At 40.3% G+C, this 120,333-nt stretch overlaps 2 protein-coding genes across 8 annotated transcripts; one reads left to right on the forward strand and one right to left on the reverse strand.

Annotated features, from left to right (window-relative positions):
* The first annotated feature begins 1,343 nt into the window (after positions 1 to 1,343).
* IDNK (IDNK gluconokinase) lies at positions 1,344 to 17,409 on the forward strand. Of its 6 annotated transcripts, XM_005210360.5 has the most exons (6): positions 1,344 to 1,419; positions 2,158 to 2,221; positions 4,053 to 4,324; positions 4,462 to 4,544; positions 13,786 to 13,829; positions 16,713 to 17,409. In XM_005210360.5, the coding sequence occupies exons 3-6, from the start codon at positions 4,240 to 4,242 to the stop codon at positions 17,056 to 17,058; spliced, it is 558 nt and encodes a 185-aa protein (XP_005210417.1). In that variant the 5' UTR covers positions 1,344 to 1,419; positions 2,158 to 2,221; positions 4,053 to 4,239; the 3' UTR covers positions 17,059 to 17,409. The 6 variants fall into 6 exon arrangements, with proteins under 6 accessions (XP_005210417.1, XP_002689852.1, XP_005210420.1 ...); XM_002689806.6 differs by lacking the exon at positions 2,158 to 2,221 and having other exon boundaries at positions 4,053 to 4,083; positions 4,458 to 4,544; XM_005210363.5 differs by lacking the exon at positions 2,158 to 2,221 and having other exon boundaries at positions 4,053 to 4,083.
* A 17,764-nt stretch (positions 17,410 to 35,173) lies between these two features.
* UBQLN1 (ubiquilin 1) lies at positions 35,174 to 92,789 on the reverse strand. Of its 2 annotated transcripts, NM_174628.2 has the most exons (11): positions 92,307 to 92,789; positions 58,897 to 59,048; positions 57,362 to 57,477; positions 51,239 to 51,501; positions 50,475 to 50,633; positions 50,071 to 50,305; positions 43,409 to 43,551; positions 40,341 to 40,424; positions 39,016 to 39,131; positions 38,598 to 38,766; positions 35,177 to 37,177 (listed from the first exon to the last, which is right to left on the reverse strand). In NM_174628.2, exons 1-11 carry the CDS (start codon positions 92,484 to 92,486, stop codon positions 37,025 to 37,027), a joined length of 1,770 nt encoding a protein of 589 aa, NP_777053.2. In that variant the 5' UTR covers positions 92,487 to 92,789; the 3' UTR covers positions 35,177 to 37,024. The 2 variants fall into 2 exon arrangements, with proteins under 2 accessions (XP_005210362.1, NP_777053.2); XM_005210305.5 differs by lacking the exon at positions 40,341 to 40,424 and having other exon boundaries at positions 35,174 to 37,177; positions 92,307 to 92,765.
* Between the last annotated feature and the right edge of the window lie 27,544 nt (positions 92,790 to 120,333).

Consider the following 120,333-nt stretch of genomic DNA (forward strand, 5'->3'; position numbering starts at 1 on the left):
TTATTTTTCTGGGCTCCAAAATCACTGCAGATGGTGACTGCAGCCATGAAATTAAAAGACGCTTACTCCTTGGAAGGAAAGTTATGACCAACCTAGACAGCATATTCAAAAGCAAAGACGTTACTTTGCCAACAAAAGTTCGTCTAGTCAAGGCTATGGTTTTCCAGTGGTCATGTATGGATGTAAGAGTTGGACTGTGAAGAAGGCTGAACGCCAAAGAATTGATGCTTTTGAACTGTGGTGTTGGAGAAGACTCTTGAGAGTTCCTTGGACTGCAAGGAAATCCAACCAGTCCATTCTGAAGGAGATCAGCCCTAGGATTTCTTGGAAGGAATGATGCTAAAGCTGAAACTCCAGTACTTTGGCCACTTCATGCAAAGAGTTGACTCATTGGAAAAGACTGATGCTGGGAGGGATTGGGGGCAGGAGGAGAAGGGGGGGGCAGGAGGAGAAGGGGACGACAGAGGATGAGATGGCTGGATGGCCTCACTGACTCGATGGACATGAGTCTGAGTGAACTCTGGGAGTTGGTGATGGACAGGGAGGCCTGGCGTGCTTCGATACATGGTGTCGCAAAGAGTCGGACAAGACTGAGCGACTGATCTGATCTGATCTGATAATAACATGTGCTGCTATGGCCCACTCTATATTTGACATCAAAAGAAATCTGCCTTGTATTGTTGTGACAAAATGCCAGGTTACAAAACACTGTGTACAGCACGATCCTAATTTCCAACAATATTCCTACCCGTTTATCTATACAGGACGGGGGAACTGATGCTTGCTGCCGCGTGGTGTGGTAAAGTGTTATTTATTTTCTGTTTATTACTTTTACATTAAAAACTAAACTAAAGCTCTTTCTAAAGCTCATTGGTTGAGGAGAAGCAAAAGGGTCAGGCCTGTAAGGGCGATGGAGAGAGGCTAGGCGAAGAGGACAGCAGATGGAGGGACGCGGGGCCCGCTTCCCTGCCTGCGGCGGGCTCCACTTACGGCACAGAGGAGAGGGGCGCAGGGGGAGGAGCAGGGAAGGGATGGAGGTGGGAGAAGGGAAAGCGGTGGGGCGCCGTGTGCGCGGGTCTCCGCGGCGAAGCGGCGGGCGGAGCGCCTGGGGGCGGGGTCTGGTCCAGGGCGTGACTCGCCAGGGAAGGGGCGCGGGGTGGGGCAGGTATCGACGCCGGTGGGGCGGCGCGGAAGTGGGGCGGCGCGGAAGTGGGGCCACGCGCATTGGGGCGGGGTCCCGACGGGGGCCCCTCGGTGTCCGGTGTGCGGGCGGGGCGGGGCGGGGTCGCGGGCGGCTCCGCCCTCTGCGGCTGGGAAGGCGGGGCGGACGGGCTCCGGAAGGCGGAGGAAAGGAACCGGATTTGGGGCGATGGAGGCGCCCAACGCGGTGCTGGTGATGGGCGTGAGCGGCTCGGGGAAGTAGGTGCTGGGGGCCAGGCTCGGGAGGCGCATTGGGGAGGCGGCGGAGGCCAGACCTGCCGCCGTTTGGGGCCCGTGGCGACTGGAGTTCCCTGGGGAGCCCCCTTCCTTTCCCTTTGCCGATGAGGAAACTGAGGCCCAGAGCACCTTGCTCCCTCCCTCTCCGCACTTGCCAACCTGCTCGCTCCGGGAGCTCCTGGCCCGGGGCCACTTCCCAGACTCGGGCTCTGCATCTCTGAATTTAGGCAGCGGCGCCTGCTGGGGTAACGGGTTCTGCTTGGCCCCTGGAGCGGCCCGGGCAGGTTGTTGGGGGCCTCAAGTGAGAACAGCGTGCAGGAGAGCAAGGGACCACAGAGCACAGGCAAACCTCCTCCCAAGCGCCTAGAGACATTTGTCAGGCTGGACAGCACTAGCTTCCTCCTTCCTGGCCTTGGACTTTTCTGATCAGAGTTTAGAAAGTGAATTTAACTTTCTAACCTACTGTGTTCCCCGCTTCAACTAGAAATATGGAGTATTAAATATGAAGAATGCTCCAGGTTTGTGAGGAGGGAAGAGCATTCCATACCACAGAGCCCCTGGCCAGCCCAGTCTGGCCAACTTGAGGGGCCGAGGAAGCCTTTCCTGCTTAGTCCAAAGTCTAGCAGTGCCCTTTATCAGAAAAGACAGGCGGCATTCCACCAGAGGCAGCAAAAGACAACTGAAGTTTCACAGCCTCCAAAGGCTTTTCACCCTTTCTAGAATGTTCTGAAGCTGGAACTGCCCACGCGGTCCAGTGTATTTCCAAGACTCCTTCTTGCTCCAGGTAGGTAGGTTTAGCTTTACAAAAATTACTGTGGCATTTGGGTGCCAAACTGGTTTGTAATGCTCCGCTCTGACCAGTCTCCTGTGAGGGGAGCACTGTGCTTTATTTCTACTGAGGGTCCTTGGTCCATCTTCAAACATGGACCAGGGACCTTCACCATGTCCCCTGGTTAAGAAGTTTGGTTAGAGTGGTAGAGAATGGTTCTTCAGTTTCCTTCTATCTCCTTTCTGCCCATCTACACCCTAGTATAGTTAGCTCTTGTTTTAAATTATGACTGGTGGCTGACATGTTCATTCCTGGCTAATCTAACTTGGTCTTAAGTGTGATTTCTGGTGTACATAGCACTGGTTTCTCCAGCCCTGGAGTTTGGCTGGGACAGTTTAATCACCAGCAGGCTGCAACCTGTCAGCCTATGCAGCCTCCATTGGCGTGAACATAATGGGAGACGTTCTGGTTCTCTCAGTCCTTAGGTCACTTTAGGGAGGACATCTCAGTGTGTCTTTTTAACAGCTTCCTGATACTTTCTTAACAAAAGAGAGAACCCTTGGTAATTGACAGTATAGAATTTCTTCGTAATGTTTTGTTTTCATTGTGTGCAGCTTTTCAGTTACCTCCTACTTAAGGCAAGTGAGGATGGCTTCCTATATAAGGGACGGAATGAATTTCCTTCTTTAACACATTTGTTTAATTTTAAAGAGTGAAGCAATTGAATAAAAATAACAGAGAATTGTAAAAGTGGCATGTACAACTTAGGTGAGAAGGCATGATGAACTAGGAGGAGGGTACAATAAAAAAATCCTGAAGGTTGTATGTCAGTGATTGGCATTTGGGTAATACTTCAGGAGTTGAGAGCAAGAGGGGGCTTCCTTTCTAACTCATCACTTGCCAGCCTCCATCCCTACCCCCATTGCACTAGCCGTAAACCTCAAGATGGCTGAAACCAGTCTCAGTGGGCTGAGCATTATGTCCTGGGAGCTAGTAGATGCTCATTAAATATTGGCTGAGTGAAATGAGAAAGTGAATGGATAAATGTAGCTCAGTTCCCTTGTTTTGCAGGTGAGAAAACTGAGGTTAGAGGACAAGGAGGGCATAGTCATTTAGTGGCAGAATGGAGACTGTGGCCAGATCTCAAGCTCTGGGACCCAGGCCCTCTTCACTGACCTGTAGTTGTTAGGGTCTGAACAGAGAGCATTCAACTCCCATACTTAGTAATGAATGCTGGTAATTCTCCGAGTCCTTTATTTGAAGCGTGTGTCCCTTTTAAGTCCCAATATATTAATGCTTTTATGAGCTCCGTGAACCTTGTATGGGTGCTTAGAGGTTAAATTTCCTGTCTGACCCCTCCTCCAGTATCCTCAGTAGAATTTATCACTTTATTCAGTTGTTGTCCATGTAGTGACTGGACATGACAGTCACTAAGTCATGTCCAACTCCTTGCGACCTTCACTACTTCCTAATTTGCTCAGATTCATGTCCATTCAGTCCTTGATGCTATCCAACCATCTCATCCTGTTCTTTTTCAAAAAATAATTATCTACAAAACAGGGACCAAAAACTTAAGGGACAAAAAAAAAAACTTCAGGAGTTTAATGAGATCTTAGGTATTGCTTTTGGGGGAAAATTTAGTGAAAACTGGATAGTTATTTAAATTCCTGGAGAAAACTAAAGCCATGCTGTAGACTCCAGGGTGAGGAGCACGTATTTCAGTTTCAATATTGTAAGTTGTTGGTGTTTAATACTGGTGGGGCAGCCATGTGCTTCCCACAGCTCCTTGGATGGAAGAGGCAGATGGGGGAAGGGTAGTCACATGGCATCTGTGTCCTCTCCACAGATCCACCGTGGGCGCCCTGCTGGCATCTGAGGTAACCTGTGCTAACACCTCCCAGCTGCAAGTCTCATCTTGTCTCATTGCTTCTGGCCTGCGTGGTTTGTAAAGTCACCTCAGATACCTCCACAAAGCTTGTGAAACCACCTGGAGCAATTTTGTCTCTTTCCTTGGTCATGGAAAATAATGATGAATGAAAAAAACAGCTGCAGCAACCCAGTGGGCAGGATTAGTGAAGCATCCTTACAGACCTCCCTGCTCCTGCACCAGGAGGGATGGTCTGTGTGGCTGCTGGTGGGAAAGAGGGTGGCCAGGTTGTTTCTACACCTGCTGTTAGTATTAGGAACCCACAGTGCCCATCACATGGGCCGCATGACCTGCTGTGTACCCTCTTTCACTTTGTTCTTAAAGCTAGGATGGAAATTCTACGATGCAGATGACTACCACCCAGAGGAAAATCGCATGAAGATGCAAAAAGGGATACCGCTGAATGACGAGGTAAGGTGCACTGTCTGTTTTTATTTCCAACACATGTCCCAGCCGAGGGATGCAGGTGAAGATGCCTGCACACTTGGGGCAGTAGAGTTCCTGAGTCACGCACTCAAGACAGTGCTCCAAAAGCCAGGTGCACAGCAGGCCTGCCATGTATGTGAGCTGTGGCCCTGAACTCCTGTCTAAACTCTACACTGGCATCAGGATTGATGCCACAATCAGCCCCAGCTCGGCAGGATCTGCCAGAACACTTTGTTGAGGGATTTGAATCTGCAGAGTGTAATTCCTCTGTGGCTTATACATGTGCAAGTTCACCTTTTCTTCTCAGGACCTACCAGCCTACCCTCTCCAGGCCCTGGTGCCCACCCCAAAGCTAAAGTGATCTTTGCAAACTCAAATGGCCTTCTGGAGGTTTCCCATTATCTCAGCGTCAAGACCAGACACATAAACTCCTACACGTACATGGTCAGGCCAAATTGGCAGTGCCCCACCCCCGTGTCTTTGGGTGCACCCCACCCTCCCACATACCACCCCCACTCTTCTACCCCCGTCTCTACTGGAGCTGTCCTGGCCCTTTTCAGTGGCTCTGCTGCCATGCTCCTCCCCCAGGGCCTCTGTGTCTGCTGTTCCCACTGTGAGGAACGCGCCTCCCCACTCCTCTCAGTTACCTGCTCATGCATCTCGTCTCAGCAGCTGTGCCCCTTCTTCAGGGAACCTCGCCCTGACTTCTAGATAAAACCTCCTCTAATGGACTCTCATGGCAGCATATCCCTTATCATCCATGTCCCAGTTGTAACATGGCATGTGATGGTGTGAGAATTTGATTAATATTTGTCCCTGTAACTAGATTTTACCTCCAAAAGGACAGGCACTGTGGCCATTTCTGTTAACCATTATATATCCCCAGAGCCTGACACACAGTGTGTATCAGAAACTACTTGTGGCAAATTTGTGAATGAAAGAGTAAGTGAAAGAATGGACGGCCTGACATCTCATTCCTTTATGCACCGTTGTGAGGGCCTTTTCTAGAGGGTCTTTCTCAAACCAGAGTCACAAACCGTGGATTCATAGAACTAGCTGTCACCCAGGAGAGACTGAGCGCAGGGCCTAGGGTGGGTCCACAGAGCAGCTGGCAGCAGGGGCCCCAGGCAGGTCCACATGCCAAGGGTGTCCAAAGGACCGGTATTGAGATGAAACTGGCCAAAGAGCAACACTGGTGTTTGTACTATGAACTCGGCTCCCCCAGGTTGTGCTCCACTTTCTTCTCTCTGTCCTGCCTTGAAGGACTGAAGTCACTAACCCCTATTAGGTCTAATTCTAGAGCACTCTGAGGGTTTCTGTTTGTTTCAGGAAGTGCTCCCCAAGTTTAAACATTGAACCATCAAAATTTAAGTTCACAGCATTTGACTTTAGAAGGTGGGAGGAGAGCAGCCAGAAGGAGATACAGAGTAACAACTTAAACATAACAGTGATACTGTACTAGAGATAATAAACATAACGTAGATAACCTGGCCCCACCACTGAGCTTGTGTGACTTTTGGCAAATGGCTTGGTCTCTCTTTGCCTCATTTTCCTCCTGTGAAGTAGGAATGGTGACAAGATCTATTTTATTGGGTCCTTGAGAGGATTAGATAAAATGAAAAGTGTGCACAGAGACATACCTGACGCATTCAGTGAATATCACTTCTTACTGTTGTTGTTAATACCGTATCTATATATGCATACATGTAATACATCATTTCTGTGGAGTGTGTAAAGTGTGACCGTGCTAGGGTTATTTTCTTTTTCCCCTTGCTGAGTACAAAATTAAAGAACAAAGTAAAGCAACCCCAAATGGACAGATTTTTATAATGGCATTTAAGCATCGTTCCTCTTACTCACAAGTGAGCCTTGTTAAGTGAGCAGTATTGATGGGACTAGGGGCTGAGGAGAACTGAGAAGAGGAATTTATTGTACAGAAGAAAAGGTTATCAATTACTGGAAGAAACATAACGAGTTACTAAATATATTCAGAGGAAGCTATACAAGTTTTCCTGACATTGGATGAAGCAGAGAGGAATGCAGTAAAACAGCAAATGGCTACCATTTTTGATGAGAGCCCAGTGAGTGGGTGTGGGTGAGCGAAGGTGTGGGTCACAGCTGAGCTGGCACCACCACCTCCTCATTGCCCTGGCAACCAGCCCGCAGGCCCCCGTCCCCCAGAGGATACTGTGCTGAGCATCAGGTAGACTGTTAGAGGCAGAGGTAATGGTATGCCTTGGGGGAGATTCTCAGGATGGTTTGGGGAGGTCCATGAGGTCACCGAGAGTCAGACACAACTGAGTAACACATACACACACATTGTACTCAGAAGGCTAAGATTTGAAGACAAAGAACCTGAGCTGAATACACCAAGGGCACCTTAAGGCTATTTCAGTTAAGTGTAAACTCCAGTTCTGGGATTGCACTGCCATACTTCAAGTGTTCAAAAGCCACATGTGGCTGGTGGCTGCTAATCCAGACGGCGCAGGTAGAGAACATTTCTATCAGGGCAGGAAGCTCTGCTGGACAGCGCTGGTGGAGAAAGACATGCCACCCAGGCAGGGATGCACGGTTGACATGATGAGATGATGATTTCCAAGCTGTCCGTCAGTGAGTCTCCCCGATGTGCCAGGTCCATGCTGTTCTGGCAGCCCATGGGGTGACACTTGAGCAGACTTCAACCTCAGAGTCTATTTAAAAGAGAGGTTTTGGACAGTTTTGTTGCTGATTACAAATATAATACTTACCCTGTATAAAACATTTGACCGATGACTACAAATTCTTTCACAGAATATATCACCCTTGGTTGCATCTTCCAAAAATACCTACTAATTGAATTTTATGTATATACCCATCTTTTGGGGGTATATATTTTGTTTATATGCATTTTTGCCCTCTGTGGGCTTAGGTTCACTTTTGCACCAGATTAAACCGGTCCCTCACCTCCACTGCTCCCCTCCCACTTACCTTGCCCTCTGTCCACCTCCCCCAGCAATGCTGGGCACACTCCTCTTCCATCTGTTCCTCTGAGCGCCTGCCCTTTAATTGTCATCCCCTTCCAGAAGACACTTTCTCTTTCTAGATAGGCCAAGGAAGCGTTCTCTGTCTTCATGATGCTCTGATTTAGCCCTCAGTGCTTAAGCCCTGGGCTGGGGGCTCAGGGTCCACTGCACCCCTATCCCTGCATGTAGGGACTGTCGGGAGTGAAGAGACCTAGAATAGCAATCCAGTAAGCTTGGATGCTCATCTGGATTATGTTGTTTCCTCCTCTCTTTCCTCTAAGACTTTCTGTGTTTGACTTCACTAATTATGATATTGTCTGTAGTATTTACACACAGAATGCAGTGAATTTGCTCTAGTATCTCTGTTTGGCCTCGGTTTCTGCCTCTGTGAAGAGGAAATCTCAGTCATCCCCTTTCTTCACAAACATTATGAATACAAAATTTGGATCTCATGTGTCCAAGTTCTCCCTAAGACCTGACAGTAAAGGCCAAACTCCTTAGCAGCTCACTCAGAGTCTTGACTATCTAGTCCTGACAGTTTCTCCTTACCCTCGTCACAAAGCAACTCCCACACCTGGTCGGCAGTGCTAAGCTCCTGCCTCATCCATTTACTGTAGAGTCTTGGCAAAGCATCTTTAATATTTAATACTCCCAGTCTTACCCTGCCCTCTGCTTGGCAGGCCCTGCTTCCATTAAAATCCTCTTTATCCTTGAAGATTTAGTCTTCCTAGGGCCTGATCAAAATTGATCTCTCCCTCTACTCTCCACTTAGAGCCCTTCTTAGTATATCCCTTGGAGCCCTCATCTCTGCCTTACGTGTAGTTTAACTGATAGATACCCATCATCAGGCTGTGACCCCCTTGAGGACAGGAACTACACCATTCATATTATATTCCCAGTGCTCTGTATGGCGCTTTGCACATATTAAATATTCATTATTTGTGGAATTAGAATCTACTGCACACCAAATTCATTTATTAAAGGTCTTTTCCAGATTCAAAGTTGGAAACTGATGCCATTTATTGCAGCTATAAAATCAGCCCAAAAAAATAATGTTTAAAATGACTCCTTTTCCTCTTTAAATCCCAAAGCAGATCAGTGAATTACATGATTCCCCCATTTTGCAGATGAACAAAGGGAGGCACAGAGAAGTAACTTGAGCAAAAGCACAGAGTCAAGGGGATCTAACCTCTAAGACCCTACTTTTTCTACTGTGTTAAAGGCCCTGATACTCCACACACACCTAGTCTATGAGAAATGAATCAGGGTTGTTTAAATGGAGATGGAAAGGGTGAAAGCGAGGGTGATATAGAGCAGGAGCGAGGCGTGGCCCTCAGACAGCACATCCCTTGGAGGAATCTAGGCCTGGATGGGTACATGAGGCAGGTGACGCCTGGCTTCACACAGACCAGGGGTGAGAATGCTGCTGTTCCACCCGGGAATTCACGTAGCACCTGGAGCGACTCTGGAAGAACTCTCTCCTTGTGGCCCCCTGTGGGCCTCTAGGGAAGGAACCCAACTGTGTAATAACTGTGACTCAATACTTGGAAACTAATGTAAAATAAAGTTGAAAGTACTTCATTGCTATCTCCAGCCTTCTCATTGATTTTGTGGCTGGTGGACCCAGACCTTACTGGTGCTGTGAATAAACTGGTCCAACATGCATTCTGATTGGGCAGGTGTCTGAAGGCATCTATTTCTGTTTTATATTTCCGTTTATTAGTTTTCACGGTTGAGCTTCTGAGGAATTTATTGTGACTAAGTGAAGCTACATGCACAATTCTCAGCTAAGGCACGTATTTAGACAAAGCAGGGATTCAAAGTTCTGTTTACCTGTACAAAGGGTAGGAAGTTTATTACCCAAATATGTTTTTTTTTTTTTTTAATTCACTTGTTTCATCCTTATTGTGAAATATTTCAGGCATGCAGAAAGTATAATGACTAATAAAGTCGATATCCAGCTTAATGCAATAACATATGTTTCCTAAGCCATAAAATAATACAGAGATTGATCTCTGTACAGAGATTTGGTGCTGATGAGCTGGAGGAAGTGTGCAATCTAGTTAAAATAACAAAACACAAGGTTGCTCCTCTGCTAGTGGGAAGAAAGGTAAGATAGCTAAAGTACTAGGAATTAAACAAATTATCCCCCTTCCTTGGTGCATCCAAAGCCACTATGAACATTTTACTCGTGCAGAAGTACAGCTCATTTTTTGTTGTGTTTTCATCTGTGAATCAGTCCTAGTGCATCATTATAATTGCTTCTTGAACTCTTTAAGTAGGTATGGGAATACTGAATATGTGAATTAGCATTTGACCATCTGAACCTTCCAACTTGGAGAAGGGCATGGCAAACCCCTCCAGTATTCCTGCCTGGAGAACTCCATGGACAGAGGAGCCTGGCAAGCTATACAGTCCATGGGCTCGCAAACAGTCGGACACGACTGAGCGACCTTCCTACTACCTCTTCCAAACCAAGCATTCCTGCTGAATGGAGATCAGCACTAGTCTAAGGATTTTGTTTCACCTAGAGACATGCACAGTGACAGGGATGCATTGTGGAAACGGCTGCCCGACTACCCAGATGGGACCAGGGTAGTCAGGCTCTGTCTTGCTGGCTCAACCCCTGATACTGTCAACACATTGAACACAGGTTCATGTCTCGTATGAGAACCCCACTAGTCAGGGTCACAAGATTTCTACATAAATGCCAGTTGATTAACTTAACAAGAAGAAATTTAACTGCCACGTGGCCCATAACACATCAATCTGATTTCAGAAGCCAAAATGCAGTCAGGTATCTCAGTGAACATGCAATCAAAAGAGTAAGAGAGTTAAAGCTTAGGTTTCTAATGGTGTGAGACCACCCACCCCATCAGAGAGACGTTTGCTAATGAGAACATGATATTTGAAGTCGTAAGGCCAGAACGCCATGGCCTCTGGACAGTACTCTGCTGTCTAATCCTATAGTGTTCCTGCTGGACATTCACGCCCAAGCCTCACGTGCTTCCTCTATGTGTGTGAAAATACATAGTTGGATCATAGTGATGCACTGCTAGCCTGAGGGTCATTGTTTACTTCTTCAGATGAGTTTAAACATCTCTGTCCCTTTCTATTAAGTGTTGATCTTTAAAGCCTTAAAGAAAAAGCTTCTTTCCTTCTTTTCCAAGTGCTTAGAAAGATACCTCACTGTGGCCCCCATATGCTGTAAGAAGACTCCTTAACTTTATAGAAGTTGACATCATTTCTTAAACTTGAAGCCGGACACCTCTATTTACATGTGAAACCCACTGAAGTTAGTCCCATTAATGATTAGTATACCACTTTACCAAGTAAGTTGCCTGTGCAGCCCTTCCTGCGGGTTTGAAAGGCACCATATCTTTGTAGGTCTGGGTCCTAGGTAGGAAACTGCTCATGCTGACATGTGAGTCTTTAAGGCCCAGTCACCCTGCTCTGCTGCAGCCTTCTGTTGGTGAAGCTGTTTTGGAAGATATAGCCAGGAGGTTTAAAAAAAATTTTTTTAAGGTCTTTGGATAAATGATAGTGTTTTCTTTTTTATCCCTGTTAGTTCATGAATGTAGTAGAAAAGCTTAGCTGTTCACAGTGAGGATACAGAAGAGAAAGGAATTTAGAAAGTTGGGTGCAAATGGAATCTTCGAAGTTAAACTCAGGGTGATCGTGTGTAGAGTATTGAAAGAAAGGACCCAGGATCGTGTCTGGGTCTCCCTAAGCACACAACAGATCCTTGCAAATGGACGAAGGAAAGGGAAATCCAAATCTGGGCTTGAGTTGGCAGCTTTCCCATGGGCAATTTTCCGTCATAAAATACTGCACGGCTCAGTAAGTCCAGCTAGTTTTCCCCACTACCTACGGGGGAGCCTGGTGGGCTGCCGTCTGTGGGGTCGCACAGAGTCAGACACGACTGAAGTGACTTAGCAGCAGCAGCAGCATAAGCCTTGACAGTCTTCTTCCCTGACCCCCATCATAAGTCTAGAAAATACTGTGTTACGGTGGCAATTTCAAGTTCCATAAGTACAGCTGCTACAACTTTTTTTCTCCTCACAGACTTCTCTAGAACATTTAGTTTTTTAGTATGATGTCAGAAAATCTTGCCAAGAATAAGTCTTAAACATATACACTTTTCCAGGAGCATGTAAGTCTCCCCATAGAGCACAAAATTCTTTATGGTCTGCAAGTTTATTAGAACTGGTAAGCCTCATCATCTTGTTACTTTGTTTAGAAATAACCACACTGGGTCCACTGAGTATTCAGACAAGTGCTAACATAAACAAGGCTTTCCTGAAATACATTTGAGCTATCGTGTGTACATTGTAGTAGCTGTTATAATTTGAGTAATAGTATCTGTGAATTATGTAGTTATTGTTATTTAAGATACCATTCATGTAAGTTTGGTAATAGTTGTCATTTGATCTCTGTCTTCGGCAGATATTATAGCTGTAACATTTGAACTTCTAAGTAGTCTTTGATTGAGTAATGTGTACACAGAAGTAAAGTCTTTAAAGAATTATGTGACTAATAAAACTTCCAGGACTCTTAACCCAATATTAGCACACAGTGCTTTTAAAAAATATTATTTAATATGAAAAGATACATATAATGAAAAAATGTTAACTGTGTATGTGTGTGTAGCATGTGTGCATGGAGTATGTGTGTGCACAAAATCCTTCTCTGCTTCCTGACAAGGGTGGATCCTAGTAACTAGAAGGTCTTTAGTTTGCTGAGCACAGAGCGATGGCCTTGGTGGAATGAAACTTTTTCTCTGTATCTCCACTGGGTGGTTGAAGGAGAGGGCAGCAGCAGGAGAGAAAGAGTATATACTAGCTCACTGGTCTCTTCTTATAAGGGCACTAATCCCATCATGAGGACCTCATTCTCATGACCTCATCTAAACCTGATTACCTCCAAATATTCTTACATGGGGGATATGAATTTTAGGGAAATAAAAACATTCAGTCCATAAAAATAATATATTGTATACAAGCTGTTTCAAAGAAGAGAAAAAAGAAGGAAAGCTGCCCTACTTATTTTTAGGAGGCAGGGATAACCTTGATACCAAAATTTAATATGGACTACACAAGAAAACAAATGCAAGTCAATCTCAATTATACAAATACAAAAATCTAGATAAAATGGTAGTCAAATGTTAAGAGCAAGGACTTTTAAAGATGCATCATGGGGACTTGCCTGGTGGCCCAGTGGATAAGACTCGATGCTCCCAATGCAGGGCTGGGTTCAGTTCTTGTTTGGAGAACCAAGAGCCCACATACCACAACCAAGCCTGCACACCACAAGTTGAGAGCCTGCATGCCACAATGAAGACCCAAAGCAGCCGAAAAAAAAGTCTTAAATAATAAAGACATCATCTTTCTTGAATATGCATCAAAATGATAAAGGATGGGCGTTGGGACATATAGAAGACCAGATTGTGAGCTGAAAAATCATTAAAGCTGGGTTATGAGTACAGAGAAGTTTGTTTTGTACCATTTTGTCTCTTTTTGTATATGTTTTAAATTCACATAATAAAAAGTTGGGGGTTTTTTTTGTAATGCATTGTGGCCAATCAGTATTTACCCCAGGGGAACTTCTTTGTGTAACACTCTAGGGTGTCCTATGTAAACTTCTTCTGCCTTCTCTGGAAAAATACAAAATTATCACGATACTTTTATCCGAAAGCAGCTTTGTTTTTAGAGGATTTGAAGAATAGGACCAGGGGGCAGCTGACTTAAGAGTTTCTATGAATAACTCTCTGCATTTGAGATCAGAAGCACCTGAAGAATTATGCAAATACAATTAAAGATTTGTTAAGTGTATCAGAAAATGGCAACCCACTTTGGTATCCTTGCCTGGAGAATCCCCATGGACAGAGGAGCCTGGCAGTCGCAGAGTCAAACACGACTTAGCACACACACACCCAAACATATCAGAACCAAAGAGTGTATTTATAAAGTGTATTTATAATGGGGAGATTGAAATGGGGGGGGTTACATACTGGCATTTTAGGGTAATTTTTATCATTGTGGAAAGAACCTGACACCTGGACCAGGAACATGATTCTGTGCTGAACTGCCCAGTGACAATTCCTCAGCCTCCTCCTCAAAACCACTGAGATTTCTTTGGACCTTAACATTGATGAACATGATGAACATGTTTCTGTACAAATAAACAATATCTGGAAAAGCCACTTTGGTTTTTTTTAATTTCAGGACAGAATTCCATGGCTCTGCAAATTGCATGACGTTTTACGAAGGTAAGAGAACTTCAGACCCCAGATAAGCCAGTGAGTAAAGGAAACCACTCTTGAAATCATAACTGACTAATGATAAAGGATACCAGAAATGAAATGCACCTCCGTCTGGTGACTGACAATGACTTTTAATCAGCCACAGAGTGTTGGGTTCTAGAGTCAGCCTTCTAGACAACTTCATAATTACTAGCTGGGAATTTTACTCAGCAACTTGGCTTCCATAAACCTGTTTATTCTTCTGAAAAATAGGGACATAGTTCCTACTCACAACAGTCCTTACAGATTGTCGTGAGGAATTAGTGAATAAGTGTGGGTAGCACTTAGAATGGTACCTAATATATATGAAGTGAAGTGAAGTCACTCAGTCATGTCCGACTCTTTGCGACCCCATGGACTGTAGCCTACCACGCTCCTCGGTCCATGGGATTTTCCAGGCAAGAGTACTAGAGTGGGTTGCCATTTCCTTCTCCAGAGGATCTTCCCAACCCAGGGATAGAACCTGGGTCTCCCGCGTTGTAAGCAGATGCTTTACCATCTGAGCCACCAGGGAAGTCTACCTAATATATATAGTAAGTCCTAAATAAAATAATAATGTTGTTATAGCCATATCTTAGCCACCACTTGTATTGCCTCCTACTTCAAGTTCTGACAACCAGGAAGATCTGGGGTCATTTGCAAATCAACAGATAACTCGCTACCAGAACTGAAATCTCAAACTGTCCAGCTCTGTAGCATGCCTCTGAGCAAACGACCCTCTTCTCTCATCTGTGGGTCTGGCCTGTGGGAATCCTGGTTGGGACATGGAAGATAAAGGAGTGGCAGTGAATGAGTTCCAAATCTTGCTTTCTAAGATGAAGTCATGTTTTATAAATCTAAAACCATTTGAGCCATATGACATTATACTTATTAAAAATTCAGTTTACATTTTTTTTTTAAACACCACACAGACGTGGCTGGCAGTCCTGTCTTTGTATGGGTTTAGGGTTTTAAGGTTTTTGGGTTTTAGGATTTGAGAACTCCTACCCAACTGGGTCTGTAACATAAATAGACTCGTCAGATCAAAGATTCTGACCTGTGATGGAAGCCAAAGTGAAGAGTCTCAGGAGAGCGGAGATCAGACCTCCAGGCTCAGAACTAACAAGCTCTCACTCATGCCCTTGAGAAGAGCTGGGAGGCTCAAGTACATTGGTTTGTTGCTGATGACACACTCCATCCACTGGGTCTCCAGTCTACGATGGCCATAGATCAAGGCAGGCCCCTTCAGAATTCTTAGTTCTCAGTTCTGAACTGAAATCTCTACTAAGTACCCAAGCCAGCATTGACCCTTGACAACTTTATTTAGTTCCTTCCTGGCTCCAAGAAGACAACGGTATACATCAGCTTAGTGGTAGGGGGGCTCATCCTCATGTATGGTCTTGGACCACACTGGTTTTCCCTTCAGTACAGTTCAGTCACTCAGTTGTGTCTGACTCCTTGTGACCCCATGAACTGCAGGACGCCAGGCTTCCCTGTCCATCACCAATTCCCAGAGCCTACTCAAACTCCTGTCCATCACATTGGTGATGCCATCCAGCCATCTCATCCTCTGTCGTCCCCTTCTCCCACTGTCAATCTTCCCCAGCATCAGGGTCTTTTCCAGTGAGTCAGTTCTTCACATCAGGTGGCCAAAGTATTGGGAGTTTCAGCTTCAGCATCAGTCCTTTCGATGAATATTCAGGACTGATTTCCTTTAGGATGGACTGGTTGGATCTTGCAGTCCAGGTGACTCTCAAGAGTCTTCTCCAACACCACGGTTCAAAAGCATCGGATCTTCCACGCTCAGCTTTCTTAATAGTCCAACTCTCACATCCATACATGACTACTGGAAAAACCATAGCTTTGACTAGACAGACCTTTGTTGGTAAAGTAATGTCTCTGCATTATAATATGCTGTTTAGGTTTTCCCTTATTGGTGCCTTGTCAATCTACCTCTATTTCTGGCTCAGGTTTTTCTCTTAGTTTTCAGCATCTCTGAAAACTACTCACTTTCTGCTTACCTTGAAAACAGAGGGACTGGTGCTCTCTTTTTTCCTGCTTTCTCTGCTCTGCATGGGTAACTTCCCCAGATTGTTCCAGCATACTGAAGAGTAGGAATGGAGAAAATCTGAGGAGAGCCTGAGCCATGCTGTGTGGGGGACACAGATGCCTGCCAGCAGCCACCCATGTCCACAGGTGCTGGCTCAGTCACATCCTATAGCCAAGGGGCAGAGCTGATACTTACTCAGCACTTCCTGTGTGCTGGGCACCATGATAAACTTCCATACCACAGTTCTGTGGGCAGGTACTCTTGAGTAGCCACATTTAAGAGATGATGAACTGATGGTCCTAAAGTAAATCAGTCCTGAATATTCATTGGAAGGACTGATGCTGAAGTTGAAACTCCAGTACTTTGGCCACCTGATGCGAAGAGCTAACTCACTGGAAAAGACCCTGATGCTGGGAAAGACTGAAGGCAGGAGGAGAAGGGGACGACAGAGGATGAGATGGCTGGATGGCATCACTGACTCAATGGACATGAGTTTGAGTAAACTCCAGGAGTTGGTGATAGACAGGAAGGCCTGGCGTGCTGCAGTCCATAGGGTCACAAAGAGTTGGACACAACTGAGTGAGTGAACTGAACTGAACTGATGCTCAGAGAGGTAAACACATCACCCAAGAGGGCTCACTAGTGGAAGATCTTTACCTCAAAACCAAGACTGCCTGATACTTGGCCACCATTTGTAACACCTTCCACTGTCAGAGAAGTGGGACTAAAGTCCTCAGCCTAGGCTTGACACCAATTATTTTAAATGTCTTCACTCTTTGGGATCTCCCCAGGTTTTTTTTTTGTTTTTTTTTTTTTAACAGAGATGTAGCCTCTGGACAGCATGTAGTTCTAGCCTGTTCAGCTCTGAAGAAGGTATACAGAGACATCTTAATACAAGGAAAAGATGATGCACCTCTGAAGTGTGATGACTTGGGGAAGGAAGAAAAGCCAGTTGAGGTGAAGCTCCTTGTGGTCCATCTGACTGGGTCATTTGACATCATCTCTGGACGCTTACTCAGAAGAAAAGATCATTTTATGCCCCCTGAGTTACTGCAGTCCCAATCCGATACTCTGGAGACCCCATCAGCTCCAGAAAGCTTTATCCAAATCAATGTGGACAAAAATCTTTCAGAGATAATTGCTACAATTATGGAAACTCTAAAATGAAATGAGAATCATTTGTATCAATGGTCCAGACCCATCAGGTGTAACTCTTGTCTCCCATCCCAAACCATGTTCTCTCCAGATTCTTCTTAAGGTGAATAAACCACAGTGTGTTGAGATATTGTTCAGGTGGATTTTGGGTAATCTGGGAGACTTATCATCATGCTGTAGCACATTCAGAGAAATGGAGTGGAAACTTTGAAAGTGAAGCTTCACTGAAGTTTAAATTCATGTAACCCAATCAAATGATCAGAGGAAATTCTATAATCAAAGCTGTAAACCCTGACCTTATTTAGAACATTCTTGATCATGCTTTTACTTGGACAAATAAATGAAACTTGGCTATCCTTGGCACCCTCTGGAGACTGGTCTCAGGAGTAGAGAAGCATACAGAATTGACCACTCACCACACACCTGTGGTTCCGTTACACCACACACCTCTTCATCCTCTCTTTGGGCCATTTCAAAGTAAATAAAAAGCACATACAGTTCATGGATTAAAAAAAAAATTGCAAAGGTGGAATTTGAGTGAATGAAGTGCAGGACTGTCTGCCCCCAGTCCCTACTCCACTTTACAGACTCTTGTGAGACCAGGCTAGTATTAACCTGCCCCCTTCCTGCTATAAAAGCTGTGGCTGGTGGACACTAGGTAGGTGAGGGAGGAACACCAGAGCTGCTGTGGCCAAAACCTGACAGGAAAACGTTCCAGCAGGCGGCGTTATGCCAGTGGCAGCCAGGTCAGGCGAGGCGATGGGGGGCTTAGAGGTGCTCATGTGTTGCTGGCATGCAGCTTACCAGGCGCCAGTGGGGAAAGTTGGAATGTGGCCAGCCTGCGCTGGGTTTGAGCACTTCCCTGACAGGGCTCCAGGAAGAAGCATCCTTATCCCTCTATCTAATCAGGGCCACAAGAACCAACTGCTTTTCAGGCCTTGGTTGATTCTGGCCAGAAAGTAAGTTTTGGAACCAATTCCGTTTTCTTTCACAAGAATATGCAATTTTTTGTCTCAGGAACCACAAACAAAATATATGCGTATGGTGCCAGTGGAATGAAAGGGCCCTTCTTGGATGAATCTTGCCTAAGAAAATGTAGAGCCATGGATTTTCCTGACAGACTATTTGGGGCACCTCTTGCCTGGCTTCAGTTTACATCAGCATTCATACTCAGGGTCTGGGCCCTTAAACTGTTCAGTCAATATGCTCTGGCTGGACGAGAGTCACCCCCAGCTGGAGAGAAAGGACTCGGTCAGTTCAGTGTACTCAGTGAGTACTGTGAGGAGCACTCTGGAGGGCTTGAGCACCTGCAACACAAAGCCCTGGCTCTCAGGGAGCCCAGGTTGGGGTGCACAGATAGGGCATCTCATATCCTCTAGTACCAGCTAGAGTTCTCAGTGAAAGCAGTTCTTCACAAGAAAGAACTGATTTTCAAATATCCTCCTGGATCTTCTTGCGCACATGCTAAGTCACTTCAGTCGTGTCCAACTCTGTAACCCGCCAGGCTCCTCTGTCCATGGGATTCTCCAGGCAAGAATACTGGAGTGCATTGCTATGCCCTCCTCCAGGAAATCGTCTCAACCCAGGGATTGAACCCATGTCTCTTTCGTCTCCTCCATTGGCAGGCAGATTCTTTACCGCTAGCACCACCTGGGGAGGCCAAACCTTCACAGAGATCAAATGAAAAAGGCTAAGGCTGTTTAAAGAAGCACTGAACCTAACTCTGCTTTATACATAAGTAAGAGCAGTTTTGTTCTTTGCAGTTTTAATACACACTGAAATTTCCAAGAATGCAATAAAGGGACATTTGTATCCTATTTTATTTTTAACCTTACTAAGAATGATTTATCTTTTCAGAAAATGAGTGAATTTCTGTCAGACACAACCTACATCCAGCTGCCTTTTTAATTCTTCATTCTCAGTGATCTGATGGGCAAAGCATCAAACTAACTCTATTGTGTTCATCTAGTGTAGCCATGTCCAAGCATCATATTACTGAATCCCATCAGTTTACTACATATTACTTTCCTTTTTTTCCCTTCTTTTCAGAGGAGTTAATTTCACTTCAAGATGGTAAAGGGGGCATTAGAAAATAGTTTTGTTTTTCTAAAAAAGGAGTCTGGTAGGGCTGAGAATCAGGGCTCCAATCTTGCCAAGAATGGTCACAAGGAGGCTGTGGTGTGAACCAGTACTGCCCTCTGGTGGCCCTCAGGAACATAGCAAGCTCAAACAACTCGCCCACCCCTGAGCTGCTCCCCACCTGGCCCTGACCACACCCCTGCCCAGCCACTAAGACCTGGGAAGAAGGGACAGGCAAAAAACGTTTGCAGTGGTGCAAAAACAGATGTCAAATATTTCCTCAATCTTGCAATGCCACTTACCATCTCCTCTGGTAGGACTCTCTCCACTCTCCACCACTGGAATCAGTTCAGGTTAAACATTTTTCTCTTCTAACAGGGTGGCTGCCTGCCTCATAAGCTTGTGGAACTGATATATAGCACATGCAGAGTGCTGAGATAAAAACCCAACACGCTAACGGCTCAACAAACGTTAGCTCTTATAATACTTGTCATCCACGGGTATCTGAGGCCAGGGGTTGAAAACTCCCATTCCTCTGCTTTCGTGAATGCGTGGCAACTTATGAACCCCTTCTGAGTCTTAAGTCTTTGCGCTGTGATAGTCTTCCTTCTTAATTCCTGCCAGAGTCTCCTTCTACCTTCCCAAGCCTTGGTCAGGTCAAATCAGGCAACATCTGGGATGATATCCTTAAGTCCAGGATAACGGGGTGACCTGCAGTACAGCAAGCGGGCTCAGGAACTGGGATGCTGAAAAGGCTGGGTTCTGGTTTCTGCCACAGACTCACTGGGTCACCTACAGGGTGTCACCAGGTGCCTTCAGAGGTTCAGTACTCACATTCTGCGCCTCACTGGAGATTACCTGATGAGCAAACTTTTCAGTGGATGGGAGTGCAAGAAGGAAGAAATTAAAACAGCCTGACTTCAAAGATACCATCGCCCAGGGATTTTAATTATCTGAAACTAATAGGTAAGTTTATTCTCCCTTTGTGCATGAGTACATACTAAGTCACTTAGTCGTGTATGACTCATTGTGACCCTAGAGACTGCAGCCCACCAGGCTCCTCCGTCCATGGGATTCTCCAGGCAAGAATACTGGAGTGGGGTGCCATGCCCTTTCCCCGACCCAGGGATAGAACCCAGGTCTCTTCTGTCTCCTGCACTGGCAGGTGGGTTCTTCACCACTAGTGACACTTGGGAAGCCCTCATTCTTTCATTGAAGAGCAAATCTGTATATTTAAAATTATTGAGATTGGAATGTTGACTGTTATGGGCATTATAAATGCCTAACAATTACCAAGGAAGTATAATTTGATTAGACATCCAGCCCACAGGTTCCGTTGGGCTCAACGTAGGGGATTGTTTCAACTCCTACACAATCTCGTGTGAAATGTAGCCTGTTGCTGATTTCCTTCCAGATAATCAAATTCCTCCAGTGTTTTCCCCTCATGCGACGTATTTTACATGCTGTAGAAATTACATTTCACTTTGTGAAGGTTGAGAAGTCAGGGGCCATCACTCAGGACCCCAGACCTAATACTGAGTAACACATACCTTAACCAAGGATCCAGTCAGCTGGTGCTAGGGGAAAGGTACCAAAATCATGACAGTCCCCACCAGGACTTGCATATTTGAATGCCTAGAGAACCTAACAAAAACAGTAACAGTGGGATGAGGGAGACAACGGGGAGTGGAGAACTGTGACAAAATGGAAAATGCGTGCTTTATCTAAAATGGGCAGCCACAATCCATTGCCAGGTGATGAGGAACACACCTGCATTAAACAAGCTGGGTTTTTTGCTCACTGCATAAAGAACACACACCTTCAGAACCACGAGGGCATATCTCTGTAAGCTGTTACAAGGACTTATGATTTGGGCAAGTTAGGTGACTGGGCAGAAGGTTCAAGGAAACAGGGCTCTCTCTAAATGAATACTGTGAGCAAGTGTGGGTTGAGCGGCTATCTCAGTAAGTTGACTGGCTATCTCGAAAAGGTGAGAGGCATGACATGAGGCTAAAACTATTATTATGTGGCATGTGGAATGTCAGTTCCAAGCAGGGATAGAAAAGCACCCCTTGCACTGAAAGTGCAGTCTTAAGCACTGGACCACCAGGGAAGTCCCGAAAGCTGTTCTTAAAGGAGTATATTAGCCAGGACAGGGAGATAGGTATTTTTCCCTGACTTAACTCGAACCCTTGGCAGTAAAAGCACAGAGTTCTAACCACTGAATTGCCAGGGAATTCAATATTTGGTCATCTTCATGTTTTCCTCTGGGTTCAGAAACGATTACAGAATTGTCTCGTTCAGGAACAATCACAGAATTTCTTGACCATGGTCGTAGAGCCGTATTGTAGGTGTTCTGTGAAACCGTCTACTTTCAGCAGGACAGAGAGGCCTCCCTTTTAGTGCTGACTAGGCCAGATCTTGGATGACAGGCACGGCTTTTCCTTCATCAGAGATTCTTGCCATTAAGGTTTTTTAGGCCTAGATTTGAAATAGTTGAGAGAACATACCATTCACCTTTACAGCAATAAGCGAAAAAATCAGAGGGTATAATTTGAACTTCCCTTCTCAAAAAAATGAGAATTTGGTAGGTTTTCAACTTCCCTTCTCAAAAAAATGAGAATTTGGTAGGTTTTCAACCTTAAGTAAGGGCCACAGTGTGATAGTTGATTATACCCTGAGGACAGAGGGTTGAATGACAGGAAGCTAGAGGATTAATCTCTCAGGACATGTATCTTCCCCTATTGTAACTAGGACTCTAGAAGTGAGGGTAAGGGGAAAGATCTTGAGAAGTTCTAACATCCCACCTAGCAAGCATGTTGTCCAAGGCCTCTGTAAAAATGTTTGTCCCTTATTCAGCATGTATCAGTATTTCATTCCTTTTTATTGATAAATATTGGCAGTACTCACTGTACAGATCTACCACATTTATCCATTCGTTCACAGATAATTTAGGTTAAAAGTTAACTCCATGGTTTAACCTTTTAAGAAACTGCTGAACTCTTTTCCAAGTAGTAGCTGCACCATTTTACATTCCCACCAGCAATCCTAGTCAACAACGGTTATTCTGTCTTTGTGATTACAGCCATCCTAATGGAATATGAAGTGGCATCTCATTAAGGTTTTGATTTGCATTTTCCTCTTTTCATTGGGCTTCCCTGGTGGCTCAATGGTAAAGAATCCACCTGCCAATTGAAGATGCAGATTTGATCCCTAAGTTGGGAAGATCCCTGGAAAAGGAAATGGCAACCCACTCCAGTTGCTTGGAAAATCCCATCAACAGAGGAACCTGGCAGGTTAGTCCTTGGGAGCGCAGAGTCAGACATAACTTAGCAACTGAACAACAATCTTTTCCTGTGTTTATTGCCCATTTGCTTATCTTCTTTGGAGAAACGTCTATTTTAATCCTTTGTCCATTTTTAATTGTCTTTTTATTGTTGAGTTATAAGAGTTCTTTCTATAACTTGAAGACTTACCAGATATACAATTTGCAAATATTTCCACCCATTCTGTGGGTTGTCTTTTTCACGTGATCAGCTTTTAAGCACAAAAATTTTTAAGTCTGATTAAGTCCAACTTATTTTCCATTGGTTGCTTGTACAAGGTCACAAAGATTCACACTATGTTTTCTTCTAGGTTCTAAGAGTTTTAGTTTTAGCTTACTTTTAGGTCTAAGATCCATTCAGAGTTCTTCAATCAGAATATGCAGTGTAATAATATCCCAGGTGATTTGTATGCACAATGAAGTTGAAAAGCACTGCTTTAAATTCTAATAAATTCCTACTTCCTTTAAATCAGTGGTTCTAACCCTGGCCCTACAGTCACTTTAGCTTAAGTCTGAGTGGGTTCAAGATGGCAGAGAAGGATGTGCACTCATCTCCTCCTGCTAGAACACCAAAATTGCAACTAGGTGTTCAACAACCATCGACAGGAGAACACTGGAACCCACCCCCCAAAAAATACCCTAAAGACAAAGACAAAGCCATGAAGAGATGGTAGGAGAGAAGCAATCGTAATAAAACCAAATCCCATACGTGCCGGGTGGGCAACCCACCAACTAGAGAACAATGATACCAAAGAAGCTTTCCCACTGTTACGAAGGTTCTGAGCCCCATGTCAGGCTTCTCAGCCTGGGGATCCAACAAAGGGACTGAGACTCCCCAGGAAATCTGACTTTAAAGGCCAATGGGATCTGATTACAGGATTTCCACAGGACTGGGGGAAACAGTCTCCATTCTTGGAGGTGTACACAAACAAAATATTGTCTGCACCAAGACCCAGGGGACAGGAGCAGTGACCCACAGGAGACTGAACCAGACGTACTTGTGACTGTTGAAGGGTCTCTTGTGGAGGCATGGGTCAGCAGTGGCTCGTGGTGGGGACGGGCACACTGGGAGCATCAGTCCTGGACCACTAACCCCTACCATAGAGCCCACAGATCCCAGGGCTTGGTCACCTCAGGCTAAACAACTAACATGGAAAGAGCACAACCCTACCCACCATAGATAATTAGATTAAAGCTTTACTGAGCATGGCTCTACCCACCGGAGCAAGACCCAGTTTTTCCCACCACCAGTCCCCACCACCAAGAAGCTTACACAAGCCTCTTAGCCTCCTCCATCAGAGGGCAGACAGAAGAAGCAAGAAGAACCACAATCCCACAGCAGCTAGAACAAAAACCACATTACAGAAAGTTAATTAGGATGAAAAAGCAGAAAAGTTATGTCTCAAATGAAGGAACAAGATAAAACCCCAGAAAAACTATATGAAGTAGAGATAGGCAACCTTCCAGGAAAAGAATTCAGAATAATGATAGTGAAGATGATCCAGGATATTGGGAAAACAATGACGAAGATTCAAGAAATGTTTAACAAAGACATACAAGAACTAAAGGACAGAGATGAGTAATACACTAGAAGGAATCAACAGCAGAATAACTGATATAGAAGCATGGGTAAATGACCTGGAGGACAGAATGGTGGAAATCATGGCTGCAAAACAAAGAAATGAAGACAGCCTAAGAGACCTCTGGGTCAACATTAAACACAACAACATTTGAATTCAGTTCAGTTCAGTCGCTCAGTCGTGTCCGACTCTTTGCGACCCCATGAATCGCAGCATGCCAGGCCTCCCTATCCATCACCAACTCCCGGAGTTCACTCAGACTCATGTCCATCGAGTCAGTGATGCCATCCAGCCATCTCATCCTCTGTCGTCCCCTTCTCCTCCTGCCCACAATCCCTCCCAGCATCAGAGTCTTTTCCAATGAGTCAACTCTTTGCATGAGGTGGCCAAAGTACTGGAGTTTCAGCTTTAGCATCATTCCTTCCAAAGAAATCCCAGGGCTGATCTCCTTCAGAATGGACTGGTTGGATCTCCTTGCAGTCCAAGGGACTCTCAAGAGTCTTCTCCAACACCACAGTTCAAAAGCATCAATTCTTCGGCGCTCAGCTTTCTTCACAGTCCAACTCTCACATCCATACATGACCACTGGAAAAACCATAGCCTTGACTAGACAGACCTTTGTTGGCCAAGTAATGTCTCTGCTTTTGAATATGCTATCTAGGTTGGTCATAACTTTCCTTCCAAGGAGTAAGCGTCTTTTAATTTCATGGCTGCAGTCACCATCTGCAGTGATTTTGGAGCCCCAAAAAATAAAGTCTGACACTGTTTCCACTGTTTCCCCATCTATTTCCCATGAAGTGATGGGACCAGATGCCATGATCTTTGTTTTCTGAATGTTGAGCTTTAAGCCAACTTTTCACTCTCCACTTTCTCTTTCATCAAGAGGCTTTTTTAGTTCCTCTTCACTTTCTGCCGTAAGGGTGGTGTCATCTGCGTATCTGAGGTTATTGATATTTCTCCCGGCAATCTTGATTCCAGCTTGTGTTTCTTCCAGTCCAGCGTTTCTCATGATGTACTCTACATATAAGTTAAATAAGCAGGGTGACAATATACAGCCTTGACATACTCCTTTTCCTATTTGGAACCAGTCTATTGTTCCATGTCCAGTTCTAACATTTGTATTACAGGGGTCCAATAAGGAGAAGAGAGAAAGGACCTAAGAAAATATTTGAAGAGAATAGCTGAAAACTTCCCTAACATGGGAAAGGAAATAGTCAACCAAGTCCAGGAAACACAGAGAGTCCCAGGCAGGATAAACCCAAAGAGGAACACACCAAGACATATACTAATCAAACTGACAAAAACTAAAGACAAAGATAAAATATTAAAAACAACAGGGGAAAAACGACAAAATACAAGGCAACTCCCGTAAGGTTATCAGCTGATTTCTCAATAGAAACTCTACAAGCCAGAAGGGAATGGCATTATATATTTAAAGTGATGAAAGGGAAGAACCTACAACCGAGAATACTCTACCCATTAACACTCTCGTTCAGATTTGACAGAGAACTCAAAAGCTTTACAGACAAGCAAAAGTTAACAGAATTCAGTACCACCAAACCAGCTTTACAACAAATGCTAAAGGAACTTCTTTAAGCAGGAAACACAAGAGAAAGAAAAAAACCTACACAAAATAAACCCAAAATGATTAAGAAAATGGTAATAGGATCATACATATTGATAAGGTAATTACCTTAAGTGTAAATGGATTAAATGCAAGAACCAAGGTAGACTGGCTGGGTGGATGAAAACATGTACATGTATGCACTTCCACTTACCACATCACTCTACTTAGCCCCTCAAAATATATAATTATTTTATAGTTAGGTTAATCATGTTTCCATTATGGCTTGCAAAAGTAATGATCTTTTATTTTTTGTCTAGCTATTGATTGTAAACACTGATAAACATCTTCTACTATTGTCATTTTTGCTTAATACAAAAATTGTATCATGATTGAAGTGAAGTCACTCAGTCATGTCTGACTCTGCGACCCCATGGACTGTAGCCTACAAGGCTCCTGTCTGTGAAATTTTCCAGGCAAGAGTACTGGAGTGGGTTGCCATTTCCCCCTCCAGGGGATCTTCCCAACCCAGGGATCGAACCTGGGTCACCCACATTGCAGGCAGACGCTTTACCGTCTGAGCCACCAGGGAAGCCCATATCATGATTAGTCAACAGAACATAATAGAACTGTCACTAAGGTCAGTTCAGTTCAGTTGCTCAGTCGTGTCCGACTCTTCGTGACCCCATGGACCAGAGCACACCAGGCCTCCCTGTCCATCACCAATTCCCGGAGCTTACTCAAACTCATCCCCATTGAGTCAGTGATGCCATCCAACCATCTCATCCTCTGTCGACCCCTTTTCCTCCTGCCTTCAATCTTTCCCAGCATCAGGGTCCTTTCAAATGAGTCAGCTCTTTGCTTCAGGTGGCCAAAGTATTGGAGTTTCAGCTTCAACATCAGTCCTTCCAATGAACACCCAGGACTGATCTCCTTTAGGATGGACTGGTTGGATCTCCTTGCAGTCCAAGGGACTCTCAATGATCACTAAAACTACCATTTAATAGAAAAACTATAATCATTTCTTAAAATCCAGATACATATCAGAATTATCTTGGAATTTTTTGAAAAATACAAATGACCAGGTACTGCCGTTGTTCTCCAAAGCTCCAGATGTATTTTTAATGAACAGCCATGTTTAAAAACTGGACTGTGTGATGATCTTTTATCTAGTTTGTTTCATATTCAGTGTTCCCATTTCATTTAGTTTGTTTTCCAATTTCTCCATCTTTTGATGTTTTTTCTCAAGCCTTTACCAAGCACAGTAGAAAAGCTTTTGTATACATGTGTGTATATATAGTATGTATTATATATTCTATAAAATTTATCAATTTTTGCCTATTTAGTCAAATTTAAAAAATTTGACATTTTGATTCCACTTGTTTGACTTAGTATGAATAGAATGCTAGATCCCTAATTCATATTTACTCAGAAATCTGATATATACTTTCATGTATTTTGGCATCTAGTATTACTGCCAAAGTCTAGAAAGTATTATCTCAGTATTTTAATTTAAAAAAATTTAAATGAGGCTTAAAACTTCTAATCCAGTTGTGAGAATATAAAGAAATTATTGTTGTTTAAAAAAAAGGAAATTAATGTGACACTATTAAGTACAGATTTTCTTCAAATCTCACAAAGTTTTATGCTACTGTCATTTGTTTTCATACATTATTCAAGACTCCAATTTGTATTTAATTGAGCAGTTTCAGCTGCATGCAACAAAGTATGGTAAATTCTCTTCATTTTTATTCTATTACAAATATTTTCTAATTTTCCTTGTAATGGCTTCTTAGATATACTCATTTAAAAGTGGACATTTAATTTCCAAGTACATGAGCTTTTTTAAGGTATCCTTGATATTAATTTCTCATTTAAATGCTTTCTTCTCTGCAACCACCCTCTGTTTTTTGTCTTCTAAATTTACTGAAACTTTTGATGGCTAAGCCTAAGATCTCTCTTGTTAAATGTGACACTGCACTGAAAATCTGGGGTTATTTTCAAGTATCTTTTTTGGGGGGGGGGGGCCGCAGGACAGTAATTTTAATCTTTTTTTTTTTTAAATTCTATTGAAGGATAACAGCTTTATAGAATTTTGTTGTTTTCTGTCAAACCTCAACATGAATCAGCCATAGGTATACATATATCCCCTGTCAACTATCTTTTGATATTGATCTCTAACATAATTTCACAGTAATATGAGAACAGACTCTCTATGATTTCAACAGTCTTCTTAGCTGACTGATGTGAAGCCAAGGTTGAGAATTACCACCTCCTCTTCGAAGATTAACATGTTCTACAGCCCCTTAATTATCTCCTAAATTTGTTGAGGATTTCCACAAAGCTATCCCCTCCACATGCCTCACAGTCTAATCAATGTTTCAAGTCTTTGTCACTTGAAAAAGAATCCTTAACAAAAACACATGTGCTCTGTCATTCAGTTGTATCCAACTCTTTGGACTGTAGCCCACCAGGGGGCAGTGAGGGTGGGAAAAGGGGATATTCCCCATCCAGGGATCGAACCAGTGTCTCCTGCATTGCAGGCAGATTCTTCACGTGCTAGCAGGGAACCCTATCACAAACATACTTTCTACTACAGATTTCACCCACATGCCATCTCCAGGCTGCTTTGCACCCACTGCCTGCTTAATATTTTATGCTAGGCTTACAATAGTGCCACATTATGGCTGGGATCAGTGCTCAGAGTTTGTACACAAGACTGTAAGTTTAGTGCCTGAATATGAAACATATCACACTTTGATCCAGAAACTAGAAGATGGGAGGTCATATTGGGTAGTACTGGAAACAGAAATGAGAAGAGGAAAATGAAGAACTTGAAGACTCTTTTGGGAAAAACAAGACTGGCCAAGAGCATGGTCTACAACCAGCTACATTTTAATACCTATCATGTTCTCTTTGAGGCATACTTCTCTTTTTCTTAAAAGAGAGGGACAGAAATGGGGGAAAAAAGAAAAAACTCAACTCCTGTCTACTCTTTGCAAATCCAGAACAATGGGACCAATTCAAATGGATCAATGAATGACCTGTACATAATAGCTAAATCCATAAAACGGAAGAAAATATAGAGGAAAACCTCCATGACCTTGGATTGGGAATGAATTCTTATATATGGCACCAAAATCAGGAGCAACAAAGGAAAAACTTGACTTTAAAAATTTAAAACTTTTGTACAAAGGGCATTATCAAGAAGTGAAAAGACAATCTGTAACTGAAAGGGTTTAATATCCAGAATATATTTTAAAAACTCCCACAACTCAACAACAAATATTTTCAAAAGGCAAAGGACTTGAAAAGACCTTTCTCTGAAGAAGATGTACAAACAGCCAATAAAGCACAAGAAAAGATGCTCATCATCATTAACTCATTAGGGAGATACAAACCAAACCACAATGAGATAACCATCCAACACTCAGCAGAATGGCTGAAGTCTGAAACAAAACCAAGAAAAACAGAAAATGGTTAAGTGTTGCCAAGGAGGTAGAGAAAATTGGAAAACACACCTTGCTGATGGGAATGTAAAATAGTACAGCTGCTGTGGAAAATAGGAAGTTCCTCAAAAAAGTTAAAAACTATCATATGACCCAACAATTCCACTCTAGGTAGATATCCAAATGAATTAAAAACAGACTCAAACAAATACTTACTAGTGTTATAACAGCATTATTCATAATATCTAAGTGATGTGTCCATCAACAGATGAATGAATAAATGTGGTATGGCCATAAAATAGAGTATTATTCAGCCATGAAAGGGAATGAAGCGCTGACACATGCTACAACATGAACGAACCTTGAAAACGTGATAAGAAACCTGACATAAAAGACCACATAAAGGCACACCTCGTTTTACTGTAACTTTATTGTCCTTTGAAAATACTTTTTTTTTTTTTTTAACAAAATGAAAATTTGTGGCAACTCTGTCCAGCAAGCCTTCCAGTGCCATTTTTCCAACAGCATTTGTTCATGTCTCTGTGTCACATTTTGGTAGTTCTTGAAATGTTTCAATTGTTCTCAGTTATTACTGTATTTGTTATGGTGATCTGTGATCAGTGGTCTTTGTAACTGCAGATGTGGTGGAAATGGCAAGAGAACTAGAAGTGAAGCCTGAAGATGTGGCCAAATGTCTGCTATCTCCCAATAAAACTTTAATGAATAAGTAGTTGCTTTCGATGGAGGAACAAAGAAAATGATTTTTTGAAATGTGATCTATGTAGTAGTCCTGGTGAAGAAACCGAGAAGACTGTTGAAATGACAACAAAGTGTTCAGTATAGCATATATTAGTTGGTAAAGCTGTGGCAGGATTTGAGAGGACTGATTCCAATTTTGAAAGAAGTTCAACTGTGAAAGGAAGTTCATCACTTGTGAAAAGGAAGAGTCAATGCGGCAAACCTCATTGCTGTCTTGTTTTAAGAAACTTCCACAGCCACCCCAAAACCTTCAGCAGCCACCACCCTAACCAATCAGCAGCCCCAACATCGAGACAAGACCCTCCACCAGAAAAACGATTATGACTCACTGAAGGCACAGATAGCATTTTTAGCAATATTTTAATTAAGGTATATACATCGTTTTTTAGACATTAACACTAGTGTGCATTTAATAGACTACACTATAGTGTGAGCATGACTTTTATATGCACTGGAAAGACAAACACTGTGTGTGACTCACTTTATTGTGTTATTGGCTCTATGAAGGCGGTCTGGAACTGAACCCATGCTATCTCTGAGGTATTGCCTGTATTACATAATTACATTTCTATGAAACATCCAAAATAGGTAAATGCATAGAAGACAGAAAACAGACAAGTGGTTGCCAGGGGCTGGGCTAAGGGGGGAATAATGAGTGATTTCTTAATGGCTTTGGGGTTTCCTCTTGGGGTGATGAAGTTTTGGATGATTGTGATGGTTGCACAACACTGTGAATGTACTTAAATACCACTGAACTATAGATTTTTAAATGGTTACAACAGTAAAATTTGTTTTATATATATATATATATATATATATATTTTTTTTTTAAAAGCAAAAATGAAAACCGCAGGCATTCCCCACAAGAGCTTTCCCACTAACCTTATTACCATTTGCTAAGACAGCCAATTACAATGCATGCTTCCTTTGGGAAGACTGTTTCCCAAAGAACAGGGGCTCAGTCAAGTGTATCCTGTTCCTTCTACAATATTCAGTAAGCAGTCAAGTCACCACTTCTCCTTTGGAAAAGAGTGAATACTGAGGAACAAAAATGTGCTCCTCCAACATTTTCCCCCTTCTGGCATGATGGTGTACTGCGGATTAAGATGATCACAAATTCTGTGACATTCTACTCATCAAACAGTTTGGGGCCTATGAGCCTTAAATCTGGGCAAGTTAAGCTCGACCAGTAGAATACAAGAGAAATGACACTGGGCCAGTTTGGGGGATGGGGGTGCACACCTTTAAAAACTGACAGCTTTCATTTTTCCTTGAAATACATGCCCTTGAAACCTATCCACCATTTGTGAGGAAGCACAAGTAGCTCTTGTAGAAAGGCCCAGGTGGAGACGAACTGAGACCCCCCCAACTGCACTCCCAGATGAAAGTACATAGTAATTAAGATAGCTAAGGGAATAAGCTCTCTTGAAAGTAAATTCTCCAGACCCAATTTGCTCCAGCAGTATTCACCAATCCTTGCCAAAGTGCTCAATCATGAATAAAATTAATGACTGATTTTTGTTCTAAGCCCCTGTGCTGTGGGATAGTTTGTTATGAAGCATTAAATAACCACAACACACTGGAAATTTCCTTCCCGCTCTAGAAATTAGGTGCGGAGAATGGGTCTGAATAGCTTTAAAAAAAAAAAAAAAATTAGTTTGAATATACAGCTACTATATATCTCATGAAAGAATTAGCCCCCACATTCAGCTTTGGCCTTCTGAGGGAAAATATACCAGGAACTCCCATAAATGCCTAGTTCATAGAGTGGTAAGCAAGACAGATTGGATTGTGGCTCTGGGACAGGTTAAGGAGTTGAGGCACAAATGTTAACACCTTATAAACTGGAATTACAAACTGAGATGAGAATGTGTTCATTACTACCTCAGCTCTGGAAAAAATCTCCACCTTATTATATTCAGTCTCACCAGCATAAAGGTGTTGGAAAGAGATGTTTTTCCTCCATTTCCAAAAGGGTTGACCATAAATAGTAGTTCAGATGGGCTGGGAAGGGACCACTCCTACTGACAAGGAAAGGCTGCTAGCTACCTAGCTGAGGAAAATGATGGTTTGAAAGACAGAGAAATCCTCTCCCTCGCACTGTAGCCCATACAACAAATGTGTCTGTGTGCTTATCTAGATCTATAGTCAAATTTATTCCAGGGATCAAAGGTGATGGTTAACTTTTTCTTTATAGTTTTTGGTAGAAAACAATTACTCCATATTCTCCCCCAAAATAGAGTCCCCTTACACATACACACACAACTTCCCATCTTAACAGAACACAAAAGGCAAACCTCCTCTACACTGCCACCACCTCCCTCACCACAGCTGCTGCTGCTAAGTCGCTTCCGTCGTGTCCAACCCTGTGCAATCCTATAGACGGCAGCCCACCAGGCTCCCCCGTCCCTGGGATTCTCTAGGCAAGAATACTGGAGTGGGTTGCCATTTCCTTCTCCAGTGCATGAGAGTAAAAAGTCAAAGTGAAGTCGCTCAGTCGTGTCCGACTCTTAGCGACCCCAGCTGCTGTTCCCCATTTCTCTGGATTCTCTTTACTTCAAAATTCTGTGTATCCTGATATTTTCCAGGTTCATTCTAATCAGAATTTTACCCTAATCACATTTTAAAACTCCTATTATAGACATAGAGGTCCTTCCCTTTACTAAATCCATAGGTTAATAGTCAATCCAAGATGAGTACTTAAAAGGCAACAGCATTCAACACACTTCTTTACCATCTTTCTACTTGTGAAAAAATTTTCCACAAGCTTTCAGCCTACCTGCCTGTCCATGTCCTTTGCTGGTTTACTCTCATCTCTCTAAGCTGAAGTTAACAGCAAACCAGGACTCAAATCTTCCCAAAGTGTGTTTATCAACATGCTCTAAAATTCATCTAGTGAGGATTTCTCAACCTTGGCACTATTCACATTTTGAAACCAGATATCTTTGCTGTGGGAGGCTGCTCTGTGCATCAGACAACATTCAGTGGCATCCTTAACCTCTACTCATTACATGCCAACAGTAGCCTTAACTATGATGTCAAAAAGGTCTCTCTAGACATTGTCAAAAGCCCCCCTTTGTAGTTTCTGGTTGAGAACCAGAGACCTCATCCTTGGCTTTAAATACTATCTATATACACTGGCGGCTGTATAACTTGTCTGTAGCCTGAACCTCTCCTCATGCTGCCTTCTCATTATCTCTAATTATATATCTAATCAAGTACATCTCACTTAACACATCAAAACTAGACTTCTGACATACACCCCAACCCATATGCACCCTGTTCACTTTGCTTGGCATCTCTCTTGTTCTCAACTCTCACACTTTTATTCATCAGTAAAACCTACTGGCTCTGCCTTCAAAACATACCCCAATTTCTTACTAGAATTTGACTACAATTTCTTACTACCGTCACTGCTACCACTCCAACCCAAGCTGGTATTAACTCTGAAATCCTAACAGTCTCTCTGCTTCCACCCTGGTTCAATGGTTCTTACTTACCGGGGAACTTGTTAGAAATGAAAATTCTCCTCCAAGCCCAGGACTAGCAAATCAGAAACTCTAAGGGTGGGACACAAAAATTTTAGGGCATTAAGCTCTGCACATCAAACACCTGCACCACTTACCTGTCCCCATCTCTCCCATCAATCCCTATACCACTTTCTCCCTAGCTCACCTTGACCATCACACTGAACTGCCTGGGTTCTAGATACACACTCAGAACATTCACATTACATCACATTTTCATTAGCTGCCTCTCTTCCTGAAAAGCTGTTCACCCTCCCAGATATTCTTCAAGTCTCTAGTTACATGTCACCTTTTCATTGAGGCCTTTTCTGACTACCCTATATAAAATAAAATACGTTCTTCCTTAACTAGTCTCCTTAATCTTAGTTTTTCACCAAAGCACTTATCACTACCTAACAGGCCATATATGTGTTTTGTTTACTGTTTCCCTACATTCCACTATGTAAACCCCATATGGACAGAACTTTATTTACTCCTATGCTTTGAGCAACTAGAAAAGAACCTGTTACTCAACAGATGTTCAATAAATGTTCACCTTCTGAAGCAAAATGGCTGCATATGGTTGACTAGAGGAAAGATACAAAAAAGTTGAGGAGAACCACTTCATGTTACTTAAGTAACTGCCAAGAAGATTTCAAGAGCAGAAAAACAAACAAAAAAAAATCCTCCAAAGTGTAAGTGAATGAGAGAAGCAGAATGCAGCAGTTAACATTGCAGAGTATATCAACTGGTTAGCCAAGTTTAGGAAACCTACAAAACTGACCCCAGAGGCACAGTACCCTTTATATAAGCCAAAGAAGACAGATGAAATTCCAAAGGAGAGAATATCATGTGCAATACTACAGAAGCAGACATTTGCCAAGTATAATTTTCCCCAAGTGTGTTTTCACTGGATCTACTGAGAACAGTTAGGTGAAAAGGACAGTAGAGAATAGGACAAAGCTGTATTATAAAGGTTTCCTTAATGCAGGACTTATTGACTTAATCAACATGTTTAATGTTAAGAGAGGAAGCAGATATGCACGTATTTCTCTGCCTTAACAACATAAACTTGTTTTGCACAAGGACACAGACATGTGCTCCAGGTTCTTTTATCACTAATGTTAGTAGCATTTTTATCGGTCCTATTTTGTTGTAATTTGTCTACTAAATTAACATGGTAATAATGTTTCTCAAACAAAAAACTCCTTTCATGACTACATTGAGGCCAAGTCTGAAACACTAATTCTGAATACACAGAGGCCAGTTGTCATTTATCTCATTTGCTAAAATTTGTGTAGGATCATAAGTATTCCACTTGGGAAATAAAATCCTGAAATGTTATTTTCACCACTCAACCCAATATGAGAACAATTTAAGTCTACAGTATTTTAGGAGGGTTTTTTTGTTTAAGGCTTTGGAGAATTTTAAGTATCTTAAACTCCTTAAAAGATATTCAAATCTAAGATGAACATATCAGAAACAAACAGCAACAAAAAATCACACCAGGGCGACAACTAAAAGGTTCTTTAGAATCACCTAGGTGGGTGATTCTAAAGAATCAGGCCTCACACAGGCCTCACCACCACTTTCAGTCATGATGCCCTGACTCCAAATAATAGTCAAGAACCAAAAAGAGCAAGCAAAAGCCCAAGTTACCTGATGTCCCAGTTGGTTCTCTTTCTAACACACAATATAGTATATACACACAGAATTTAACTGAGGAAACAAAAAAATTAATGAAAAATAATCTCAAGTGTAGGAAAATCTGGGGGTCAATCAATTCCAGTAGTCTTTAAAAGACATGATTACTCAAAGTAAATTGAAGACATCTTTTTCTTTCTACAAAAAAGGCAAGACAAACAAGGTGTAAAAGCTAGAGATTTATTGTTATTTTGTGATTAATAAATTGTCAAACTGGTTATGACACTACCCCACACTGTATACCACCAATTGCTAGTACAAAAGTTTTAAAACCATACTGAGGCATAAGGCAGAGAGAGCAGAGACACACAAATATCATCCTTAACAAGTTCCTCTTAGTCATGCCTCCATCTTAATTAACCTTTGTACCTGTTTTATTCCAGGGGACAGTGTCAAAACAGTGCACGAAATGGTGGGCAACCTGCCTCTTCACCTTTTTAATAGCAAGCAACTTACAGAAGTAATGGAATTCAACTTATATTTCCCTTGATTTTACTGGTCTGAATTAATTTTAGTTACTTTAACATTTTAATTTCCCTTAACTGTACATGAGAGAATATAATGACCTAAGAGAATACTGAACCCGAGTCAGCCAAATATATTACTGACCCCAAAGTTAGGTTTTAATTGGTCCTAAAGGAATGTACCACCCCAATAGTTTGAGAGTTAGGCAAACAGAATTTCCTTGGGGAAGGAAGAAAAAAGCTGTAGAACAGCCAAATGTACTCAACATTGTTAAAACGGCTCTTTGTTTTCACCCCTGAATGATACTTCTTTACTACACTATATGCACAGAAATCCTAACAGAATCTTGGTTGCCAGTATTATTTAGGCTGGCCCAATCCAGGACAGAACCCCACCCCACCCCCAAAATTCCCCTTCTCTCAGGCTCTGAAAAGCACAATATTTAACTATTTCTTAATAGAACTACCAAAACACTTCAGAAACAAGTGGCTCACAAATCATTTTAAATTCGTGTATTGCCTGCGCATGAGAAAACTGATAAATCCCGAAGATAGTTCTATTTTTATATGGCGATTAAAAATAACTGAAACATCAAGACACTTTCAGTGAAAGCAACATTTCAATTACAAATTGTAATGCCTGTTAAACTACCTATGGGAGAAGCTGAAAGTCCTAGGCAAATGCACTTTGGGGTTATACTACAGTGCTCCTTCAGTCTGCACAAAGATTAAGGTAATTTACAGTCAATCTGTGAATGCTGAGACAGTGTTACATCATCTTGTCTGTACAATTAATACGTCCTTAAAGAGACATCCAGAATCAGTTTTTCTACTGTATTTTCAACAAGCCTCACTAACCAGTACTTTTGCTGAGATGTTCATCAAAGATGCTGTAAGATTCTACACAATTAAGAAATACTCTGCTTTGAAGTATTTCCTTATCTTTATTTTTTCCATTACAGATATTTTGCTCAGATGATCTACTGTAGTATGTTTCTAGAGATGCTGTCCCAAATGTGCATACATACATTGTATACAAATAAAGCAAAAACTGTCAGTAGTATAAATCTTACAGCATTTTTGTTTGCAAAAATACATGCCAAAGTCACGATAAGCAATGTTGTATCACAAATTATAAAGCGCAAATGATTTGCTTCTTTTTAATGCTTTTATTCTACATAAATTACTACCAGAGACTAATGTTTAAAAAGCAAATAAACTGGACAGATGCAGGACAAAAATCTGTTCACCCAACTATAAAAGGTGATATGTTTTTTAAAAATTACAATAAATGCAGAAGTGTTTGACGCATGCAGTAGCCTTAAATGAAAAAGCATTGATTCCCACTGTTCCAGGAAAACAAAAAACAAACAAACACAGTGAAACCCACACATCTTACTGCACTCCACCTTAAAATGTATCATATATTGGGTTTGTTTATAACAGCACAGAATTCCAAGAGTCAAAATGAAATAAAGCGGGTATTTTAAAGATTTAAGAGCCGTTATCAAAAATAAATTACATTTTTTTCAAGATACAGAAATGCTGCTATGATGGCTGAGAGCCCAGTAACCTTTCAATAGCCGCATTGATATCCCCTCCTGTGGCTATTAGCGCTTGCAAGTTTGCTTCACGGTTCAAAAATCCCATTGCACTGAGCTGTTCCAGTTGCTGCTGAAATCTAACTTCTGGATTCTGTAGCTGTTAAACAAAAACAAACAAACCAAAGCTCTAAGGAAAATCAGTCCATGTCACACCTAATCTTTTAAAATTTTAATTGCTTTTTAATATTTGCTAATCTATTAAGCGATATAAAAGCACTGGCCTCTCTTGAAACATATTCAACATATTTAAAAGTCCAATTAGTACTTTATTTACAGAGGGAGCCCAGCCTGGTGCTCTGTTACAACTTAGGTGAGAGGCAGGCTCAAGAGGGAGGGGATATACATATAATTATCACTGATTCGTATTGTTGTACAACAGAAACCAACACAACATTGTAAAGCAATTATCATCCAATTAAAAAATTCAAGAAACTAAAAATATATAAATAATGGAAAAATAAAATACTTTTATTATTAAAAAAATAATTTTTAAAAAAGTTTTGGAGCTATTGACCAATTGGGTAATTGTAAAGGCCAGTGTCCTCATATACAAAATTCTAAAGTTCTAATCTAATGAGGCTTAGAATGTCTTTAATTTCAGTATCAGCCAGTAAAGTCTTCAGAAAAAAGTTCCAGTTTCAGATGTACATATTATACTCCTCATTTTTTCAGCTGCATCTCCCTTTCAGAAATAATGTACTACAGAAATACATAAATGATCACTCAATTCTGGGCAACATGATAATGGTGAAGTCTACAGATTGTTCAACTTAGATAACAATTCTGCCCAATACCTGAAATTGCTTTTTCCTATTAATTCAAAGAACATTTACTGAGCCAGCAAGTCATGCTAGTTATCAGGAATACAAATCCTCGTGTAAGATAAAACTCTGACCTGTTTATTGTATTGAATAAGGCTTAAAATAAAAAACTATGCTGTATTTTCACCATGTAGTGGTTTAAGCACAATCTACTCTAACAGGTTTGAATTTGCAATCATCTGTAAAAATGGCATATTCTTAGTAAATAAATGATTCTAGATGCAAGAACATTAGGAGTTCACATTTTTTAGCCGTATTTGTGAGGTGTATATATGTAACACAAGTTACCATAGGAAGCAGTAGCAGGTGGGGTGAAATACTTACAACTTTTAAGCCAAAATACAATGAGCAGATAGAATACAGTTGTTTGGGAGGTATTTGGAATAATCAGTTTCTATTCCTCCCTGACAAACTTTTATAAAATATAATCTATTTCAGTTTTCTAACACGGACTCCAAAAAAGAATGCATTTTAAAAAGCAATTTCCAAAATTACAGCAGAGCAGTTCTTCCCTAAAACTATAACATTTCCTTTAATGTCTAATATAGTAGCAAAGTTAACAATTATAATGCCTATTTTTTAGAATCAATATAATTAAGAACAAACTTTTCATTACAAGCTAAGCCCCCAAAGATGACCACTTTCTTTACTTTTTTGAAATTTCTACCATTAAGAAGAGCAGAAAAGAATCATTACCTGAGGATTCACTCCAGCAAGAGCCTGCAGCATTTGCTGGATAAACTGCTGGTGTCCAGGTTCGGTGGTTCCTACTGTGGGACTTGGGTTTTCGCTAGATGTAGAAGTAGAGCCATTGGTTCCTGAAGAGCCTCCAGTACTTCCTAATGCCCCCAGGCCAGGAGTAAACCTAGAGAAAGCACCAACTGTTAGTAAATCTAAACTCCTAAAAATAAGAGGCCAGACCAGGCTGGCTAATGGCAAATCAGTTATATTTCAATATAATGTTAGCTAAGTTATTTTCTTAAAAGAAGCATTTTTACTTTGAAAACTCTCTTACAAACAATCTCAACCCAAGAAAAGAATGGCCATTAAATCTGAAATTCTCAGAGAAAAGTAACCACTGTGCACTTGCACAATCTTTCCCAAATAAGCCTACCCTGGGATGAGGCCGGGGGCTTCAGTTGCTAAGGTCTGTAAACCCTGCTGAATCTGTAATAAGGCCTGCATTGCTCTAGGGTTTGACATAGCCGATAACGTATCAGGATTCTGCATCTAAGGAAGAAAGAATACCAGTGGTTACGAGGCAATTAAAATTAGTGAAGGTAAAATGAAAATGTTTTGCTATGCTTCTTGAGAAAATCTAAAACCTTACTCCTAGACACTGGTAATCCGTAATTTCTTCCCCAATATAAACACAAGCACCTCCCCTTTGACAGCAATCTCATGTGCGAATCACCACTTGACCTCCTCCCAAGTCCACTGTGAAAACCATTTTTCATAATGAAACACAATCAGGAGCTCCTCTGGAAGCCATAGTTGTTCCTTGTTTTCCAACAGATAAAAAGCGTTGTTTCTAAGAGACGATCTCCAAATGCACAATTTATATCACATGGCAATATGGTGAAAGCCACATATTCTCCTTGACTAAGTGTTAATCTGTTGCTGATGGAACAATTTTACCAATCAGATATACTCTAAGACAATAGTTCCAAAGTTGAAGTTAACACATGTTGGTTCAGCTGCCCTACTTGCAAATATGCACCACCTGACTAACCAAAAAAGACAGGTCTACATCATTACAAGAAACCAAAGACACTGACTAACCTTAGATAATGGTTTATAGGTCAGAGAATCATTTGGATAATATTTAAAAGCCCTCCCTAGAACTACCAGTTTCAAAACACCAAGACTGACTCCTCTTTTCTTTTTAAATAGTAACATACCATAGCAATCTCAAGTACTTTTTAATTAAAATAACTTCCTTATATGACAAGACTGACAATTTTAATCTTGCTAATTCCAAGTTTGAGGAATGAGATCTACCCCCTGGAAAACAGGCATTCTATTAATTTGAAGGAATTAAAACATTACGAAGAAACCAAACACGTTAAGGGTAGCTCTCTTCCTGTTACTCGAGATTAGTTAAACCATAAAGTAAAACATGACACAATGAAGCACTTCAAAGTTAGTAAAGTGAAAGGAAATGGTTTATGATATTAACAAAGCATTCAAAATCCTAAAAATCCTCAAAAGTAAAAACCAAATGGTCCTTTCCTCAGAATTTATATTCTTAAAAATAGAAGCAAAAGGTCAGCAGTGAAATGGGGCTCAGTTAAAAATCAAGCTGAATTCTCTGCAAATTGACAGCAGACTCTATTCTACATTTTGCTATCAGCCAGAGAAAAAGCAAGGAAAATGTTTACCATCAAACTTTTTCAAGCAAATCATTACCGAAGACAGCTAGCATCTTTTCTTACTCACTTGTTGAAGGAAAGTTGGGAGCTGTTGTCTCATTTGTTCTTGAAGCTGAGGATTTCCAGCAAATAGGGGATTATTCAGCATCATCTATGGGGCAAGTGTTCAAACAATTTTAACTGGAAATATCTGAAACAAGTAATGTACCTTGTTTAATAGTCTATCTTCCCCCTCAGTGCCTAACCTGGCACTTAACAGGGAGGAAGGTAGAACATGAATAAAAAAGGGAAGATATTGTCCACAAAAGGGATCTCCAGAAAAAACAAAAATGAGGCATCTTCTCTCTCAATGAGAATGGTGATTATGATAATATCATGCGATATCCTAAAAAATAAAAGCAATCTTTTCTTAGGCTTTTCCTTGAGTACAGGTGAATATTTGCCCTACGAACAAAAAATGGGAGTAACTGGAATTCATGAGATACATTTTCTGCTACACTCACAGAATAAACCTAAGCATCAATACATGGAACTATACATGGCTTGCACAGACACCTCAACACCCAAGTGGCAAGCACAGAGAAAATCCAGATCTAAAACAACTGTATCTACCTGCCTACTGCAAAAGAGCTAATATTAGGTCCAGAAAAATAACACCGCAGAACAGCAACCAACTTGCCAGAGAAATGGAGCTGCCAGGTGAAAATCAGCCTAGGACTAGAACCGATAGATCTCTGGGGATAAAGTATTAAAATGCTTTAATAAGACCTAAACAATGTAAATCATTTGAGAACACCAAAATTAGCCTCTAGATTTCACCTCACTACTACCAGAGATGAAAAAAATGGCATGCCTAACCTTCAAATGGGTGAGTTAAAAAGTCAGAGTCAGGGCCAATACTAATGTGTTGTATACCTAAAAGTAAGATTACAATACACAATAGCATAACCAGAAACTAATAAATTCTCATAGCTTCAAAAAAGACAAATTTTATATCAGTTTCCCCAAACAGAGTGAAAAGTCAACTAACAATGATTTACTGATAGCCTATTTACCAGTCCACATCCAAAGTCTGGTGGGGGAGCGGTGTGGAGGATGATCCCTGCCCTCAAGTATTAATAATTAACTACATGTGAGAGTAATTATATATTAATTGCTAAAAGTAGAGAGAATTCTTCCCTCGTTCCCTCAGTTTATCAACTGTTGCAAAGTAGATTCAGTTAATTTAAACAAAATAAGATAGGAAGAAGTCAGACAAGTTTTATGAATATAAGGCATTTATTTTGAAGTGACCAGTAAGTTCACAGTAAATAAAGTAAAATCTACTTGAGACCAACAAACCTGCTTCTTTAATGGCTCCAGTCAATAAAGTTACCACATTTATCTTTTAGGATTCATGTTATTTGAAAAAGCGTGTCAACTTAAGCTGATTCATACTTTTTCAGAAAATTGTTATCACATTTGATTAAGATTCTTCTCCTAACTTACCTGACTGTATAAACAGTTTTTACAATCAGACTTTTTTGAATACCTAAAAACGAAAATCAGAATAGAGAAACTACAAACTTTAATACACTGGTAACCAACATTGTAAATGTTTCTAACAATTCTCTATCAATATTGTAAAAGCCAATTCACATCTAGCTTACTTTTGTTTCAACCTTTTGCTTTTAAAGTAAAAAAAGCAACATACAAAAGTGCTCAAGTCACTTTACAAATGTAAAATTGTTAGTTTAAATGGCTGGGAATGTGCTTGTTAGAGTCAAAATTTTTAAGCAAGATGCACATTTAATGATTATTAAATAGGCAAATATGTATTTAAAACCATACAAACAGGATCACTGATACTTATTTCCACATTTATTTTAAAGTGCTATCATCACAGTAAGCTTAAGCATTTAATACTAATAACTCAATTTTATAATGAATAAAACAATATTTCATAAAGTATACCTACATATATAAAAGTATATAAAAATTTACCTAAAAAATCTTTATTTCCAATTTTACAAATTTTGAGAGAAAAGAAGTTATTACTGAGGGTTGTTAACTCAAACATATCTGCTATATACTTGAATCAACATGGTTCCAGATTTTAGAAATGTAAAAACTAGCTCATATGATATAATGAAGAAAGTGATTTAACTTTAAGAGCTTTTAAAATTTTGGAAATGGAGAGAGATTACAGGAAACTATTTTAAATTCCCAACATTCCACAGAAACCATGTTTAATAAACAGCAAATATAAATTATAGACAATCAAGGTTTAGTTCATATTCTCTAAGGTTTTTCAAGCCCAATGGTTCTTAACTTATGGGTACATCAGAATCACTTAGGGAACTTGGGGGGAAAAAAATCCAATAGTTATATCAAACTGTCTGAGAATGAGGCTAAAAAACAGTTTTTTTAATCTTAAAATTTCCGAAGTTATCCTAAACATTCAGCTAGGGTTGAGATTCACTTATTTTTTTAGTTATGATCTCTTCTGAAACAAGTTAGAAAATAATTACTTGATGAAGGACCAGTGTACTAACTTTGGATGGAGATCTATAGTGGAAAGAATGAGAATACTGTTCCCACAAATCTCTCTGCCCATACTGAACAATTTCAGGCTATTTTATAACTGCCATTTTGAACATGACTAATACTCAGAATCTGTGTGATCTAATAAATAAGTCTTTCAAATGTATTAACACTTCTTAATCACTTTCAAGATTTACATTACACTAAAGAGTACTATTTCTGAAGCGCTATTGAAGCGCTATTGAAGAATAGGCTTCAAAAGGGAGAGCAATCAGAAACTTTTCTATTCATCTCCTACATAACATATGTAGATATAAAGTAAACCTGAACTTCTTTCTAGCCAGTGGACAGAGGAAATGAAGCTGTTTTAATTATATCAGGAAGTATTAATTGACTGTAAAGAAACAAACTGTCCAAAAAATTGGGAGATGAGTACAGGGCCAGTGGCGCAATGGATAACGCGTCTGACTACGGATCAGAAGATTCAAAAAATTGGGAGATGCAATTTGCTTCTCTAGTGTATTAAGGCAGCACACACAAAACAAATGTGCCAAAATCACAATGATTTGGTTAGGCCATTTTGATACACAGTGCTCACAATTATAAACTCACCTGTGCAGCAAGGTCAGGGTTCTGGCTTAGTGACTGCATCATGCTTCTCATGTAGGGGGCAGACAACATGTTTTGCATAAGTTGTGGGTTTTCAGTTATTTGCTGCAACAAGCTCTGCATTCCTGGTGTATTGAACATACTGGCTGGAAGTTTTTTTAAAAAGAAGACATTTTATCAAGGGAAAGATAAATAAACAAAAGCAAGTTTTAAAACACAATAATTTTGCAATTTTAGACAAACATACCTATTAGTTATCAGCTGAACTAAAGAATTTTTGAAACTAAGATCGCTGAAACTACATACTCAAAGTATACCAGTTAAGGAGGGTTTACTGACTTTAAAGATTCTAGTTGCATTTACATGAAAATCACATCTTATGGAAAGGCTAGGTTCTAAAAAATCAATTTAAGGCAAAATTTACTACTGAAAAATCTCATTAAGTGAAAATGTCTGAGCCAACTTTTCCTCCAGAATCGCTTAACTAGAATCATATTCAGCACTCAGTATATTCCCAACCTAAAATAGAAGGAAGCCTTCTCACCCAGGCCTCTATGACATTGTCACTGAATCCTGGCACTCAATGAATTCAACCCCAAATTAAGGGGCCTTCTTCATACTTCAGTTTCCCCATCTGCAAAATGCAGATACTTGCTACTGTTATTTTTTTTTGTAGAGAGCTATAGCTAAATGTACGTGAATTCAATATTCTCTGGAAATTAATCTGTTCAACATATATCCACATTTTCACACTTGCCAACTAAATATACTCAAACTCAAATACATTCTCCAACTTTTTCACTCCCCTTGTTCTTATTCCATTCAGTGCAGTTTAACAGGCTCAAAGCATCTGACTCTTCCCACTTAACCTTCTAGTTTATTTTAATTCTGCAGTTTTTCTGTAGTAATTTTTGTTTTTCCTATTCTCTCACATTATTTCAATTTACATTACTCCCCCACCCCCGCCACATTCCAGAGACTAAGGATATTCTAAGACAGCGGACAAACCTAGTCTGCAGGGCAAATACGGCACGTGACCTGTTTTTGTACAGCCCATGAGCTAAAAATGGTTTTTACACTTTTAAATGGTTAAAAAATTTTTTTGTGTGTGAAATGTGAAAACTATATGAGGTTCAAACTTCAAGTTCCATAAATAACATTTTATTGGGACACAGTCACGCTCCCTTATTTATTATCTATAGCAGACAAAAAGTCTGGACAGAGGCACCATATGGCACTGTCATACTCTACACAGCTGTTGGATGAACCACAAATCAGTGACTCCGTTATACCTTATGCCCCAGGAATTACTGTAGCAAAAAAAAAAAATTCATACACAAAAATTTTTTTTGTGAAACGTGAAAACTGTATGAAATTCAAACTTCAAGTTTCATCATACTCTACACAGCTGTTGGGTGAACCACAAATCAGTAACTCGGTCATACCTTACGCCTCCATGAATCACTGTAGCATACTGCTATTTCTCTTCTCATTACCAGTGCATACTATTTATGTCAGAACAAGAAGAAAAGGGGGAGAACTGGGACTATGCGTGCCTGCTTTTAAGGCACAGTAGAAGATGAACTATTTTATCAAATGAGGTGGCAAAACGATATTACTATGCAATAATACTAAAATAATAAAATACACTTCAACATTGTTAGACAAAGCACTACCACAGCAAAGCAAGTCAGAAAAATACAATTACTGGGGTTTCCCTGGTGATCCAATGGTTAAGAGTCCCCTTACAATGCAGGGGACACTCGTTTGATCCTTGATCTTGGAAGACCCCACATGCTGCAGAGCAACTAAGCCCCTGCACCACAACTGCTGAGCCCACATGCCGCAACTACTGAAGATCACATACCCTAAAGCCCACACTCTGCAACGAGAAGCCACCGCACCACAACTAGAGAATAGCCCCCACTTGTCGCAACTAGAGGAAGCCTGAGTGCAGCAACAAAGACCCAGCACAGCCAAAAGTAACTAAGTTAAAAAATAAAATACAATTATCTCATCATAGCCAAATTTCTTCACAAAAATAAAAAATGAAAATAAAGCTGCAACCAAAGTTAGGTTCCTAAATGGTTTACTTGTTAGCCAAGCAAAGAAAGGAGCATATTAGTTATGATTAATTAGTATGGTTATTTAAATCTTGACTGTAGCACCCAGGGAAATGTGTGCTGGGAAAATAAACTTGTTTGAGGCTACTCGCCTTTCAAGGAGAACAATTTCTCAAAAGTGAGGGACACTGAGCTGTTAACTGATAATTTAAAAACACGAATTATTTTGAGTAGTATTCCTTGGTTCCTAACGAATAGATAAATGTTACTGATACTGCTCAGTTCTTTTGTGAGGCAACAATGTCAAGATGGAAGTAACTAAAATTAGCTTCTATAAATAGTCTGCATTAAATAACAACAAGCAAAACTATTTTCAAAGTTAAGAGAACATTCATTTGGTACAACCTGAAGTAGAATCTGCTAAGATGTGCTACATCTCATGATAATAAAAACACATGTAAAGAATTAAAAGGATTAGTTGGACAAAGACATACTGCTTATAAAAATATAAGGTATTTAGACGATAGCTGATCCACTGATTCATCAGCAGGTACTCTGGAAAATATTTTGAACTGTAACATTACTCAACTGATAAAAGTTATCAATAATAAATTTCATTTCACTCTTGTGAACTTAGCTATAGTCAATTTCATGAACTTTTGTCAGAAATATCCTGACTTGCCCAAGCACAGGACAGTTTGATGGCTTAAGAGTACTAGTTTTCTTTGTTTTTAAAAAGATACCATTTTTATTGCAATTTTTTTTTAAGCTCAGAGCTAAGACTGAAATTCTTCTGAACCACATAATCACCATTATCAAACACTAAATGACTTTGGAAATTATCTTTTGCTAGAACCTGGTAATGTTTCTCAATGAATTCCCTAAATTAGAAGACAAAACAACATTTACATGTCAAACCCATACTGTGAAGTGCATTCTGAAAAGTGAAACTGTTTGAATCACAAACAATGTCAAGCTGCTTTATACATTCTTGTGCTGTCAAGTTACAACAACCAACAAGATCTCTTTTCATAGATTTGCAGTAAACATAGTTTTGAGCTTATACTGTTGTTCCAGCAGCATTTTTTTGGACCTTAGTGCAAATACAAAGAAATATCCATACTTTAAAATTCATTTCACTGTTTAACTGAGGCACTATGACCTAATCTTCAACTGGAATTGATTAATCTGCAATGACATGTTAAAAAACCAAGAAGACTCTAACAGAATCCTACAAATGCTTTCCAACTAATGAATATGCTATAGTCATATTTTTGGAATCAATACATAATTGAAATGAAAAAAAGTAAAATCTCATTACTTATCAGTATTAATAGATGAACATTTACAAATGATTTGCAACTGATGAGAGGAAACACTGTGAATTAAGCAAAATGTTATCCCTAAAAAGAATTTCCTTCCTATCATTAGGGAATGTGTAAAACAATATAATCCATCACCGATTCAATGGACCTGAGTTTGAGCAAACCCCAGAAGTTGGTGAAGGACAGGGAAGCTTGGTGTGCTGCAGTCCATGGGGTTTCAAAGAGTCAGACGTGACTAGGTGACTAAACAACAAAAATAGTATTATACCCAATTATTATATTTTTGATTCCATCAATAAAAGAACTTGTGGAGACTGGTCTTCTAATATAATATTCTTTTTTTTTTTTTTTGGCCATGCCACATGGCTTGTTTTCTGACCAGGGATTAAACTCATGCCCTATGCAGTGAAAGCAAGGAGCTGTCATCACTGGGATCACCAGGGAATTCCCTTCCCTTCTATAAAATAGTCTTGATTTTGTTCTTTTGGCTCTTGGCCTGCAAAGCCTAAAGTATTATTATCCCTTTGCAAGAAAAATTTGCTGACCCTTGCAAACAATTTCCTCAGTTTCCAGAGTGAATGCTTACAGGGCAAAAGAAGAGTAAAGAATTTCACCTTTCGGGTATATGTGTGCTTAACTTCAAACAGTTGAGTAAAGGTCCTAATAGTATAAAAATATGCTAACAATGTTAGGCCATCACAGTACAATCATTATTCTGTTTCTTGTTTTGCTTTGATGGAAATATTAACATGAAATCTTAAATAGCGTATCAAGCCATTAAATAAAAAAGCTGAGTAAAAAGTTACAAGACCATTTTGTTTGTAAGACAAATTTGTTACTGTAGACACCATGCTACAATTAAAAATAACTTGTCTATCAGCTGGGAAACCTTATTAAACCTTTGTCTCTGCTCTTAGACCTCTAAAATGTGAATGAAGCATCTCTCTAAAAAGTTTATCAGTAAAAATCAAATAAGCATTTGATAAAATCAGAATAGGATAGTATTTTCCTTGTTTTAAACATGGTTTATTTGGATTTTTAGACTTAACTTTGGATATTTAGACATGACCTGTATGCAGGTCAAGAAGCAACAGTTAGAACTGGACAAAGGAGTACATTAAGGCTGTATACTGTCACCCTGCTTATTCAACTTATATGCAGAGTATATTATGCAAAATGCCAGGCTGGATGAAGCACAAGCTGGAATCAAGATTGCTGGGAGGAATATCAATAATCTCAGACACACAGATGACACCACCCTATGGCAGAAAACAAAGAAGAACTAAAAAGCCTCTTGATGAAAGTGAAAGAGGAGAGTGAAAAAGTTGGCTTAAAACTCAACATTCAGAAAACTAAGATCATGGCATCTGGTCCCAACACTTCATGGCAAATAGATGGGGAAACAATGGAAATAGTGACAGACTCTATTTTGGGGGGCTCCAAAATCACTGCAGAAGGTGACTGAAGCCATGAAATTAAAAGACACTTGATACTTGGAAGAAAAGCTATGACCAACCTAGACAGCATGTTAAAAAGCAGAGACATTACTTTGCCAACAAAGGTCCATCTAGTCAAAGCTATGGTTTTTCCAGCAGTCATGTACGGATATGAGAGCTGGCCTATAAAAAAAAGCTGAGTGTCAAAGAACTGATGCTTTTGAACTGTGGTGTTGGAGAAGACTCTTGAGTGCCTTGGACTGCAAGGAGATCCATCCAGTCAATCCTAAAGGAAATCAGCCCTGAATATTCATTGGAAAAACTGATGCCGAAGCTAAAACTCCAATATTTTGGGCACCTGATGCGTAGAACTGACTCACTGGAAAAGACCCTGATGCTGGGAAAGATTGAAGGCAGGAGAAGGGGACAACAGAGGATGAGATGGCTGGATGGCATCACCGACTTGATGGACATGACTTTGAGCAGGCTTCAGGAACTGGTGATGGACAGGGAAGCCTGGTGTGCTGCAGTCCATGGGGTCACAAAGAGTCAGACACAACTGAGTGACTGAACTGAGACTTATCACAGCAATTATTCTGCAATACAAATACTGTATCATTTCACTTTACACCTGATACCTGAAGCTAATATAATGTTTTATGTCAATAATACCTCAATTTTAAAAAATGGCATTAATTAAATTTTTACAAAACTACTTTGTATTCTAGGGCTACCTAGTGGGTCAGTTGGTAAAGAATCTGTCTACAATGCAGGGGACCCAGGTTTGATCCCTGGATCAGGAAGATGCCCTGGAGGAAGAAATGGCAACCCACTCCAGTATTCCCGCCTGGAGAATTCCATGAACAGAAGAGTCAAGCAAGTTACAGTTGATGGGATCACAAACAGTCACACACGACTGTGTGACTTTCACTTTCACTTTACATTTTATCAAAAAACCTCATTATACTCACTGTATTCTATAGAAGAATATATACTTCTGTGACCATTCTGATTACTGCCTCTCAGTAAAGAATTTTTTAAAATTCCTTATACAGAATCTCATCTTTCCAGTTTCACTGCCAAAACACAGTTATCTTTTAAAATATACCCAATCACTCTCACCTGAGGGAAGTGGCCTCATGCTTTCATTTCTTCTCATTTAAATGCTAAGCATTAAGACTAAAATAATCATTCTAGCTACTGATTTTGGACCTAATGCTCAGCATGTAAATATCTGAATAACTGAAAAGGATAGCCACTTATTGAATCTAGTCTACAAAAAAATGACTCAAAGTAAATTCCTAACCTGCTCACACATCAGAATCTCTAGCATTTTTACACACACATTATCTTAAACTCCACTGTGGCAGATTCTGATCCACAGGTCTGAGGTTAAGACTTAGAAAGCTGACTTTTAAAACAAAGCCAGCAGGTGCTCTGATGCAGCTAAGTTGAGCCCTGGTGTCAGGAGTGGATACCCACTGAGTCCTATAAAAGAACACAAAACTGGACTAAAGCCAAGGAAAATGTGCCCACTGATTGAGTTACAGCTAACTGTGCTGCCCCTACAGTTCACTTTCCCTAAGCTGTTGAAAGGAGAAGACAATCCACTTCTCCCAAGCCATCTTATGAGAAGACAAAACCACAAAACTGCCTCTGGAAATCTTTGGTAACCTCTTGAACTACAATGCACACAATACTAATCATTACATATTTAAAGCATCCTTAAGGGAAAAAAAAAAAGCATCTTACAACATGAAAAGGTAGTTCATAAAAGCTGTTCCTCGAATACACACAAAAGCACACAGGATAACAAGAGGCATCAGTTGTTACGAGCATACCTCCTACTCCAGGTCCCAAATTTGGCGCAGCAGAACTCTGCCCAGCAGTACCACCAGCAGCACTACCACTAGTGCCCCCCACTGAGCTGGTGGTGCCACTGGAAGCTGATGAACTCTGAGAAGCCTGTGGAGCCCACGGATTGGGTAATGGATCTCTATTTTCTGTACGGGAAGGCTGACTACCTTCACCTGACGATGTATTGCTCACTAACGAAGCAAACGGATTACCACCAAACTGTAATAAAAGACAAAAAATCATAAAGAATAAGTTTTGTCTTAAATAACAGATACAGAAATCTTTGTTAATGAAAACTGCATTTTTGTATACAAAAACAACACTCAATCATAAATGTATTTGTGTTAAAACAGGAGCCTTGCCCTGAAGCACAGAGCAGTGGTATTACCTGTTCTTGTGCAGCACTCAACATGGGTTCCTGAATATCTGTGTACATGCGCCGTAAAGCATTGTATCCCCCTGGGATGCTTTCCAGGTTGCTCAAGGCTCGGTCCTGGTTTCTCATCATTTCCTGCATCATTGCTGGATTCCTAGCAAGTTCCAATGTCTAAGAAAAAGATTTCCAGAGGGAGGAAAAAGATGCTGAGATTAACTGTCAGAGCTAATTTTCTAAGTTTTCTAATTAGAAATTAGCAATCTTCAATACTTAAATCAGAGAAGTACTGTGAATTGGGGAGAATGGATATATGTATATGTATGGCTGAGTCCTTTTGCTGTTCACCTAAAACCATCACAACACTGTAAATTGACTATACTCCAAAACAAAATGTTTTTGGTGTTAAAAAAAATAATAATATTAAAAAAAAAGAAATAATATTGTGAATAGTTCCTGCTGAAAATCACCTCAAAAAGCAAGCTAACATTCAAATAACATCAAGAGAGAAACACTGTGCTCTGCAGGAATGTCCATCTCTTGAACTGGACTCGTTGTTCCTTAGATCTGCAAAACAACTATTTATAAAAAAAAAAAAAACCTTTAAAATACAGCACAAAATTCAAAGTTCAGATAGTTCGAATTAGTGCTGTTATATTTTCCTGAATAAGGATTAGGGTTTATTTTTTTTAGCTTATGTATTTGGCAAGCTCTTTAAATACAGAAAATAGGAAAAAATAAGTATATAATTTCTTAACTAAATGAAACTATTCACATACTTGTCTCATAATATCTGGGTTATTTAGCATATGACTAATTTCTGGATTTCTCTGTATCAACTGTTGCATTTGTGGATTGGCCATAATTAACTGCCTCATCAGGTCAGGATTTGAAAGCATGCTCTGGACAAAGGGATTCTCCATGATCTGGACCATCATTTCAGGATTGGACATAAGTTGCCGCTGCATCTGGCTCTGTAGTTCAGAGAAGTTGGTAGTATTCAAACCCAAGCTACTCAGACCTGCAAGTCCTCCAAGGCCACCTAAGAAGATAAAGGGAAAAAACACAAATGAAATTTTATCATTAATATGACTGTGCTAAAATATGAAGATGAAGCAAAAATATTAACTGAATCAATAGCCTATTAACAGAAAACCATTCAGCTTAAAGCAAAAATAGATTTCCTATTACTTTTGTAAGTACATGTTTAATTTCTATAATTGAGACTAGTAATAACTGTGTTCACTATGATATTTAAATAATAAAACCAAATAAACATGTATTTCCTATGCACAGTATAATACAAAAACATTATTTGGTTGTTTGTTGCACCTGGTTCCAGACACAAAGCTCTTAAAACCCTTAGAATTTCCTGACAGAAGGGAATGTCTTTTGTTATCTGTAACAAGTCCCTTTAGATCATACCTCATTTATGTTAATGATATTATTTAGGATGGGGCCCCCAGATAGCCTCAGAATGTGGTGGTCGCTAGAAAGATCATGGGATTTTTTTGAGAGTTGGAACGTTCAGCCCATTCACCAACTTCCAGGGCTAGAAGAGGATCTAGAGATGGAATTCTGTGAAACTCTTGTGCAATGAGATTCACAAACTTCTGGGTTGGTGAACAAATTTACATTGTATGAGGTGACATGTTACAGAAGCTCTGTACTCTCCCCCAACACCCATACCTTGCCCTACGCTTCTCTCCCTCTTCCACTTACCTATTTCTGAGGTCTATCCTTTATAAAAAACTGGTAAATTTAAGTGCAGTGTTTTCCTGAATTCAGTGAGTCATCTGAGTAAATCATCAAACCAGATAAGGGGCTGTGGGAACCCCCAATTTACTGCCTGTCAGTCAGAAGTACAGGTAGCCTGAGACTGGACTGGTATCTGAAGTAGGGGCAGTCACAGGGGACCAAGTCCTTTAACCTGCAGGATCTAACACTAACTCCAGGGATTAGTGTCAGAATCGAACTACTGGATACCCACCCAGGCAGTGCTGGAGACCTGGCTGGTATCAGAAAGAAAAAAAATCCCAGAATATGCCCACTAAAATAAAAAATGAAAAATATACAGTAGAAGATACTTCTAATAATCTCTTTCCAGAAGACTAGTGACTAGTTTAACAAGTAGAATTCACTGATGACTGGCTGGAACAGAGCTGCTGCCCATCATGGAAACAGATGTTTCTCTAAAGGAATTAAATCATGGAGAAACCTAACAGACACAGGAGGGTGACTGTTTATTGTAAAACTTTGTATATAACCAAACAAATGCATTCATTTCTCACTTACTGAGTACTGTGCTATATGTTGGGAATAAGGTGACAAGAAAGACAAGCATACCCTCAGAACTCAATCTGGTAGGAAAGACAAAATAAATGCACAATAAATATTGCAACAGAGACTATCACAGAATATCATGATAATATATTAACAGTACCTTAATATATTCATAGATAATATATTAAAAGCAAAATGGCTACTTTTCCACAAAACGCCATTTAATGAATTTGGAAAATGAATAAGTTTGCAAGACGTAGGGAAAGCTAGGAGGATGATTTAATACTAGGCACAACAGACATTACCTACAAAAGCACAGATATAAATTTGAGAACTGATGCATTCTCAAACCACAAAAAATTCAGTATGACCAAAAGAGCAGACAACAGTGCTCACCAAACATCTCATGTGCAGTCTTCTTTTCTTTCGGCAGTTGGACAAACTGCCATGTGACTAGTTAAGGCCAAAAGACTGTAAGAAATGGTATGTGTCACTTCTGGCCCAAGTTTACAATATAAGGTTCAGCTTAAAACACTTTAGCTCTATCTTCTGCCTTATTCCAAATGGTGCAGCTACAAGATAGTATAATTCCATTAGTTTGAGTCCCTGAGGACTATGTAGATGGAGGCCTCACTGACCAGTGAAACACACAAAGCATGAGCAAACTACTACATTTAGAATGGATAAACAAGGTCCTAATGTACAGCAGAGGAAACTATATTAAATATCTTGTGGAAAATCATAATGCCAAAGGATTTTCTGAAAATGTATGTATGTGTATAACTGAGTCACTTTGCGGTACAGCAGATTGACACTGTAAAATCAACTATACTTCAGTAAAAAAAGAAGTCATGAAAAAAAGGCAACCCACTCCAGTATATTTTTGCCTGGAGAATCCCCATGGACAAAGGATTCTGGAGGGCTACAGTCCATGGGGTCACAAAGAGTCGGATATGACTGAGCAACTAAGCAGACACATTACCACAGGATAGCCTATCCTAACCAGTGTACTTGTGCAGAATGTTAAACGAAAATGGAGAGGCTACATCACAAAATCTTGATATATTTCAAATGCAAGACAGTCACTTAAGATATTTTTAATAACAGTGTGGAAATCACATAGAGTAATAAACATTTTAAAAGTTGAGGAGCTACATCAAGGAGTAGCAACAGAATACAATCATTACACGGGGTGGGAGAGAAAAGATTTTATGGACCAAGAGACTTGGCTGGAGAGAGGTAGTCTGAGACAAGATGATGAATTTATTTATTTGTTAAAAAGCCTCTTGATGAAAGTGAAAGTAGAGAATGAAAAAGTTGGCTTAAAGCTCAGCATTCAGAAAACGAAGATCATGGCATCTGGTCCCATCACTTCATGGGAAATAGATGGGGAAACAGTGTCAGACTTTGTTTTTCTGGGCTCCAAAATCACTACAGATGGTGACTGCAGTCATGAAATTAAAAGACGCTTACTCCTTGGAAGGAAAGTTATGACCAACCTAGATAGCATATTCAAAAGCAGAGACATTACTCTGCCAACAAAGGTTCGTCTAGTCAAGGCTATGGTTTTTCCAGTGGTCATGTATGGATGTGAGAGTTGGACTGTGAAGAAGGCTGAGTGCCGAAGAATTGATGCTTTTGAACTGTGGTGTTGGAGAAGACTCTTGAGAGTCCCTTGGACTGCAAGGAGATCCAACCAGTCCATTCTGAAGGAGATCAGCCCTGGGATTTCTTTGGAAGGAATGATGCTAAAGCTGAAACTCCAGTACTTTGGCCACCTCATGCAAAGAGTTGACTCCTCGGAAAAGACTCTGATGCTGGGAGGGATTGGGGGCAAGAGGAGAAGGGGACGACAGAAGGTGAGATGGCTGGATGGCATCACTGACTTGATGGACGTGAGTCTGAGTGAACTCCGGGAGTTGGTAATGGACAGGGAGGCCTGGTGTGCTGCGATTCATGGGGTCGCAAAGAGTCAGACACGACTGAGCGACTGATCTGATCTTGCTTTCTAAGAAGGAACATACAGGCTAAAGTACTTAAGAGTAACATCAGGTAGTATCAAAGAAAGCCGAATACAAGGCATGGAGTTCAGAATTGATGTGGGTTTAGGTAAAGATTCGAGAGTCAACAATTTACAGTTAGGATAACATCACTGGGGAAAACAGAATAAAAGAACAGAAGAAAGAGAAGGCAGAACTTGGCAGAACAATACTTATAAAAAGAACAGGAAGAAGAGACCCACAAATGAGAGAGAAAAAAATTGGTCAGAAAATTAACCAGGGAAAAAGCATATCAGGAATTAAAGAAAAAAAATTTCAAGGAAAGACTGGTAAGCATTAGAAGACAGCAATTTAGAGTTTAAAACACTTTCTTTCAATCTAAGTGTCTAAAAATCTAAAAAAGTGTCCATTAAATTTGGCAAGCTAAGAAGTCAATGGTGACTTTATCAAGGGAACTGATGGGGGCAAGAAATAGAGCACAACAAACAAGTGAAAGAGAAATACAGACAGAAAACAGAATATATCTTTTCGAAAAATAGCTGAGAAAGAAAAAGAAAGGTGGTAGTGGGATTCTGTTGCTTTTAAACATGCTGCAGATGCTGCTGCTAATTCGCTTCAGTTATGTCCAACTCTGTGTGACCCCAGAGACGGCAGCCCACCAGGCTCCCCCATCCCTGAGATTCTCCAGGCAAGAACACTGGAATGGGTTGCCATTTCCTTCTCCAGTGCATGAAAGTGAAAAGTGAAAAGTGAAGTCGCTCAGTCGTGTCTGACTCTTTGCGACCCCATGGACTGCAGCCTACCAGGCTTCTCCGTCCATGGGATTTTCCAGGCAAGAATACTGGAGTGGGGTGCCATTGCCTTCTTCGTTTAAACATGGGACAGATCTTAATGAAAACACACAGCAAAAAAAAAAAAGCCAAATATACAGGGTAAACAGAAGAACTAATGGAGAAAAGTAACTATGATAGGAGGGGATGGGAATGAAATAAGCAGCAAAGGGACAAATTAATTAAAAGTTTCTGTGGGCTTTAATTTCTTTGCCTATAAAATGAGAGAAGAGGGACTTCCCTAGTGGTCCAGTGGTTAAAACTCCATGCTTCCAATGCAGGGGCCCCAGGTTCACTCCCTGGTCAGGCAACTAGATCCCACATGACCCAACTAACAGTTAACATGCCACATCTAAGACCCAGCACAGCCAAATAAATAATATTAAAAAAAAAAAAAATTGAGGGAAGAGATTTACCTCAATAACACACTAAATAATTTCATCCTAATCTTTCTAGATTGTTCATGTTAATCAATTTTCCATCTAAAACTCATCTGCCTCAACCAAAAGAGAAACATTTAGCCCAAGATGTGTTTAAATCAAACATTAAAGAGAGAGAGAGAGAATGTGAATCAATGCCATGCCCTAAATGTTGTTTCCAACGTAACTGGCACAGTAGAGCTATCAATAAATTACTAAAAAACTTCTCCTGGAAGTGAAAGAAAATATGAGCCTCGATACACGAAAACTGTATAAGGATTCATTACACAACTTATCATGTCATTATTCACATTTTGCTGTCAGGTTTTTGTTCCAACCTTGTGTATATTATAAACTCACATGTATTACTGTAAAATTTTTAACAATGCATCGTGAAATTCTGAGTGAAGAATTAATAGGTGAATTTTATGCAGATACTTTCTCTGAATGTCTAAGTGATATATATGCTACCGTCTCAGAAGATGACAGTTCTTTAGAATACAGTTCTGATTCAGATGATATGAGTATTAGACCAACAAAAAGAAAACTGTAGTGACTGATTCTGATACAGAAAGTGAAAATAAAACTCACGGTGCTGGAAGACTTCACAGGTGTGTCAGGTGTTAACTACTCAATGCAATAAACTGCAAAGTATTAGTAAAATAACAGAACTAATTTTTGGCTACCCAAAATAAAAATTGCTGGTCACAGGTGTTAGTTTCTGCCAAAAGTTCCCCAGTCAATAATGAATTAAAATGTCATTTCATTGTATTATACTTGTCATACAACTTAGGAATGGAAAGAAGCACTAAGCCATTTATCTATCTAGTTCAACTTCTGTTAGCTTCAGATCACTCTATTCCCCAACTAAACCTTCCTAAGAACCTCATTGTAAAAACTAATATAAGAAAAGTAGTTTTGGCTGATGCAGAAGATCCTTAACTACCGGGCTTGCATCAGGCCTTTCTGTGTGAGTTTAGAACAGTTAGAAAATCACTAATGCAATCTGATCCTTTCATTTTACAAAGGAGAAAATCGTGTTCAAGGGGTTAGCTTATGATCAACAACTAGCTAATCTTTTCCAGAGTCAATTATGTGGTGGTCAAATCAGGTACACATACAGTACATCTCTTTCATTAAAAAGAAATGTGCCACTTACTGATCACTTATTATATATAAATGTAACCTAAGCAAGCACATCTGTATCCCCAAATATCCCCTTAATAATTACAATTACAGAAATAAGCTAAAGAAGTTTTTGTCATTGCTAATATGACTTAATGTTTAACTGTCATCTTATTTAAAACTATCCTGGGAAAAAGGAAATTTGTTTATTTTTATCCTTATGAAAAATGACTAAAGATACTTACCTAAACCAAAAGGGCTGCTAGTGGCAGAACCAGATGTGGAGTTACTACTAGGAGCTGATGATGTGGTAGCACTGGTTCCACTGGCATTTGTTTGTTGAGCTGAATGATCCTGAGGCCTAGGAAAAATAATTTACACCATAATATAAACATTGGAGCAAATTATTTTCAAAAGGAGCTGTAAAATTCCAACAGGTACAAATAAAGATTTTAAACCAACTCAAATTATCGTAAAGTATATATGCTGAGAAAATTAAGCACAAGGAACATGCATATAAACAAATATAGTAAAATCCCATGAAATCCAAACAATACTTCAATTACCCCTCAAGTACTGCTGCTGCTGCTGCTGCTGCTGCTAAGTCACTTCAGTCGTGTCCGACTCTGTGTGACCCCATAGACGGCAGCCCACCAGGCTCCGCCGTCCCTGGGATTCTCCAGGCAAGAACACTGGAGTGGGTTGCCATTTCCTTCTCCAATGCATGAAAGTAAAAAATGAAAGTGAAGTCGCTCAGTTGTGTCCAACTCCTAGCGACCCCATGGACTGCAGCCTACCAGGCTCCTCCGCCCATGGGATTCTCCAGGCAAGAGTACTGGAGTGGGTTGCCATTGCCTTCTTCACCTCAAGTACACTTGTCGTAAATATTTCATAAAAAGCATTCATAAACGTAAAAAATGTCATAAACATTTCAATCATATTGATTGTGTAAGAGAGGGAGACAGATCACCTCACAAAAAAGAATTAATGACTGATGACAATCACAAAGCCTGACTGTATAAGCAATTTTTAATCTATCTCCTAAGTTCTTAAGGACTGGGGAGCAGTTTTACTCAGAACTAAAAATGCTGCAAGTAAAAAAAGAGACTTGACCAAAGAAGACTGCAAAATCAATACAAATAATAACTCATTATTACTTAATATCAAGCAAAAATAAGGAGAGGTTATTAGAAAACCTTTCCGTCTGACACCAGTTAAGAGCTCTGAATCTCACTTAATCTGAATGATGATAAAATGCCATATCCAAGTAAGAATATGTCTAAGGAAGCTCTAAGGAGCTCTTTCACTAAGTAGAAAATAATTCTAAATGAAAAGAAAATATACCAATTTAATGGGTGATATTTTTTTCTTATTGGTACACAAAAGTATCTCTTAAGAACTGAATAGTGCCTTAGATTTAATGAAATATGGTTACTAATTTGTGGTTTGCAAAGAAGATGAATCACACCTCTAATCTCTGTCCAAAATTCTGAGACCAAAAAACACAGCTCAGAACATTAATTTGGTTGTTCTGTAATTCAAGTAATATAATAATAATGATGATGAACATGCTAAAATATCAAATGTGTAAGTATCAGCATTACCGAATCATACTGGCTTTTTAAAAAACATCTGGTTATCAACAGCAGCAAATAAATGAATTTTAATCTATTTACACATTAATGACAGCAAATCATTTAAAGCCAAGACTGATTATTTTTAAAAGGGAATTATAAACATTTATTCATGGTTTACAGCTAAAATGTTTCTAAAAACTTACCTGTTTTGTGTTTTGATGACAAGGTGAACAGTAAGTCCATCGTGAATTCCATGCTGACTCAAAGTATCTTGATCTTTTAAAATTTTTCCCGCAAATATCAACACAAGTTGGTCAGTATGTGATTTGAAACGTTTAGAGATTTCTTCCTTGAACTAAGTAAGAATAAAATAAATATGTATTACAGATGTTTACATAGCATTATCTAGTCTAGTTTCTAGAAGAAGTACTTCAAAAAGCCCCCAATTACTGATACTACAATAACTCAAACAGTATGAAGACATATCCTTTCTGTGTCCGTATCTTGATCTTAGTGGGAAATGAGTATTACCATTTCACTCATGTCTAATGCAAACGTTTTATTACAGATGCATATATCCTATATTCAAAGCATAATAATCCACTTCTTTGTCATAGCCTTATTCAATTTTACATCAATGGTACTAAATGTTGTTCAAGCTACACATAGCTCTTATCAAGTTTACAATATTCCTTTCCTCAGATTTCGATGTCAAATTCTGCTCCTTTCTACTTCAATATAGAGAAAGCCAACCTCTTATTATTGACTTAGACAAAGTTTTCGTAAAAAGAAGCCAAGAAAGGCTTCCCGGGGAGGAGAATAAAATGCAGAAACATACAACAGAAGAGTGTGTCATACTACTGGACTACCCAAAAAGTTCATTTGAGTTTTTCCATAATATCTTGCAGAAAAGCCAGAACAAACTTTCTGGCCAAACCAAGATAAGAAAAGTTTACTTATTCTATGCTAGATAAGTTTCTCACACTTTCACCAAAATCACCTATATACTTAGGTTTTACTCCACTGTTGAAGTCAGAAAATCTCAGGGTGGGTAAAGAAATTCAAAGAATCCCATCATACCACAATGCCCTACACAAATGGATCTCAATAGACAATAACATTATCATCAAGGCAATGTTTTGGAAATATAAGGGGTATTTCTGGTTGTCACAATAAGTGGAAAGACACATTAAATAATATCTAACATTTTCTTCCAGGGGTAGGAGGGGAGATGTAGAGGAATATAAACATAAAGCAAGATATATCATACGTCAATCATTGTCAGAGGTGAACCAAAATTCATCACATTCTATCTTTGTGTATAAATGAAAATTTCCATAACCAAGTTACAACACTCAATCTAACTTTTATTTAAAAATCATAAATATAAAGTGAAATTATACTGCAGTAAATATTTCAGACCTGTACCATCTGAACTTTCCTTCCTTTGAAAATATATGATATATAACCCTTTTATATTGAATGGTTTGCCATGGAAACGAACAGAGATCATTCTGTCGTTTTTGAGACTACATCCAAGTACTGCATTTCGGACTCTTCGTTTCCAAGGCAAACCATTCAATATAACAGTAATCCAAGTCTATGCCCCAACCAGTAATGCTGAAGAAGCTGAAGTTGAACGGTTCTATGAATACCTACAAGACCTTTTAGAACTAACATTCAAAAAAGATGTCTTTTTCATTATAGGGGACTGGAATGCAAAAGTAGGAAGTCAAGAAACACCTGGAGTTACAGGCAAATTTGGCCTTGGAATACGGAATGAAGCAGGGCAAAGACTAACAGAGTTTTGCCAAGAAAACGCACTGGTCATAACAAACGCCCTCTTCCAACAACACAAGAGAAGACTCTATACATGGACATCACCAGATGGTCAACACTGAAATAGGATGGATTGTATTCTTTGCAGCCAAAGATGGAGAAGCTCTATACAGTCAGCAAAAACAAGACCAGGAGCTGACTGTGGCCCAGATCATGAACTCCTTATTGCCAAATTCAGACTTAAATTGAGGAAAGTAGGGAAAACCACTAGATCATTCAGGTATGACCTAAATCAAATCCCTTATGATTATACAGTGGAAGTGAGAAATAGATTTAAGGGACTACATCTGATAGACAGAGTGCCTGATGAAGTATGGAATGAGGTTCGTGACATTATACAGCAAACAGGGATCAAGACCATCCCCATGGAAAAGAAATGCAAAAAAGCAAAATGGCTGTCTGGGGAGGCCTTACAAATAGCTGTGAAAAGAAGAGAAGGGAAAAGCAAAGGAGAAAAGAAAAGATATAAACATCTGAATGCAGAGTTCCAAAGAATAGCAAGAAAAGACAAGAAAGCCTTCTTCAGCGATCAATGCAAAGAAACAGAGGAAAACAACAGAATGGGAAAGACTAGAGATCTCTTCAAGAAAATCAGAGATACCACAGGAACACTTCATGCAAAGATGGGCTCGATAAAGGACAGAAATGGTATGGACCTAACAGAAGCAGAAGATATTAAGAAGAGGTGGCAAAAATACAAAGAAGAACTGTACAAAAAAGATCTTCATGACCCAGATAATCACGATGGTATGATCACTGACCTAGAGCCAGACATCCAGGAATGTGAAGTCAAGTGGGCCTTAGAAAGCATCACTACAAACAAAGCTAGTGGAGGTGATAGAATTCCAGTTGAGCTATTCCAAATCCTGAAAGATGATGCTGTGAAAGTGCTGCACTCAACATGACAGCAAATTTGGAAAACTCAGCAGCGGAAACAGGACTGGAAAAGGTCAGTTTTCATTCAAATCCCCAAGAAAGGCAATGTCAAAGAATGCTCAAACAACCACACAATTGCACTCATCTCACACGCTAATAAAGTAATGCTCAAAATTCTCCAAGCCAGGCTTCAGCAATATGTGAACCATGAACTTCTTGATGTTCAAGCTGGTTTTAGAAAAGGCAGAGGAACCAGAGATCAAATTGCCAGTATCCGCTGGATCATGGAAAAAGCAAGAGAGTTCCAGAAAAACATCTATTTCTACTTTATTGACTATGCCAAAGGCTTTGACTGTATGGATCACAATAAACTGTGGAAAATTCTGAAAGAGATGGGAATACCATACCACCTGACCTGCCTCTTGAGAAATTTGTATGCAGGTCAGGAAGCAACAGTTAGAAATGGACATGGAACAACAGACTGGTTCCAAATAGGAAAAGGAGTACGTCAAGGCTGTATACTGTCACCCTGTTTATTTAACTTACATGCAGAGTACATCATGAGAAACGCTGGACTGGAAGAAACACAAGCTGGAATCAAGCTTGCCGGGAAAAATATCAATAACCTCAGATATGCAGATGACACCACCTTTATCGCAGAAAGTGAAGAGGAACTAAAAAGCCTCTTGATGAAAGTGAAAGTGGAGAGTGAAAAAGTTGGCTTAAAGCTCAAAATTTAGAAAACGAAGATCATGGCATCCGGTCTCATCACTTCATGGGAAATAGATGGGGAAACAGTGTCAGACTTTATTTTTCTGGGCTCCAAAATCACTGCAGATGGTGACTGCAGTCATGAAATTAAAAGATGCTTACTCCTTGGAAGGAAAGTTATGACCAACCTAGACAGCATATTCAAGAGCAGACACATTAACTTTGCCAACAAAGGTTCGTCTAGTCAAGGCTATGGTTTTTCCAGTGGTCATGTTATAGATGTGAAAGTTGGACTGTGAAGAAGGCTGAGTGCCAAAGAATTGATGCTTTTGAACTGTGGTGTTGGAGAAGACTCTTGAGAGTCCCTTGGACTGCAAGGAGATCCAACCTGTCCATTCTGAAGGAGATCAGCCCTGGGATTTCTTTGGAAGGAATGATGCTAAAGCTGAAACTCCAGTACTTTGGCCACCTCATGCAGAGTTGACTCACTGGAAAAGACTCTGATGCTGGGAGGGATTGGGGGCAAGAGAAGAAGGGGACGACAGAGGATGAGATGGCTGGATGGCATCACTGACTTGATGGACGTGAGTCTGAGTGAACTCCGGGAGTTGGTGATGGACAGGGAGGCCTGGCGTGCTGCGATTCATGGGGTGGCAAAGAGTCGGACACAACTGAGCGACTGATCTGATCTGATCTGAACCCTTTTATATAAGATAAGCAATTTTAAAATAGGAAAATCTTTGCTAAAGCACCAGTAGCACAATATTTTATATAAAAAGATTAAGTCCAATCATGAATTAACCATTCTCATATTATTAAGCATTTCATTTCTCTCTTTGGCAGCTGTTAGAAATAATAAGGTAATATGCATAGCACATAGTTTTACAAGAATCGAATGAGAATGTATGTAAAATTCAAGCATCAGGTACATAAGGTAGTTTAATAAACAGTAGCTACTACAAGGCCAGCTCTTTAAACCTCAGTAACTGAAGATGACTTTTAATCCTATTTCAGATACAGAAACAGACGGGGGTTCAATATGCTCCTCTCACAGTGACAGCTAATCAACTGTCAGGTTAAGCTTGAAATTGGAGCCCCTGGTGGCAGAAATGGTAAAGAGTCTGCCTGCAGTGCAGAGACTCGGGTTCGATCCCTGTGTTGGGAAGATCCCCTGGAGAAGGAAATGGCAACCCACTGCAGTATTCTTGCCTGGAGAATCCCATGGATGGAGAAGCCTAGCAGGCTACAGTCCATGGGGTCGGAAAGAGTCAGACACGACCGAGCAACTTCACTTTCACTTTTCTTTTTCAAGCTTGAAAACTAGGTCTGACTTTAAGAACCAATCATCGCCAGTCCAGGTTCGATGCACGATACTGGATGCTTTGGGCTGGTGCACTGGGACGACCCAGAGGGATGGTATGGGGAGGGAGGAGGGAGGAGGGTTCAGGATGGGGAACACATGTATATCTGTGGCGGATTCATTTCGATATATGGCAAAACCAATACAATATTGTAAACTTAAAAAATAAAATAAATTAAAAAAAAAAAAGCAAAGGAGAAAAGGAAAGATATACCCATTTGAATGCAGAGTTCCAAAGAATAACAAGGAGAGATAAGAAAGCCTTCCTCAGCAATCAATGCAAAGTAATAGAGGAAAACAACAGAATGGGAAAGACTAGAGATCTCTTCAAGAAAATTAGAGATACCAAGGGAACATTTCATGCAAAGATGGGCTCAATAAAGGACAGAAATGGTAGGGACCTAACAGATGCAGAAGAAATTAAAAAGAGGTGGCAAGAATACATAGAACTGTACAAAAAAGATCTTCATGACCCAGATGATCACAATGGTGTGATCACTCACCTAGAGCCAGACACCCTGGAATGTGAAGTCAAGTAGGCCTTAGGAATCATCACTATGAACAAAGCTAGTGGAGGTGATGGAATTCCAGTTATTTCAAACCCTGAAAGATGATGCTATGAAAGTGCTGCACTCAATATGCCAGCAAATTTGGAAAACTCAGCAGTGGAAACAGGACTGGAAAAGGTCAGTTTTCATTCAAATCCCAAAGAAAGGCAATGTCAAAGAATGCTCAAACTACTGCACAATTGCATTCATTTCACACACTAGTAAAGTGATGCTTAAAATTCTCCAAGCCAGGCTTCAGCAATACGAGAACTGTGAACTTCCAGATCTTCAAGCTGGTTTTAGAAAAAGTAGAGGAACCAGAGATCAAATTGCCAACATCCACTGGATCATGGAAAAAGCAAGAGAGTTCCAGAAAAACATCTATTTCTGCTTTACTGACTATGCCAAAGCCTTTGACTGTGTGGATCACAATAAACTGGAAAATTCTGAAAGAGATGGGAATACCAGACCACCTGACCTGCCTCTTGAGAAATCTGTATGCAGGTCAGGAAGCAACAGTTAGAACTGGACATGAAACAACAGACTGGTTCCAAATAGGAAAAGGAGTACGTCAAGGCTGTATATTGTCACCCTGCTTATTTAACTTATATGCAGAGTACATCATGAGAAACGCTGGGCTGGAGGAAGCACAAGCTGGAATCAATATTGCTGGGAGAAATATCAATAACCTCAGATATGCAGATGACACCACCCTTATGGCAGGAAGTAAAGAAAAACTAAAGAGCCTCTTGATGAAAGTGAAAGAGGAGAGTGTAAAAGTTGGTGTAAAGCTCAACATTCAGAAAACTAATTTCATGGCATCCAGTCACATCACTTCATGGCAAATAGATGGGGAAACAGTGGCTGACTTTATTTTTCTGGGCTCCAAAATCACTGCAGATGGTGACTGCAGCCATGAAATTAAAAGGCATTTACTCCTTGGAAGTAAAGTTATGAGCAACCTAGACAGCATATTAAAAAGCAGAGATATTACTTTGCCAACAAAGGTCCATCTAGTCAAGCCTATGGTTTTTCCAGCAGTCATATATGGATGTGAGAGTTGGACTATAAAGAAAGCTGAGCGCAGAGGAATTGATGCTTTTGAACTGTGGTGTTGGAGAAGACTCTTGAGAGTCCCTTGAACTACAAGGAGATCCAACCAGTCCATCCTAAAGGAAGGACTGATGTTGAAGCTGAAACTCCAATACTTTGGCCACCTCATGTGAAGAGCTGACTCATTTGAAAAGACCCTGATGCTGGGAAAGACTGAAGGCAGGAGGAAAAGGGGACGACAGAGGATGAGATGGTTGGATGGCATCACCGACTCAATGGACATGGGTTTGGGTGGACTCCAGGAGTTGGTGATAGACAGGGAGGCCTAGTATACTGTGGTTCATGGGGTTGCAAAAAGTCAGACACAACTGGGCGACTGAACTCAGATTAACTATACTCTGTGCTAAGTCACTTCAGTCACCCATTTCTGGTGTACAATGGCTTTTTAGTATATTCACAGATTTCATCCAACCATCACCATGGTCAATTGTGAAATTTTCATGTTCTCAAAAAGAAACCAGTACCTTTTAGTTATGACCTTCCTATCCCCCCATCACTCCAAACCATAACAAACCACTAATTGGGGAGTTCCCTGGCGGTCCAGTGGTTAGCACTTGGCAATTTCACTTAACACGTTTGAAAGGTGCATGCATGTTGTGGTATGTATCACTACTTTATCCCTTTTTATGGCCAAACATTCTAATGTATGAATATACAACATTTTGTTTATCCATCAATTGATGGGCACTTGGGCTGTTTCCACCTTTGGGCTATTATGAATAATGTTGCTATAAACTGAATGGGGAACATCCCCTGGAGAAAGAAAACAGCAATCCACTCCAACATTCTTGCCTGGGAAATCTCATGGACAGAGGAGGCTGGCAGGCTATAGCCCACGGGGTCCTGCAAGAGTCAGACATGACGCAGCGACTAAACAACAACAAGCGTTTTATGTACAAGGTTTTCTGTGGACATGTGATTGCATTTCTCTTGGGTATATACTCAGATGCAGAATTAAATTACTGTTAATTCTTAATCACTTGAGGAAGCACCAGAGCGTTATCCTAAATATTTAATGGCTATTACTATTGTACAATCCTACCAGCGGTGTATAAGGTTCTAATCTCTCCACACTGTCACCAATATTTATTACCTGTTTTTAATAGCCACCCTAGTAGATGTCCTGTAGTTTTTATTTGCATTCCCCTGACAACTAATGACATTGAGCATCTTTTCATGTGCTTATATTTGTATTTTTGGACAACTTTATTCACATCCTTTGCCCATTTTTTAATTGGGTTATTTGCCTTCCTATTACTGAGCTATAAAAATTATTCATATATTCTAGATATGTCTCTTAATCAGAATATGATCTGGAAGAAGAAACTTTTTAAGGCACACACTCATAAAATACAAGAAATTGAGACTTTTTGGTTTTAACTAGAACAAAGTTTTGATCCTAAACATCCAATGGACCCAGGAGAACTGAATCCTCAACTGGCAATACAGAAAACCAAGCTAATACAATCCCCATAATCTATCTCCACAATCTACAGAATTCCTAGAAGACTCAATATGGTACCACTAGGGGCTGAGAACAGGGTATAAGGTGACAGATGCTGAAGGACTAAAGTAGGGGATTTGAAAGTCAAAGCAGACACATCTTCACTGCATGCTAAGCAAGCAATCGTCCCTCCCCAAACCCAACAAAAAGAAGGATTTTTTTTTCTCTGGAAAGAGAACAGGGTCTCTAGACTAAAGAACATACTACACACCGAGAACAGGAGTACAACACTAAAACAAGAAGATTAAGTCAACAGAGACATACTAGATGCTTAGCCTCTCCCCATTCCCCTCACAGCTATCAAACGGAATACTGGCGTCTGGACTTTCAACATCCAAGCATAAAAATAATAATATACAATGTCTCCAAGGAAAATTCTACTAGGCTAAAACAAAAGAACTTAGAGATAAGGACTTAAGGGTTTTCACTAGATAGCTATCCAAGGCAGTGGTTCCTGAAGTGAGTGGAGGCCTCTATCTGCCCTGGGGAGCATCTGGCAATATTTGAGGACATTTTTGGTTGTCACAACATGGGTTAAGGGCCACTAGTGGGTAGAGATGGAAGATGCTAAATAACCTACAACACACAGCTCAGCCTCAACAACAAAGGATTTTAAAACCCCAAATGTCAACAATAACGAGGTTGAGAAACTGTTCTAGAGCTGTACTTCTCCAAGTGCTGTCCCCCAGATGAGCAACTTTCACCATTACCAGGTTAATTTGATAGAAATGCAAATTCTCAGGACCCAGTCAAATCTGAAACTCTGGGGATGAGGTCCCAGCAAGCTATGTTTTTTTTTTTTTAATCTATGGTTTAACAAGCTTCCCAGGTAATCAGATGGTTCTGATGGACAGTGCTCTAGGTCTAATAAATTTCCCCCAAATTTGTAGGTGATTAATGAATGAGGTTCGTGACATTGTACAGGAGACAGGGATCAAGACCATCCCCATGGAAAAGAAATGCAAAAAAGCAAAATGGCTGTCTGGGGAGGCCTTACAAATAGCTGTGAAAAGAAGACAAGGGAAAAGCAAAGGAGAAAAGAAAAGATATAAACATCTGAATGCAGAGTTCCAAAGAATAGCAAGAAAAGACAAGAAAGCCTTCTTCAGCGATCAATGCAAAGAAACAGAGGAAAACAACAGAATGGGAAAGACTAGAGATCTCTTCAAGAAAATCAGAGATACCACAGGAACACTTCATGCAAAGATGGGCTCGATAAAGGACAGAAATGGTATGGACCTAACAGAAGCAGAAGATATTAAGAAGAGGTGGCAAAAATACACAGAAGAACTGTACAAAAAAGATCTTCATGACCCAGATAATCACGATGGTGTGATCACTGACCTAGAGCCAGACATCCAGGAATGTGAAGTCAAGTGGGCCTTAGAAAGCATCACTACGAACAAAGCTAGTGGAGGTGATGGAATTCCAGTGGAGCTCTTTTGAATCCTGAAAGATGACGCTGTGAAAGTGCTGCACTCAACATGACAGCAAATTTGGAAAACTCAGCAGTGGAAACAGGACTGGAAAAGGTCAGTTTTCATTCCAATCCCAAAGAAAGGCAATGCCAAAGAATGCTCAAACTACCACACAATTGCACTCATCTCACACGCTAGTAAAGTAATGTTCAAAATTCTCCAAGGGAGGCTTCTGCAATACGTGAACCGTGAACTTCCTGATGTTCAAGCTGGTTTTAGAAAAGGCAGAGGAACCAGAGATCAAATTGCCAGTATCCGCTGGATCATGGAAAAAGCAAGAGAGTTCCAGAAAAACATCTATTTCTGCTTTACTGACTATGCCAAGCCTTTGATTGTGTGGATCACAATAAACTGTGGGAAATTCTGAAAGAGATGGGAATACCAGACCACCTGACCTGCCTCTTGAGAAATTTGTATGCAGGTCAGGAAGCAACAGTTAGAAATGGACATGGAACAACAGACTGGTTCCAAATAGGAAAAGGAGTACATCAAGGCTATATATTGTCACTCTGTTTATTTAACTTATATGCAGAGTACATCATGAGAAACGCTGGACTGGAAGAAACACAAGCTGTAATCAAGATTGCTGGGAGAAATATCAATAACCTCAGATATGCAGATGACACCACCCTTATGGCAGAAAGTGAAGAGGAACTAAAAAGCCTCTTGATGAAAGTGAAAGTGGAGAGTGAAAAAGTTGGCTTAAAGCTCAACATTCAGAAAACGAAGATCATGGCATCCAGTCCCACCACTTCATGGGAAATAGATGGGGAAACAGTGGAAACAGTGTCAGACTTTATTTTTTGGGGCTCCAAAATCACTGCAGATGGTGACTGCAGCCATGAAATTAAAAGACGCTTACTCCTTGGAAGGAAAGTTATGACCAACCTAGATAGCATATTCAAAAGCAGAGACATTACTTTGCCAACAAAGGTCTGTCTAGTCAAGGCTATGGTTTTTCCAGTGGTCATGTATGGATGTGAGAGTTGGACTGTGAAGAAAGCTGAGTGCTGAAGAATTGATGCTTTTGAACTGTGGTGTTGGAGAAGACTCTTGAGAGTCCCTTGGACTGCAAGGAGATCCAACCAGTCCATCCTAAAGGAGATCAGTCCTCGGTGTTCATTGGAAGGACTGATACTGAAGCTGAAACTCCAATACTTTGGCCACTTCATGCAAAGAGTTGACTTTTTGGAAAAGACTCTGATGCTGGGAGGGATTGGGGGCAGGAGGAGAAGGGGACGACAGAGGATGAGATGGTTGGATGGCATCACTGACTCGATGGACCTGAGTCTGAGTGAACTCTGGGAGTTGGTGATGGACAGGGAGGCCTGGCGTGCTGCGATTCATGGGGTCGCAAAGAGTCGGACATGACTGAGCAACTGAACTGAATTGAATGAACATAGTAAGTGACATTAAAAGGAAACAGTCACTAAAATCAGCAACACAAAAGGTGTCCTTAACAAATAACTTACTAACAGGAAAAAAGCAGAGGAACCTATAGATGAAAACGAAACTTTTAAGTAAACATGGGACACTCGACCAAGATAAAATCATAAACTGGGTCTTAAAACAAACCTTGGAAATGTTAATAACTTTAAGTTTGAAACCATGTAAGTATATTCTCTGACACTAATGGAGTAACAGTAGAAATACCTGTTAGAAATACCTCTCTCGGTAACAGAGAGATACCTGAAACATTTCCACATTAAACAAAACACTTCCAAATAAGTCATGGGTCAAAAAGAAAGTCTTGAAGAACAATTAAAAAAATATTTTCAACTGAACAAAAATGAAGCTACAATGTCAAAATTTGTAAAATGCAGCTACAGCAATACCTAGAAAAATTTATAGCGTTAAAGACATAAATTTAAGAAAGGTCACACATCAGCAGCCTCAAGTTTCAACCTTTAGAAAACAGAAAAACAACAAATGCTATGCTATGCTATGCTAAGTCACTTCAGTCGTGTCCAACTCTGTGTTACCCCATAGACGGCAGCCCACCAGGCTTCCCCGTCCCTGGGATTCTCCAGGCAAGAACACTGGAGTGGGTTGCCATTTCCTTCTCCAATGCATGAAAGTGAAAAGTGAAAGTGAAGTCGCTCAGTTGTGTCCAACTCTTAGCAACCCCATGGACTGCAGCCTATCAGGCTCCTCCGTCCATGGGATTTTCCAGGCAAGAGTACTGGAGTGGGGTGCCATTGCCTTCTCCGAACAAGAAATGAACCCCCCCCCAAAAAAGAGCAGAAATCAAAAACAGAAAAATAAGAAAAACATCTCTCAAAATATCAATAAAATTGATTAGAATCTAGATACAACGGCCAAAAAAAAAGCCAGAAGATATAAATTAGCAATATCAGGAACAAGAAAAGGAAATGACTACAGACCTCACAATTAAAAGGATAATAAGGAAAATTCCTTATTCCTTATTGTTGTTGTTTAGCTACTAAATCGTGTCCAACTCTTTTGCGATCCCATGAACCATTTCCTTCTCCAACGGATCTTCCCGATCCAGGGATGAAACCCAAGTCTCCTGCACAGGCAGGCAGATTCTTTATGTCTGAGCCACCAGAAAAGCTCAAAAAAAACTCTGCACGCAAGGTGTTTGATAACTTGGATGAAATGGACCAATATCTTGAAAGATTCAAGCTACCAGAACTCACATCCTCTCTTGTGAAAATAGAAAAGGAAACGCTTTCAATTAATTTCATGAGGGCAATATTACCCTGATACCAAAACTAGAAAAGAAAAACCACAGACCAATATCCCTCATGAACACAGACAGAAATGCTCCATAAAATACCACCAAGTTAAATCCAGCAATACAGAACAAGAATAATTCTTAATGACCAAGTGAGGTTTACCCTAGAAATTTCAACATTTGAAAAACCAATAATTTACCATATTGACAAAAGGAAAAGAAAATCCACACCATCTCATCAATCAATAACAAAAAAGCATTAGAAAGCATTCATTTCTAAGAAAATTTCCAGGAAATCAGGAATAAAAGGAAACTACTTAAGACCTGATAAAGTACATCTACAAAGTATCTACTGTTTGGAGTAATAATGGTGACCAACTGAATATTTTCCAAGACCAGTAGTAACAAAGCAAGGATGTCTGCTCTCCAAATAATAATTGACTCCACTTATACAAGATACCTAGAACAGACAAATTACCTAGAACAGACAAGATACCTAGTCAGAAAATTAACTGCTAGATGCCAGGGGCTGGGAAGCATGGAGGGGCAATGGGGAGTTAGAGCTTAATGGAGACAGAGTTTCAGTTTAGGAAGGTGAAAAATTGGGGAGATGGATGATGGTGACAGTTGTCCAACAATGTGAATGTACTTACTGCCACTGTACTGTACCATTAAACATGGTTAAAACGCTATGTTTTACATCATGAGACTTTTACCACAATAAAAACAAACTTTAAAGGAAAAAAGGGGGGGATATCTGCTCTCTATTCATTCTATTCAACATCATATTGAAAACTCCTGCCAATGCAACAAGGCAGGAAAAACAAATGCATAATTAGTACAAAAGAGGAAAAAATAGGAAACTTATCAGTTCCTTGCAACATAAGAGCTTTATTTGCATCTCACTTGAAACACAAATCTTTTGCTCTAGAATGGGAAAAGCCAGACTGGGAGAAAACACTTAGAAATGATCATCTTATAAAGTACTGTTATTTAAAGTAATTCTCTGGTGATCCAGTGGTTGAGAGTCTGCCTGTCAATGCGGGGTTCACAGGTTTGATCCCTGATCTGGGAGGATCCCACATGTCAAGGGGCAGCTGGGCTCGTGTGCCACAACTACTGAGACCACGCTCTAGAGCCTGTGGGCCGCAACTACCGAGGCCGGGCACCACAACGACTGAAGCCCGTGCACCTACAGCCTGTTCTCCACAACAAGAGAAGCCACGGCCAGAAGCCTGCGCACCACAACCAACAAGTGGCCCAAGCTCAACTCAACCAGAGAAAGCCATGTGCAGCAACAGGGGCCCAGTGCAGACAAAAATACATCAGTAAAGGTGAAAAAAAAAAACAACACAATTTAAAAAACAGGCAAAAATTTTAACAGATATCTCACCAAAGAAGATACACAGATGGCAAAGAAGCATATTTGTATCATAGGCCATTAGGAAATTGCCAATTAAAACAAGAAAGACAGTGCTATATAACTATTAGGATGGCCAAACTAAAACAGAAACATCATCAAATACTGGCAAGGAAATGAAACAGGAACTCTCATTCATTGCTGATGGGAATACAAAATGGTATAGCCACTTTGGAAGAGTTTAGCAATTTCTTACAAAACTAAACTTAAGTCTTACCATTTGGTCCAGCAAAGACCCTCTCCCTGGTATTTACCCAAAGGAGTTGAGAACTTTTGGACAAACAAAACCTGCTCACAGGTGTATATGACAGCTTTATTCATTAATGTCAAAGCTTGGAAGCAACCAAGAAATTGTTCCACAGGTGAATAAATAAACCACAGTACACCCAGACAAAGGGATATTATTTAGCAATAGAAAGAAATAAGCTATAAAACCATCCAAAGAACCATGGATGAACCTTAAATGCAGCTACATACCGTATAATTCCAACTAGACTATATTCTGGGAAGGACAAAACTATGGAGACAGTAAATGGATCAGTGGTTGCCAGGAGTTAGGGTATAGGCAGAGCATATACACTATATACACTTGTCAAAACACCAAGGGTGAGTCTTAAACTATGAATTTTGAATGATAAGGATGTGTCAATGTAGGTCCATCAATTGTAACAAATGTACCATCCCAGGGTGGGATGTTGATGGGGAGATTTAAGTGGGGGCGAGGGCGGGGGGCGGGGAGGAGTATGGGAACTTTCTATTTCCTGCTCAAGTTGCTATAAACCTAAAACTGCTCTAAAGTCTTTTTTTTAAAAGGCAAAAATATATAGTAAATTCATGCTATCAATACACTTAAATACTTAAATATCCGGGGGGCCGGATAGCTGGAATAATACAAAACAAAAGAGAAAAAAGCAACATAGGAGAGACAGGAAAAACAGAAATCAATGGTAAAATGGGAAATGTGAAGCAAATGTATCAATAATTACATAACAGACTACCTGTTACAAAGACAAAATTGCCAGACTGTATCTAAAAACCCAATTTCATGTTGCTTAAAAAAAGATACACATAAATTACTAAGGGAAGGAAAAAAAAAAAGAATGGGTGAAGATATACTACACAAAAACTAACCAAACAAAGTTAAGTGAGGCTACTCGACAATTTTAAAAAAATTTATAAAGTTTTAAATTTAAATTTGACAATTGAAGTGTATCTGATTTACAATGTTGTGTTAATTACTGCTGTTCAGCAAAGAGACTCAATTATACATATTGTGTGTAAATATATAAATATATACACACATTCTTTTTCAAATGCTTTTCTATTACAATCTATCACAGGATACTGAATAGTTCCCAGAACAAAGCAAACTTTAATACAATACAAAAGCGACTAGGACATTCCAACATTACAAAGTGTTCAATTCACAAGAAAACTTTACATGTACATGTATATCATAATACAGCTTCAAAATACATAAATCAAAAATAAAATAGAACTACAGAGAAAAACAGACTAATCCAAAAGTACAGTAACATATTTTATAGCACATTTACCTCAGTAACTGATAGAATAAAACAGGCAAAAAGAAAAAAAAAAAAAAGATTTGAACTTAATTAACTGATGACTCAACTGGCATGTATAAAACACTGTATCCAACAACCACAGAATAAGTGTTCTTTTCTAGTACATATACAAACTTACATACTGGGCTACTGGCCTCCCTGGTGGCTCAGAGGTAAAGAATCCTCTGCCAATACAGGAGACATAGCTTCAATCCCTGGGTCAGAAAGATTCCCTGGAGAAGGAAATGGCCACTCACTCCAGTATTCTTGCCTGGGAAATCCTATGGACAGAGGAACCTGGCAGGCTACAATTCTTGGGGTCACAAAAAAAGAGTAGGACACAAAATGGCAACCCACTCCAGGACTCTTGCCTGGAAAATTCCATAGCCTGAGGAGACTGGTAGGTTACCGTCCATGGGGTCGCAAAGAGCCGGACATGACTGAGCAATTTCACTTTCACTTTTCAGCAACTAAACAACAATAATACTGGGCCATAAAGCATGTCAACATATTTCAAGAAGTTTAAATCTTTTAAAGCATGCACTCCACACACAAAGTAAACAGAACCATTTAATTGTTGTTATTTAGTCACTAAGTCACTTCCAACTCTTTTGCGACCCCAAGGACTGCCACCCACCAGGGTCCTCTGCCCATGGGATCTTCCAAGCAAGAATACTGGAGTGGGTTGCCATACCCTTCTCCAGGGGAAGAAACAGGCTGAATCCATACCTCCTGTTCGGCAGGCAGATTCTATACCACTGAGCCACATAGTAAGCCCTACCATGCAATTAAACAGCATCAAAAAGGTAAATCAGTAAAATACTAGTTCAACTGGAAAAGATTTCCCAGACAGGACACAAAAAAATTTAGCCATAAAAAAGCCACAATAAATTAAACTATCATTAACAGAGTAAAATGTTAAGCAACAGAGTGAAAATATCTACAATACCCAAAACGAACAGAGACCTTGAAACCCAGCTTTTATACAGAAAGCCTGCCGACCAGTAAAATACAACCCAACTGAAAACTAGCCAATAGACTGAAATAAGAACTTCACAAAAATGAAATCTAAATGGCCAATAAACAAAGGAAGGGGACTAATCCTAAAATAATAATCGGGTAACTTTAAAACCTCTGACATGGGACTTCCCTGGTGGTCCAGCGGTTAAGAATCTGTTTTCCGATGCAGGGGATGCGGGTTCAATCCCTGGTTGGGGAACTAAAATCCCACATGCCACAGGGCAACCAAGCCTGCACAATGCAAATACAGAAGCCTGTGCGCTGCAATCAGTGAACACGCACACTCTGTAAAGTCCATGATTCACAACAAGAGAAGTCCCACACACCACAATGAAGACCCAGTGCAGCACAATGTAAAAACTAAAAAAGTAAAAATACTGTAATAGAGTCAGGCACACAGCAGAGGGATTCAGCCACACACACACATGTATCCTTTCTCCCCCAAACTTCCATCCCCATTAATCAACTATACCCCAATACAAAATGGCTGTAAAAAATAAGTAAAAAACAAAGTAAAACTAGTGACATACCCACTGAATAGTCCAATATAAAAACTGTTACAGGGCTTCCCTGTTGACTTAGTGGTAAAGAATCCACCTACCAATGCAGAAGACATGGGTTCAATCCCTGGTCCAAAAAGATCTCACATGCTGTGGAGCAACTCAGCCTGTGTGCCACAAATACTGAGCCTGTGCTCTAGAGCCCAGGAACTGCCAACTACTGAAGCCTGCACACCCTAAGGCCCACGAGTCACAACTACTAAGCCTATATGGCTCCACTATTGAAGCCAACACAATGAGAAGCCCACACATCATAACTAGAGACAAGCCCCCACTGGCTGCAACTAGAGAAAAAAGCCTGCACAGCAACAAAGACTCAGCACAACCAAAAATAAACAATTACTTAAATAAAAATCTACTGATCAGCACAGGGAACTCCACTCAATACTCTGTAATGACCTATATGGACTGAAAAAACTAAAAAAAGAGTAGAGATATATATATGTGTGTATATATATGTATGTATATATGTATGTATAGCTCATTCACTTTGCTGTACACCTGAAACTAACACAACATTGTAAATCAACTATACTTCAATAAAAACCTTAAAAATAAAGTTTGTCTAAAAATTCTAGTTTTAGGCAGCTATGAGACACAGAAATCACAACACCGATGATCACCCAAGAATAAGAGAAGGTCATCCATGAGCATAATTAAGCAGACAGTTAAGACCTGGTATCCAAAACAGCCACAACCTCAAAAGCTTCTATCATAGTGTGGTAGTGAATGCTTTAGTTGAGCTCTTAGTAATATTTAAGGGCTAGAATCCTACTAACCATGAATTGTCAATGTTGGGAAGGATAGTTTGGCTCTCTGAACATACTAGGGGCTTCTCTGATATCCTAGATGCAAAGGGGTAAGATCTTAGTGGCACACAGTTCAAAATGCACTTATACTCATCATTATTTTACTAAGCAGCTACATCATGCCTCGAACCACATCCCCACATCATCTCATTCAATATTCACAAAAATCTCAAGTCCTTACAGACTCAAAGAAATCACTTTCTCCTAAAGAATTACAGCATTGTTGAAAATTAACATCACTGATACTAGAATCCTCTAGCTTCATGAAACTCTTGGTTCTGAGGGGCACCTAAGGCAATTCAAAATAAGAATTATAGCACTTCATGTTGAAGATCGGAAAGCATTATGACAGAGATAGGGTACAAAGAGAAACTGTGTAATGTGACTACCTGTTATAATCCAATTCTTATAAAGATAAATTTTAAATTTCAAATAACTGATGTCAAACAATTTAGGTAATTAGAACTACTCCCAAACAGACTAACACTGGTTTACTCTGAGTAAATTATTCAAAGCTTGGAACAAACTTTACAAAAACAAAGGATAACAGTAACTCTCAGCTGCCTGCCACTCCACTGAAAACACAAATGAGTAAATCTTAATTTTAATTATACCAAATCAGATATGCTCTAGTTTCCCAAATAAGCTGTATTTTAGAAAAATTTAATCCAAATATGATGTTATATTTTTACAGAAGAGCCAAAAATCCTGCGTCTACTTCATACATCTTTAAACTTCTATTCTGTACTCTATAAAAGGTAGAGGAAATAGTTTACAGTGGCTTCAAATTTTCCAATTCGATCTCTAACATTTGAACTTATCTGTTTTATCTATTATACTTTTATTGAACACAAGAAAAAAATCAGAAACCAAGTGGTAGTGACTTAGAGGAAAAAAATTAGCCTTTTTTTTGTTTTAGAATAATGCAATCCTGTATTTATTGACATGGAATGCTCAAAATTTTGCATTAAGTGAAAAATTCAACTTTAAATCAAGAGCATCAAGTTGGATTTTTTAATTTATTTTTTAATTGGAAGAAAATTGCCTTACTATGTTGTGTTTTCTGCAGTACAACGGCGAAAATCAGTCATAATTACACACTGGCTTCCCAGATGGCTCTAGTGGTAAAGAACCCACCTGCCAATGTAGGAGACATAAGAGATGCAGATTCGAATCCTAAGTCAGGAAAATCCCCTGGAGGAGAGCACAGCAACCCACTCCAGTAGTCTTTTCCTTGGAGAATCCCATGGACAGAGGAGCCTGGCAGGCTATGGTCCACAGGGTTGCACAGAGTCAAATACAACAGAAGCAACTTAGCACATGCGTGCATGCGTATCCCCTCCTTCATAAGCCTCCCCCCCACCCCATCCTACCGTTCTACATCATCACAGAGTGCCAGGCTGGGCTCCTTGTGTTAAACAGCAACTTCCCATTAGCTACCAGACCTCCCTGTAGCTCAGACGGTAAAGAATCTGTCTGCAATGCAGGAGAGCTAGCTTCAATCCCTGGGTCAGGAAGATCCCCTGAAGAAGGAAATGGCAACCCACTCCAGTATTCCTGCCTGGAGAATCCCACGGACAGAGCAGCCTGGCCGGCTATAGTCCACGGAGTCGCAAAAAGTCGGACAAGACTAACACACACACACACTTCCATTAGCTATCTATTTGACACATGATAGTGTATATATATCAATGCTACTTTCTCCATTCTTCCCACCTTCTCCTTCCTCTGCTATGCTCACAAGCCCCCCATTCTCTACATCTATGTCTCCCTCCTTTCCCTGCAAATAGGTTCCTCAGTACTATTTTCCTAAATTCCATATATATGCATTAATATACGATATTTTTCTTTGACAATTTCACTCTGTAAGGTGTTCATCCACCTCATTACCACTGACTCAAATTTGTTTCTTTTTATGACTGAGTAATATTCCATTGTAGGTATGTACCACAATTTTTATCCATTCATCTGTCTATGGACATCTAAGTTGTATCCATGTCCTGGCTATTGTAAATATTGTTGCAATGAACATTGGGGTACATGTGTCTTATACAACTGTGGTTTTCTCAGGGTGTATGCCCAGTAGCAGGATTGCTGGGTCATATGGTAGATCTATTCCAGGTTTTTAAAGGAATCTCCACATTGTTCTCCGTAATGGCTGTATCAGTTTACATTCCCATCAACAGTACATCCTCTCCAGCATTTACTGTTTGTAGATTTTATGATGATGGCCATTCTGATTGGTGCAAGGTGATGCCTCATAGTAGTTTTGATTTGCACTTCTCTAGTAATTATCAATGTGGAGCATCTTTTCATGTGTTTATTGGCCATCTGTATGTCTTCTTTAAAGAAATGTCCATTTAGGTGTCCTGCCCATTTTTTGACTGGGCTGTTTTTCTGATATTGAGCTGTATGAGCTGCTTAAATATCTTTGGACACGAATCCTTTGATTAGCATTCTTAAAAATTCTCAAAGCAGCTTTAGACAGGAGGCAGCCCAGACAATCTTCTTCTGTAGAAACATAAAATTTATTACAACAAATTATATAAAATGCTTCCATATACCTAGGGAAGAATCCTAACCAAAAAGGATTTTCATAATTTCCTTTAGTTATTTCTGTACTACCTTGATAGATATGCTTATTTTTGTCCTTCAGCTCATGTGGCCACCACCAGTTCAAAACGAAAATACATACTGGAATAAGTTTCTAAGGATACATATTTCTTATAAATGTAAGTTTCCTACTCTGGTCTTGCTCTTGACAACCTACAGAAATTTCCAACAGGCTAGAAAGGTTGAAAAGTGAAAACTACTATACACACTCTCAAGAATCTCAAGAATCAAAATTTCAACATACTTCAAAGTAAGTTATTTAATGATGTGAAATCAACTCAGCCATCTACAAAACATTCAGTAGCCTTCTCATTTTCTCAACATCATCCGAAGTCAGGTGTTTCACATCAGTGGATTATCCAGCTGATGTTCACGCCTGTGTGAAAATCAAAACTGCTTTCCATTCTACCAAATACAATTTAACTTTCTGACAATACTGAGTTAGTTACTGGTACAGTATCAGCTGCTGTCCTACAATATAGAAATACCGTTCCAGACTCTCAAACTGTCTTATATTTGCTTTTTATCTTCCAGTACATTCTTATCTTTACAGATATTTTAAGTCACAGTTCCTTTGAGAGTCTCTACTTTTTAATCAGTTTTTTATTCAGTACTGCTTATATGTCTCAAAAAAAAAAAAAAAAATACAAAAAATGTAAAAAATACATTAAAGGTTACTCAAACCTCAGGCATTATTCTCCAAATGCCTGAGGTCTGACTAACCTTAAAGTACCCTCATTAAAAAACAGTGCATAAATCTTACATTAAGATGTTGGTCAGGCATAAGATAAACTACAGAAACATAAGCAGCTATATGAGAAAGGGGCACCTTCTTATAAATCTGAACAGTTGAAAATGTTACAGTGCATTATCAATGGAAACTCTTAAAAACTGTATGTTTAAATACATACAGTTTACAAATAACTACAAATTAAATGTTTCACTTTCACATACTAGCAAACTAAGCTTTCTTCTACTACAAAAAATTAAGACTCAATTTCCTGGCAAACAAAAAGATCAAGAGGAAAGAAGCCAATTCAAGTGAAGTATATAAACTCTGAGTTAGGTACTTTTACATATTGTCTCATGAAATCCTTCAAATAATCTAGTAAAGGAAGGAAAGTCAGTCGTGTCCGACTCTTTGTGACCCGATGGACTGTAGCCTACCAGGCTCTTCCCTCCATGGGATTCTCCAGGCAAGAATTACTGGAGTGGGTTGCCATTTCCTTCTCCATAATCTAGTAAAGCAGGTATTTAATCACATGTTAAGAATGTGGCCAGTGAGGCTCAGAGGCGTAAAGCCGTATTCCAAGGTTAACGCTTTCTCCAAAATGCAGACCACAATATTCGTAATGACAACACCCTTTCCCCTTCTTCAAAAATATTAATATTATGCATTAGGCTGGTGCAAAAATAATTGTGGCTTTGCATCAAACTTTGCCATTTGATTCTGGAATACATTCTTAAATGTGGTTATGTTATACATCACTTAAATGTGCATTTCTTGCTTTGTTTTTTGCTAGTGACATTACCTGCTGTGTACTTTATTTTAGACTATGGAAATGCCGTTTTAGACAAAAAGCAAATCCGAGCAATTTTATGAGTTCAAAATGAATTGCAAAGCAGCAGAGACAACTCGAAAGAACAATGCATTTGGACCAGGAACTGCTAACGAATGTACAGTGCAGTGGTGGTTCAAGAAGATGAGAGCCTTGAAGATGAGGAATGGAGTGGCCAGCCATCAGCTGGTCTCAGTTGACTACAACCAATTGAAAGCAATCATCAAAGCTGGTCCTCTTAACAACTACATGAGAAACTGTCAAAGAACTCAACTTCAACCATTCTGTGGTCTTGGGCATTTGAAGCAAATTGGAAAGGTGAAAAATCTCAGTAAGTGGGTGCTTCATGAGCTGACTGTAAATCAAAAAAATCGTCGTTATGAAGAGTCATCATCTTTTATTGTATGCAGCAATGAAGAGGAATTTCTCAATCAGATTGTGACATGTGACAAAAAGTGGATTTTATACAATAACCAGCAATGACCAGCTCAGAGCTTGGACTGAGAAGAAGCTCCAAAGCACTTTCAAAGCCAAACTTGCATCAAAACAAGGTCATGCTCACTGTTTGATGGTCTGCTGCTGGTCTGATCCACTAGTTTTCTGAATCCCAGCGAAACCATTACATCTGAGAAGTATGTATGCTCAGCAAATTAATGAGATGCACTGAAAACTGCAATGCCTGCAACCAGCACTGATCAACAGAAAGGACCCAATTCTTCTCCACGACAACGCCTGACAGCCCACTGCACAATCAATGCTTCAAAAGTTGAACAAATTGGGCTATGAAGTTTTGCTTCACTAGCCATGTTTCTCTGACCTCTTGCTAACTGACTACCACTTCAAGTATCAACAATTTTTTGCGGGCAAAATGCTTCCACAACCAACAGGAGGCAGAAAATGCTTTTAAAAAGTTCATCAAATCCTAAAGCACAGATTTTTTACACTACAGGTAAAAACAAACTTACTTCTCGTTGGCAAAAATGTGTTGACTGTAATGTTTCCAATTTTGATTAATAAAGATGTGTTTGAACCTAGTTATAATGATTTAAAATTAATGGTCCAAAACCACAATTACATTTGCCCCAATCTAATAAATACAAATAATCAATAAATAACAGTGGAATGAGTTGGCTCTTCATATGCCAACATAGAAAGACTGTGAGGATACAAATAAAGAGTAAGGTAAGAGTGTGGGGAATGATCCATCTGCTTAACAGGAGTAAGTAGCAAATTACATATGGGTAAATATATGAATATTTTTCTGAACAGAATTAGATAGATACACACTTAAGAGTGGATTTCCCTTTTTAAAAAAAGTTTTTGAGTTTTGCATTAGGGTATAGCCAATTAACAATTTTGTGACTGTTTCAGATGAACATCGAAGGGACTCAGCCATACACATAACATGTTTTATTTCATACTTTTCTCATTTGAAATTTCCTCAACAGAATGCATGATGTATTTCATTTTCCTTGTAGTCTGTATTTTTAAAACTAATAAAGCCATACTCTTTATAAAAACTAGAGAGTGTCTTAAAGGCTATAAAAAAAAAAATCTAACAAAAGACCTCATACCAGTCTAGAAATCTACACATTAGCTGCTTAATCAATAAATCAAGCAGTCTATGTAGTTATATCTACTGGAGATCAAACTCACTCAGAACAGCATAAATTTACCTAGAACAAACCAGAGTTCATATCTTCTGGTGATGAAAAGTATTTGCAAAATAGATGCACATATATATATTGTTTATACCTATAATAAATGGAATCTGATTATGCTAACTCTACTGAGTTTTGCATCAAGTAGATTTGGAGATAGCAACATTAGTCTTTTAAAAAACCTCCCAATTCTAATTTTAATGGGATTTTCTTTTTTTGACAGTGGAAGTTGCTCAGATAGAGAAACAACTAAAATAATGCCATTGGGACTTCCTTGGTGATACAATGGCAAAGAATCCACTTGCCAATGCAGGGAATGTGTTCGAGTCCTGATCCGGGAAGATTCCACATGCTGTGAAGCATCTAAGCCCGTGCGTCACAACTAGAGCCCAAATGCTGCAACTACTGAAGCCCGTAAGCCTCAAACCCGTGCTCCACAAGAAAAGCCGCCACAATGAGAAGCCCTGCACACCACAGCTGGAGAGAAGCCCCCGCTCTCTGCAACTAGAGAAAGCCCAAGTGCACCACTGAAGACCAAGCAGAGCCGAAAAATAAGATAAATATTTTTTAAAATAAATGCTATTGGACACTTGATTAAAGTAAGACTAAACGTCACCTTTTTCTAAGCAAATCACACTGTTAAAATATTCCCAACTAAGCACAAAACACTGCAAAAAAAACACTTTAACACACTATTTGCTCATTCACTCTATAAATATTTGCATTACTCAATGTGTGCCAAGTACAATACTAGGCAGGTACCATGGGATTAAGAGGTAAGCAAAACAGCCCCTATCTTTGTAAATTCTTACAGTATGGGGAGGGAAGGATAAAGTCCATTTAATCACAAAATGGTATCAGAGATTATAGTCACTGATCTAATTTAGAGTGGCAAGTCCAAGCAAACTTCAATGAACTAATATTTAAATAAACCTAAAGGCTGAAAAGCCAACCAGAGAAAAGTCAAGGCGCCTTGAAGGTGTGGACTCCAGAGTCAGTCACTGGATTTCAATCTAGGCTCACTAAATACCAAGTGTATACATTTAACCACTTCTCTAACCTGAGTCTTCGTTTCTTCATTTTTAAATAACAGGTAACAATAGTACTTTCATCATAAAGTTGTGAAACTTTAAAAAGTATTAATGCAATATGCCTTAGTATAATAAGCCTGTAGTAAGTATTATGTTACTGTCATTAGCAGCATTGGCAAAAGCTCAAAAGGACAAAGAGCTAGTGATAGTTGGAGGAAAAGACTTAAAAACAGCTGAAACGCAGTGAATGCCCGGGGACAGGTGAGCAGGAAACAAAGCATGAAGACCTTATTAGCTATGCTATCTAATTCTGAAGTCTCTAACTAAAAGTGGCTACTGAACACTTGACAGGTGGCTAGTTTTAAGATATGCTGTGCGTGTAAAATACACACCAGATCTTGAACACCTAGTATGAAAAAGAAAAGTATCTTAATTTTTAAAATATCAGTTACATGTTGAAATGATACTTAAGATACACTAGGTTAAAAAATATATATTACAATTACAAACCCAAAGACAGAAACAACCCAAGTGACACTGACAGCTGAATGGATAGACAAAATGGGATATATACATATCATAGTACACACATACAATGGAGTATCTTTCAGCCTTAAAGAAGGAAATTCTGTCACATGCTGAAACATGGATGAAACATAAGGACACTATGCTAAGTGAAATAAGGTAGTCACAAAAGGACCAATATTATGATTCCACTCTTATGAGAAACCTAAGTAGTCAAATTCATAGAGACAAAAGGCAGAATGGTACTTGCCAGAGGCTGGCAGGATGGGATAATGGGGAACTATTGTTTATAGGTACAGGGTTTTGGTTTAAAATGAAAAGAATTCTAGAGATGGATGGTGGTGATGGTTGCACAGCAATATGAATGTATTTAAGGTCACTGAACTAATTGTACACTCAAAAATGGTTAGGATGGTAAATTTTATGTTCTAAGTATTCTAATAAAAATTAATTTTTTAAGTGGCTATGAGAAAAATTATATATGCAGCTTGCATTATATCTCTACCAGTCACACTGCTAAACTTATGTCATGGCAAAATTTTCAAATAAGAAAGGTTTTGAGGAACCATGTGACAAAATCTGGATCTAGTGAGACCTAATGGCCTATAGCAGGAGTCAGCAAATTTCCGGTAAAGGGATAGACAGTAAATATTTTCAGCTCTATGGGCTGTTCTGAAAGTACAGATAATATAGAGGTGAATGGGCATGGTGAATTTGGCTCACTCTAGTTGGCTGACACCTGCCTTAAGACATTCACTGTAAGCAACAGCTCCTCCCAGCTCAGTCTTAATTTTCAGGAATCGTATAAACCAGCTCTATAGTCAGAGCCTTCCATAGGGAGAGGTATTTACTACCATGGAATCAGCAAACACTACAAATTAGTGCTGTTTTCCCCCAAAGAACTAGCTGATAAACATCTACTAGCACACCACTTAGCTTAGGTAAAGAATTAACTTCTCGTCTATGCATTTAAAAGCATACTGGCTGGAAAAACAGTCATTCAAAATTTTCTTCTTTTTGTCGGCAAACAGTCCGACACAACTGAGTGACTGAACTGAACTGATTCAAGTCTTTCTGGGTTCTGTGGTTGAGATGAAGCTTCTCAGTTAAGAAAGGTTGTTCTAAAAAAAAAAAGAAAAGCTCTTCTAGAAAAATTGTTTCAGTAACTAGAAGCAAGAATGAACATCCTGTGGCAGTCAAGAGTGTTGAGCTGAAGGGAGAGCAGTTTCAAATGAAGCCATGAGAAGAGGGCAGAAAACAATGAGACTATGTATAGCCAGCTGTCCAAATTCACGAACGCAGAGGGAGACTTTGGGCCTTGAGCATTTGCAGATTTTGGTATCCACAGTGGGTCCTGGAACCAATCCCTGGTGACACCGATGGACAACTGTACTGCACTCAGTAAACACTAAGTAACTGGTGGTGGTGGTGGCAGTTCAGTCACTAAGTCATGTCTGACTCTTGCAACCCCGTGGACTGTAGCCCGCCAAGGTCCTCTGTTCATGGGATTTTCCAGGCAAGATACTGGAGTGGGTTGCCATTTCCCTTCCAGCATATCTTCCCGACTCAGGGATCAAACTCATGTCTCCCACTTTCTGGCCGATTCTTTACAGCTGAGCCACCAGGGAAGCACATCTTCCCAAACCAGGGACTGAACCCAGGTCTCCCTCATTGCAGGTGGATTCTTTACCAGACTGAGCCACCAGGGAAGCCCAAGAACACTGGAGTGGGCAGCATGTCCCTTCTCCAAGGGATCTTCCCAACCCCGGAATCGAACCAGGGTTTCCAGCCTCACAGGCAGATTCCTTACCAGTTGAGATACCAGGGAAGTCCTAAGTAATTGGTACTGATTATTAATTACCCATTATCATGCATATGGCCTAGATTCAGTTATAAACAAATATTTACTTAGCCCATACAATGTGCTAGGCTTTGGTAACACTACTGGGAACAACCACAGATCTTCTCTAGCACACACACACACACACACACACACAAATTAATCAAATAATCACATGAATACAGGCTTTAAGTTGTAATAAACTATGACCCAAACCAGGATACTGTGAGAAAGTACAATGGGGAATCTCAACCTACTCTGGAAAATTAAGGATACTTCTTTGAGAAAGTAACCTTTGCACTGAGTGGGAATAGCCAGAGTGAGAGGCATTCTGGGTATGAGAAAGTAACCTTTGCACTGAGTGGGAATAGCCAAAGAGTGAGAGGCATTCTGGGTAGCAAGAACAAACTGCACAAAACTCCTCAGGCAGGGGGGGAAAAAAAGTGATTAACAGACCAAGGAACTAAAAAGTCAATAAGGCAAAAGCCAAGTGACCAAGGAGGAAAGATGGCATCGGACTGGAGAGGCAGGAAGGAACCTTATCACACAAGGCCTCATGGCCCCATTAAGTCAAGTCCAAGATCAATGGGGAGCTGTTAGTTTATGTAGAGAGTAACATGATCTGATTAATATTTTTCAGAGACTGCTCTAGGAGTTAATGGGGGTGCAGGGAGGGAACCGACCAGTAGGCTACCATAGTTTCTACGTGAGAAATAATGGCAACTTAGTGAAGTCAATCCTCAGTCTTGAAACTATCTATGTAATCTATTAAATACTCCATTGCAGCAATTTTTGGCCTCAGGACACCACTATTACAAATTTGAAACCCCACAGAGCTTTTGAAACTCCATGGAGCTTTTAAGTAGGTTAAAGCTACTGATATACTATAAATTAAAACTAAGAAATCTTTAAAAATATAAATTTACAATAATAAACTCATTACATTAATAGAAGAATTTTCTTTTTTTTTTAACCAAAAGTAACTATTTTCCTAGTGTGAAGAATAACTGTTTTAAATTTTTGTAAATAACTTCAATCTCATATTGGAAGACAACTGAATTTTTACATCTGTCTTGGTATCCCACATCTTACAGATTCTGAAAAAATACGTTGTTTGTTTCTGAGAAAATTAGAGTGAAAAAACCATCTTGGAAAATTATGAAAGCAGTGTTGAGCTTATGATCCTCCTAGAAGGGCTATGGGGACCCCCAGACCATATTAAGAACTGCTGCTTGCGTAATAGAAAGTCAAGTAATCACAACAAAACGCTTCATAGCAGGAAAGCTAAAAGAGACAGTAACAAGTATTACACACAATGGAAAGTAACTGGAATCCTCTTGTATTGTTGGCAGGAAAAAAAACTGGTACAACCACTTCGGAAAATAGTTTGGCAGTCCCAAGAGCAGGTCAATAGACAGCTATCATGTGACCCAATAATTCAACTCAAAAGGCATATGCTCAAGAATATGTCCACAAAAAACTTGTGTTAAGTATTCACCTTGGCCTTACAATAGTCAAAAAGTAGAGACACTCTAAATGTCCATCAATTGAGGAATGAATCAACTGGAGAAATAAAATGTGGGGTACGCTGGAATATTATTCAGCAGTAAAATACATGCTACAACACAGATGAACCTTGGAAACATTGTGCTTCTTAAGAAACCAGGCACAAGTTTTCAAAATCTGGTGTCTATTTTACCCCTTCAGCACATTTCAAATCAGTCCAACCACATTTTAAGGGCTCAACAGTCAGACACAGCTTGAGGCACACCTATGGACCGAAGTTCTAGATCTACACTATAAAGTCTTTGTTTTAAATGAAGTTTGTGATAATGACCCTGAGTCAGTGTAATTTCCCCTATCAAGGAAAAGTTCAATTCTATTCAGTACAGTATGTACATTATATCTAAGTATGTTAACAACACGTACATTATATTAATATTTTTCTAAAAGATTCAAGTGATGAAGATATTTCCCAAAACTAGAATACACTGCCTGATTACTTCAGATGACTGTATTTCAAAATCTTAAGACTATAGTCTAGAGAACTATAAAAATCCCAAAGCAACCTAGTCAGTAGCTAGTATATAGAAGTTCCGTCTTTTCTCTGCACTAATTTTAACTACAACATTCTCCTGGACTTCATCTTGCTTACTGACACTTAGAAATCCTCAAACTGTTTCCAATAGCAAATAATGAATAAGAGAAAACATAATCTCATACACAGGGATTTTGCCATTACACATTTAAAAAAATCTATTTACTTATATCATGAAAACCCTTACTAATGAAACCACCTTGGAAAGACACAGTAAAAGTTTATATTCCAACCACCTTTATGTAGAAATTTAAACATTACCCCATTGAGCACTCAACGAAAAAATAAATTTCACATTAATTTCAAAAAGTATAAGCTTTATCATCAACCTTGAATGAGTTAAAATTGAATACAAGCTGTATTAAAGTATCCTGTTTCTCCCTGTTACAAACAGAAACAGAGGGAAAAATAAGAAACTTAATAACCACCTTACAACTTGTTTATACCTTATCCAAGAAATTAAATATAATTTCATCCAATCAATTAGAACACCCTCATATACATACTCCAGAATACTAGAGTGGGTAGCCTTTCCCTTCTCCAGCGGATCTTCCAGACCCAGGAATTGAACCAGGGTCTCCTGCAATGCAGGCGGGTTCTTTACCAACTGAACTATCACAGAAGCCCTGATACTATTTCGGCACAGTGTAGTAAAAGAATTTACATTACACAGAAAACAGATTTTTAAATTGTAGAAAATGGGATGTGTCTAATAGAAAGCCTAAGCCTTCAATATTATTTTCTGTAGGTCTTCTGCTTATCCTTTTTATCTCTAAGATTACATAAGAACTTTCAGGACCAAATACTTCCCAATTTTTTACAAAACATTTTCAGTGAAATCCCAACGTCATTAAGCTTGTTTTATTGACGAATTTTAATCTGTAGTAAACAGTTTAAATCTGTGAAACCCTCAGAGAAAAACTTAAAATTATAGATGACAGAACTTCTCTTGTGCTTTAAGTAGAATTTTTCAAACCATGTGAAAACTACTTTTCTTATTCTTGTACATTTTTGCAAATGTACTTCCCCCTAACAGAGCCCACAGGTAGTTCTATTTGTCTTCAGGTTCTTGACGCAATGAATGATAAGCTTAAATTTTTATCACATTTTCTACTTTAAAAGAAAGTATTTTTCAAAATAAAAATTCAACTACCATGAGAAAACACTGCTGCAGAAAGACTTTATCTGTTTAAGTTTTACTTTGGTTACAGAGGAGTAAAACTAAAACTTCCACAGAATTTGAAATTCTAATTTCACCATCAAAAAAGTTAAAAAATCCTCACAGATAATAGTATAATAAACTGATCTAAATGAATTTTTCTATTTACAAAATATTGACTTTCTTTCTAATCTTTTACAGTAAAATGCTTAAGCATGGCTGCTTTAAGCAGCCAGAATAATGGAGACCTGAACCTGAAATCCTAGAAAGAACTATGGTCTTCAAAAGTTAACATGGCTACACACTCATTAGAGTAACAAAATAAAAAAGAATGATATTATCAAATGTTTGTAGGAATGTGGAGCAACAGGAATTCCCATGCACTGTCAGTGGGACTGTAAAGTACAAGCACTTTAAAAAAATACAACAGTTCCTTATGAAAACTAAACATTCAGCTTCCCTGTTACACACACTCATTCCACTTCTAAGCATTAACAAGACAGATAAAAGCATTCATCCAACAAAGAGAGTTGTACAGAAGTGTTCAGAGCAACTCACTGGAAAGAGTCCAGGTGACTTTCAATATGAAAATGGATAAATTATGGTGGTATATTCACACAATGGAAGACAAAAAGCAATAAAAAGAAAGAACTACTGTGATATATAATCAGTTCAGTTCAGTTGCTCAGTCGTGTCCGACTCTTTGTGACCCCATGAACTGCAGCACGCCAGGCCTCCCTGTCCATCACCATCTCCCGGAGTTCACTCAAACTCACATCCATCAAGTCGGTGATGCCATCCAGCCATCTCATCCTCTGTCATCCCCTTCTCCTCCTGCCCCCAATCCTTCCCAGTATCAGAGTCTTTTCCAATGAGTCAACTCTTCGCATGAAGTGGCCAAAGTACTGGAGTTTCAGCTTCAGCATCATTCCTTCCAAAGAAATCCCAGGGCTAATCTCCTTCAGAATGGACAGGTTGGATCTCCTTGCAGTCCAAGGGACTCTCAAGTCTTCTCCAACACCACAGTTCAAAAGCGTCAATTCTTCGGCGCTCAGCTTTCTTCACAGTCCAACTCTCACATCCATACATGACCACTGGAAAAACCACAGCCTTGACTAGATGGACCTTTGTTGGCAAAGTAATGTCTCTGCTTTTCAATATGCTATCTAGGTTGATCATAACTTTTCTTCCAAGGAGTAACATATTAGTCTCAAAACCCTAAGCTGAATGAAAAAGCCTTACCCAACAGAGTGTATCCTGTATACCATTTATGTGAAACTCTATATTTAACTTATATGCAGAGTACATCATGAGAAACCCTGGGCTGGAAGAAGCACAAGCTGGAATCAAGACTGCCAGGAGAAGTATCAATAAGCTCAGATATGCAGATGACACCACCCTTATGGCAGAAAGTGAACAGGAACTAAAAAGCCTCTTGATGAAAGTGAAAGAGGAGAGTGAAAAGGTTGGCTTAAAGTTCAACATTCAGAAAACGAAGATCATGGCATCTAGTCCCATCACTTCATGGGAAATAGATGGAGAAACAGTGGAAACAGTGTCAGATTTTATTTTTGGGGGGCTCCAAAATCACTGCAGATGGTGACTGCAGCCATGGAATTAAAAGACGCTTACTCCTTGGAAGGACTGAACTGAACTGAACTACAATAAGCAAAACGAGTCCATAGAGAAAAACAGTGGTTCAATCGGGGAGAGTGACTGAACTCACTAGGAAAGGGCAAGAGGGAACTTTCCAGTTAATTATAAAGCTCTACAACTCCAGAAGACTTCAGATTACACAGGTGTATTTGTGTAAACCCGTGGAATGGCAACTGGCTGCATTTCACTGCAAGTCAAATTTACCTTCAAAAATTTTAAGTTGAAAACCTGAACTCAAGGGTTCAGTTCAGTGGCTGAGTTGTATCCGACTCTTTGCGATCCCATGGACTGCAGCACGCCAGGCTTCCCTGTCCATCACCAACTCCCAGACCTTATTCAAACACGTCCATTGAGTCGGTGATGCCATCCAATCATCTCATCCTCTGTCGTCCCCTTCTCCTCCCGTCCTCAATCTTTCCCAGCATGAGGGTCTTTTCAAATGAGTCAGTTCTTCGCATCAGGTGGCCAAAGTATTGGAGTTTCAGCTTCAGCCTCAGTCCTTCCAATGAATATTGAGGACTGATTTCCTTTAGGATAGACTGGTTGGATCTCCTTGCTGTCCAAGGGACTCTCAAGAGTCTTCTCCAACACTACAGTTCAAAAGCTTAACATGTACTAATACTTGTAACTTGCTTTGAATTGCATCCAAAAAATAAAATTGACCAATAAATGATTGTGTGATAAAGCATAAAGCAAGATGCTAACTGTAGGTGATGGACACGTGAGAGTTCACTGCACAATTATTCCAACTTTCCTGTACGCTGGAAAATACTTTAAAAATTAAGGGAAAATTTTATAGGAAAATTGAGAGACCAAAAAAATAGGGATTCAAAAGGTGGTCAAAGTTTCTCACGATGCTACACATTCTTACTACTTGACAGAATACACCACCTTTCATAATCATTTAAACAAATACCGCAATTATTTATTGTTCCTTAAGGGAAACTTACAGGTACGTTTCATTTTTGCTTCCTCATAAACTGTTCACACTGTCTTGATATCTGCTGACCAACTGTCTGAGATCAATTCAGTAATTACGGAAATATTCTGAGACGTATGTTTAACAAAAACTAAAACCATTTAAGTTCCTCAAGATCATTAATTAACTGCAATAAATGTATTCCTGAACAGATTTTAAGCGGTAAATTACTTTTAAATTTCCTCCATTAACTCCAGGTTCGTGCTCTTTCATCTGACTGCAATTGCTAACATGTGAATAACGTTGCTATTCCTCTAAAATCAAACAAAAACCTCCCCAACGACTGGCATCTAAAGAATGACAAATACACTTAAAAAAAAACAAAAAACACAGAACCAGCAAGTCGTCAATGAAAGTCATCCACCTTTCTCCTTAAGCCTAGTTCTATGAAGATTCGGCTGAAAGCAATTTCTACGTCATAGCTCATTTTTTCCTTTAAAGACTGGAAGGTGGGAAAGATTTCATCGGTCAAAACGCAGAACTAAATGCACACGTGCTCTTCACCCCAAAAATCTACTTTAACCCCCAGGCAGGTAAAACAATGAGCACCCCCTCTTTTTTTTTTTTCCTCCAAGAGACAAAACCGCAGACCGGGCTGAGCCAAACCCTCGCCCAGCCTCCACCCCGCCCAAGCCAGGCGGCGGGTCTCTTTCCTTTGTGCGGAGTCAGAGGGAGGCGGCTGGAGGCGGGGAACTAGGGGAGGAGGCTGGGGTCGGCGGACGCCGGAGCAAGAGGAAGGCGCAGAGGAGAGCGGCATCGGCGCGTCCCATAAACAGGCCAAGAGACCCCGCCACAAACCTCTGCGGTGTCCCCAGCAGCAAACCCACAAACCTGGGTGTGATCTAATTTGGGATCAGACCCAGGAGAAAGGCCGAGGGCACCTCCGGAGACGACCCCTTCCTCCCAAGCCCTTGCAAAACCGTCTCCTCCTGCCGCTGGCGGAGGTCCTGCCGCCATCCCCGCCCCGCCCCGCGCCTAGCGCGGCCCTCACCTGCTGGACGGAGCTGTTCTCGGGCACTGCGAACTCCTCCTTCTCCTTCGGGGTCTTCACGGTGACTTTCATGATCTTGGGTTCCGTGGAGGCGGTGGCGGCAGGGGCGCCGGCACCTTCGGCCGCGGCGGCGTTGTCCTGGGAACTCGGAGGGCCGCCGCTTTCACTATTCTCGGCCATGGCGGCGGCGGTGACTCAGGCGCAAAGGAGGGAGCGGGTGAGCGAGCGGGAGCCAGGCAACGCCAGAGCCGGCCTGGCCTGGCCGGGCAGCGGAGAATGTGGGGCGCGCTACCTCAGTGACAACTGGCTCAGGGCCGCCCTGGTGGGCGAGGAGCCGCGGAGCTTGGCGTGGGCTCCGGCGCAGGCCCTGGTCGGGCGCTCAGCAGCCGCTGTGTGTTCAGACGGCGATGAGTCGCAGCGACATCCGCAGCAGCCACCGCCACCGCCGCTTCCTCCTCCCCGCCCCTCCCCCTACGCCGCTCTGCCCGCGCCGCGCGGGGCACGCCGGGTAAGGCGGCTGGCGACGTCGCCGAGTCATGCCTAGCCGGCGCGATTTGGTTCTCTGAGTGCTTTTCTTTCCGTCTCCCGCTCCACTGCTCAAAGCGTAGGCGCGTCTAGAATGAAGGACTGAAAACAAAGTGGGGTGGAAGAGGTCAGTTCATTCCTTCTTACCCCTTTCAGCAAAAAATAAATTTGGGGGTTCTGGGCGCACGAGGATGACGTCACGGCTAGCGAAATTACTGGAAAGGGAGCTAGACCACCGGGCACTGCGGCCGGAAATGCGCCTGCGCGATGGTAGGCCAGGTAGTTCTCCCCCACTCTCTCACCTCACTGGCGGTTACGGTCCGCATGCCCTAGGAGCCTGAGCTTGCTTCACGGTGTACCCCACTGGGAGGAGGGTCCAGAACAAATGCCCGCGAGGGTTTTTTGTAGTTGATAGTTAAATGTGCTTAAATTTTGCGTACTTTAAAAATTTTAAACGCTTGCTTTTACTACACGGTGCGCTAGAATTGACAGACAAGTTAATGGACGAAAAAAAATCATCATAAAGAAAGGAAGATGGAATACGCCCCTGTAGCCAGCCTGCTGTACTCCGAGCAGTCAGTGCTCCGGGGCCAGAGCCTCCCACCCTGGTCAGCCAGGTTTGGTCAGGTGATCAGGCCTCCTATGTTGGCAGTGGTGCGCTAGCCCACCTGTGAATTCTCTGTGAATACTGTCCCGTAAGATGTTTGGGGCAGAAACATAGTATCCAAGGCGTGCCCTCCCAGCTGGGACAACACAGTGTAGCTGAAGTGTTCATTTATATTCTATCAAATTAACTTACTGCTCTGTTTCAGACTTTAGATGACAAAAAAGGTTCAAAAATTATTTTCAGTGTAATACATGTGTAAATAAGAAACAGGAAGTTAATTTTCCCCTAGAGAATATTAAATTTGAAATGACCTCATCACTTGCCTTTAAAGATGACTTGCAAGGAATGTACAACACTGGACATAAACTTCATAAACCAGTATTGCGCAAATGTAAACTTTGACACCACACCGTGACCCAGATGTGCAAAGGTACACTTTGTATTTCTGTTCTTAAACCGTCCCACTCTGTTCTAGCTCTTTTAAGTACTCTTGCATGAAGTCCACTTAGCAGAGCCACTCTGAAATCTGGGTCTAAAGTTCTGAACGTGTAAATTGCTATAGCGACGTCATTTCTTATCAAAGAAGTTTCTGGCAGCATTTTTCAACAACATGAAGAAATTACACAGAGCTTTCTGCTAAAGAATGGCTGTTTACATACGTTTAGATGTGAAGTAATCATCACTCCTCAAGGTAGAAAGTTCCACCGTTGGAAAACGTTTATATCTAACTCTGCACTTATGAAATTGCTCTGTGATTATCTCTGTCTTACATTAATTCCTAAAAAGTTTTGATGTCTTTGCACGATTTATGTGGTAATATAATTTATCTGTAAACATATACAGTATAATAATTCATTATGGACATTTTTAGAAACAGCCCTACCCTGAAAGAAACCTTTGAGGCATGGGTTTAGATCAGGGATTAGCAAACTTTCAGAGACTAGATCCTAGGTATGTTGGGCTTTGTGGGCCATGCATTCTCTGTCTCAAATACTCAGCTCTGCCCTCATATCACGAAGCAACTATAGACAATACATAAAAGAATAAGCCTGATTGTGTCCTGGTAAAACTACTTAAAAAAAAAACCCAGTTTGGCCCAGGAGGTCTAAATGTCTATTTGAGGCATTTTCTTTTTAATATCTTTTGTTTATTAATAGTCTAGAAAAAAATAACAAGAGCGTACTTCATTCATTCTATAAACATTGATTGAGTACATTAATGTTGAAGATCCAGAGGAATAAGATTCAGTCTCTGCCCTCAAAAAACTTAGAAGCAAGTTGGATGAGGGGTAAAAAATGGAAGGAGGAGGAGATAAGCAGTGCCATGCCATGTGTTAAAAACCAACTCTTCAGAAAATAAGCTTTGATACTTTTTTTTTAGCATTTCCCAATCCCCCTTGATGTAAATACTTGCAAAATGGCCAATCTCAAGCTACCAACTTGAGGTCCTTGCTCACAAAATTCCTGACATTTCATCATTAAGTTTTCATAAGTGAAATATGAGCCAGGTGTAAGTGGATAGATCCCATTTTTTAAGTCTCAATATTCAAAATTCAACTATAATAATAAGAGGTGATTGTTCACATGGTAGAAGAATTCTTCCTTGACAAAATGAGTCAATGGATTCAATCAGTCAACAAGAATTTATTGAGCAAACTTTAATCCTGTGTCCAGGAACTTACATAGTAACACAAGATGGTACATATGTCCAAAAGTGGTATAAATAACAGCCATTGATCATGCTTCCATTGTCTCAAAAATGAAGCCCAAGCTCCTTAACTAGGTACAAGGCCTTCCACAACTTAACTCCTCCTCTCTCAAGCTTCACTCCCATTACTCTATAGAAAGGATCTGCTGCAAACAAGTTTATTCTCATCTCTAGAAATACTTGTACATTGTATTTTTCTCACCTAGGATCACTCCTTCAAGTCAATACACTCCCCCACGTGCCCATTATTACTGCTGCTTCCCTAACAGAAAACACCCAAGCAGAATCATTTTTTTCTCTGACCTCCACCATAATTATTTGTACACGTCACCTGACAATTCATCACTTGTAACATACCTTCTATTATCTAAAGCTATTTCTCCTGTTACCAGTCCAGATCACACCCTCATTAATTCTGGCCTAGGTTGCAACAATAACCTCCTCCAGATGCCCTTGTTTCCAGGTTGAAGTCACCATCCTCAAAACTATTTATTATTGGTGCCATATGTTATCCCTGTAGAACTAAATTTTGATTATGACACCCAGATAATTGTCATTAGCTCTCCACAGAGTTTCAAAGTAATATCTCATTCCTATCTTAACCCTAAATCAAGTGAGTCCATTAAGCATTCCAAGCTTGTTTTGTGCTTTCCTGCCTCTAGGCTTCAACACAACATTTTCACTGCAAATTGAAATTCTTATCTCTCATTTTGACTTCATTGTTTTACCCATCTTTCAAGACTTCCCTGAATTGAAACTTTGCCTAACAGTTTTTCCCTGATAATGTTTTTTTGATTAGACATATTCTCTAAATACTCTATATTCCCATATGACTTTATTACCTTTCTGGTGTCACTTACCCATTTGGTCTTGTGTTATACTTAGTTGTGTGCACATTTATTAGACAAGGTCCTTGAAAACAGGGTCAAGTCTCAATTGTCATATGTACCATGCAATGCCTAAGCTAATTTCTTGGCATGATAGCATTTTCTGCTAAAGTTAATGAATTATTGAACTGTCCCTTTTACCACTAGAGAAGAAATTCATTTAAATCAGTAAATCAGAGGGGGCTCCATTTAGGACCCCAAGGGATCCTGGAGATGGCTGTCCCTCACCAGACATCCCGGAACCCCCTCCAACACATTTGAGGCCAGGCACTACTAGCCAGCTCCCTGGACTCCTGTCCCATGGCCTCCTGGCTGGACTCTCCTTTGCAGTGGGGTCCTCCTTGGGTCTCTTGCCCCTACTACTTCTGCTGCTGCTTCCATTGCTGGCGGCCCAGGGTGGGGGCGGCCTGCAGGCAGCCCTGCTGGCCCTTGAGGTGGGGCTGGTGGGCCTGGGGGCCTCCTACCTACTTCTTTGTACAGCTCTGCACCTGCCCCCCAGTCTGTTCCTACTCCTGGCTCAGGGCACTGCACTGGGGGCTGTCCTCAGTCTGAGCTGGCGCCGAGGCCTCCTGGGCGTCCCTCTGGGCCTTGGGGCTGCCTGGCTCCTCGCCTGGCCAGGCCTGGCTCTACCTCTGGCAGCTCTGGCAGCAGGGGGCAAATGGGTGCGACAGCAGGGCCCCCGCATGCGCCGGGGCATCTCTCGACTCTGGTTGCGGGCTCTGCTGCGCCTATCACCCATGGTCTTCCGGGCCCTGCAGGGCTGGGGAGCCGTGGGGGACCGGGGCCTATTTGCACTGTACCCCAAGACCAACAAGGATGGTTTCCGTAGCTGTATTCCTGTCCCTGGGTCCCGACGGGGTAATCCTCGCACTGCCCGACACCCACTAGCCCTTTTGGCCAGGTTTTTGGCCCTGTGCAAAGGCTGGAACTGGCGCCTGGCCCCGGGCCAGCCAAAGTTTAGCCACCTGCCTGCCCCCCTGGGCTGTCCACACACTGGCCAGTTGGGGCCTGCTTTGGGGTGAGCGGCCCAGCCGTATTCCCCGGCTGCTTCCACGCAGCCAGCGCCAGCTGGGCCCTCCTGCCTCCCACCAGCCACCGCCAGGGATGCTCGCTGGGCGGAGATCCCGAGCCTGCCAGTCCCCGGCCCTGCCTCCCTGGAGGTGACCAATTCCAGCTCCTCCCAAGCCCGAATCCAGAGCATTGAGCACTTTATCTCCCACTACTCAGTGAAGTTTCTTCATTCCCTGCCCTCTCCTCCCATTCACCCCACACCCCACACCTCACCCCCCAGCCCTTCAGCCTCGAGACAGGCAGCCTCCTCTGCCATGGAGTCTGGGAAGGATACTTTGTGTTCTCCTGATGCTCCTCCCCACCCTAAGTTATTGCTGTTCTCCTGCTGTGTGTGTGCTCATCCTCACCCTCATGGCTCAGGCCTGGGGCCAGGGGTGGCAATGGGTGGAAAGAGTCATGTTTTGTTTTGTTTTTTTTTTCTCTCTTTGATTTTGTTTTTCTGTCTCCCTTCCAACCTGTCCCCTTTCCCCCACCAAAAAAAAAAAGAAGAAGAAAAAGACAAACAAATAAAATACCTGAGCAGAACTGTAAAATAAATAAATAAATCAGTAAATCATATTTTATACTCCTTTGTCTCCTGCAAGGTTTATGTCGTAGTGATAGATATCGATACATACATACAATACTTAACTTGAACCTGATTTGCTTTGCAATAGTTTCAGAGGAAGGAAATATTATTTCACCTCCTGCTTGGTGCAGGGGAAGGAAGGAAAGTCAGAGAAGGATTTTAAAGTGAAGTGAAAGGAATTTGAGTTGCATGTAAAGGAATGGATGTGATTTGGTTAAGTGTGTTGAAAGGGGCAACTTCATGAGAAAGAGGCAGTGGTGAGAAATAGAAACTCTGCTAGGGCACTGATCTAAAACTGTGGTCCACAGCCTAGGAACAGTCCATTAGTATCTCTAGGGCTACTTCCAAATCAAAGGGAAAAGGGTGAAATGTTCAATAAGTTTCTGAGCCTTAACCCTGGAGAAGTGTTAATGGTGAGGAGGGTTGTTTACTAATTTGTCAACTAAAACTCTAGACCACTGGGTAGGATTTACAAATAGACCTACGGCCACTACACACTTTGAATACAAGCTGCTCAGTTGGTTCCCACAGCTGTGCCAACCAGCAGTGGCACTAGAGAAGGAGATATAGCAAGCCTCTCTGAAGAAAACACCTGTGGTTCTTATTTTGTTCCAGTCTCATCTTTTTTTTTTTTTACTTTTTATTTTGAAATAATTATAGACTCACATGGAAGCAGCAAAAATAGTACTCCAAAGAGTCCTGTGTACCCTTCACCTAATTTCTCTCTATGGTGACATCTTAAATTTTTGCTGCACAATATTTAGCTAGGAAATTGACATGTTAACTGGGCTATAAGCCTTATTCAGTTTTTACCATATTTTTAAATCTTCATTGATTTGTGCATGTGTGTATATCTGTCCAATTTTATCCTGTGTATAAATTCATGTAACCATAGCTAGATGCCAAGGTACAGAACTATTCCATCATCAGTCTCACCATTTTTTGTCATTCCTATACAGCAGGGGTTCTCAATCTTGACGCTACTGACATTTGAAACCACAGCATTCTTTGTTTAAAGCAATGAGGAGGTGCTGTGCATTATAGGATTTTTAGCAACATCCCTGACCTCTGCTTAGTAGATGCAGGCAGTACAAAGAACAACCAGGAGAAATACTGGTGGTGGTTTAGTAGCTAAGTCGTGTCCAACTCTTGTGACCCCATAGACTGTAGCCCGCCAGTTTCCTCTGTCCTTGGGATTTCCTAGGCAAGAACACTGGAGTGGGTTCTTCTCCAGGGGAACTTCCCAACTCAGGGCTTGAACCTGAGTCTCCTGCATTGTAGGTGGATTCTTTACCATCTGAACCACCAGAGAAGCTGACCTCTACTCAGTAGATGCAGGTAGTACTACCACCCCACCACTGTTAGGACCATCACAACTGTTTCTCAAAATTGCCAAATGTCCCTTGGGAAACAAGCTATACAGAGAGCTGATGGGGTCATCCCTACCACCTACATTTTTCCTCTTTCTCTATCACAAATTGGAATCGCAAGTGTTATCAGTTATCGAAGAATCATATTTTACTACCAAGTTTAGTTAATTCTGAATTGATTATATTACTCATGATGAACCTTACTGTGGGTTTTCTCCAGTATAGGTAAGTATTGCCAGGATTCCATTATAAACTTGCATTTAATCTGTTATTACATTTCATCTGCTCATCTCTTATCAGGAGTCTGAATTTATTCAGGCCTTAAGAGAATGCCTAAAAATATTCATAGGCTATACTCTTTTGACCTCTCTCATGAACAGGTTACTACAGATAATGTGAGATACAGTCCCTAGGGCAAGCACTGAATATCTTACAGAAGTTGTAAGACTGGTTCTCCTGGCAAGGATAAATATTTTTATAATTAGACTCAAGCTTGGTTTTATGCTGTGTAAAACTCCAAGTCTTATGATTTCTTTTCAGAGGAGAAATTTATTCAGAACACATGTATTTGGAATGTGTTTCCTGACCTTAGAAGAGGCTAGCTTATATGAAGAGTCTGCCATCTTGTATAAACTAACCAAATGAGCCATGGGAAACTTTAGGTGTTCTCTGAAGGCAGAGAGAAGGAAGTTAAAGGGTACAAAATCTATAAAGCAAGTCATCTAAGAATTTTAGAGAACAATAATGCTTCTGGAAGGAAAAATTGTTTCCGGCTGCTGGGGAATTTTGTAACACAAAAAAAGGCAATTTAAAGGGATTTCCCTGGCAGTCCGTGATGAGGACTCTATGCTTTCACTGCCAAGGGCCACGTTTCAATCCCTGGTTAGGGAACTAAGATCCCACAAGAAGCACAGCACAGTACAAAAAAAAAGGAGGGGGGGGGGCAATTTATTGATGTGTTTTACAAAGGAAGCTGAGAAGTGTTAAAGAAAAATTAGTCATCTAGTCCTTTCATTTCATCCAAATAATTCTTAAAACTTTGGTTCTCAAATGACTTGAAAGGTAGATGATAATATGATAGCTTATCTGAGTTATATAATCTAATGAGAATTGTGAAAGGTTTGAGATTTTCCCCTACTTACAAGCTAAGAGCTTCCTGGAATACTGGCAGAAGACACATGACTCTTAAGACTTTGTTACAGCAGTAGCAGTGGCCAGTGTATTAGCATTTTCTTGCACCTGTACATGCAGTAGGTTGCATTATAAGAGTAATCTCAAGTGTGGGGAGCCCAGATCTTTGAAATGTGCACTAAACTTGTAGCCCTCTGCTCTGGAGGGAGATACTATGTTTTCAAAAACCGCTATACAAATATCCTTGAAAAAAATAGCTTAGAACAAAGACATTGTATAAATTTCCTTTTGCAGCGGTAACAACCATACTTTAGTCACTTAAAGCAACACAGATTTTGCTTAAAGCAGCACAGTTTTCGCTTAAAGCAACACAGATTTTTCTTGGAACTCTGGAGGTCAGAAGTCCAAAATGGATCTTAAAGGGCTAAGCAGAAAGGCTATGTTCCTCTGGAGACTCTAGGGGAGAATTCATTTCTTTCTTTTCCCAGCTTTTAAAGACTGCCCCTGAGAGAGTGGAGGCGGAGCCTGGCATGCTATAGTGCATGGGATCCCAGAGATTTGGATACAACTTAGCAACTGAACAACAACAACAGACTGCCCACATTCGTTGGCTTGTGGCCAAATCACTCAACCATCTGCTTCCATTATCAATTTCTGGGACTTTCCTGCCTCCCTCTTTCCCTTATAAAGATTTTATGATGTTGGTCCCTCCCAGACAGTAGGATCCTTAATCACATCTACAGAGTCCCTGTGGCATGTAAGGTGACAGATAGGTTCTGGGAATTAAGATATGGACACCTTTGGGGAGCCATGATTCTGCACATCAGAGGTGGTCAGTGCCCATTATTTATAAGATGTGCAGAATTATGAGAGGCCATAAAAGAATTTTCTCCCAATAATATCCACTCCTTGTTTCTACAGTTGTTTGTCATTCTGATTAATCTGACCACCAGAGGCTGGGACCAAATCCATAAAATTTGTTTCATATAACATTTAATAAACTACTATCAATAGACTCAAAGAAGCAGAATGAGGCCAACCTGCAGTATTACTAACCATGCTCCCCAGGGGTTCAGACCCAATCAGCTGAACAAATCCCACAAACCATCAGAATCTACTTTGGCTGCTTCCTAGATATTGTTTCTGTATTGACTTTTCCCCTTAGCCCAAGGTATTAATCTAGTTAGTTACAGCAGGATGTCTTAGCAGTTGCACATATTTTGCCATGGACTTCAAGGAAGAAATCCAGGGCAATCATTACTGATCATAACAACCCTAAGCAGTGAGCTGAGGCTGGCTTGAATGCCTTCCAGGCTGATGTGATTGTCATCGATCTTCAGCTAAAGTCTGGACAGAATTTTGTCCTACCTCTTCTAATTCAGTGGTTCTCATTGTAAGAATTAACTGCCCACAGGTTGCATACAGATAACAAACAAGTAAGTAAGCCCACTGAGAAACCCCTGCAAATAATCAAGGGCAGCTGCAGTCTAGATAGTTCTCCCAGTAATCTGAGGGCTGTGTGATCTACAGACAGATTTTCTTAAAGGTCTCTTATGACCTCCTTTAAGGTGCAAGCTGCTGTGATTTCAAGAGAAGGCAAGCTAATGCCTAACTTCCACAAAAGAAGTACAGTCCTAGGAGTGTACATGGTGTACCTGGAAAGAAAAGGTTGTTGATAATTATTGAAACCCCTTAAATATGATTGGCAGCTGGTTGGTAGGCCTCAGGGTTCCTGGTTCAGTTCGAATAATTGAGTCTAGTCCTTGTTAATGGAGGGACTGCCTATAGGTCAGCAGCCCAAACTGTCCTGTTTATCTATGCCACCTGCCAGTGATTAGTAAGGGCTACAAGAATGGGAGTGGGAAAGATATCCAGAGGTATTGACACATGTTTTACATGGGAGGTGCACAGACCCGGCCATTCCCTGTCATTTTCAGTTGGCTTCTTATTAAAGTTAAGGAGAATGGCAGTTGTGATCAGAGTTATCCTGTGAGGTATGGCGGACCCAGGAGTGAGTTAAATTTAGTGTTTGCTAGTCTAAGGAAAGTTATGACCAACCTAGATAGCATATTCAAAAGCAGAGACATTACTTTGCCAACAAAGATTCTTCTAGTCAAGACTATGGTTTTTCCTGTGGTCATGTATGGATGTGAGAGTTGGACTGTGAAGAAAGCTGAGCGCCGAAGAATTGATGCTTTTGAACTGTGGTGTTGGAGAAGACTCTTGAGAGTCCCTTGGACTGCAAGGAGATCCAACCAGTCCATTCTGAAGGAGATCAGCCCTGGGATTTCTTTGGAAGGAATGATGCTGAAGCTGAAACTCCAGTACTTTGGCCACTTCATGCGAAGAGTTGACTCATTGGAAAAGACTCTGATGCTGGGAGGGATTGGGGGCAGGAGGAGAAGGGGATGACAGAGGATGAGATGGCTGGATGGCATCACTGACTCGATGGACGTGAGTCTCAGTGAACTCCGGGAGTTGGTGATGGACAGGGAGGCCTGGCGTGCTGCGATTCATGGAGTCGCAAAGAGTTGGACACGACTGAGCGACTGATCTGATCTGATCTGAAAGACCCAGGGATCTCTCTAAAAGAAGATCATGAATGCCCCACCTTTTCCTGTGCTTCTCAAGGTCCAAGATGTTCCTTCTCCTAGTGCTAGGATTGTTTTCCTCCCCCACCAAAAAAATCAGTGTACCCCATTCCAGAAATGGTAACTTCACCTTTTCCCCAGTCACCACCTACTCACACCAAGACTTCCTATCTGGAAGAGAAACAATTTATCTCAGATTGGGACTGGAACCTACATGCTTGGACTCAAACCCATTCAAATCCCTGCTTGGGACTCAAACCCACATGGCCAGGACCTGAACCCAGCCAAAACCCTGCTTGGGACTCTAACCCACATGGCTGGGACATGAACCCAGCCAAAACCCTGCTTGGGACTTGAACTCATGTGGCTAGGACTCGAACCCAGCCAAAATCCCTGGTCTTTCAACTGAAATAACAGACCTGGTTTCAGGACCTAATGAAGGTTCTTGATGATATTGCAGGAAGAATTCAGTGAGAGACAAAATAACAGGTAAGAAGTGGTTTTATTCAGAGAGAAACATACTCCACAGACAGTGTGAGCCATTGCAGAGGGCAAGTGCAGCTTCAAAATGTGGCATGGTTAGTTTTTATGGGCTGGGTAATCTCATAGGCTAATGAGTGGGAGGATTATTCCAATTGTTTTGGAGAAGAGGTGGAGATTTACAAAAATTGACCCACCACTCACTTTTTGGTCTTTTGATGGTGCCTTGGAACTGTCATAGGGCCTCTGGGTGTGTCATTTAGCTTGCTGATTGAAGATCAAGGTCTAGTCAAAGTTGACCTGTCTGCCATCTTGGAGCCATTGGATTCCAATTGATTTATGTTGTGTCCTTGGGCTATGTCATTCTTTCAAAGGTTGTGCCCTGCCCCCTTCCCTCCTGTTTCAGAAGGATAGGTGCAAAAGACACAGGAACATTTTTCTAAAACACACAGGCACTCCTTATGTCTCCCATTTTGGCCCTTATGGAACTGTTAGGGGACTCAGGGAGCAAATATTCCACTATGTAATCATCATCCTTATAATCTAGGACTATATCCATCCAATAAGGGAATTCAAGGAGCTGAACCAGATTTGAATTCAAATCCCATAGGCTCCGTTTGGCTGGGTTGCCACCAAGAGAGTGTACCAACCCGGAACCAACCCAGCCAGCCAGTAGTTTTCAGTAGGGGAAAGAAAGACATGTCATGCCCACAGTAGGCTTCTGAATTTTCATAGTAGGTTTATAAACTCCTATCCCCTTTGTCCTTATCATTACCTAGGAAGTGGGCAAAAGGAGATGCTTCCTTTCTGGAGACCATTCAGTGACCACAATACTTAGTATTAAAGCATGTGAACTAGGAGGAGGTGAGCGATATAGAAGAAGAGGTCTTTTTGAGTTGATTTTTGAAGTGACCGTTACCCACGCTCAACAACACCAGAGGTCTAAGGATAGCAGCATGGAAAGTGCTCTAAATACCTTAGCCAGTAGCCCATTATTGAGTGACCTTTGCAATAACAAGTGTACCTTTGTCAGACTGTAAATGGACCAGAAAGCCAAAAGCATGACACAGATTAGTGTTCAGGGGCCACAGTGGTGTGGTTAGAGTCAGTTGATTGGACTAGACCAATAACACCAAAGCTGAAAAAGGGTCAGGAGCAGCGAGCCATTACCAATAGCCCTGAGACGGGGTCAGAAGTCCAATGTAATCAAAATGCCAGGAGTGGGTGGGGACCACACTCACACAATGTATCCTTACTCCCTGTGAAATGAATGTGTCACTTTTTGTCAGCAGTCCAAGTCTGACATGCAGTGGTAGCCTTTGCATCAGAAACATAGACTCTTCTACTTTGCCCAGTTTATGATGATGCGTGTGGATCATGTCCAGACCATGACGAACACAGGCAGCAATAGTGGCAGTAAAGGCAGTGCAACGCTCTGTCAGCACTTGCCTCCCGTCAGGCTCATCAGGATGGCCCCTACCAGAGATACCTGCATGAGAAACCCAAGTGGTTGGGTCAGCAGCTGTGGTTTGTTTCCACAGTTCACATCCCCAAAGAAGAGTGTATTTAATCTGCCAATCTGTAGTTTTCAAAGTACAGACCAAAGAGCTGGGCTGTTGGCAACAGCCCAAGAGTCAGTACAAATAAAATAACAAGGTTCATCAGGAGGACTGTTGGTAAGAGATAGGAGAGTGGCCTTGAATTCTGCCCACTGAGTGAGGTGACCTTGTGCACTTTTGGTTGTACATATTAACACTGGGGTTGAACAGCTACAAGATCTCCTGTCAGGTGTCACTGTAGTCACACCATCAGCGAGTGAATCAGACCCAGGCATTTAGAGGAAACTGAACTGAGGGTCCCTTTGAACCAGTGGTTTTGTTTAGAGCAGAAAAGCCTGAGGGAGGAGAAGACAAAGAATAACTTTGCTTCTGGGAGATAGCGACTGCTTTCTCATATAAAGCCAAAATGCCATTGGGGCGCAAACAGTGGTATGCTTGAACATACCGTTTCCATTGATGAGCAAGACTTACTGAGCCCTTCTTGGTGTCCTTCAGCCCAAGTCAATCCACCCAAGATGGGAGTATTAGTCTGAGTGGAAAGGCCTTTATCAGTCAGGCTTCTGGCTTCAACAAGAGCTCAGTAGCAAGATAATAGCTGCCCTTTCAAAGGAGAGTATGTGGCAGCCCTATTAGGAAGCTATGAGTCAAAACCCCAAGGGGCACCTATAGATGGAAATTGCCTCACCTTGTCAGGGTCTCCAGTGGGCAAAATCATCACTCCCATAGACTTGTAGCTGAAATTATGGAGCCTCAAGAGTGCTAATGCTTCTCTACATGCAGCTGTTCCCAATCAGAAAAATCTCTTCTGGTACATAGAGGATGACAAAACACAAGTATGTAACACATTGATTCCTACTGTACATTTAGATAATAAAAGTAGCAGCAACTATATGTTGAATTGGCTTGGAGAGCCCAACCCACAAGGTCATGTCAGCTCTTCCCCAGGTGAGCCCTGCTTGAACATCATTAGCTGAATCCAGGAGCCAGTTCCCCTCTGGGGCTGGTAGAATGGAGACTAGGACCCCTGTATCCAGCAGAGCCACACAAGTTTGACTTCCTCCCCTCCCCAAAGTTCCCCAGCATACCAGCATAGAGCTCTGGTGCCCCTTGTTGACATGGAAACCTTGGCCCCTCCCCCAACCATCATTCCCTTAGAGTGGCTGCGACTGTTGTGAAGAGGAGGGAGGGAGCACGAGGCAAGGAAGCAGAGAGTGACTGCGTGGAAAACAAGGGGCACTGACTTTGTTTCAAGCAGTGCAGAGGCTGACCTCAGCTTTGGTTTGGTAACCAAACGAAATGTCAATGTTTCAGTCCCTCAAAGCCCTGCACTGGGCAGCAGTGTCAACATTTGCCCACACTGTTGCGGTCTTAGGCTCTCTGGCAGCCACAGTCATGTTTCTCAGCCTTGCCCGGAGTTTGTGTCCTACAGTTGACAACCTTTCTGGAGGAGTCCACCTTAAACTGAGCCATCTGTTGCCCCATTATCGAAATAAGATCTCTTAAATATAAATGCTAGTGGGAGTTTCCATTATGTCAGGGATTATTGCAAGAAGTTATCTGTATTTCTTTGGCTCTGTTGCTCAATCTTCAGTGGGTTACTTCACCAGCATTGTAAACCCAATCTGCGGCAGTAAGAGCCTTAATCTAAAGGGTTTGTTTGTAGCTTCCCACAGGAATGAGTCTGCCTCAGGAAAATCTGAGGGGACCAAGTCTTCTTATAGCAGTGTGGATGTGTTTTAAAAAGAAAAACCTGTGAGACCTTTTACTGTCATCTCTGGTTGGATCTAAGATTAGCATGATAGTCTTGAAGGAAGGGCGGAGGTGAAGAATAGTGTAACTGTTGCTGTTCTTAACAAGCATTGTATGCCCACTCCCCAGCAACCAGTCAGAGTTCTAAAACTTAGCCTGGATTCTGCCATAGCAGTTGCAAATTTCCCTCTCCTGTTCAAAGTAGTGCTGGTCTCTGTCACTGTTGTCTGAAAGAGCGTAAAACTGAGTACTAGTTGTTACAACGGGATAAGCCTGAGGCTGATCTAGTATCAACTTTTACTTGCCCTACTTGCAAGCTAACGAGTTAGGCTGCCACAGTTTTGTGGATGTGGACAGAAGACACAAGGCTCCAAGGTCATAGACAAAGGACTTTCTTACTTGCATCAATAGCAGTAGGCAGAGTATCAGCATTGTCATGTACCATTTCCCCAGAGCAGTTCCCACAGGGCAAGGCAAGGAGGACCAGTATCTTCTATACTTGCTATGGGTTGTGTTACACAAGAGGATTCTCTGAGCTTAGAGAACCCAAATCTCTTGTAATAGGCAGTAAACCACCTTTCTCTGGAGGGGAACACTATGTTCCAGAGCTGTAAGCACACAAGTCCTTTGCTCCAGAAGGAGCCAGACACTGTATCTTCCAAGGCTGTTGTTCACTATATAAGCATCACTGGAGAGATCAGATCAGATCAGATCAGTCGCTCAGTCGTGTCCGACTCTTTGCGACCCCATGAATCGCAGCACGCCAGGCCTCCCTGTCCATCACCAATTCCCGGAGTTCACTGAGACTCAAGTCCATCGAGTCAGTGATGCCATCCAGCCATCTCATCCTCTGTCGTCCCCTTCTCCTCCTGCCCCCAATCCCTCTCAGCATCAGAGTCTTTTCCAATGAGTCAACTCTTTGCATGAAGTGGCCAAAGTACTGGAGTTTCAGCTTCAGCATAATTCCTTCCAAAGAAATCCCAGGGCTGATCTCCTTCAGAATGGACTGGTTGGATCTCCTTGCAGTCCAAGGGACTCTCAAGAGTCTTCTCCAACACCACAGTTCAAAAGCATCAATTCTTCGGCACTCAGCCTTCTTCACAGTCCAACTCTCACATCCATACATGACCACAGGAAAAACCATAGCCTTGATTAGACGAACCTTTGTTGGCAAAGTAATGTCTCTGCTTTTGAATATGCTATCTAGGTTGGTCATAACTTTCCTTCCAAGGAGTAAGCGTCTTTTAATTTCATGGCTGCAGTCACCATCTGCAGTGATTTTGGAGCCCAGAAAAATAAAGTCTGACACTGTTTCCACTGTTTCCCCATCTATTTCCCATGAAGTGATGGGACCAGATGCCATGATCTTCGTTTTCTGAATGTTGAGCTTTAAGCCAACTTTTTCACTCTCCTCTTTCACTTTCATCAAGAGGCTTTTTAGTTCCTCTTCACTTTCTGCCATAAGGGTGGTGTCATCTGCATACATATCTGAGGTTATTGAGATTTCTCCCAGCAATCTTGATTCCAGCTTGTGCTTCTTCCAGTCCCAGCGTTTCTCATGATGTACTCTGCATATAAGTTAAATAAACAGGGTGACAATATACAGCCTTGAATTGCACTCATCTCACTGGAGAGATGGTCTTCAGTAAAAGTGGTCAGTGCCTCTTCTCACCTAACATGCAGAAATTCGGGAGACCAATGGAGAATTGTCTTCCAACATAGTCTTATAACAATTTATATTTGCCTGAAACTCTGTAGCATTAGAAAGTTTTCGAGACTATTTTTATTCTAGTCCTATCCACCCTTAAAGACATATCTGAGAAGAGACTGTCACACAGAGGTCAAAAAACTTTTTCTATAAAAGACCAGGTGGTAAAGATTATAAAGTTTGCATGCCATGCAATCTCTATTGCAACTACACTGCTGTTAAAGCACTTAGCAGCCATAGACAATAATAAATCAAGTGTTACAATACAACTTCATGTATAGATGTTGAAATTTAAATTTTATGTGATTTTATAGGTCATGAAATATATCCCCTTTTGATTTTTAACCTTTAAAAATGTAAAAACAGTTATTAATTCTTGGGCTATAGAAAAATAGGTAGAAAAATGAGCCGCAGGACAGAACTGGTCAGGATTCTTTAAAGAATAAGATTCTCATAAATCGGCATGAATTCAGTTAGGAGATGGCAACATTTTTCATTTCTTTCTTTCTGACTCTCTGTTCTCCAAGTCAGGAGAATTTACAGTTACAGAAAAATAAAACCACTTAAGTACCAAGGCTTATAAAACTGCTAATTGTAGGATGTGATGGTTAAATTTCTGTGTCAACTTGACTAGGATACATGGTGCCCGGATCAAACATCATTTCTGGGTGTATCTATGAGGATGTGCCAGGATGAGATTAGCGTTGGAATTAGTAGGCTCAATAAAGTAGACAGTTTTCCCCAATGTGAGTGGGCATCATCCAATCCTTTGAGGGTTTGATTAGAATGAAAGGGTAGAGGAGGGTTGAATTCTCTCTCCCTGCCTGACTGTTCAAACTGAGACATCAGCTCAAACAGTCAGATAGACTGCTCTCAACCAGGACTTACACCACTGGCCCTACAGTTCTCAGAACTCCACTGATGACTTTCCTGGATTCCCACCTGTAGATGATGGACTGTGGAACTTCTTAGCCTCTTTAATTGCATGAGCTGATTCTCTAGATATATTATATATACATACACACACATACACACACACACTGATTGCTTCTGTGTATCTGATGAACCATGTATTGTATGACTATTTTAATTAGTTATATTAACTGATTAGTATATAAGACCTTATAATATATAGTACATAACATATATAGGTTGTATGAGTTATATTGACTAGTTATATAAGACCGTCCTAATATTCTTCAACAAAGTTAAGGGGAAATACTTTACAAGATAAAGTTTTAGCTTTTTTAGAAGATTAAAGACTCAGTTTCAATTGTGGATAACCAAGGTGTAACCCCTGAAGAGTATTAATATGCATGTCAGCAGATGGTATCATAGCTTGGGTTGGGTAGGGAGGGAGTTGTATGGAATTGGTGACTCAAATGTGGAAAGCAAAACTTCATAGCTTTTAACACCTAAGAAAGGATTTCTTAAAAAAAAAAAAAAACACACAAAAAGCACAAATCATAAAACACTGACATAGGTTAATTATATTAAAAAAAAATTTATGTGCATCAAAAACTTCAAAACAAAATGAAAAGACGAGTTGTCTGCTAAAAAATAAATATGGGAAAATTATAACCAATAAAGAAGTAGTATCCAGAAAATATAAAAAATGCCTGTATATGGACAAGAAACAGATACCTAAAAAGAATGGACATCTGACTCAAATGGAAATGCTACCTCATTAGTTTATATGGAAAATACAAATTGAATCTTAAAAACATTGAATTGATATATATATATATATATATATATATATCTGGCTTTCTCATTTTACCTGCTGTGTAATAAAAACATTGACCAAAAACTGCAAGTTGCACATCATGATCTATAGTTTATCATTTATATCAAGTTTTAAACACGCAAAACAATGTTAAAGTGTAAAAGTGTGCATAGAAACAACAACAGAAGCATCAGGGTAGTAACTACCTTAGGGCTGTAGGGAAAGGAATGACATTGGGGAAGGATATGGGGGAGGTGCTTCCTTTTATCTGCATTGTTTTATTCTTTAAGCACATCGATACACAAATGTTTGTTGCATCTTTCTCTGATCTTTTGTACCTCTGAAATATCTCATTAACTTAGAGAGATGTTTTTAAACCCTTTAAAACAAAGTAGTCTCCTTTCTCTCTGTCTTCCTGAAAGAGTCCTAACCTCCCACCTAGCCTCTTCTCCCTACTCTCTACTCACCTAATAACGTTAGGAGTCTTTCAGGAAGACAGAACACCAAGCACACAGGTCTTGGCTTTTCCCCTCCTTACAAAAGGTACTGAATCACCTTCCAGTTCCCTGGAAAATACCTGACTCAGAGGGCTGTAATAGGAAAAGTACATTTTTTTGTCCCAGAGAGCAAACAAAAAATACTGCTAAGAATGTTGGGATGTGTCAAAAGTACACAAACAGATGCACACTCAAAGTACACAAAAGTCAGCTTGAAGAGGCTCCCTATAACTAAGTTGGAGATAATTGGAGAAGAAAATAATGATTACAACTCACTGAATAGAATGCATGCATGCTAAGTCGCTTCAGTTGTGCCTGACTCTCTGCGACCCCGTGGACTGTAGCCCACCAGGCTCTCTGTCCATGGGATTCTCCGGGCAAGAATAATGGAGTTGGTTGCCATTTCCTGCTCCAGGGAATTTGCCCGACCCAGGGATCAAAACTGTGTCTCTTATGTCTCTTGCATTGGCAGGGGGGCTCCTCACCACTAGTGCCACTTAGGAAACCACAAGTCCATAAGACGTAAGTGAATGAATAAATTGAAATTTTGATAAAGATTAGTACATTTACATAAAGTACCTCCCCCCAACAAACATAAATTATTAATTACAGAGGGGACAAGAGTAACTTTATTCTGGGTAAATCTAGAAGACCATCTCAATTCAGCAATCAAAAGAAATGTCTTCAGAAATGGGACAAACCTGTATCATGCATCACTTGATAGGATACACTGAGAGGAACACGGCCCCACTTCTGTGATTTTCCAGTCTAAATGCATCATTTAAATCCAATCATGAGGAAATATGTAAACCCAAATTGAGAGATATTTTATTAAATAACTGGTCTGTAATACTCAAAGAGGGTCAAAGTTATCAAAATCAAGCAGAGCTATGGAACTGTTCCACACTGGAGACGAGGAAGAAGACAGGCCAACGAAATGCAACCTATGATTCTGAGCTGAGTGCTTTTGCTCTAGAGGATATTGTTTGGTCAGTTTCAGAAACTTAAACGGGGGCTAAGAATTGAATGGTAGTAATATAGCAGTGTTGATTTCGTTATTTTGATGGTTGTATTGTGGTTATATAAGAGACTGTTCTTGTTTTTACAAAACAGACAAAGTATTCTGGACTATCTCAAATGATCATGGGCAAAGAAATTTTTTTGTATGTATAGATTATGTATTAGGTTGTAACTTTTCCCTCCAAATTTTTTTAACCATTAAAATTAGACAAAATTAAATAGTGTGCAGGTGGCTCAGTGGTAAAGAATCCACCTGCAATGCAGGAGACACAGGAGACATAGGTTTGATCCCTGGGTTGGGAAGATCCCCTGGAGTAGGGGACGGCAACCCACTCCAGTATTCTTGCCTGGAGAATCCCATGGACAGAGAGCCTGGCGGGCTACATAGGGTCACAAAGAGTTGGACATGACTAAAACAACGGAGCATGCGTGCACTAGAAGGCAAAATGAGTTTTGTGAGAAGATTGTGCCACAGTAACTTTATTGATAGGTTTTGATAGCATTACTGGGATGATAATCAGGCATAATAACCCTAACTTCAGCAAGATATTTTGACAAAAACCTTAAACAACATCTCTGTAAATAAAATGGGGAAATGTGTGCTGGAAAATAGAAAAGTTAAGTGGGTTCAAAGCTTGTCTAATATTTATACCCCAAAAATGCCTTAAAAAAATGTCCACCTGAAAGAAAGTTTCCAGCAGCTTGCCACAGGACTGTGGCTCATATTCTCAGTCATGTCTGACTCTTTGCACTTCCATGGACTGTAGTCCACAGGCTCCTCTGTCCGTGGAATTTTGCAGGCAAGAATATTGGAGTGAGTTGCCATTTTCTACTCCGGGGGATCTTCCCGACCCAGGGATTGAACCTGTGTCTCTTTTGTCTACTGCATTGGAGGTGGATTCTTTACCACTGAGCCACCTGGGAGTCCACAGGACTCTGTACTTGGTCCTATTCTGTTCAACATTTTTGTCATCATGGGAGACAAGAGTCATCTTTAGCGAATGTACAGAAGATAGTACTTAGGAGACTAGCAAAACAATGAATGACAGAATCATTAAAAATATCTGCAATGACAGGTGAGGAGAGTTTAAAAATATATAATAGGTACATGTATAAAAACCTTGAAAACCCTGGAAAAGTTCTACCTGGGTGAGAAAAAAGTTTCAGTGTGAGCATGATAGCTGTTTTCAAATAGATGTTAAGCAGTCATGTGGTCCATGCACAAAATTAAGACCAGTAAGGAGAAATGAAAAGGAGGTGGATTCAGTACATCCTAAAGGAAGAGTCTTTAATAATTAGAGGAGAAAAAAGTTTCAGTGTGAGCATGATAGCTGTTTCAAATAAATGTTAAGCAGTCATGTGGTCTGTGCATAAAATTAAGACCAGTAAGGAGAAATGAAAAGGAGGCAGATTCAGTACATCCTAAAGGAAGAGTCTTTAATAAGTAGAGGTGCTTAGAGTTCACCACTGGAGAAGGCAATGGCACCCCACTCCAGTACTCTTGCCTGGCAAATCCCATGGATGGAGGAGCCTGGTAGGCTGTAGTCCATGGGTCTCTAAGAGTCGGACACGACTGAGCGACTTCCCTTTCACTTTTCACTTTCATGCATTGGAGAAGGAAATGGCAACCCACTCCAGTCTTCTTGCCTGGAGAATCCCAAGGACAGGGGAGCCTGGTGGGCTTCCGACTATGGGGTCGCACAGAGTCGGACACGACTGAAGCGACGCAGCAGCAGCAGCAGCAGCAGAGTTGACCAAAATTGACTTGTGAATGTTCGTGTAGAGGGCAAGAGAAAACCTGGTATCACAGATGTTACAGAAGGAGTCCTGCTTTGGCTGGGCTAGGTAACCAGCCAAAGTAATATACTTTTCACTTTAAAATTCAGTGGAGGAAAAAACAGCTAAGAATTTTCAGTACAAATACTGATTTTCAACTTCCAAAGAGGCTGAGTTGTGCCCTAGTGTCTGCGTAGTATCTATTCCTAGTATCTGGAAGTTTTTGTGAATTAAAAAAAAGAAAGACAGTGTAAAAATATATCTAAAGAAACAACGTAATTAGATTTTTATTGTACATACAAGCTGAATTTGATAATTAAATTTTACAGGATAGGTAGATTGAATCTAGACCTATTTTTGTAGGAGTTTAGAGTCTATAAAATATGTAATACCTGGCTGCTTTTGAGGATGCTATGTTTATTTTAAAATTTTATTTTATTGAAGTATAGCTGATTTACAATGTTGTGTTAATTTCTGCTATACACCAAAGTGGTTCAGTTATACATACATAATACATTCTTTTTCACATTCTTTTCCATTGTGGCTTATCGCAGGACACTGAATCCAGTTCCCTGTGCTATGCAGGAGGATCTTGCTGTTTGTCCATCATATAAATAACAGTTTGCCTCTGTTCATCCCAAACTCCCAGTCCTTCTCTCCCACCCTTCCACTGGTAACCACAAGTCTGTTCTATTTCTGTTTTGTACCTAAGCTCATTTGTGTTATATTTTAGATTCCACATATATGTGATTCATGTGATATTTGTCTTTCTCTTTTGGACTTACTTCACTTGATATGATAATTTCTAGGTTCATCTATGTTGCTGCAAATGGCATTATTGCATCCTATTGTGTGTGTATATATATCACATTATATACAATGTATTCATATACAACTGTATACAATTAGACAATTCATATACAGTTGTATACAATGTACAGTGTATATGTATTCCATTGTATATATATACCACATCTTTTTTATCCATTCATTTATTGATGGACATTTAGTTTTTTTCCATGTCTTGGCTGTTGTGAATAGTGCTACTGTGAATATAATTGTACATGTATCTTTTCAAATTATAATTTTGTCCAGGTATATGCCCAGGAATGGGATTGCTGGATCATATGGCAACTCTTATTTTTATTTTTTTGAGGAGCCTCCATACTGTTTTCCATAGTGGCTGCACCAATTAACTTTCCCACCAACAATGTAGGAGGGTTCCCTTTTCTCCACACACTGTCCAGCATTTGTTATCTGAAGATTTTTTTAAATGATGGCCTAGAATGCTATAACTTTAAAATCACCTATACAAACTAGTACAAGGAGGGAGGAAGCATTAGAGAGAGGGAGGGGAAAGGGAAGGAGAGGTAAAGGGAGAGAGGGAGAAAGGGAGGGAAGGAGGGACTGGAGGGAGAGAGGGTATGGAAGGAGAGAGAGAGATGGAGGAGGGGAAGCGTGCTTTGTAGGCTGCTGTGCTGTGCTGTGTGCTTAGTTGCTCAGTCGTGTCCCACTCTTTGCGATCCATGAACTGTAGCCCACCTGCCAGGCTCTTCTGTCCATGGGGATTCTCCAGGCAGGAATACTGTAGTGGGTTGCCATGCCCTCCTCCAGGGAATCTTCCCAACCCAGGGGTCGAACCCAGGTCTCCTGCATTGCAGGTGGATTCCTTACCATCTGAGCCACCAGGGGAGCCCTTGTAGGCTGCTGGCTATGGGGGAAAAAACTAGTATTTCAAAAGGAGTAGCTTCTCTTCAAAGTAGAAACTGAATCTATTGGATCTAGTGTACTAACTGCACAAGAAAAGAAATGGGTTATAATTGCAGTAAAAAGGAAGAGAATATAGGCTTTGCTGAAAACTAAAAGGTATTCTTTTTGTTTACATTTGGACTATTACATCTGTTTTACCACTTTATTTTTCAACATTGTCTTTATTCCAGAATACTCCAAAGGATAAATTCCAACCCTTATGAATTATATGACCAATATTTAAAATCTAAGACTTAGAAAGGAGAGACTAAGGCAATGAACAACTAAACAATTATCATCAGGTAAACGGTCAACGCAGACAAAGTGCACAGTCTGGTTTTCTTGGTTCTCATCACAGGTGCCTTCTTATTAAACACTTGCTTACTGAAGGGTGCTGCATCTCACCAGTATCTACATCTCACCTTAGAAAAGTTACTGTTTTCCATCTAGTAGAAAGGCTGAATAAATGATGCTTCTCACTCTCTGCTTAATATAAGAGCAATAAACTTTTAGGGGGCTTTATTAAACAGTTTGAGGGTACCAAGACAAAGCGAAATGTCCAAATGTCAAAGCTTTGCAAGATAATGCTAAAATGTTGTCCAAAATGGTTGTAACACTTTATACTCCATCAATTCTATAAGAGAATTTTGATTAACTCAAAATTTTACCAACTTTTGGTCTCATTGCTGCTGCTGCTGCTGCTAAGTCGCTAAATTTTTGCTATTTTGGTTACAGGGATATTTTCTCATTGTGGTTTGAATTTAAATGAGACAACCCATTTTCATATTTTTATTGGCCATTTTGGATTTCTCTTTTTGTAAAGAGCCTGATATGGGAGTTTCTGTATGATTTTAACAGTCTGCTGGGTGTGTAATGGTATTTTGTTTTGGTCTCAATGTTTATTTCCTTTATTAATAAAGCTGATCACCTTTATTTATGTTTACCAGCCATTTGGATTTCCTCCTTTGTAAAATGTCTGTTCAAGTTTTTTGCCCTTTTTTCAGCTTTGTTCTTTTGTCAGCTATATATTCAAAAAGATTTCCCCCCTCTGTTGCTTGCCTTTTTATTCTTTCATAGAATATGTTCATGAAAAGAGGTTCTTTTAGTTTTAAGATAGTTAATCTTTTCCTTTATAGTTAGTGCTTTTTCAGGAAGATATTCTCTTATGTTATTAGTTCCTAGAGCTGCCAACAAGTTACCACAGACCTCATGGTTTAAAACAACAGAAATGTATTCCGCTACCATTCTTGGGGCCAGCAGTCTGAAATTGAGGTATCAGGAGTGTCACTTCCTTCTGGAGGCTCTGCCTCTCCTGCTAAGGGTTCTGCTGGCTGCCAGCAACTCTGGGCCTTCCTGGGCTGTAGTTGCATGACCCCAGTCTCCGTCTCTAGTCACATGGCCTTCTCTCTTTGTTTCTCCTGTATGTCTTGTTTGTTTGTTTTCTGTTATGAAGATACTCATCATTGGATTTCAGACCCACCTAATCCAGGATAATCTCATCTCAAGAGCTTTATTTTAAAAACATCTACAAAGACTTTTTCAAAGTAAATTTACATTGTGGGGTTTCAGATGAATATATCTTTTGGAGGGCCACTATGCAACTCATGACTGTTATTTCCTAAAAGCTTTAGGGTTTGCTGTTCACAAGTAGCTCTTCAGTCTGTCTGTAATTAATTTTTTGCATGGTATGAGGTAAACATTTTTTGTACAATTGTACCAGGACAACATACTGAAAAGATAGTCCTTTCCCAACTGAGCCATAGTGCCACTCTTCCCCTAAACCAAGTATTGATACAAGTGTCCTCTAAATAAACTTTTCATTCTATCAGTTTACCTGTCTGTCTACTTCTGAGGCAGTGTCATTGTTATAGTTATGTAATGTTGTAAGAGTTCTTGGTAGCTGCAAGAACAAATCTTCCAAAATAACTTTTCATCTTCAAGAGTGTCTTGGCTTTTCTTGGCCCTTTCCTTCAGCTGGTCAAGTACCACAGAACAAAGTAAATATTCTGTTGAGGATAACTGAGGTTGCTTTAAATCTATAAGTCCATTTGGAGAGAATTAAAATATTTAAAACATTAGACCTCCTACTCCAGGAACATTGCTTATCTATTTAGATCATTACTGTCTCTCAGTAAACTTTTATACTTTTCTCGTTAACAATAGTATTGCACACCTGTTTTGGGATTAGTGCTATATTATCTTAAATTATATTTTTAAAGTTTTTATGTTATCTTATGCACTATCTTTTAAATTTTAATTATTTAATGGGATGTATAAGAATAAAATACAAATTGTTTTATGTTTGACTAAAGATGACTTTTAGTTTCTTTGCTTGACTCGATCTTTTTATAACATGGAATATGTATGGAAGGGCAATGCCAAAGAATGTTCAAACTACCATACAATTGCACTTATTTCACATGCTAGCAGGATTATACTCAAAATCCTAGGCTTCAGCAGTACATGAACCAGATGCACAATCTGTGTTTAGAAAAGGCAGAGAAACCAGAGATCAAATTGCCAACATTGATTAGATGATGGAGAAAGAAAGAGAGTTCCAGAAAAACATCTACTTCTACTTCATCGACTACACTAAAGCCTTTGACTGTGTGGATCGCGACAAACTGGAAAATTCTTAAAGAGAAAGAATACCAGACCACCCTACCTGTCTCCTGAGAAACTTGTATGTGGGTCAAGAAGCAACAATTAGAACTGGTCATGGAACAACTGATTGGTTCTAAATTGGGAAAGGAGTATGGCAAGGCTGTGATTGTCACCCTGCTTATTTTTCTTTGCAGAATAAGTACATCATGCAAAATGCTGGGCTGGATGAATCACAAGCTGGAATCAAGATTTCCAAGAGAAATATCAACAACCTCAGATATGCAGCTGATACCACTCTAATGGCAGAAAATGAAGGGAACTAAAGAATCTCCTGATGAGGGTCAAAAAGGAGAGTAAAAAAGATGTCTTGAAATTCAACATGAAAAAAAACCCTAAGATCATGGCATCCAGCCCATCACTTCATGGCAAATAAAAGGAGAAAAAGTGGAAGCAGTAACAGATTGTATTTTCTTGGGCTCCAAAATCACTGTGGATGGTGATTGTCGCCATGAAATTGAAAGATGCTTGTTCCTTGGAAGGAAAGCTATGACAAACCTAGACAGCATGTCAAAAAAGCAGAGACATCAGTTTGCTCACAAAGGTCCATGTAGTCAAAGCTATCTATGGTTTTCCCAGTAGTCATGTACAGATGTGAGAGTTGGACCATAAAGAAGGCTGGGTGCTAAAGAACTGATACTTTCAAATTGTGATGCTGGAGAAGACTCTTGAGAGTCACTTGGAATCAACGAGGTCAAACCAGTCAATCCTAAAGGAAATCAACAATGAGTATTCATTGGAAGGATTGATGCTGAAGCTGAAGCTCCAGTAATTTGGCCACCTGATGCGAAGAGCCAACTCAATGGAAAAGACCCTGATGCTGGGAAAGATTGAAGGCAAAAGAAGGGGGCAGCAGAGGATGAGATAGTTAGATGGCGTCATTGACTCAATGGACATGAATTTAAGCAAACTCCAGTAACGGAGGACGGAGAGCCTGGCATGCTGCAGTCTACGGCATCGCAAAGAGTTGGACATGACTTAGTGACTAAACAAAATGTGTGGCAAGAATTTTTTAAATCCATTTTTTGGAGATATAATTACACATTTATAAAGCACACTCTATTTTAAGTGCACAATTCCATGAACCGTAATAATGTATTCATCTATGTTACCACTATCACAATCAAGATACAAAGCATTCTAGCGGTCTGAAAATTCCCTTTTATCATTTTCCAGTCAATCCATACCTCCAACCATGGCCCCAGGAAAATACTGATGTCTTGATTGTCATTATAAGATTAATCTTTTCTAGAATTTCGTATAAATTGAATCAGTGTGTATTCTTTTGTGTCTGGTTTGTTTTATTCAGGAAAATTATTTTATAGTTCTTCTGTATTGTACATATTAGTGGTTTCTTTCAGTATTCCATCGTATGGATATACTCCAATTTGTGTTTCCATTCAACTCTTGATAGACTTTTATGTATTGTAGCTTCCGGCCTGTGGCTATTCTGAATAAAGCTGCTATGAACTTATGTACATATCTTTGTGTTGGCAAGTTTTTCTACCTAGGAGTAGATAGAATGGATATGACTGCATCATATATGTTACTATTAGGTGTTTAAGCTTTATTAGGATGATTGTTTACATATTATATCTTACTCTGTTCTTTTAGTTTATCTGTGTCTTTAAAGTGAGAGTTCTTGTAGCTAGAGTGTTTTTTTAAACATGCTATTGCTATTGCTTTTTTCAATCTAGTCTGACAATCTCTGCCTGTCATTTGGAGTATTTAATATTTGCATTTAATGCACTTATCAATGTTTAGAGTTTAGTTTTTTTTTTGGTTGGTTGGTTTAGGTTTTAAATCTTCCATTTTATATTGTTTTCTGTTTGTTTCATCTGTTCTTTGTTGCTTTTATCCTCTTTTCCTGCCTTCTTTTGGAGTATTTTTTAGTATCTATTTGATCTCCACCTTGGCTTCATATATGTATAATTTTCCCCTCTTTTTGTGGTTGCTATAAGGCATTGTTTTTTCAACCTCAGGGGTGATTTTTGCCCCTCAGGGGACATTTGGGCAATGTCCAAAGATGTTTTTGGTTATTACAATTGGGGTGTGGATGGGGGTAGGGCTGCTATTAGCAGCTAATAATTAGAGACCAAGGATGCTGCTGAAACTCCTACCATGCATGGGATAGTGCCCCTCTCCCCCAAGAAGAAATGATTATCCAGTCTCCAAAGTAAGTAGTGTCAAGATTAAGAAACCCTGAATTTTAATTTATCATGGTCTAACTTCAAATATATGCCACTTCATACAGGATGTAGGAACCTTGGGAGTGTTTACTGCATTCTCCTCTCTTGTCCTTTGTGCCAGGCAATGCTGTTCTATGTTATATGTATAATAAGCCCTACAATGCTTTATCAGATTTATACTTAGTGAATTATCTTTTTTAAAAAACCAGAACATGAAGAAAAATATTTTTTTATTTACCCAATATTTCCATTTTGGTGCTGCTCATCATTCCTTTGTGTACCAGGTTTCTATCTGGTGGTATTTTCTTTCTGCAGAGGGGATTTTGTTCACATTACTTTGTAGTGCACACCTGTTGGTGATGAATTACCTGAGCTTTTGTTCCTGTATCTCAACTATCTTTGAATGATATTTCATTGGTTGTAGAATTCTGGATTGACAGTTTCTTTTCTCCTTTC

Source organism: Bos taurus, chromosome 8, assembly GCF_002263795.3.
Source record: "Bos taurus isolate L1 Dominette 01449 registration number 42190680 breed Hereford chromosome 8, ARS-UCD2.0, whole genome shotgun sequence".
Classification (NCBI taxonomy): Eukaryota; Metazoa; Chordata; class Mammalia; order Artiodactyla; family Bovidae; genus Bos; species Bos taurus.

Coding starts and splice junctions, on each gene's coding strand:
- IDNK (XM_005210360.5), top strand. CDS start 4,240: ATGAAAAAAACAGCTGCAGCAACCCAGTGGGCAGGATTAGTGAAGCAT. Junction 4,325..4,461: donor CTCCTGCACCAGGAGGGATG/GTCTGTGTGGCT, acceptor TCTTAAAGCTAG/GATGGAAATTCTACGATGCA. Junction 4,545..13,785: donor GGATACCGCTGAATGACGAG/GTAAGGTGCACT, acceptor TTTTAATTTCAG/GACAGAATTCCATGGCTCTG.
- UBQLN1 (NM_174628.2), bottom strand. CDS start 92,486: ATGGCCGAGAATAGTGAAAGCGGCGGCCCTCCGAGTTCCCAGGACAAC. Junction 43,552..50,070: donor TTTGGGACCTGGAGTAGGAG/GTATGCTCGTAA, acceptor AAAAACTTCCAG/CCAGTATGTTCAATACACCA. Junction 39,132..40,340: donor TCCCAACTTTCCTTCAACAA/GTGAGTAAGAAA, acceptor TTTCTTCCTTAG/ATGCAGAATCCTGATACGTT.